The sequence below is a fragment of the Vigna angularis genome, chromosome 11 (genome assembly GCF_016808095.1).
Source record: "Vigna angularis cultivar LongXiaoDou No.4 chromosome 11, ASM1680809v1, whole genome shotgun sequence".
NCBI lineage: Eukaryota > Viridiplantae > Streptophyta > Magnoliopsida > Fabales > Fabaceae > Vigna > Vigna angularis.
Window position 1 is genome coordinate 14,969,276 of NC_068980.1, and position 113,186 is coordinate 15,082,461.

Below are 113,186 nucleotides of genomic sequence, written 5' to 3' on the forward strand. Positions count from 1 at the left end.
GGCTAATTTCCCTTGTTTGGCAGGAAATGAGATAAAATGAAAAGTATAGATGAAGTGCCAAGGAGATAGAGCTCAGAAAGGCTTGGAAAAGCACCAGAAGGGAGGAATGCTCGAGGCTTGGGCGCCCTTTTTGGAGGCTTGAGCGTAGAAGAGTGTCGCTCACCGCCTGGGCGCCCCTTTTAAAGCACTTGCGTGCCAAAGGCACGAAGCTTGGGCGTCATCTGTAAGGCTTAAGCGGGGAAGACAACCGCTCACCGCCCGGGTGCCCTTACTGAAGCACTTGAGCGCTAGTGACACGGGCCTGGGCTTTGTTTCTGTTCTGTCTTCGCTCTATTTAAAGGACTCAGGCGTCCTAGGTTTGATATCTCTGGTTGGAGCACCACAACAGCACACTCTTCCACTCTCTGAAGGCGGATTTGGATGTAGGAGCTTCCATCCTCTACTTTTAGGGTTTTTCTATCTCATGCTTTTCCATTATTCATCTAGTTTCACCATGTCTATGGTGAAATAAACTCTATTTGTTGTTGGGGGATGATGTAACCTTGTGAACTCTCATGTATTTGAATTGATTCTCAATAACATATGTTTTTTCATTAATTGTTAGAGTAATTCATCTGTGATTATTACATGCTTTGTTTAACTCATTCATAGCATGATGTATGAATTACATGAGTGTCGGGAGGTTCCTTACAATTCAGGTTCTTGTTGAATTCTCCCAAGAGTAATATTTCTCAGGGTTGAGGGTATGAGTCTTGGTCGTCTTAAAGCTCTTGATCTTCACATTTAACTACTAGGAATGCTAGGAATTGCATGAACTGGTGATTAAGGACAGGCTTATTTCGCCGAGGGATCGGGTTTAAGTGATTTAGTGAGTGACGTTAACATGAATGCATAAAGAAGAATTCTTACATACATGAGAGGGAACTTGGTGAAATCTAACCCCAACAACATACTCACCTCATATTAAACAACATATGTTTATCACTGTGCTATTCTGCTATTGATCAAACTGCATTCATATTTAATTTTTTGTCTTTGAATATGAAACCAATGATCTCATTTTCTTTAAGTCTTAACTAATCGAGTTATCACACGACTGTTTAGTGTCGAGAGTCCTCTGGGATACGATACTTGGTCTTACCATTTTATATTACTTGTGTGATTTGGTACACTTGCCAATCCATCAACAATGCATAAGAGTGATTAGGTGAAATCTAAACCCCAACAACATTATCATCTCGTATTATCAAATTCATCCATTCATTCTAGTGTTTAGCGTTAATTGATCAAATTGCATTCATGTTTATTTTTATTGTGTTTGCATTCAAAACCCCAAAAATTGTTCTTAAGTCTTAATTAGTTAAGCAATTACACAATTGTTTAGTTTCATGAGTCCTCTGGGATACGATACTTGGTCTTACCATTTTATATTACTTGATACGATTCGGTACACTTAACGGTCACCATTGGGTATCTAATCAAGTCACTCGGCCTCACGGTGGGCGCCAAAATGTATCGGGTGCGAGGTTGAGTCACTAACACCTACATTATTTGTCCTGGAATGTCGTCTGATAATTGCGCTTCTATTCTCCTTCTTCGCTCCATCATCCGAAGGTGTACCTGCCAAAGGTTCTCCGATGCTTAAGTCAGTTGATTGTCCGTACAGTATTTCAATGTAAGTAATAAATGTGCAGTAAATGCGAACACCTACCTCTTACCTTTGACCTGTATTTATAGTTTTTGGCATGAGCTTTAGATTAGTGAAATCTTAATCATGGCCCAATCTCAGCCCAATACCTCTAATTACTATTTTACCTTAAAATTTGCATAAAGACCTGATTATTGACTTTAGGCCAAATGTTCTACTCTTGACTGTTCGGTCTTGTTTGAGGATTTCTTTCACATTCAATCGCTGCTTGACTTCGTCCCACTCATCATGGTTGTCCGATTGGTCGAGTTAGAGGGTAATAGTACAACCGTCGAGGTCGTATGGTACATATGTCATAATTGGGTAGGTGTAAGTACAATGCACCAAAAAAAAGCTAAATATCATATTTCCTTGGTCTACAATGCCTTAATAAAAAGGGTGATATATGTCTTAGAATTGCATGTAGATCACAGTTATCTAGATTATATGAAACTATAGGAATAAGATTATTTTCAAACAAGGCAATGTAGATGTGGAGAAAATCTTTCCCTTTGAAGAATTAAATGCATGGATATGGATAATCATAAGAACAAAAAAGCCATTTTTTCTGGAATTGGTGTCTTAATCCCCTCAAGTATTTTAAAGCATATTTGAGGCTTATTAACAAGGAAAAGGCATAGAATGAGTTTGGTGTTTTGCATCTAGTCAAATTTTATGCATTCTTTGTGCTTTTTAACTAGTTTTTTTTCTTGAGGAGGGAAGACCTATATGCATATGGATTATTGGTGTTCATCCTAATATTTTGTGAGGCTACTTGTAGTATAAACCTTTCGTTTTGGTCAAAATCCATATGATCTAGAAACCACAATCATTATGCATAAAGAAAAACACATAATGAAGATTAAAGGACAAACATACCTACAGAGGATAAATATGCAAGTGTTCATCACAGTCAACTCCATTTTATGCAAAGCCTTCTAGGGATAAATATGATAGTTTAAGGATAGGTGGCACTCAATGGTTTATGCTCTCTAATTTAATTTTTATATTGCTTTATAATTTTTAGTTGCACTTTCTTCACTTTTAGTTTTGTTTATTTTGTTTATTTTGTTATTTGTTTATAGTTATTTTTTCTTGTAAAAGAGTTGAATACTCTTTTGTTATGCATTTTTTTTAATATTATGTATTGATGAGAAAAGAAAATACTAAGTGAATTTTTAGAAAAAGTGAAAAAGACTTAATTGAGAGATTGATTTCTTAAGGAAAAGTTAAAAATAGGAGTTCTAAGAGTAAAAAAGTATAGTTTGAAACTATCCTAGTAGAATGATTAGAGATTATAAAGGAACAATTTTTATACTTGAGGTAGATGATTTAAGAAGGATGATTCTAGGAGTTAACAAGAGTAAGTATTCACTTAGGTTCCACCAAGATGTACTAATATATTTTTTTTTTTTGGTCTATAATAAATAAAGAAGTAACAAAATATGTTTTATCCTAAGAGGGAAGTCTTAGGTAGAACATCATAAATCTTTTAAGAGTTGCACCATTAAATATTCTAGCATGAAGTCTGATGACATATCTACAATGTGACTAGTTTTCGTAGAAGTTCTTTTGGTTATGATTCAATATGAGTAATGAGAGATAAAGTGATTAAATATATACATTTCTTTTCCATAAACATAAAGTATTTTGTAGAAAATTCATCCTAGTTATATATCAATGTAAAGACTACTTCGTTGTATAACATTTAATAAGGATCCATGTTTTAGTTTTAGATTTTGATCGAGTTTACAACAAACCTTGAGTTCGTGTTTTAAGACGGAAAGGTAATTGGGATGAATTTTTACCAATGATTAAATTTACCTATAAAAGTAGTTTTTAACTTTACCTACTACTATACTATTAGTTTTGAGATTGGAAAAACCTCTATGATAAGACCTTATATGTTACAAGAAACACTAAACAAAGTTAAATTAATTTGAGAGAAAGATGAAAGAGTCATTATGATAGAAAAAAAAATAGGGTTAAATATGTTTTAGTCCCTAAACTAACAAGCGAATTTGTTTTTAGTCCCTCTTTCAAACTAAGCTACATTTTGGTCCTTCTCCTTAAAGAAACCATAACTTTTTGTCCTCCAATACCATACTTTTTTGGTCTTTCAAACTAAGCTACATTTTGGTCTTTCTCCTTAAAGAAACCATAATGGTGGAGTGTCACGTCATTTTTTTTTCTGACAATCTTTCCAGCTTTAATAGCACCGGAATCATCGCTCTCCACTTGGCTTCACAAATCTGAATGAACCTCTAACCAATCTCCTCTCTTATTTCCTTTGAACAATCTGTATATATCCCTATCTCCATCGACGTTTCGTGTTTCTACACTCTCATTCTCCTATTTTCGTTTTTCTTCCTTTTTTTTCATTTAAGTTATTGTTGAGACTTCGGCAAGTGTATCGAATCGTACAAGTAATATAAAATGGTAAGACCAAGTATCGTGTCCCAAGAGACTCTCGGAACTAGATAGTCGTGTGATAACTCGATTAATTAAGACTTAAAAGGAACGAAATCATTGGTTTAGAATGCAAATACAGAAAATTAAATATGAATGTCGTTTTGATCAATTGAAGAGTAGCACAGCGATGAACGAATGAGGTTTAGTTTATGAGATGATTATGTTGTTGGGGTTATAGTTCACCAAGTTTACTCTCATGTATATAAGAATTCTTCTTCTTTCATTAAAGTCAACGTCACTCACTAAATCACTTAAAACTCGATCACTCGGTGAAGAAAGCCTATCCTTAATTACTAGTTCATACAATTCCTAACATTCCTAATAAATAATTCTGAAGATCGGGAGTTTAAGACGACCAAGACTCATACCCCCATCCCTGAGAAATACTGCTCTTGGGAATAATTCTACAAGAACCTGAATTGTAAGGAACCTCCCGGCACTCATGCAATTCATACATCATGCTATGAATGAGTTAAACAAAGCGAGCATTGATCACAGAAGAATTACCCTAACAGTTAATGAAAGAAGCATAAATTATCAAGAATCAATTCAAATACATGAGAGTTCACAAGGTTACATCATCCCCCAAAGAAAAATAGAAGTTAGTTCCCCATTATCATGGTGGAACTAGATGTACAATGAAGAAGAATGAAATAGAAAAACCCTAAAAATTGAAGATGGAAGCTCCCGCATAAAAATCCGCCTTCAAAGAGTGGAAGAGTGTGTTGTTGTGGCTCCTCTACCAAAGATACAAAACCTAGGGCGTCTGGGTCCTTTAAATAGAGTGGAATCAAGATAGAAACGAAGCCCAGGCCCATCTCGCTGGCGCTCAACGCCCCACTTAGGGCGCCCGGGCATGCTGCGATACCAAAACTGACACTCAGCTTCACTTTGGAGGGCAAACAGGCGTGGTTCTTCATGAAATTGGCACTCAGTGCCCCAAAAAGGGTGCCTAGGCGGTGTGCGGTAGGCTTTGGCGCTTAGGGCTCCAAAAAGGGCGCTCAAGCTTCGGGCCTTCCTACTTTCTAGTGCTTTTTCACCTCTTTTTGAGCTCCATCTCCTTGGCACTTCAGCTCTGCTTCCCATATTATCTCATTTCCTGCCAAAACAAGGGAATTTAGTCATAAAACCCTTAAGTTCAGCCCTAACTCTCTTATTCACAAAACTTAACAGAAAAGTATGATTTCAAGCAAGTTTCTAAGTAGAAAAGGGTGCATTTAGTATCAAGATCACATCACAGATAATGGTATTTTCAACTGTTATCAGTTATTATCGTTCTTCTTCGTTTATCTGCTTCGCGCTTGCTCCAGATTTGTTCTCCCCTCAGATACCTGTCTGGATCACAAGTATTCATTTGTCCCTTTGTTCCTTCGTTCTTTCACATTTTTCACTCTGCTTTGTAATGTTATTTGAATTAGTCAATTTAAGATCTGAAATCTTCAATCCTCTCTCCCTGTGTCTCGCTCGCTCATTACGTATACAGATAATTTCTTTTGTTTTTTGTTTTCGTTTCAGGTTTATAGTGTTTTACTGGAATTATTTGTGTTAGGTTTGGTACTTCATAACGCAACGCTGTTGTGTTCTGTTTGTGGATCTTGTGGATTTATGCATAGTTTAGGTTGAAATTTGTGGTTTAATGTTGTGTTTGTGTCATGATTAGGTAGAGGATAAGATCTGGAGTGTGTTTTTTCTTTTTTCTTTTTTATACGAATTGTGAAAGGCGGGTGAAAAGAAACTAGAAATGTTGATTATTATACATGTGTGTAATTTTGGTAATTGAAGTGTTTTTTTTTTCCTTTGTGTTTTTGGTAATTGGCAATGAGACAAGGTTGTTGAGTTTGAACAGATGAAGTAATATTGATGGATGGTGGATGTATGGGGGAAAAGGGAAAGATGAGAGAGATTTCAATGGAGTCGATGCCAATGAGGGAGGGAGAAAAGCTAGGAAGATTGTTAGAAAAAAAATGATGTGACACTCTACCGTTAGTCAACTCAGCTTCTTTTTAACGCTGTTGGTTTTGGAGGACAAAAAATTATGGTTTCCTTAAGAAGAAGGACCAAAATGTAGCTTAGTTTGAAAGAGAGACTAAAAACAAATTCGCTTGTTAGTTTAGGAACTAAAAACATATTTAACCCAAAAAACTATATATCACTAACTCATGTAAACTAAAAACATATTTAACCCAAAAAAACTATATATCACTAACTCATGAAAGACTTTGTGATTGTGGAAAACATAAATTTATGTATGATAAAATACTAGATGTTAATTTATGTTTATTGCATATATAACAAATATAAATTTACGTTTTTTTTTCTCAACAAGAGACATAAATTTTTGGGCTACTTTTTTATATTGTTGCCAAAATTTACGGCAATTGAAACCATAAAAAATAATATACAGTACAAAAATATGTCAAACATTTTCATAATTTTCTAAGTACAATGAGTATCTCAAATAAATTTGTGAAATATGGAAAAATGAGTTAAAAATACCAAAAAAAAACAAACATACGATAAAGGATGAATTTTCACTTTAATACAACCTAATAGAACTAATCATAAAAAAATTTGAGTAAAAAATTATTTTCTATCTATTTTTAGTGAATTTTACAAAATGTTCTTCTTATGAGTTAAAGCTAAAACAATCACACACGGGAAAGATGTGAAAAATCAATCTTAAAGTGGAAAACACAATCTTTACGCACCCAAACAATGGTAAAAACACAACCTTAGGCAACACAATAATGATTATCGCACATATATATTTTTGTTTGCACATAGTTGAGAGTTGATGTTTACGACACAATGAAGAAAGTAAAGAAAAATAGAGCCTAATATGATTCTCTTCAAATAGATTTATGTCAGACCCGATACACATCAAACGTAAAAATTGATTGGTTTAATAGGTTCGGAGGTCCTTATATTTGTGGGTTCGTTTCAATTGGGTCCTCCAATTTTGAAAGTGATCAATTTGGTCCCTAATTTAACAAAATTGAGTCAATAATACCCTTTCCGTTAAATGCAATGGACGTCATTAACTTTTTAAACATGTGGTATGTTGAAGCATCCTTCAAATAAAACTGTGCCACCTGCAAATAAAAGGATGCCTCAACATGCCACATGTTTAAAAAGTTAACGCCGTCCATTATATTTAACGGAAAGGGTATTATTGACTCAATTTTGTTAAATTAGGGACCAAATTGATCACTTTCAAAATTGGAGGACCCAATTGAAACGAACCCACAAATATAAGGACCTCCGAACCTATTAAACCAAATTGATTTTTACATCTGACCCTTATACATCAAACCTAAATTTATGTTTAATCTGTGTACATCAAATATAAATTTATGTTATTTATAAGTCTAACATAAATTTTGATAACTTAATTACAAAAATGTTATCAAAAAATTTTACGCTGTGATTTGTACAAGTGACATAAAAAAGATATATTTTTATTAGTATATCTTGATAAATAACAAAACTCTTTTAGAAAGGAATTTATGTTTTTTTTAAAATTATTATAAGGGACTAAAATGTCGAAAACTTATAAAAAATGTATTGGTACTTATCTCGGTTTCTTGATTTAATAGCTTATCAAATTGCTGTATTTTCAAATTTGGTAAATCTTCATTATGTTTTGTATTTTATGTGTTCCAACTCTATAAATATATTTCTCTTGATAATATAAATACTAAAAAATGTGAAACAATTATCTGACAAGGATTTTTCCTTATTAAAATAATTTGAAATTGTTACAGAAGAATTGGAGTACAAGATAAAGGCCCCTTACCAAAATTATAAGTGAATTTTATAAAATTCTCACTTTTATTTAAGATAATTTGTGATTATTTTCTTAATTACGGAGGAATTAAACTAGTGACATTAGGTGGCTAATTATGAACCAAGTTTATACTCTTTAATGAAAAAATTATAAATATAAAAAATAAAATCATTATAAATAAGTAAAGATGATATTCTTTTCGGGGCATTCGTGTAGCTTTATCACTAGTTCTCGTACTCAAGGCAAATAGTGAGAATTTTGGAAGTAGTTTAATTAATATTTTTATAACTAAAATTTCTCTATAATAATGAGAAATTGTACCCAAGCAAAAGTATAACTTTTCAATCACTTATGTTCTTTGGATAAAACAATTTTGGTGATTCAATTAGCCAATTGAAGTACAATGTATCCAACTAGACTTTTTGAAGATAACTTGTTAGAGTTATTGAACAAATATTTTTAATGGACTTTTAAATTTTAGAAATGGATGTTAAAATAGACAATCTATACATCCACTCATTCTAGGAAATCCTTTCATAAAAATAGCAAGAACCAATATTAATTTACATGCTAGAATATTCACCATGAAACTTAGAGAAATTTAACCATGAACTTTGAGTAACGTTTAATTAAATTTAACATTCTTGATGCAAGCACTCATCTTGAAATTATTCCAAGTCAAAGAAGCTAAGATGTTTTAAGGGATGATTATAAAAAAGTAGATGCATCTTGCTGAAATAGGTAATAATATTAATTAATTCTTTTAAAGTCATTTTCAAACATACAATTCATATTTGTAACATTTTTGTATTTATTCAACTCATTTACTCATGCACCATCCTAACATAAAAACTACAAAAAAAATTGCATTCTCTCTTCATCGACGGTTTCTTTTGTCGTGATAATTCTTCCTCACCTTCTTATGTGGACATATAACAGTTTTTGGTGTATCTCTTTCTGCTGTACTTTATTTTGGTGAATACTTACCAAATATTTACTTTATCTTTCTTTCCTTTATTTAATTTTGGATAGACAAAATTTGTTTAGTATATAAGAAAGAGGAGGAACAATCATAAAAAAAAAGAAAATATTAAATTTGAGATCTATCCATCATCTGGTTTAAAATTTAAGTATGAGTTAAAAGTTTTAAATGGAATAATAGTGAACAAATTGAATAGTATATAAAAAAGAAAATATATAAATAATTGAGTTTTAAAGTTTTATATTGAAACTAATATCGTTAAAACAATAATGTTTAACGAGAAAATTGAATAGTATATAAAAAAGAAAAAAAAATATATCATTGAGTTTTAAAGTTTTATTACTACAAAAAAAGCATTAACGATGACCATGATCCCTCGGAAACAGCCAATGAACTCCAATGGAGCTCCCAACCCACCACGTCGCGATATGCAACCCAAAACCACACCGATAGTTGGGACAGGGATGACTGCAAAGCACTCCTTCAAGGTTTCGTGCTCAGGATTGATGCAAAGGACAAGGGTTTCGTGGGCAAAGGGTTTCGAGCAAAGGGGGAATGGGGTTTTTGTGGCCAGCTTCTTCAAGAGGGACGAAGATTACTACTTTGGTGCGAAATGAATTTGAGAGCGGGAATACCCTATTTTTTGCCCTAATTCATCGAACACATTATTGATGGCTCACAAGCCTTCGGTAATTTATGTCAACAACTCAATACTGACGGCTCAAAGGTCGTCCGTAATATATCGTCGGTAAATTGGACTTTTCCTGTAGTGTATATTGAAACTAATATAGTTAAAACAAGAATGTTTAAGAGCCCTTTAATTTGAAGTTTAAAAAAATTGTCTATCAAAATAATGTTTATTAAAAAGACCGTTTAAGATAACTCGTTAAACGTTATATAACTAAATAATATTCCAAACACTACAGAGGATGAACTATTCAAAACAATATAGAGAACATATTATCCTAAACTTTGTAGTAAACAAATTATTGTAAACATTATAGTAAACCGTCTAATGGTTTAAATCTGATGTACGAATAGTCTTTTTGTCTATTATGTAATCTTTCTTTATTTGTGCATATCCAATCAAGGAGAAAATACTTTTTAAAGTTCTATGATGATTCATAAAAGCGTTAAGAAATACAAAGACATTATATGAATGTTTCCTTGATGCTTTCTCTTTGACCAATCTATACAACAACACAATTTTCTCTACAAAACACAGTAGCCTTTGACAACATACAAAAGGCTACAACAACTCTATCAAAAGTTAATGCTCTAGTGTAACAGATCTTTTTCAAAGTTCTCTATAAATAAAAGGTTGCATGAAGAAGATAAGAACAACAATTTTGCACATATTCTTACTCTGCTAAATTATTTTCGTTTGTATTTGTTTTAAAAACACAGTTGTTTTTGGATAATCAAGAGTGATTTAAAACACTTGGTTTATTTAACTCATGAGGAGTTAAACAGTTTTAGCCAATTGGGCTAATGTAAACTAGGAGTGGTAAAACTCGTTGAAAACTTGTTAAAGTTAGTGGAACCTTATAAGATTGCTTAAAGGAGAACTGGACTTAGCTCAGATTGAGTGAACTAGTATAAAAACGAGCTTTTATCTCTGTCATCTTTTACTGTGGTCCTAAATAGGTTTAGAAAATCGTCAAGTGTTTAACATTATATGCATATTGTCTAACCCCTGCAAAAAACGTCTAGTACTACTTGCGAAAAGTTTTCAAACTGTATTCAACCCCTCCTCTCTTTCTAGAGTTTGCCTATTATTTCAATAACAGATCTTTTATATTAATAACTCAAATTCCAAAGGTGATAAATCTTTTCAGTATATTTTAATGAAATTACTCAACACATGGAAGTAAATTCCTTTTTTTTTCCTTTATTTAGATTAAAGAGTGAAATAAGAGACAAAAAAGAAAACAAAAAGTGAAATGTTAAATGGCTTTCACTCCTAAATGTATAACATCCTAATTTAGTATTGTTAAATATATTATTTTTATGGTTTAATCCTTTTCGACATCCCTATTTGTGTAGGAATGTCTCAGATAGGTCCTCGTTTTCTAAAGTGTATCAAAATGGTCCTCAATTTTGAAAATTGAGATCAATTGAGTCCTTCCCGTTAAGTTGGCTAGACGGCGTTAAAAAAATTGATGAGTGGGATGCTGAGATGACGAAATGTTACTGACGTGGCATTGACCTGGCTTAATGGTGAGTTTTTTAGATTTAAAAAAGTGAAATTTGTAAATCAAAACGCAACGTTTTGATTTTTAACATAAACAGCGTTTTATGAGAAGGAGGAATCCCTAAATTGAAGAAATCCCCAAATTGGTTCACCGATTTATGAGAACCGTAATTTCTTAAACCCACCCACCTGCGTCAACAACCTCCAACACGAACTTCTTATGCATAGAGGAATCTACGAGTCACGCGCTTACGCTGTTTTTCTACTGAAGTCCTGTCGGAAGTGACGGAGCCGGTGCATTTAAATAGCCTGAAACCGGAATTGTTTGTCGAACTGGTTCAAGTCCTGAAGGACCAGATTTCGCAGAAGGGTTCCAAGGCCACACTTCAGACCCTGATTCAGGTGTGTCCGTGGGGGAGGAACAGGGTGAAAGCGGTGTAGGCCGGGGCGGTGTCGGTTATCGTGGAGCTTCTTCTTGAATACAGGGAGAGGAAGCCCTGCGAGATGATGCTCGTTGTGTTGGAGACTCTGTGTCAGAGCGCGGACGGACGCGCGGAGTTACTGGCGCACGCGGCGGGGTTGGCTGTTTATGTTAAAAACGTTCGCTGTTTATGTTAAAAACGTTCGCAGCGGGATTTCTTCAATTTAGGGATTCCTCCTTCTCATAAAACGTTCGTGGTTTATGTTAAAAATCAAAACGTTGCGTTTTGATTTACAAATTTTACTTTTTTAAATCTAAAAAACTCACCATTAAGCCAGGTCAATGTCACGTCAGTAACATTTCGTCATCTCAGCATCCCAGTCATCAATTTTTTTAACGCCGTCCAGCCAACTTAACGGGAAGGACTCAATTGATCCCAATTTTCAAAATTGAGGATCATTTTGATACACTTTAGAAAACGAGAACCTATCTGAGACATTCCTACACAAATAGGGATGTCGAAAAGGATTAAACCTATTTTTATCTTATCTTTATATTTTATCTTTAGTTAGTTTGTTATAATTCGTTATTTGTATTTTGGGCTTAACACATATTTCTTCTATTATAAATATAGTTTCTTATATGTATATATTCAACACAAGGGAGATTAACCTCATACATAGTTTTCACTATATTGAACACAGTATCAGGGCCTAACACTCTTTTAAGAAAATAATTTTTTTTGCCTCTACCACTACACCTGCCGCTGCCGGTGGCGTTGCCATCTGTCACTATCACCATCGGAGTTCTTGTTTTGACCAGTACTAGCTAAAAGCAATAAACTATGGTAGACTAAGTTGCTATCAATAACGGATGATGGCCTCCAGGGATTAGATTTCCATTAGTAACGGATAAGGCATGTAGTGACGGACAACGATAAACTGCAGAGACTAGATTGGATCACACAAAAATAAAATCCCCCTCATGGCGAACAACGAAAATGACGGCGCACAAATGAGAGATAATAAAGGTTGAAGATTTGGATCTTCAAAAAAATGGTCTCCTTTAGTTATCAAAGCACCTAGAAATAGAGTCCCCCACGGGGAACGTTAGTGGACAAAGGCAATGAACAATGGACAATAGTGAAAACACACTGTAGAGAACTAAAATTAAGAGAGTAAGACTGAGGTACTCAGACACAGGTGTTGAAAGACAAAATTCTTAGTTGAAGTTTCACGGTTGTCCACCGTTGTCCAATATTATTCTCCATAGATTTTAGGATTTCTCTTTCCAATTTGTCTGTGGCTTCTTCCACTATTGTCTCTTCTGACCTCTCTTCTGTCACCAATGCATTTGCCTTATCCATATATATTTTATCTCTAGTGGAAAAGATGTCTTTTGTTATTTTATTTATAGTAATGGTGGCTCTTGAACAATGGTCTCTTTATCAACCAGATGTCAATAATACATTCCTTAACAATTTGCAATAAGCGATTTGTATGGAGAAATCTCCCAAATGTGTTGCTTAGGGAGAGTCTTTTGGGTTAATATTTTGTCTTCTATGTCATCTTCACAAATCATTAACAATTTGGTGTCACTCGAGTGTATAAACAAGCTTGATACATATGATTTGTATGCATTAGTTTGAGGGAGAGTGTTAGATATATTATCTTTTTTCTTTAGTTAGTTTGTTATTATTCCTTATTTTTATTTTGGGTTTAGCCCATATTTCTTCTATCATAAATACAGTTCCCTATGTGTATATTCAACACAAGGGAGATCAATCTCATACATAGTTTTCACTATATACAACAAGTATAATTCACCTTACTAATTTAAAACATTACATAATTGATTAATAAAAATGTAAACCAACATATAATCATATAAAATGTATTTACACATCTTGAATGAGAAAATCAAAATTAAACTTTTGAAAAGACAATTAATACTTTATCAACTAGGAGGATCTATACAATGCAAAACTTATATACCTAAGCAACAAATAATCTCTCTAAAAGGTGGACAAACCACAATACAATAGACAACATGGTAAACTAGTGTAATTATATGAGACCATACATGTTATAAGTTTTCTCATAACAATAGTAAATTTTCCATTATCATAACTAGCTAAACACATAAAATATCAAATATCTACATAAAACTTGCATTCTTTAGCATACACATGAAATCACAACCATTGACTCTCAAGACTTAAACATTTGACTCTCCTTTCGAAAAACACGTGTATTAAGTAGACTCAAAGATAATGGACATGTCATCCCCCAACCCTGCCTCACAAAGGCTATAACTATGTGTATCAAAGTAGGGCAACCTCCCTTCCACAGAGCATGACATGGTAAATTCTATATTTGTAAGTTTGGTCACCAAAAATCTAAATATGAACCTTTTTCAACTCTCACAACTGGACATATTGCTCTACATGAGTAGGATTCTAGCACAGTTAGGATGAACTCTTTATAGAATCAACATTCAATACACCCTAACATAAGATTAATGTAACATTTCCTCATTGGAGATCTCTACACTAACCTCATCCATACAATGAAACATAATTCTTTTCATATAATCTTAAATCATCTCACCATGCCTTACATATGTATTTTACCTTAATCCAAATTCATCACATATCATCAATAACATATTATTTATTTAAATTAAAATGTTAATAATTCATCATTTATTTTCTTCTTCATTAGCATAATATTCAATTACAATATTTCAATCAAGTATATCAAAATCCTCATATGTATTTCTCTAACCACAAATATCTATTTGACAATCCCAATGGTCAAAGTGAAGAACTATATTTCAAGAACTATTTGCCAAAATTTTAGCCTAACCCAATGGTTAAGAAGTAGGAATCGTAATTTTATCAAGACAGTTCAAAAGCAAAACTAAGGTGGTGCCTAGCGTCGGGGCCTTGGTACTCACTATCAAGTGAGTGCCTAACGTCATCAAGATACCACCTAGAGTCCTTGACCTCTAGAACTTACTATCAAGTGAGTGGCCAACGATATCAGAGTATCACCCAAGGCCTTAATGCAACGCCTAAATCAGGGTGTCACAAATTGTATTTAAAGTTAAGATGTTTCAAAATTATTATAGTGCGGAAAAAAGTATTAATTAAAAACTTCAACATTTAAAACCTGCAAAATTAAAACAAAGTCCTAACTTTACCAAAAATATTATCCAATTACATAATTCCGAAATTAATAAAATAAATAGAGAAATAAAATAAACCCAATTACGTTGTTTTTAAAATTTATCTCACTCTCGCGTCTTTATCATGTATCTAAACATCTGCAACACCTCTTGCTCCCATATAACCAAAGGTCATACAATCATCGCAAGACACACATAAACACAAAACAAGTATGGGTAAGCTACTGTTAACACAATCAATAACAATATAACATACATAGCAAATAAGCACAACTTAATAACAAACATTCATCCACATTGTAACACCCTAATCTGGGTGTCACTATTTATTCGTAAAACATGCATTTACTTTCCCAAACTTTGAAATTTCAATTTCTTCGATAAAAATATTTTTAATACATCATAAATATTAAAAATCAAGTAAACATCTTAAGATAACATTGATATAAAATTACAATCCTTAAGAAAATTCCCAAATATTTTTCCCAAGATATCTCTCACCTTTACGCATGTTTAGCTTCCTCTACAATATCATCTACTCTTGTATAACAACATGAGTTATAGGATCATCACACAAACACAAACACCAACAAGCAAGAGTGAGATAACCAGAACACATAATAGAATACAACAAAACACACTCACTCATACTGCTTAAAATCATTCATTTCAACATACATCATCAAATTTCATATACATGACCACACAGTTGCCATCAATTTAGTTTCGTTGATATGTCTTTCATTTCTTTATATCATATCGTTACTCTGGCCACTCCCAGCATCAACCTAGATCATCTAACTTTTCAATAATTCATAATTCGGTCAATACACATACTCATCATATAAATATATCCATCACATGCACATCATATCCAATCATGATTTCAACAATCAACATGATAACACATCATATAGAATCATTCCTCAATAACAATTGAAAAGACATATCATTCCCATTATCCTATTGATAATCACAACAACATTAACTCATCACATCCATACATATAGTTTCACACATGCATATCTCATCTCTAGCCATTTCCAGGTTATTCCAAGATAACCATTCAAATAATACACAAGTATTCTTAAAGAGTCCATTTTTATCAAAACATTAATCTTACCAAGATTATTAACATTGGCTATGTTAAACATTCAATAAAAAACACTCAAGGTTGACATCTTTTCCAACATCATAATAGATACATCACTTACTAAAAAATGAACAACTTTTCATTTCAAAATTAAGATTCAACAAATAGCTTACCAATAAGGAGAGATTACTCCCTCATTGATCTTCAATTCATTGATAAAGCAATAACAATCCAACATTTATAACATCACAAAAATGTTCATTTACGTTGTGTTCACTTGAGGTGAATGCACTGTTTACGCGTTTTTGCAAGCGATGATTTGAACTGAATTTTGTGTTCGTTTCAAAAGAAATGCGTAGAAGGATTCGAAGGAATTTGCGGGATGATCGCTTTTTACTTATCTCGCGTATTTGCTCATATTTAAGCTGATTTGAGTAAAATCGCGACTTTCCCCTCACATTTGTCGTGATGGATTTGGTTCCAAGGTTTTAAAACATACAAACGTGATGTTGTATTAGATTCCTTTATACCATGTATTTGACTCCTTTATACGTTGGATTTGGTTCTACCATTGTATTCGATTACAACATTTTGGAAAGGTGTGGATTCGATTCCTAATCACATTGTTTCAGAGGAGAGATATATATGTAGATTGTGAGAATAGTAACGAATAGAGTGCTTGAGACATTTTTCTTCTTTCTCACTTTTTTACTTTTCTATATCAATTTATTAATTCAATTTTTGTCTCTTACGTTTTTCCAATTTCAGATCTCAATAAAATCATAAACGAAATATAATGAAATATAATAAAATCATTTTTTTGTAAGTTGAACTTTATATTTATTTATATACTAATAATAATAATAATAATAATAATAATAATAATAATAACAACAATAATTAATGTTAATTTTTTATTTGTTATAAACATTTTTACAATTAAATATAACATTAATCATTATATATTACTTTAATAACTAGGAGTATTTTGGTAATCTTCAATTTCTACCAATTAAACAAATATTTTTTATCTATCACATCAATCAAATCCTACACTAATTCTCATAAACTTTACTTCCAAATTCACTCTCATTTACATCCAAATTCACTCAAACAAAGAATAATTAATTCACCATCAAATCCATCCACTCACTCTCCCCCAATTCCCCTCCCCCAAGTGAACACACCCTTAACATTACTGCTTTGGCAAAGAAAAATACTCATCACATGAGCACACCAAATCCACAACTCTTAATATCCAATTATTCAATCATTCAGTTGCTCATCAATCAAGCGCACTCATATTTCCAACATCAATTGAAGCTCATTTCTTCTCAAGTTTCTCATGAACAAATTATAATGACCTCATTCATTCATATTCATACTCATAGTTGTCCAAGCATAGATAAAAAACCATTCAGTTTAGCAAAGATGAAAGGTGATACACAATCTATAATTAAAATTTCTAAACGCTTAGGAATATGTTCTAATCCATTAACAACTCAATTCCTTACTTTTCAAGTCCCTCATAATATACAGGAATTGTGGACCAAAGACTTGACATACTAACTTAATAAATGGCAACAAGGTAACGTTACTAATATTCCATTTCATTTAGTTATCTATTTATCATTTCAAACTCATCTTATATGACCACTATATGGGCAAGCTTATACACATTACCATAATTTTTCATTTATCATAACATACTATTTCCCTAAAATCATTTTTATACTAAACCACCAAAAACTACTACATCAATACAGTAAATATTCATAGTCAAAACATACACCAAAAACAAAATATAGTCGTCTTTCATAAACAAAATAACAAGTCATAATACAACAAATATTTATACTCTAAAATATGTACCAAAAACAGCATGTAACAATTATTTTTCCTGAACAGAAACAACAAGCTAAATACAACAACGAACATCACATTTAATTATGCATTAAGGCAACATGCACTCTCTATTTTCTGAAAAGATATAAGTTGAAAGCTTGTTGAGTAGACTTCCAGGAAAGAGAGGTGTGTCTCAATGGACAACTTAAGTACCTTATCTTTTCTTAGCGAAAGTGTTCCCCAACAAGTTTCACAAATCTCACATCCATTTACATACATCATGTTTCTAACAAAATTTAATAACTTACACTTTAAAACACTCCATATATTATCACTATATTGGCCAACAATCAATAAAGTCTCATACTCAATAGAAAAAAAAATTGCTCAAGATGAACAACAACCAACATTCATGTTCAAACAACAAGCTCATATCATCATCTTTTCACAAAAATAAAGAGACATGGTTTAGCTCCCTCTACCTCTTGATGAACTACTTTGATTATTTCTTTACGAAATATGAGCAGCACCTCCCGTCTCTACCCTTCAAAACCTTCTACATTCACAAAGATGTTAACCCTCGACAAGTGTAACCGAATCGTATCAAGTAATAATAAAATGGTAAGACCAAGTATCGTTTCCCAAAGGACTCACGGCCTAAACAGTTATGTGATTTGTTGATTAAATTAGACCTGTGAATGAATTCTTGTAGGTTTAAATGCAAATACTGAAAATTAAATATGAATGCATGTGTTGATCAATTGGATCAAAAGAAGCAAAAGTGATTGATGTACATTATGGAATGATGATGTTGTTGGGGTTTCCAATTCATCCTATCCACTCTCATGTATTCAAGAATTCATCTTTCTTCATTAATGTTAATGTCACTTTCTAATTTACCTTAAACCCGATGTCTCGGTGAAGAAAGCCTACTCCTAATCACAAGTTTACAATGTCTTGTCTCCCTAGCAATTATTCATGCATTACATTCGCACAGAAGCTTAAAGGCAACCAATCCTCCTATCCCTATGTCTAGGCAATATTACTATTAGGAGAATTTCTTCATGTCTAGATTTATCTATATGTGTCCATACAAATAACATCAATGATCATGCAATTGAATGAGTTAAACAAAGCATGCATAGAGTATAGAAGAAAAACCCTAACAATTAATGAAAGAAAGCATATGGATTAAAGAACCAATTCAATACATGAGAGTTTCAAAGGATTACATTGATTCCCCAACAACAATGAAGGTTTAGTTCACCATAATCATGGTGAAACTAGATGAAAAATAATGAAAGAATGAAAGATAGAACCCTAGAATTTGAAGAGTGGAGCTTGAGCATCCAAAATCCTCCTCCAAGGGGTGAAGAAAGTGTGATTTTGCTTTGTTCTGGCCAAAGATACTAACCCTAATTCGGCTGAAACCTTATATAGCCTTCTAAAAATTACACAAAAGTGGCCAAGGCCCAATAAAATGGCGCTCAACGGTAAGTGCGATTCTTCTATTTGACGCTCAGCTGCAGTTTTGCCCCTTAGTAGTGACTGCGGGACTTCAGAGTGCCGCTTAGCGGTAAAAGTAGCGTTGAGCGGTACTTGCGGCTCTTCTTTTATGCACTTTTTCTTCCTTTTCTAAATCCAACTTCTGGCTACTTCACTTCTTCCATTCAATTCATCTTAAAACCTGCAAAAAAAAGGAAAACCAAGCATAAAACTCATCCAACTCTCTTATTTCCAAAACATAAACAAAAGCATAATTCCAAGCTAGTTTCTAAGTCATAAAGGTTGTTTTTTATGTCAAATTTAAGTATAAAAATAACAGTTTTTCAACTGTTATCAAAAGACAACTCCTCTCTACAAACAACTCTATCTACAACTCAATCTAAGCACTCTTTCATAACGTCTCACAACCTTCTCTATAACTCAGATTATAACTCTCAAATCTCCTTATCTACTAAAATTATTGTTCTCTCTTCACAACATTCACTCAAATGATGAATATTTATCAACTAAAATTTAACTATTTTCAAGGGTCTAACATACATCGCTATCCTTACTAATGTCATCATTTCTACACTATGCTCGTCTTCAGCATCCTCAGCCATATCATAACCATACCATAAATGTCATCCTTATTAACACGGTCTTCAAACACATCATCATCACGAATCCCCAACATCATCATGAAGGACCTTGGTCTATCTCATATACCCAACCTCACACATGTTATACTGAACAGGCTTGCTCGAGTCGTCCTGCCCTCACAGCTAAAGGACTTGTTTCCTTGCTCCGTAAGGACTTACAAGTAAAAACGTCAACACATCGTGCACCGGGTACTATACTTAGCAACGAACTGGAGACCAGACAAAACATCATTCCTTCCATACAAAGAAGGTGCAACACTCGAATGTCAATCTCTTTTTTCACACAAGACCAAAGAGAGCCTTTTTGTTGTATCGCACGGTCGAAAGCCAACAACTCAAGATTTACTAGGTACATGAGTAGACAAGTTCATCACCTTATAGACATCTCACTAGAAGGCCAAACCACGTATTCTGGACTTAACCCTCAAAGGTATAATAAATTATAACCTATTTCATTCATCTTTCCATATTGGTATTAATATCTCACAATCACATGAAGTCAACCAAACACATATTAATAAAAATCCCAAGATCTGATTCACACCTCATGATACACAAGAAAAACATACTCTTTCAATATCCAAAACCACCCTCACACACATGCAACATGATTCCCATCAAAATCCGCTCAACATAAAAGAATACAATAACATCCAACATATAATGGATATTTAAACAACCACCATTCATACACTCACGTACCTTTACCCATCAATGGAACAAAAAAATCATAAACCCAAACTAGGTAAGCTTCCCCATAAGGCCAATTCTAATCTTTTCTTCTACCGAAAGTTTCAGTAGGCCTAACCCTCTCTTAATACACGTTCTCGTTATCCCACCACAAATGCCCTCGAAGTTGCTAATCACTTTCTAAAACCAGTCACTCCCTCACGTTTTCTTCTCTTAATTCTCACGTAGGATTTTGCTCTCTTTTTCTCAAATGTGCCCCCTTCTATCTACTGCCCCTATTTTTATTTCCTTGTCAAAATAATATCTCCTATTCAAAATTGATTCTGCCTCATTTTATGTTTTTACATTAACGTGGAAAATCCCCCTTTGTCCCTAAAATCAGTTTTTAAATCTAAAACCTGACTTGATTCCCTTTTTAATTTTTTTAAAACCACCTCATATAATATCTTTTTCTATTTCAATCAGTTTTTAAAATACTAAAAACAGATCCTAATCTATTTTAAATATATCTAAAATATCTTTCAAATTAAAATATATAACAATATCCAAAATATATTTTAAAATAAAATAAACTCTATAAATATAAATAACAAACCATTTTATCTTCTAATTAAAATACTTTATCACATTTATATATATTTCTTCTAATTATTAAAATTTATAGAATCTCACATTCAAACTTATCATTATCAGTACAACTCATACATTTTTAATATTTTGAACTAAATTTAATGCCAATAACACTATCACCTATTTTCTTATATTTGGTTTTAATATAATATATTGCAACCAATTCTTCAATATTTAAATTTAATTTTTTATACAAAATATATATATATATATATATATATATATATATATATAAAATAATAATAATAATGTCTACCATAAATATATAAATTACAACGAGATTGTCATAATCTTATAATATCATATACTTTTTTTCCGTATATAACACTAAGTACCTATATAACTATATTTAATATAAAACATTATTAATGTTTATTTCCATACAATAATATTTAAGCACTACAACACCATCAAATATAATTGTTCATTCATTCCTTATACCCACATATACAAGTGTAAAATTATATTATACACCTTTTTCCAACTTTTTTTTGGTAACTCTTCCCTATTATAAAATTAACGATCACTAATATAACATTCCATGCATTCACCCAACACATTTAAATTATGATAAATTCATACAAAGATTATTTATAAATATTTCTAATTTTTCTCGAGTCTTATACTTAGACTTTTGCAGGTCACTAACTCGAGTTCTTCATTCGGCACCTAATAGTTTTGTTGTGTTGCCCGATGTTGTATCAGGAAAACAACACCTGATTTAACTAAGTTAAGTTATCAAACTTATCTATCTAGGCAATTCTAGCTCTTCCTTAGTTTAAAAAATCTTGTTTTAGTCCAAAACAACCCTTAGATAAAGTAAATTGGATAATCCTATCAAAATCAAATTAATTCCACAAACAATCTTTTCATTTCAACCAAAATAACAACTTAATCAATATCACATATCCTTAATCATATCAAAATATTAGAGTTCAATAACGCATATCAGATTCGGTTCATTGGCCTATCTGAGTTATTTCTATTCTTCTCAAGCACTTAATAGGTATACTTTAGTTCAAGCATTTTTAGATATTTTTAATCAACCAATTTGATAACATTATAACTCAATTAGCTCTATTATAATTTACTAACTTTTCTTATCTAGATAGATGCTCATAAACTCAAAATGATCCCTACACAAGCTCTATCTCATACAGACTGCTCTACCTGCACACAAAAAACTTTGATCAACGATCAAAATACACCCTTACATAAATATTAACCGAACAAAGATTCACCTTAAACCCTTTAACATCACATGCAAACTCATACACCCTCACATGCAACAAATGAAGGATGGAGTAAGAAATCTAGAAAGAAAATAGAGAATGAGTTTAGAAAATAGAGATAATAATTCTTATAAAACGAAACTTGATTAAAAAACTCTATTTATATTCTAATTTTCTAAATAATAAAATAATTCAAGTGTATTTTTTAAAATTCATTATTAATTATTTTCTAGGTCTACACAAAATCCAAACAAAATGATACAAGTGTATAGATTTTTAAATGAAATTGTGTATTTTTCTTTTCAAAGTATTTTCTATCATATGATTAAATTTAATTAATTTGAATCAAATAACGGTTTTAGTTTGGATTTTCAATGTTTTTAAAATTTAAATCAATTTAAATCAATGGGAATTCATTCATTTAGACTTTATTTTTTTCTAAATATAATTCAAAAATATTCTTAAAAGCTTATAATGAAAATATTTATTCAATCAAGAACTTCTTCCTAGATTCTTTCTTTAATTTATTTATCTTAAAGATGTTTTTAATTTCTAGTTGCTTTTAATTTTAGATGACAGTCAGTTTAATTTAGAATGGTAAGTTAACATCTTGTACTTTTAATACACGAATAGCTATTTAATGTCATAATATAACAAAGATTAAAAGTGTCACTTTCCAATTTTAGAATAAAAAATTAACATTTTATAAAAAAAATCAGAACCACTCACATGTATTAAAATTTATGTACAATATTTTAATTTACAACACCAACAAATATTTTTGAGTAAATTTGCAAATACTTTAAAAAAGCTAATACTTTAACAATTATTATATGAAACATACACCCGTAACTACCGTATTATAATAATATAAATATTTGAATCATCGAGAAAAAGGAATATTTATGTAATTATGCTTGGCACGATATATATATATATATATATATATATATATATATATATATATTGCTTTTCTTTATTTTTTATTCATTCGAACAATCAACTTAATTTTTTAAGAATTTACAAAAAAAAAGAATAAAATAAAAACACCAAAATCCTTTGCGAATCAAACTCAATAACAGAAACTAGCTAGAGGAGTTAATTAATTCAAAAGTAATTGTACCTAACAAGAATAAACTTAGAAATTTAACCAAATTGGTCAAGATTCTAGAGTGGTTAATCGATAGGTTAACAGCAAGTTGTACAAGAAAATAATTCAGAGTTTTTGGCATCTTCCTTAACTAAGCATCAAGCTAGATTTGATTAAATAATTGGTTTCATTCCTCTACCAAACTCAACTAAACTAATAGTTTAAATTGAATTAGTTTTTTAAAAGCTCATAATATTTAGACAGCTAAGAGCACTATACATATAGCCACACAGACACCTGGAGAAAAGAATGAAGGTCTTCAGAAACTGCATGCTAATTAAGAACTATTATGATTAATCAGTTTTAAGATTTTAATATGTTTGAAGATATTTATTAAATGTAAAAGAAAATAACGTAATAATGAAACCTTTTAACAGCATTACCAAATGATGTTGTAGTAGTCAAATAAAACCAAACACAATGATTAATTTAACTTGTTTTGTGATGTGAAGTGGCTGCATAAACAAAAACCAGAGCACATGGGGATGTGCTGGCATGATAAAGGCAATCCCAAAGAAATCGTCCCTATCTATTATTTTTTGTTGTGAAGCTTGAATGCTCCATGACCCCACTTCCTCTCTCTCTGCACTCATCCATCTCATAACTATTATTTCACTTCTTCAAATGCCAAAGGAAATCCATTTTTTCTATTAAAATAACACTTGATTTTTGGACAGTAAGCACTTTCTACCTAAACAACGAATAAGGACATCTTATAGCACATGGTGTCATATCTCACATGGCTTATCTACAAAGAAAGCTCAGCTTCAGAATTTTTATTGCTAAAATCTTTGGCCTGTGTGTGCAAAACATTCGGTTAATTTAATAAGAATTCAGTGACTACAGAAGCAGAAGTCTGCATATAAGTTCAGAACACATTAAGGGGTGACAGTTGGAAAAGTGCAAACTAAATGGATCCAATTGGCAACTCTTGTGAGTCTTCTTTCTGCAAAGATGAAAAAATGGAAGCTGCAGATCTTCTGGAGGAGTGCTGGTTCTTTGACAACTTGTTAAAGATAACACCAAAGATGACAAGGTGTCACTCTGATCCTTACCCTTCCACTGGCCTGATCAGCCCCCCGGATTTTACAGTGAAGGACTCTTGTGTGTGTTCTTACTCCCCAACAAGGAAACCACCAAACAATGGTGCTTTTCATCATACCAAGAAGATCCAGAGAGCACCATCCATGCCACCATTGAGATTGAGAGAAGAAGAAGAAGAAGAAGGTCAAAAAGGAAGCAGTTCTACTAGAAGCAAATTTGTGCACCAAACACAAGATCCTTGGGTGTCTCATTCAGCTAGTAAACCTCGTTGTGCACAGATGAAAGGACATGACAGTGATTGTAGTAGAAGGAAAAGCAAACTGCTAAGAACACCATCTTTGCCTCCATCCATAGGGAGAGAGGAAACGTTCCAAGTAAATGATAGCAGATCCAACAGGCAAACATCAACACCTACCCATATTGACATCCTGCCCCCCAGGCAAACCTCTAAGGTACTTCAATCATCTGCTTTTGTAAGATATTAAGTAATATACTCCTTTTCATTTAAAGTCCAAATGTATAAGATTCTGTCCCTTCTAAAGTTTATGATTGCTTTTAGTGTGGCCAGCACCAATTACAGCATGGCCAAAAAGGCCAAAAGTTTTTGGCATAAATAAACTCATATCATAAGAAAAGGACAGGAAGCACACACACATATGTGTGTGTGTGTGTAGCTTGCTGCTACAATGCTACTTTAAGAAAAGTCTATAGTTCTTTGCGAAGTAAAGTTCAAAACATATATATATACTTCCAAATTCAGATTGATTTGAAGGTGTTGAAGTTAACTCTTCAGTCCTCACATTATGTCATTTTTGCTTTGACAGACTTGTAGCATTCCAAGATGTAGACCAGCGAGAAAGACTGAGGTTGAAAGCTTCAACACAGAGGGTATTATGGAGATGAAGCGCAGGTACCTGAATCAGAAAACAATGAGGAGAAGCCTAAGTGATCTTGAATATGAAGAGGTTCAGGGGTTCAAGGATTTGGGATTCTCATTTGAGAAAGAAACCTTGAGTCCAAGTTTAGCTAACATACTACCTGGTTTGCAAGAGAAAAAAAGAGATGAGACAGAAGAAGATAAGGCTGCAAGGAGACCATACTTATCCGAGGCATGGTTGGTGCAAAGTTGTGCTCCTCCTATTCCAAACTGGGCTTCTAATAAGTCTGCAGGTGACATGAAACAGCAGATCAAGTTTTGGGCTAGAGCAGTGGCTTCAAACGTACACCAGGAATGCTGAGAAAAGCCATTGATTGCATTCAAATCCTGAACCTGAGGATCATAATCATACTTTACTGATCAATTCTTTGTAGCAATTGCCTAAGAAGAACAGAAAAAATAATAATGGTGATAATAGTAACTCTTGGTTTTTGTTCTGCTATACATAATCATGTATGCTCTTTCTATGAGCATATACGCTGATTATCCAAAACAATCTACAGATTTGTAATATATAAATCCTGAACATCGACTTATGACTTTCTCAAATGACAACTAGGTATATGCATTTAACAATATACAATGTTGTGCAGACGTTGCACAAGATTTTGAACAGCAGTTATAATTTCTCAAGAGAAAGTTGCTACGAACTTTGAAGTATTACAGGCCATGATGAGTCTTAGTGAGCTAATTGTTCGGTCCTACTAGACCAACTAGAAGTATTCACAGTAACAAAAGAAAGACACTAATACACTACAGAGTATTAATAGCAAAAAAATGAAAGAACCAAAAACAAAAGGGTGGTTCAGATCAAAATAGGCTCGGTCAAACTTTGATGATTACAAATTACTGCATAACATCTCTATAGGAAAAAGATTTCTGCACTTAAAACTGTACTTGGTTTTCCTGCTCAGAAAAGTATCCATAAGAACAGATCAGTTAATTTTAGTTAAGATTAAAATACATTAAAGTGAAAGTAAAATTGTACTATCCGGAGGCAATCCTGAATATAATCAATGTTTCTACTACAACTATAACCAACTCTGTTATATTTTCGTATCACATATTAGCATATTTTCATAATATTCATAGTTTACAAAACCACTAGACCGCAAAACAAGGTTTATTTGTTGAAATTAAAAGATTCACGTGCAAGAGTAAAAGGCAGAGAACACTTTAACAGTATCCTAGATTGATAAGGTGCAATGTTGTGATACGGATACCAACACAAGAGTCCTAATTATATACTAGGGTAGGGTGCAAGCCCAAGCAAAAGCATAAAAAAATGTATACTAATGAATTCTCCTAAACCAAAAACTAAAACAGAAGACAACTAAGAGAAAAGAGAAAATTACTTGAGCAAAGCTTCCCAATATTAGCCCACCAAAAGCATACCTTCTAAGAATAAGATTCAGTGGAATAAGATTTGACAGGTTTCAAACTTCCTATGAAGTATAGATAAATTGCTGCAGATTTGAAGTTTTTCCTCTGAACCTGAGGATCTTGATAAGTTGAAAGTCATTGTCTCTAACACTAACATTTTGCATGATACACCCTATAAAATCCAGCTCAGTTTCTAATCCTTGATATTCTCCAAGGCATAAAATTTTGAGATGTTAAAGGAATTCAGGAACAAGCAGTGAATGCCTCCATCTTGACTACTCGTGTCTCGTTGCATGGTTTCGTGATTTCTACAATGACAGATACCAAACGTTCTCGGATACAATATAAAATAAAATTCACTTTTCAACTCAGCAAACCTTGTTAATCATTAGAACTTCCAGCTTGTGGGAACGTTGAAGCAGCAAGTAAACTAAGAAATCCCAGAATAGCTTCCAATTGAAATTTCCAGATGGATTAACTTGTCAAAGACCAGAATATCAATGGCAGAAGCATGCTTCAGACACCGAATATAAAAGTTATGAGAAAATAATATATTCAAAAAAATCAAATAAGTAAAGTTTAAGAAAACTGGCATTAGAAAATTAAAATAAAAGGAGTTTTAAGAGAACAATCACTAATGTTGGTAGTGTTACCTGAATTCTCCATCACAACCACTCCAATTATTCCGACATTTAATCATGTTGGGCAGAAAATGAACTTTGGAATCTTCATTAAATTTCTTGAACTCACTTTACTTGTAACTTCAGAATCTTTAGCTATATATGCATACAGTCAAAATCATGTGAACTTCCACTTGCCATCTTGAGTTCAAACCAACCAAGGTTATAAAAACTATGGACAGCGACACTTATTATAGTTATAATATTACTGTTAATAATGGGTCAATGTACTTGTCAGAAACCAAGGTCCGTGTACTTGTTAGAAAACAGGGTCAATGTAATTGTTTGAAGCATAATTTCAGGTTGTAAAGTGATGATACCCCTTTTACCAATATTAAAAATATACTGCTATGCATCCATAAGTGTAAAATGAAGAAATGAGAAAAATACAAGCAGATCTTTCTTCATTACATTTATCATAACAAGAAAAAGAAAACTATAAATGTTCTATAAAGGGGATTTAAGGGTACAATAAGAAACGTTTCTATATTCCTGTTGCAGAAAAAGTTCTTGTTTATTAAGAATTTAATGATTTCGTATAATTGATTGTTTGATGCTTGATTTCACAGGTCAGAAAACCACTGTATCATGCAAATGGTTTTATTCAATGTTGGGGTTTTTGGAACAAGGAAATTTTGCAAGTATTGGCAGTTATGAAAGAGTCAGCAAACATAAATTCTGCAAATGAGTTGTGAAGTTGCTGCAATAAGTTATAGACTTAGGGAATCAAGAATACCATTGGTTCTTGGTAGCTTATGAGAGTGACGTCCTCGGTTTCAATCATAAGGTTCTTCTACTCTCTAAAATGGTTGAGTCACTTGGTCACGATTTTGAGCTGGTTGGACATACTGGAATCATATATATCGAGGGAAAAAATAAAAAATAAAAAATAAATCATAAAAGACACAGCAGGATTGTGTACCTAACTGGCTGGAATGAGAACATGAGATTTCTTCTGATGGGTTAGGATTAGGAAAAATAGAATTTGTAAGTCCCACATTGGAAATAACTCACTATTTACACAGGTTTATATATGATCATTTGAAAGCTCTGGATATCTTGGGATGTGGGGTAGGATACAACTCATTTCTTTGTTAAACCCTAAACATGTTAGTGGTTTACGGGGTGTTTAACCAGTGTTTTCCCCGGGTTTATAAACAAAGAAACATTGATGCCTTAAATGATTTGATATCCATGATAGAACCAGGAGTGGTTTGAGGTAGTGGTGCCATCATTAATTGGAAGAGTGATTCGCGCTTACTCTTTTCCTCACCTCTCCACCACATCCCTTTTTTCTTTCTTACCTATAATTTCATCAATGATTTCAAACTGTCACATAAATATTGTTATCTTACATTTCCCACATGATCAGCTTTAGCTGCTTAAAACCAATGATTGTACAGTAGCCCAGTTTTGCATGCATTATTCTGTCAAAGTAGCAATTGCAATTGTTCTGTGCATCTACAGTAAGCACTTTACCTTGTGTCATATTCATCCATACAAGAATGATACAATTCATACAAAAGCAGTTTATTGAATTATAGCATAACATATTTAAATTATTGATACTTTGAAATTGAATGTTTTTGGATTCACTTTCTTCTTTTCTTAAAACACCTGACCTCACTCAGTAATTTTTATGATTAGTATATTATCCCTATCAAATATATCATTACTACATGTTTTTTCATGCAATAACTCTTTTTCATAATATATGTCTATCTTAAGTAATCCTTTATTTTATATGGGTTATTAATAATATTATATATTTCTTTCAAAAGATTCAATAATAAATAGAGTTAAGGTTTAATTATTTTATTATTGTTGTTTCCATAAAATATTTTTTTCAAAATGAATGTTAAAAGTTATAAAAGATAAGAAAAAAAGTAGATTAAACTAGTATTAATTTAGTCATTTTATTTTTAAATTATGAAAAACATTTAAAGTGTAACTATAACTTATAAAACTAATTAGTTTGTTATTTTTGCGATGACATTTTGTATTTAAAAGAATTGTATTGTAAATTTTTTTTCTATATAAATATTATCAAACATTTTTATGCTCACTAAAAAAGTATTTCTCAATAGGTCATAGGTGGAAATTGGTGGGGGACATTGCATATTCTCTCTTTCTCCAAAAGTGGCGAATCAATAATATGCTAAAAAGTCTTAGATTAATTATTCAATCATATACAAGAGAATAAAATAATGTTTAGCAAAAATAAATTTTGACCATTCACACAAGGAAAAATTGAATAGACAATAAGATTAATATACCCTCTTGTACATGCTTTTACACATAGACAACATAAGATTTTCCTAAGTAAAATATACAACTTATGTGGTTTTAAAAAGAAGTAACTTTTAATGTAAGAATTTATTGTATGAAAAAAAGTACCTTTGACTAATAGTTTTATCTGATAGGGTTTGGGAAGGCCTATTTCATTATTGATTTTGTGGTATCCCATTCCCTACACCATTTTCAATCTGTTCAAAAAGTTTGCACACAAAAACACTTTATGTTAACAGCTTCCATTGTGTTTCTCTGTTCGTCCTTTTTCAACTCAAGATTCCCAATCACAACTACCTTTTTCTCATCATCAAACTTCTTCATCAAGAAGCAATCCACCCTCACGGTTTTAACATGCTTCTAAACACTTTTCATTCATGTTAATACATGAAAAAATTACTAGACTTAGCTAGATGATTTTCTTGTTTTGCTGCTGATTATGGAAAGGGGTCAATACCAAAATAAAACATGTTGAAGAGTACATTTTGAAACTAGCTATTGTGTAATCATCTTACATTAAGTGTTTAGGTTAAGTTTTAAGTTAACAATAAATTTGGATATTTTTAATTGAGTTCATATTAAATTGTATTAGTTTGTTAAATATTTTTTAAAAATTATATTTTTAATTGAGGTTTGTTTTGTTTAACTTTTATTTTATTGAATGATGAAATTGTTATTTTGTTTCATCATATTCTTTACTTATTTTTATTAAGAAATGTGAAATTTTATTGTTAATATAAAATTATATTGCATCAATGTAAAATAACATATGATTAGCATTATCAATGATAGATGATTGTTATGAGAACAATTCCTTGATCATGATAAGTGATAACATAAAACTAATTGATAAATATAACGATCTTGTTGTTTAATATGTTTTCAATAAAGTAATAAAATTCACTTCTTTTATATTAACAATAAAACCTTAAACCTTTTTAATACAAAAAGATAAGTAAGACAATGACAAAACAATATTTAAATCACCTAATTAACGAAATAAATTAAATAACAAGAATTGATATGAAAAATATAAAAATTTTAAATATTCAATAGACAAAAAAATTAATTAAAGCTCAACTGAAAATACTTGAAAGATAGTTAGACCAAATATTATTAAACAAATAATAGGCAGCTCAAAACTCAAATCTTTGTATGAAAAAAAAATCAGCTTTTGACAGAGATCTTAATATTTTGAAAAATTAGTTCAAATTTTTACTTAGAGAAAATCTCACTTCACCTTAGATGAAATAGTGTGTATTTCTTGAAAGAAAGCTATTTGAAGTAAATTGAATATAATCTCTCAAATTTTAATGATATTGAGTCCAAAGAAGGTGCCTCAAAGACTGTGAATCTAAGGAGTAAATTAAATGAATAAACATGATTTGCTTTGTTTCTAATGGTTGGGTTTGTCTTGCATGACATAATCATACTATAGTTTTGCTTCCTTGGGAACTGATTCTACTGCAGACTGTATTATTGACTGAGGAAACAGTTTTCAAATTCTGCAATTGCAAGACACTGAATCAGTTTTAGAGAAAGACAAAATGCCAACTTTACAGCTTATCCTTCGTTCAGTTCCTTTCAAAACCTCTGTGACTAAGCTATTAACTAATATTTATCTCAAAATCAATCGATATTATGTCTACACACAAATCAAAAACCATGCAACACACTTTTACCAACCAAATGCTTGTTTTGCTAAAAGATCATAAAGCCTCTTGCTACTATTTATAAAGTTCATTAATAATCTGTCTTTAGTAGATATTATTAAAAAAAATCATTGCATTCCACTAATGACTAGTCAAACTTGTGGTTTGACTGTTTTCCCTGTAATTCAATTCAGCACGTTGGAATCAATTCCCTGTTACACATGCAACTACCATGAGGACTTGTTAAAGACAACAACACATTAGAGAAGCTTAATCACAGAGCAGTAGTTCTTTAAAACGATGAACGACCATTGACCAAAGTCCACAGGAATTCCAACCTAATTATGGCAATAGACAACCAGACACAACAACCTTAGGAAAATGTCCCACTCACTTTGTCTTCATGCCCTCAAGAGCACGCATATACTTCAACCCTTCATCAACCACTTCCATTATCTCCTCATAATATGTTCCAACTAAGAAATATACAAACCATACAGAAGTACATACAGGATGCACCAGATTATACCAGAATACTATTTAACAATGCACAAGTAAATTAAAACTCTTATTATAAATTCACTGACGAGTAATAATGAACCCCAAAAACAAATAGCATCACTAAAACTATTTATACAAAGGATTACATTCTAAAAACAGCAAAAATAGGAGTATAATCAAAATCCTACTTTACCAAAGCAGCCCAAAGTTTAGCGGTAATCTACACATAATAATAACAACAGTTGATTATTCTGTCAATTAAAAAAAAAAGGGAAATTTGAGATTTTTCAGGAAGAGAGAATTAAAATGAAAATCAAAACCCAACACCAGCCGGCGCGCCGACCCCAAGCTGAGCGGCGGGTGGATGCGGCTCAAGCTTCCTGTTGTTCCAAAAGCAAGCCTCCGGAGCTAGCTTAGCCGATGACCTCATCGGCTCCGACTTGCAGCGCGTGAGCACAAATGGCTCGTACCCATTACCTGATTTGGACCCCACCAGCTTCTGCTCAATCATTGTCGCCATTGACACTCCGGCGGCGCCGCCGAACGCCGGGAACGAGCACGACGACCGTGGCGGCTGCGCCAGTGGTGGAGAAGGCTTCGGCTTCGGCTTGGTCTTCGTAAACGTCTCTCCAGTCAGCCTTTTGCCGGCTCCTGCAGCGGCAGGTCTCTCTGGTAGCCACCGTATGAAGTCGGTGCTGCACACCCACGTTTCCTTGGACACCTCCATTGACAGCTTCGGCTCGCACATCATCAGCAACAAGCACTCCGGCAACGTTTCCCTTTCTCTATCTTCGCATTTTGACCCATTTTCTCCCTCCTTTGACTGTGGATCCGAATTCGGGTCACGGGTCGGATCTTGACTTTCAGTCTCCGTAGTCACTTTCTCTTCTTCCTCCTCCGTTGACCCTTCTGAAGTTTCGGTCGTCACTGCTTCCGTTTCTGGCTCTCCGTCATCGTTTTCCGGTTCTGAAGCTGTGAACGTTTCTGGGGTGGAAGAAAGTTCTGAGCTTTCGTTGTTTTCTCTCACTTCTTCTTTACCCACTTCTTCTTTACCCTCTCGGAGATTAACCTCTTTTTCTTCGGTTTTAAGGTTGTCGAGATCTGAATGAGCTTCAGGATGTGTTAAAGTTTCACCTTTTTCGATGGTATTTTCATTTGCTTGGTCACCCTTTTCTTCGTCCTCTTTTACTTCATGAAGCTCTCTGCTTTCTATGTTTTCTACGCTTTCAACTTCATAGCTTTCATTCCAGACTTGTTCTTCTTCTTCTTCTTCACCGACCACCACCATAGTTTCTGTTTCTCTTTCGCAAATGGTATCTTCTTTAGTTTCTCTTTCAACTTCTTCTTGTACTTGTTGCTCATCCTCTTTCACTTTGATGGGTTGCTCATCCTCTTTCACTTTGATGGGTTGCTCTGTGTCATCATCTTCTACTTCTTGATCATCTTCATCCCCACTGTCTTCTTCATCATGTTCTTCCCCTTCTTTCTCTTCTTCTTGACATTTGTTTTTGTGAACAGGTGATTCCCAAAAACGGTTAGCCAGAGCTGCCATTTTGACTGGATCAGATCTGCATCTCATCAATAAAAGAGCATTTTTCGGAGGAATACATATGCTAACTCTTGCTTTCTCTTCTTCCTCTCCCACCACCTCATCATTCTTCTTCTCTTCTTCCTCTCCTACCACCAAATCAACATCAATGTCCTCAAACACATGCCTCCTCTGGCTGTGGCTCCTCTCACCTGTGTCTCTTCCATCCTCCATTTCTTCCTCCATCACTAACTCAATCCCCCTTCCCTTTCCATCCCCATCCTGCAAAGCCACCAGCCACCTTCCAAGTCCATTCCCACACGAACCCTCTCTCACAAGTCCTCCCCCTTCCACTCCACCACCCTTTTCCTTCTCCTTCTCACTTGACATGCAAGAAGACCTGCAAGGAAAGAAGCAGCTGAACTCTCTCAAGGCCTCACATATTGTCAAGGGGAGATGCACCCATCTCTGATTCCGATGCTTCAAGCAGTTCTGATGATGCTGAAACCCTTGGCTGTTTTGTCTAGTTAGATCTGCATTAGGATTTGCATTTCCATTGGCATTTGCACAACCTTGTTCACCCTTCCTAAAGCTAGCCTCCCCCCTCCTCTTAGACCTTGCCCTTATCTTCTTTCCTTGCTTCTTGGTCTTCACCCTCACCTGGCCAATGCAAGTGACTTTGGGAGAAGAAGGTTCAGGGTTCTCAAAGCCACACCCTCTTCTCTTGCCAGCAGTTGGGAACATGGGAGAGGCTTGGCCTCCTTTCATGCTGCCATTGCTCTTGAGCCTCCTGCTGAGGGAAGAAGAGAGGGAAATCTGAGGAGGGTCTCTGCTGCGGCTTGGGCTGAGAATGGACTTAGAAGAGAGCTTCATGGATGAAGAGGACAAACGAGAAGTGAAGCAAACAAACAACTCGCTTGTGCTACTGCTATTGCTACTTGTGCTGCGATGGGGTCTCTCTCTTTCTGTCTCCATTTTTTTCTTTTTCTTTTTATTTGGTTTCAGAATAACACTTGCCAAGTCATGGCATGGCCATTGTGTGACACAAGAGTTGATTTTTGGGATGGTAGCTCTATAAAAGCACAGTCAATAAATGAAAGATTGCTTAGCGTTGCTTGGTTGTGAGGTGGAGTGGTCTATTATCCTCAGTAACAGATTGCAAGGTGGCTACTATTTGTGAGTGAGAGTGTCTGATAGAACGAGAGAGAGAGAGAGAGAGAGAGACTGAGAGAGAGAGGAAAGTGTTTAATGGAAGATGACGAAATGCTGTTTGTCTTTATCAAAATGTAACCCACTGTGGCTAGAGTGTAGGGTAGGGTCTTGTTGCCAACTGGTGCTTTTTCTTTATTTTTTATTTCTTACACACATATTCTCAATTAAGTTCTATATCTTAGTAAAATAAAACTTACTTTCATTTTTCACATTTTTTTTACATAATCTGTCACCTTATCTCGCAACCATGCACTGCGGAGGAATAATAATCCATTCCCCCAGATTCATCGATTCACAAGTGGTTTTGTTCAAAGATGACTATAATATCTTTCTTTGGATGGGAAGACTCGAGGGAGCACTTGGTATTTGGGAATGGGATAGTGTGGTATATGAATCATATGTATGGTGAAATGAAGTGGGAGATGAATCTTGAATGATACTTGTTATTAGTGAAGTACTCAAGTCTCAAGGTTCGTCACCGTGTTCAGCAGAAAAGGGGAAAAATCATCTGCGTGCACGAGACTTTTGGCAGATCAACAACTTTGGTAAAGACAGAAAGCAGTGGGAAAATAATAGAAAAAGAAAGGTTGTGTGAGAGTGTGAGTGGAAAAGAAATATGACAGGAAAAGGAATAGATAAAGAGTTTATATTATTGTAAGACTAGCATAAAGGAGATTTTGGCCTTATGTTGTGAATAATATGTGTTTATTATTAGACGTTTCGGTAAAATCAATGCTACTATTTTAGATCATGATTGTTAAAATTTTCTAAAATAGTTTCTGGATATAATAGGATTTTTACTCCCTAAATATAGATAGCTTTTGCCTTAATAAAAACCTATGTGAAAACACTAGCACACTACCAAATAATGGTACGATAATCTTAACCAACAACTAGCAAACACAACAACCAATAAAACTTGCAAAACAAAACCTACCCAACGGCTATTTATGAGAGGGAAAAAAAATAGAAAAGCCCACCTAACGTTATTGTATTTGTCAATATCATAAGCATTATCAGCCGCAATGAATGTGAAGGAAATCTCTCAAATAATAATTTGATTAGCTTTGCTAGTTGTATTCTTAATACGTAATTAATGCCCACAAACTAGAAATATGATGAAGAATACAGTAGATGTATTTAATAAATACAATAAGCAATACAATAACGTGATAGAAAGAAAGAAAAATGTGTGAAGTGGACAAAGACCCATTTGGAGTGTCTATAAAAATATAATCATAATTTGAATGGTTTTCTTGAATAGGAAACTATTGCATAACATGCTCTTCAATTTTGTTAATTCAGCTGTCAAGATTTCCCATTTTTATAAGATTCATACAATGTGTATTATAATACAATAATGGAGTTTATTGTAGCTCGCAGGGGGCTGATGGGAAATGGTTGGAATAAAGGTCAAGAATGAATATGCAGATAATATGTGTATGTGATCTAGATTGAGATGTAAAAATATTATACAGATGTATTGATAGGTGGTAGGAGGCAGTAAAACAGTGTGGGGAGGAACGTGGGCAGATAGATGATAGATGATAGATGATAGAAGGAGAGGAAGGAAATGAAAATAGGGGAGAAAGTGTTGGTGTTGGGAATATAAAAGTTGATTACACTTTCACAGAATTCATGTGTCCATCCGTGTGGTGTGAGAACTGAGAGGTGCAGTGGTAATACTATTGTTTTGTAAGTGTAAATGTAAATACTAAATAACGAAAAACCTGTACTCTTCTGGTACAGTGTCTGTCTGTAGCAAATGCCTGCCTTTTTTGCTTTCTCACCTCTCTCTCTCTCTCTCTCTCTCTCTCTTTCTCTCTCTGTTTACACAATACAAACACACTATTATTGTTATTATGTCTTGTTTTTCAGACTTCTCATCATTTGTCAGGGCACATTAGATATATTTAATCAACATTAAGAAGATGGAAAAAATAATAATAGGTTATTTGGAAATGAAGAAATGATGGGGTGGGAGTGGCAGATACGAAATAAGAAGATAGAAGAAGGGTGTGTGTGAAAGACGTCACGTGGGAATAAGACATGGAGAGGTGAAAAGAAGAAGGAGGAAGGTGCACCGCACGTGACCACACGATATAAGCTTTCGCAATTTCATTGCCTCCAATCATCCTTTAAGTTGTTCCTCCCCTATCTCACTCACCACTGCTTTCCTTTTACTCCACGCGCCTTTTACTGCATTTCACCATATTGTTCTATGTTTTCACCAAATATTTCAACTTTTTTGTCTACTACTCAGAGTACCATCCTTTTAATAATGGAATACGTTTGCATTAAAGAAGTCCATTACAAGCGAACGAATGCATGAGTTAGTTTCAAGAAATGAACTCAGTTGTTTACAGCCGTTGAGTATAAGATGATTTTGTACTAATGAATAATTACATAATTTTATTTTATGTTTCAATAGATTAAACATTACTTCTCATTACTTACAAATGTTTAAATTGAATAAAGAATGTAAAGGAGAGAGCCGGGGAAGGAAAAAAAAGTGTGTACAGGCACGCGCATGAAAAGGAGTAGATGCAAGATTCTGAAACAAACATAGGGACCCATTTGCGAAGGACTGTGCGTTTACTATGCTTCCCATGGATATCATAGAAATCTGTGCACATGTGACGCGTGGCAGAGAAATCCATTCATTCATTTCATTGCGTTTGCCAAAATGTTATCAACTGATATTAATAAAATGCAGCTATTTGAATAGGTTAGTCACTTGCCTGCCAAATAATGAAAACAAACTAGCACATCTAGACCACCATTAATTTGAAAATGAAAAGTAATAGATAATATTTTTTTGTCAGATTTTAATAAATTAAACTTTCTAGTTATTGATGATATTTTATTTCTGCATTCATTAGTTGGATCCGTAATTAAATTTTAGTGTAAAATCAGAGATTGGTGAACACCCTTCAACCATCATCTCAAGACTCACTTCACATGCAACAAGGTAAAGCATTTAATAGGTTTAGGTTAGAGGTGTGGTCCAGCTACATGGAAAGCCACTCAGAGAAGCACGCACAACTCTTTGGTCATATGATCCTAACTCCAAAGCTGAATGATAGCCAACTTAAATAAGTGGGTCAAGGTTACTTAAAAAGAGGGGTTTGACCATAACATTTACACAACTTGACAAAACTTATACTAAGAACGCATTATGGAAAGACATCTATGAAAAGCAGATTGTGCAATAATATTTTTTATGGACTTACATTGCAAGGCACTTTAACTTTGTCTGATATTTTGGGCTTTTCTGCATGAGGCCCGGTTGAGGTAAAGCCGATGCCGTAAAGTGCCCAATGAGTCTTTTTAAGGTACCTTTACATTTTTATAAACTATGATAATTACGAAGTTGATTAGGGTAATATAATACAAGAGTAGCAAAAGAGGTGAAGACCTAATTTATAGTGTTACAAAAAGTTCAAAATAATTGTTTTCCACCCAGCAAGCTGGTTTGGTGACCAGTGTTAGGGGGTTGTCAAAGTGTGTATGCAGTCCATGTTAGATTGTGTCCCACCAGACCGTAAATAATTGAATAGTTGTATCCAAGTGAGGTTACAAATTTTAATTCATTAACATTTGAATCACGAATGCCACACGTGATCAAGAAAAGAGAATAGCCTGTTCCTAGCAGTTCAAATAAATTAAAAAGTAAGCAGACAAATGCTGCCCGATAATGTTCCTAAGATCTGGCCATTTCAACAGCAAATGATGCCTACCTCTCCGCTCCCTAGTAGCACAATACGTCAATACAATGAACAAGCTTTCTGCTAATAATTTACCAATGTTCTCTTTCGATGTCACAATTCAAGCGAACATGGATTGGCTACTGACAGTGAGTGCAACTGACACATGGGGGTTATGAAGGTATAACGTCATGTCAACACCTTCCACGACAACACAAGTGGACATGACTAAAACTTTAACAGTTGTAAAGGTAAAGAAAGGTCGTCATGTGTCACAAACTTATCAATTTACAGACTTTTATGACCGGATATATTCTGAATAAAAAATTTACAGAGTTCCCACTTTTTATCATATAGTGAAAACCCAGAAAAAAAAAACTATCAATTTGTCAATTAAATGTGGAACATTTCATTGAAAAGAGAACCCTAGAATGAAGGGGAAAAACCTAGTTTAAGCGGCTGTCATCAGCTTCGTGAGGTCAATCAAATTCCAGAACTATTTTACCTGGAATGAGCTTCTTGTCTTTTGCCTCATGGGCCTCTTTTACTTGTGTTATGGGAAACGTTGTATGCACAGGTATCTTCATCTTCCCAGCTTCACATAGCTTTCGAATCTCATTTAAACCGTCTGAGTCAGCCCTCATGTATGTCCATGAGTATTCTGTAATCACAATGAACGAAGGCGATTTGGCTTCACATGTTTTTTTTAAAATAAAAAACTTGGACAGGAATTTGTCAGTACAGGTTAAAACAAGGAAATAAACACCACCCTTGGTTTCTAACTTACACCAACGACAATTTAAATTAAAATCAGAAGGGAATACCAAGCACAAAAAAATTAGACTGTTAAATCAAAATGTGTTTTCGCTTTTTCTACAAGGTGGAGATGCGAGACAGGACTTGACTACATGATATGTTTAATTCTGCTTCATTTACATAACAAGCATCAAGAAAGCTTGATGTCAATCTCGCAAGCCAAAATTGTCGTTCATCTAATAGATCCCTATTTCATTCCAAAAAGAATGCAAAGATATCATTTATGAATATCTGATATCTAGAAAAACCTGAAGCTGAAAGGTTTTAGAGAGGCTTAATCTGGCTATCCTCTTATATATGTCATCATAATTAAGATGCCTTTTTAAGTTGCATGACACATTTAGCAACCAAAAAGTACGTGCAAAGTTTTAGCATGCTAGTAAATATCTTCTATTTTTGTTGTTTCATTCAGGCGAATAATAGAAGATCGTATCATAGAGATACCAATGTCTACTGACATGACAAAAATACTTCGTTGATTTTTTCATTCAAGTCTCAATGGCTATTTCCTTCTAAATCAAGTCACCTGACTACAAGGCCTTTAGTTGGGTTATGCCTATCTTGATTTCTTTGCTGGAAGTTTAAAAGTTTAATTCTAAGACAAAGAATAATTGTATAATAATAAAGATTGTAGCAGCTTGCATACCATTGGTTTCTGCGTAGATGATATACCAGACGCATAGAGTACAAGGAAATTACAGCAGAACCCATTTTCAAAATTTATATTCCTTTCATTAAGTTTTGTTCAGCTCCAAATTTTATCAATGCTTGAGTTCTACTTAGGTGATGTAGATAATCTGCAGAGTACGGATATAGAGGTGGAAAATAAAACATGTGTCATATAAGGACAAAAGGATGAAACTGCTAATCATTTGTTTTTCAGTTGTAGGATGGCTGCACAATATGGAAAATGTGACTCCTGGTTGGGAATCTTCTCTGTACATCATAACACAGCAGAAATACATTTCTGCCAATTTGAGCAACCAGGAATGAACAACAAATACAATACATTATGGAGATGTATGTGGAAATATGGAACATGTGTGATTCCTAGTTGGGAATCTTATCTATACAGCAGAAATACATTTCTGCCAATTTGAGCAACCAGTAATGAACAACAAATGCAATACATTATAGTGATGTATGTGGGTAGTGGTACTGTGGAGTATTTGAATCACAGGAACAATGTCATACATAGGTTGTCAAAAGTAGATGTTCAGGAAGTATTTACTCTAGCACAACTCAAAGCTTGGGTCAGAATCACACATAAATATCCAAGGGCAACTTTCTCGTATTCCAACTGGTCTGAGTCCAACGATTTGCTTAAAATCTTTAAGTAAAAAGAGAAAATAGGAATCTTGTGTTAAGTACAACAATGGGGAGAAATTGTATGGATATGTTATAACAGTCTATGAATAGATAATACTTTTTCGCTACGTAGTTTTTGGCTTTGTTTTTTGCAAGACTACTGGAGGGTACAGGGACATCAAAATCAAAGTATGCAGAGATCCAGAACTAGAAGTGTTCTTGGAAAAGAATAGAACGTGAACAAGTCAGAGGCAGAAAAGGTGCGAGTGGCAACAGTTGTACTCACTTGAACTAGAGGAGATAATATCATCATGATGCATCTATTTTACTTAAATCAGGACTCTTTACTATTCTATTAATGTATTTTGTATCTTGGAATCGGTTCCTGTACCATAGGTTTTGTTTTCTGAATTGGTGGACTTGTGTTGTTCTGGGGTTGAAGATAGTCAGAATTAAAAAGGTTTGTCTCAGTAGGTTTTTGCAGGGAAAGATGCCATAAGGTGGCATTTATCTTTTCTTTTATTATTTTGTATATGCCGCTCTTTAAATATAGGTTGGGACAACCCAATTGCCTTGTTTAAATATATTTGTCTTGCAGACAAAAAAAAACATAATATATAATCTTTTAACTCCACCTCAGCCATTCACTCCTTTAGCCTATAGTGGACTATAGACGATGAGAGAGGATTGGCATAAAATGTACATTAGGCTTGGCAAAAAGACAAAGTTTGTTTGCACAAACTTCCTCACAAACACTTTTAGGAGAAAAAAAATAAGAAAACAATGAAATATGTTTTCTCCATAAACTAAAATTAGCTTATGTTTTCTCCACAAACTTCCTCACAAACACTTTAAAAGATTAACTTACATGAGCTAATTTTAGTTTATGAAAACAATTTTGTTTCTTTTTTTCTCTTCTAGATGTGCTTAGATAGAAGTCTATCAAAAAAGGCCAAATGTGTGATACATATCCGTTATTTATGTCAATTATGTTAGTAATAAGACAGATAAGACTTTGTTGCTGTTGTTGTACGTTAGTACCAATTAAGTTAGGTTAGTTAACAAAATAAAGGGTTTCTGTTAGAAAAAATGGAAATGGGCTTGCAACTATGTAGGCCCATTAAGGTGGGTCAGTTATGACCAGTAGTTTCCTACAAATACGAATAACTAAAAGCAGTTCAGAGAACTTTTGTCCTTGAGAAAGCAGTGTAAGGAGTAGATCCAGACCTCTTGAAATATCTAGAATCTTGTTCTTCTTAGGGGCTTTCTTCCCTAATTTCATTCAATAAAAACTGTCCTTTCTCATGTTATGATACAAGTTCTATCAATGGGTACATGAGCAATTGAGCCCAGAGTTGTGGATGCATTAAGGACAGATTGGTTAGAGCGTTCTTGATTGGAAATCTGCGAAGGGAACATCATGGTGTCAAATCAGCTTGAAGCAAGAATAAAAGACATGCGGCACCAAAATGAAAAGATGACACCTCAAACATGCTACAATTGGAATCATTGGGGGCAGGGAATAGAATCTTCGAAGGAGATGAAGAAATAACTCTGGCAAAAAGTACAGGTGATCCTCTACGTATGAAAAGATCATGTTAGCTAAGGGAAGTAGGAGTTTCAATAGGTGGATGGAAAAGTCACAAATTGTGTTTCCAATATTTATGGAACAGGTATCAGCAATAAAGAGCAAAGTGTGAGCAATATTTCATGTTGGATGAAGAAAATAGAAGTGAAGATGAAAATCAAGAGCAAAGAAAAGACACGGTGGAAAGAATAGTTAGTGGATGGACCTAGAAAAAAAAAAAAAAGAATAGCAACAAAAGGACAATCAAAGGGAGAAAAAGCGGCTGGAGAAATGAGGAAATTGCAGTTAAGAGCCACTAGAATCATATTCCATCATTGAAGGTGAAGAACTGGAATCCTGGAGAAAGAAATGGTGTTTTTTCTTTTTCAGAATTAACAAATTCAACCCTATACAAAAAAATGGGAAAAAGAAAAGAAAACAGGAAGTCACAGTAACTGAGTATTCCCGACATCCTAGTCAACCAGACCCAACAGAATAAGATAGATGACCTTCATAACCTTCAGCTGTAAGGCTGCAACTACAACACTCAGTTTCAATCGTAAAAAAAATGCTTCAGAAAACAGTCTTAGACATGAATGGCTACAATCACATTTGTATTTAACCTAGGAGGATTAGAAGTTAACTTTGGTCTTGCTGACTTGGTCACTGCCATGATTCTGTCATCAACAAGAACACCAGTGGAACTTTATTTCAGCATTCAGAAGCAGTTCACCTTGAGGAAACGGTGAAATTTTAGGTGAGAGTATGATAGATACCCATTAATTAGTTTTTTAGTGATTAGCTAAGTTAGTCAAAGAGATACACAAGCTTATGTTAGAAAGAATAGATTTGCAATGTAACTAATTAAGCCAGTCAAGCATCGTTTTCATTTATCAACTGTAGACCAGTAGCTACCTAGGGGATTCTGTGATCGGAAAGCAGTACAAGGAGTGGATCTATACCTCTTGAAATATTTGGAATTACATATAAATTCATAGGTTTCACCGACGTTTCTTTCAATAAAAAACCCATTTCTTTTTGCTGTTATAATACCAGTCCAATCAATGTCAAACAGAAGATAGAAATTTCAAAGGAAAAGAAGTAACATACTTCAAGGTTATCAAAGCAAAATAATGTGATAGTCTGGACATTTCTACCTATTCCACGAGTGCACCGGTATAGAAGCTGTTTATTCAATAAAAGAGCTGTAGCTGCTGGAAGCCCAATAGCAAGTCCATACCTATCAGCCAATGATGCTGCCTCCCCCTTCAATGAAATAGCAAACATAGGAGATTGAAGCAAAGACATTGCTTTTTAAGAAAAACATGTAAAAGGTCACTCTGCCAATGAACTGAATACAACTGCAAGTGTGATAAGGATGAAAAAGGTAATAAACTTTCATATCCTACCTGAAGGGTCATGTAATGTCCACCTCGTTTCAGAAAATTAATGCCTATACGTTCTGTCTCTGACACACCAATAGTATCCAAAACAGCATCAAACTTCCCTTTTACAGCCAATTCAACATCCTGTCGATCCAGCATTAAGTTAAAAGAAAACAACTGATTTTCATATACATGTCTTGGATTTCATTTGGGCTTCGGTTTTATGTTAATTATTAGTATTAATGATAGGTTTCTTGGAAGAGAAACCCACTCTCAACACACTCACACACAAAAAATCAACAGTAAGTGTATCGAAAAGAATATTATGTATTGTATTGTCTCAACATTCATGTACAAACAGAGCTCTAGGGAGCCTAATCCCCCTCCCAGGACAATGGGTCCTGCTACTATCAACAAAGAATATACTCAACACCCTTTTCCTAACCCCCATTCTGCCTTATATAGAGATTATACATCCTGCCCTGCCTAACTGCTAAACAGTTAGGAAACCGTTAGGCAATTAATGTTTCTTCCTCCTAGTATATACTTTCCACTCTCTAACAATACCCGCCGTTGGATGTACAACCTTGTTCCCAAGGTTGAATTCTGGACACTGATCTTGGATCATGGATACATCTTCCCAAGTTGTCCCATCTCTTCCACCTTCTTGCCACTCCACCAAAACTTGTGGCACCAGATCCTCTCCTTGCTATTTCTGCCTCTTATCCAAGACTCGAAGAGGCCAAAAAGTTGGCCCATCTGCTTGCAAATAGGGGGCAGCTCCACATACTGAGTACCCACCGCCTTCTTTAATTGTGAAATATGAAATACCGGATGAATCCGGGCCGTTTATGGTAATTGTAGCTTAAATGCAACCTCCCCCACCTATTGTAGCACTTTAAAGGGCCCAAAAGATCTTTCTGCCAACTTGGGGTGCAGTCGAGCAGCCATGGACGTTTGTCAGTGAGGTCTTATGTTACGGTATAAGGTAGGGGGTAATAATAAGGTTTGGAAAGTATATGAGAAGGAGAAGGAAGGTAGGAGGGAAGTGAGGCCGAATGGTATTGACCATAAAGGCCGAACGGTCGCCGAACGGTGGAAGGCGTGAAGAGGTCTAGCCGAACGGTGGAATGTGGTAAAGAGTTGAAGCTAAACGGTAGGAGGCATGGGGAAGCAAGCCGAACGGAGGAAGGCGAGGAGCGAGCAGGCCGAACGGAGGAAGGCGAGGAGCGACCAGGCCGAACGTGGAAGGCAGGGAGTGAGTAGGCCGAACAGTGGAAGGCAGATAACGAGCAGACCGAACGGTGGAAGGCAGGGAGCGAGCAAGTCGAACGGTGGACAAGGGGAGAGCGACCAGGCCGAACGATGGGAAGCAGCGAAGGACTTGAGCCGAACGGTTAAAGAGCTACATCCTAACTGTCACAGCTGTTAGGATGGGTGGGAACTAATTACAGTAAAGGGAGCTATATTTGAGGAGAATATTCAGTATAAGATAATTAGAGTAAATAAATATATATTCCAGGGAAATATACAATATAATATATTTATAATTAATGATATATGCTAGGGAAATATACGGGATATAGGGATATTTATATTAAATATAAATATATTCTAGGGAGATATTTAGTATGAGATGAGCAGGAAACAATTAGTATAAATAAAGCTAGAATCTAGGGTTAAGGGTATGCTTTTGATTATTGAGTTTGGTTGACAGGCGACTATGCATCCTGTGAGGGAGGTTATGCTCCCAAGTAATTGAAGGAGGTTATGCTCCCAATTATTGTTTATTCAGATATTATCATCAATAAAATAGATTCATTCGTTCATTATCATTCATTCTTTAGCTTTATTGCCTATCGTGTTCGTGGATCGTTACGTATCGACTTCAAGTACGTAACATCTTATCTTCAAATACACCCAATCGTCTACCTTAATATCTCCCGGCCTCCTCCTTCTGTTAGCATACTTTGTCATCATATCCTGGGCTCGATTCAAATGAAACCTCTATTGCGTCAAAGCTTCGTCACGTGTCATCAAATCTTGGGCTACCGCCTCCACTGATGTTTCACCGGGTATGAACCTGTTCATAGAGGGGGGAGCTCTCCCATATACCGTCTCAAAAAGGGAGTACATTTCGCTGCACTGTGGTAACTAGTGTTGTACCAATACTCTGCCCAAGGTAACATTATACTCCAGTTTTTAGGCTGCTCCGAGCAGAAACATCGCAAATACCCTTTTAGTATTATGTTCAGCACTTCCATCTAGCCGTCTGTTTCCGGATGATAGGCAGTACTCATCTTCAACTGCGTGCCTTGCATTCTGAAAATTTCCCTACAAAACACACTCAAGAAGATGGGGTCACGATCACTGACAATGGATAATGGCACCCCGTGCAACCTTATCACCTCCTTAACGAAGACTTCGGCCACCGTGCATGCAGAGTAAGGGTGTTTCAATGGCAAGAAGTGCCCATACTTGTTGAGGCGATCCACCACCACCAGCACCGCATCATACCCCTGAGACTTTGGCAATTTCACAATGAAGTCCATACTCACCTCTTCCCAAATCGCATGGGGTACGGGTAACGACTGCAACAACCCCTGAGGCGATGACGCCAAATATTTGTGTTTCTGGCATGTCAAGCATCGTGTCACAAAATCAATCACCATTTGCTTCATTCCTATCCAGAAAAGTGATTGTGCGATTCTTCGGTAAGTACGGTATACACTCGAGTGCCCCCATGTGCTAGTGGAATGGAACTCCGCCAAGATCTTTGGTATCCAGGCTGACTTGGCTGACAACACTAGCCTTCCTTTATGGTGCAACCTACCCTGTTCCATAGTATATGCTGGATGAGCATCTGGATTTTTTTCAATCTCGTCTCGAATCTTCCCCAAAACTTCATCCTCCTCTACTTCCCTTAATACCTCTTCAAAATCTTGCCAATATGGCCTCCCTACTATCTTCAATTCCTTGTTCCCTTCCCCCTTGTCCTCCTTATCCTCCCCTTTTCTAGACAAAGCGTCAGCAACCCGATTTGTTGCCCCTGGTTTATACTGGATCTCGAAATCATATCCTAACAACTTAGCAAGCCAGTTTTGTTGATTCTGAGTTGTTATTCTTTGCTCGAGGAAATATTTGAGACGTCTTTGGTCTGTATGAACGACGAACTTCTGTCCCAACAAATACGGCCTCCAATTTTGTATTGCCATCACCAATGCCATGAGTTCCTTCCTTGCATCAACACCGCCCCCACTCCCCCTCCAGATGCGTCACACTCTATATGGAAGGGTTGCTCAAAATCTAGCAGCACCAGTACTGGAGAAGTGGTTATCAAACACTTTAATCTGTCCATGGCCTCCTTCGCCTTACTTGACCACTGAAATTGCCCTTTTCTCAACAACTCCGTCAATGGTTTGGCCACTTTTCCATAGTCCTTCACAAAGCGCCTGTAATACCCAGTGAGGCCCAAAAAACCTCTCAGTGCCTTCAGCATTTTCGGTTCCTCCCATTCAAGCACTGCTCGAATCTTTTCTGGATCCATTTCCACCCCTCTAGCAGATATTAAGTGACCCAGATATCCAATCTCCTCCTTGCCAAACTCGCATTTCTTCTTGTTGGCCACCCACCTATTCTGCCTAAGCACCCCCAAAACCTGTCCCACTTGTTGCACATGTTCTCCCCAACTCTGGCTGTAAATGAGGATGTCATCAAAGAACACCAGCACAAATCTCCTCAAAAATGGTTGCAGCAAACTGTTCATGGCGCTCTGAAATGTCGCTGGGGCATTAGTGAGCCCGAAAGGCATCACTAGAAACTCATAGTGGCCCTAATGAGTGCGGCAAGCTGTCTTGGGAATATCATCCTCCTCCATCCTGATTTGATGGTACCCTGCTTTTAAATCCACTTTCGAAAAATACCTTGCCCCTCCTAATTCATCCAAGAGTTCCTCAATGACTGGAATGGGGAACTTGTCTGGGATCGTCGCTCTATTCAAAGCCCGGTAATCCACGCAGAACCTCCAACTCCCATCTTTTTTCTTTACTAATATAATGGGGCTCGAGTAAGGACTAGTACTCGGCCTAATGATTCCTGCTCTCAACATCTCCTCCACCTGTCTATCAATTTCCCCTTTCATCAAATAGGGATATCTATAGGGTCGAACATTCACCGGGTCTGCTCCCTCTCTCAAAGTAATTTGATGCTTTTTGTCTCTGTCAGGTGGCAACCCCTTTGGCTCACAGAACACCTCTACATGCTCCTCTAAAACCTGCTCCAACTCCTCCTTCTGCTTCCGGGACAAGCCAGATTCTCCCCTATCATTTCGCCCTAGTCCTCTGCTCTCTAAACTCCAAATCAGAGCCCAGGTTTCCACCTCGTTCATCTTTAATAAGGTCTCCGGTTCAACCAGCCTCCTTTCCAAAGTGGGGTTCCCCTTAATGACCACTTTTTTGCCCCCGTGTTTGAAGGACATAGTCAACTCACCCCAATTTAGTGAGATCTTCCCGAGTTTAGCCAACCATTCCACTCCCAGAATCATAACTACTCCCCCTAATTCAAACAAGTAGAATTTCTTAGCTATCTCCGTCCCTCCCACTTGGACTATCACCTTGGGACAACACCCTCTGGTTTTCTTCTTCTGTCCATCCTCCAAACTGACTTGATATGTCCATCCTCCTGGTCTAGCTTCAGCTCTTCTACCAAACTCCTGCTGATAAAATTGTGGCTTGTGCCACTATCTATGAGAATCAGCACCGCCTTCTTCCCCACTCTCCCTTGCAACTTCATCGTCTTTGGCTGGGTAAGCCCACTGGCAGAAAAAAACAATAACTCCATTGGTTTCTACTCCACTTCTCCCGTCTCTGCTTTTGCGTCCTCCTCTACATCCTCAGACAATAACACTACACGTAAGCTCCTCTCAGGGCAATGGTGCCCTGGGTTGAAAGGTCCCCCACAACGAAAGCACCTCCCTTCCTTTCGTCGTTTCATAAATTCTGGATAGGGAAGGTTTCTTGAGTTTCTTCCCCTATTGTCACCTCCGACGAGATTTCCGCCTCTCATCGCACTACTTCCCGCCGCTCCGTCCTTCCTCACCGAACCTACGCTCTCCGCTGCGCTCGTTCTCCCTGGGTTACTCCTGATCGGTTCAATCCTCGTTACAATAGCTCCTCCTCCAGTCGTTCGACCCTAAGATTGTGAATTCTTGGTGGTTGTCCACCCACTCATGCTCATCCCGCGTTGGGCTTCTTCGTCATCCCGCGAAATCTTCATCGCCGTCATCAAATTTTGAGGGTCATGGGGTCTAATTAGACACCGCAACTCTTCTCGTAGGCTCGCCAGAAAGTACCCTAATAATTGGTTATCGGAAAACGCTTTCGTCTGTCCAACCAACACCTCGAAGTCACGCACATACTCCTCCATCGTGCCCGTTTGCTTTACCGCCGCCATCCTTTCAAAGATTCCGCCTCGATTGCGACTCTAAAATCTGATCACCATAGCCTCCTTGAGCCCCTCCCAAGATCGGTCTCGCACCTTCTCCTTCCAGAACTTGAACCACTAACCGGCACTTCCTTCCATGCTGATGTACGCTAGTTCAACCTTCTCCTCCTCCATCACCTTTTGAATCTCAAAGAACTTATCTGCCCGGTTAATCCAGTTCAGCGGGTATGGACCTTCAAACGTGGGTAATTCCACCCTTCTCCGCCAATTTGGTTGCCCCCCTGATCGTTCCCCGTCTCTCTCTCCATCCCGATTATCACTACGATCTCTCTTATTGTCATTCACTGACCCCTGACTCCCATCGGAGTTCCCCTCGATCTATTTGTTTTGCGCGCCCATGATTCTCATCAATTCTTGAATGACTCTGCGCATCGCTATGGAATCTTGACGATTTGCCGCTAACTTCGCCTTCAACCCATCCACGACCATCTCAATGTGTTCCAATCGCCCCTCTACTACGTTCACTTGCCCCTCCATTTCTGCTCTTCATGTCCAATTGCGATCCGGCAGGTCGGACGAATTGATAGGTTTCTTGGAAGAGAAATCCACTCTCAACACACTCACACAAAGAAAATCAACAGTAAGTGTATCGAAAAAAATATTATGTATTGTATTGTCTCAACATTCATGTACAAACAGAGCTCTAGGGAGCCTAATCCCCCTCCCATGACAATGGGTCCTACTACTATCAACAAAGAATATACTCAACACCCCTTTCCTAACCCCATTCTGCCTTGTATACAGATTATACATCCTGCTCTGCCTAACTGCTAAACAATTAGGAAACCGTTAGGCAATTAATGTTTCTTCCTCCTAGTATATACTTTCCACTCTCTAACAATTAAGGTAATGGATTTAAGTCTAATTCAACCCTACAAAATTGGCTCTATAAGGTGAGTCTTGCCCCCAACTTATATATTATAGTTTGATCTTATATCTAGTCAATGTAGATCTCCAAGACACCCCCTCACGCTGAGAACATCAAGCATGAGAATCGAGGGGACCCAATAACGAGTGGCATGATAATTCCAAATCTCAAATACGATAGACTCTTATGGCTCATATACCATATTAAGGTAGTGGATTTAAGCCAAAAAGCCATAAGGTGAGGTTTATCTCCACTTATATGTTATAATTTAGTTTTATCTCTAATCGATGTGAGATCCCACAATAATTAGGTCTTATTGGCTCATATACTAATACTCAAATTTCACTTATGATAGTATTAGGGAATAGAGTCTCAATCCTTATGGGATTAAGATTTATTTGTATTTCTTAGAGAAAAAGTTAAATTAAGATAAGACCTTAGCTGCCATTGCTCTTTGATATAATTCTTTATTGAACAATTAATTTAAATAGATATCTCATTTATATTAGTAGTCACTAATTGCCCCCTAAGTTCTCACTTATCAACATTTATAATTATTTTCACTAACTTCAAACTTAATACTAAAAATTGTTTTGAAAAGAAAAAAGAAATCATCTTACTAATGACCACATGGCAACAGCCATTTTCCACATTCATCAAATGGCAACTATTTTCTGTTTTAAAATCTGATAGGTTCCTGCATATGAAACGTAACTATGAACACTAACAGTAGGTAGAAACAGTAAAGAAAGAATGAGTTCTATTATTCACAGCAATAGAATTCTCTTTACAAAGAATGGTTGGGAGCATAACTTCCCTAGTTGGGAGCATAACCTCCCTCACAGGACCCAAAAGTGCTTGTCTTTACAATCCAATTCCAAAAACTCCCCTCTAACAACATAACAGAGTACTATTTATACAATTCCTCTTTCTTCTATCCTAAACCCATTACCCATTATATCCTCTCACCCTATATCCTATCAAAATCTCTATTTTACTTCATTTTCTACCATCTTATTATTCGATCTTTGATAAACCAGTATGCCAAGTATTCTTATTTTCCGTTTCATATTTTTTTTCAAACAAAAAGCTTCAATAGCAATATTTGTCACAATTGAAATATCTGAACTAATAACTGAAAAAATTATACAAAAGAAGTTTCAACACCACCTCAGCAACATAGTCAACAGCTTGCTCTGCACCGGCAGCTAACAATCTCTCTACGCTTTGACTTCCACAAGTAGTTACAACAGAGCATCCAGCAGCTACTGCAAGTTGAATGGCAGCCAACCCTACTGCTCCTCCACCTCCCACTACTAATATCCTTTGTCTGTTTGAGATAAGCTATAGGATATAAGTTAGTGGAACGAGAGCTTTTGGTAAGTTGAATTTATAGTGTGATAAAATACAAAAGAATAAATGAACAGAAAATAATAAGTAAAAATTAGTTCCCATCGATGCACATCATAATCTCATCAATATAAACATACCCCTCACTTATTCTTGCTGTACATTTTAGTCCACGCCAAGCGGTCAATGCAGCAAAAGGAATGGCACTAGCTTCCTACAAGATTAAAAGGGGAAAAAAAGAAGAAAAAAGCATGGCTTCAATGATCAAAGTAAACAAGGGGAAATCATAACCAATTGCTAAATGTAGAAACCACTAATTTTGTAAAGAGTGAAAGTAAAACCAATGTATAAGGCATACAAAGACAAATATTATTGTCATAGCTATCACTTTAGAGAGCTAAACTGGTGTACAAGATGAAAATAATGAAAGCTAATTACTGTTATAGATTGATGATACGATATTCCTTATGGATGGTTAGACACAAACTATATCTATAATAGATCTCCTTACATAGGAGTCAGAAATGAAAGATTTTCTCTCTCCCTTTTGATTTCCTTTCCTGTTTGTTCTATTGTTTCTTACTGCTACTTATAGTCAAACACACCAACAAAGATTGCTTCGCAATTCCATCCATTGACGAGTTATTAGATGAGCTCCATGGCACACATTAATTTAGCAAGCTTGATTACGTTCAGGTTACCATCAGAACAGAATGTATGAGGTAGGTGTTCATGAAACAGCTTTGAGAAGTCACAAGGGCCATTACAAGTTTCTTGTAATGTCGTTTGAGCTTTGCAATGCCCTGGCAACCTTTCAAGCCACAGCAACAGTTTGTTATAGTTTTCTTTGATGACATCTTAATTATAGCAAGACACTTGATTATCACTTACTGCACTTGAGAATAGTTTTTGATTGTTTACTGACCAATAAGTTTTTCTTGAAGAGAACCAAGTGCACTTTTGTCCAGGCTACTATAGAATACCTTGGCCATATTCTTTCCCGAAATGGAGTTGAGGCTGATCCTAAAAACGTAAAAGTCATGACTAGTTGCCTCTATAGCGTTTCCTTTGACAGAGTTACTAAAGAAAGATAGTTTTGTGTGGACATCAAAAGCTCAAGAGGCCTTTGAGCAGCAACAGGCCCTGGTGTCTACCCCAATTCTTCGTTTACTATACTTTCAAAAGGACTTATTCTGGAAATTGATGCATCAGGATTGGGCATAGGTGTTGTGCTGCAGCAAGAAATGCACCTTATTGCTTACTACAACCATTGCCCATTCCTTCAGGCGTTCGGGAAGATATACCCATTGACTTCATAGTAGGTCTCCCTTCATTCCAAAATCACACTGTTATTTTGGTAGTCGTTGATCATTTCTCCAAGGCTGCACAATTTGGGACCCTGCATATTAATTTCACAGCTTCTCCCTTCTGAGTTCCTTTCCTCTCTGTTCTATTGTTTCTTTCCTTAGCCCCTCTATTTCCCTAGTGCTGCAGGTAAGTAATTATAGCCAAACACACCAATCGATCACAGTAAATTTAATCCCTCACACATATGGATTGCAAACGGCTTCTATAGTCCCACATAGACTCAAATAAACCTAACTATTTAATAATCATGACACTACAACATACCACATGAGTAAGTGAATCTGGCTTCGGAGTAACCTCATCCTCTGAGAGAATCGCATAGTCCGTGTAAGTGCCCCTTACAGCAGTGGGATGCAGAGCCCCAAAAACCTGTTCTCCCACACTCACCGACGTCACCGAAGCCCCAACGGCCGCAACCTCACCACTGATGTCGCGCCCCAAAATGAGAGGCAACAATCTCTCGAAAATGGAACGCCCGTAACCGGCACGCATCTGAGACAAACAATAAGAAATTAAAAAAAAAAAAAAAAGCTCAGAAAATTCTCAACACAGTTAAAAAAAAATCGCAAAACATCAACAAATCTTCACAACAGTTCAAGAACCTCCAAGAACAGCTCAAAAACTCTTCAAAACAGGCCAGTTCAAGAGCATTTCAAGGAAAGCAATGCAACTACAACAGAACTCACACGAGTATCCAAGGGGTTGACGGAAACCGCGCGCGTGTGTACGAGGACTTCGTGCGGCTTCAGTTGTGGGACTTGCACGTTCGACCGAAGCTCAAGCAGGTGGGGCCCACCGAAGGAGGGAAGAAGCACAGCTCTGCAGTCTGAAACGTAGGATTTGAAACGGTGATAACTGAAAGCAGAGGGCGTTATTCTCGTGAAGTCGCGATTGCTCGGAATCCGCATCTTCTCAGTATTTGAGGCTGAATTTCAGAGCATTGAGATTGGGTTGGATCTCAATGATTTAGGGTTTAGGGTTTTTAAGTGAAGGTGAGTGTGTGTGCATGTGCACCATGTGAATGGGCAGAGAGAGAGAGAGAAGGGGAACGTGTCTGTATTTTGGTCCGCAGAGAGAGAAGCGGTGGTTGTTGCGTTTCGTTTAAACTTTTGGTCATAGTCGCGCCGTGGGTCGTTGCTAATGGTTATATGTAAGAAAAAACCATTCTTTAATAAAGATTTTGTCAACTAAATACTTGTCATAAGTTTTACATTAAAGAAAAATTAAATTTAGTATTTCTAAAATAGTGTTACATTTCCCTACTGTATTAATCATTGGGCTATGAGATTATATTATTGTTATCATTATTAAAAAAAATAGTATTATAGTTTGTTCGAATATAAACATCACAAAGTTCTTAATATTTTATTTATCAAGGAAAACTTTATACTTTTAAGAACTTTAAACTGTGTACAGAGATAGATTTGGAGCAAAGGAACTTTTACTCATAACATATTTCTTCTTAACACAGTCTTACAGGGAAAAAAAACAACAGAAAATAACACTTGATTGTAATTTTTTTTTCTGTTATACCATATGTACACCCCAATCTTTTGTTCTCTAGAGTGAAGATTAACATTATTAATGGTATTAAACTTCTAGAATAATTCATTCTCACGAAAAAATATACAGGCCAGAGTGTATTTGAATAAATAGTTACACTGTTAATTTTTGTTTTTGAATACAATAAAATCTAAAGTTGTTTGTATTTCAATTAATTGTAAGTTTAGAATCCTTACACAACATGAGAACTAACTTTTAGATTTTATCACAAGCTAAATTAGCTGATATTTCAGCATAACTTTAGATAATTCATCGTAAATCCAAACACGAGCTTAATCGATAATGATATTTGTATCTCAATGAAAAAAAAATTATCAGTCTAAATAAAAGCTCCTCTAAAGGAAGTTGTTGATTTAAGTTAAACTAAAGCATAACTTTTCCTGTTATACATTGTTTGTATGATTGATTATACAAGGTTTAATCCCTAGTTTTGTGTTTTTTTTTTCAAAGTCGTCTTATCTTTTAAAAAAGTTTAGTAAAGTCTCATATTTCGTTAAAAATGATTTAAACTTTTGGCTTGCAGTGTTAAAAACATAACGGTGCAATTGTCTTCGTGAAAAATGAATGATGTGTACAATTTTTTATTGTGTGGCAAGGTGAGGTGAATTGAGTTCACAAGGTACGTGAAAATGTTAAAAAGTTGAAGTTATTAGGTAAAAGAAAATGGTTAGGGTTTGTGCAAAAAAATCATGTGTAAAATCAGAAGTCTCAATTGCAATTTTCAAAATCAGAACCTCAATTCACAATTCACAATTCACAAATGTGCAAAATCAGAAACCCTAATTGTCAATTTGCAATTCACAAAAAATCAGAAATCTCGTCTCTCTCCCAACATTTCAGCAATCATCACCCCATCGTTTCTTCTTCTTCACCTCAAACACCCACAACCAGAAAAAACTCATTCAAAGAGGAGGAAGAACGTTGAACAATAATTGAGAAAAAAGGCTGATGGTAATGTTGGTGGAGTTCCTAAAAAGATGCAGCAACGCCGATGATCACGTTTGTAGGTGGGTCAATGTTTACATTAAGGTCTAAGTCAATGTTTATGTTCATGTACTGTGAAGGTGAAGCTCAATGTTTACGTTCAGGTATAGGTGTTCATGTCATGTGAAGGTGAAGCTCAATGTATACGTTCAGGTGTTTATATGTAATGTTAAATTTAGTTTCCCCTTTGGTCAAGAAATGTGCAATGTGGTCCCCTTTTCAATTTAAAATCGTGTACTTTGGTCCCAACTGGATATCAACGAAAAACACATGAAAGATATCTGGCTTAGTTTCCACCTCCAGTCCACCATTCACTTCCTCTCCACCTTCACTCCACCCTTTATTTCCACCTCAAACTCTAACTCCCAAATCTAACAACAAGAACATCAAGTAAGTAGGCTAGGGTTAGCAACACTTACCTCACGTACATACACTCTTCGAATTTCACATTCAAGGAATCACCATGCTACACTGATTACAAGACCAGTTTCACCATATTGTTAAACCCAGAAATCACATAGGATTCTTAAAAAAGAATAATTTGATTTAACCCATTTCGTTAAACCTAGCTAATGTCATTATATTTTTTAAAAAATTTACACATTCAAATATATATGTGCCATGTAATGCAAAAACTTTACACGTCATTCAATTTTGGCCACACAAACAACTGCATCGTTATGCTTTTAATGTCGTAAGCCAAAGGAACCATTTTGAACATTTTTTAACAGAATATGGGATCTAACTGAACTTTTTTAAAACATAAGACGACTTTGAAAAAAAACCCAAAAACTAAAAACCAAATGATTTATTAAACCATTATACAATATGTATTTGATACCACTGTACAATTAATTTAAAAATAATAGAATATGATACATTATATACATATATTAAAATATATATAAAATTTCTTAAAATTATAATAAATATATGATTATTATTGTATGAATCAAAATTAAAATAATGTCAAAATAAAAAATTATTATTATATTAAATATTGTCAAAATAAAAAACTATAAATTATCAATCATAAAAGTACTCGTATTTTATAGCTTCTACTCAATAAAACTGAGAACAGCTTTTCCCTACCAATTATACTCAGATGCAAAACAGAACAAGAGTATGTGACCCACCGCAAAAAATTGATCTTATAACTAGGAAAAAACTATTTCTTTTAACTGTATTTGGAATCCAAATCTAAGCAATACAACAAACATTGAAGGGATGTCCCCTGACCAGATGTTTTCAACAGGGCACAAAAATCTATGATTCAATTTCAACATGGTTTGCATTTGAAGCTTCTTCAATCTTGTGCTTCTTTTTCTGCTTCGATTTCCTCTGCTTCTGTTTCAACCGAAATTGATCTTTTATGCTCTTTTCCCACTCCTTCTTATGTCTTTGGTAAAGCAGCATAGCAGCACGAGCATCTTCTATCTGAAACAATATGGTTTTGTTAGATTTTTTATTTCATGTTTTAGAGATACAGCAAGCTGACACATCAACAATATGCAGGTTTGCATAAATGAAAAACAAAAATTTGAACTTATGAGATTGGCACAAACATAAAGCTAGTCCAACTTTTAGCCTAGAAAGACAATTACCATTTACTCAACACAGTAATAGTTTTTTATTGGTCACTGATAAATAAATGACAGGAGGGATAGTGAAAAAGAAAGGTAGATAGACTAACTGGGCAGTGCTCTCCTGTTTGGATCTGCACACCGAGATGTTCGTCAGCAAGATGTCGCAGTGCTCTTCTGCTACTTGATCTGTTAAACCCAAATGCAAATTTATTAGAATGAATTACAGGAATACTTAGAATGTAAACCTAAAAATGATAGGTAGATGAAGCAATTAGGTGACAGCACCTTAGAAATGGTTGATACTCGGAGGTGTCTCTTATATCCTTTTTGGGATGACTTAATAACAATGCCTGCAGAAGTACAGTACAATTCTCAGTTTTAAACACCAAAGGCTGAAAATAGAAATATACACACAAATTAAGAACGTGGAAGAAATAATCACTCAAATGTAGACCTTAAAGTCATTGGACAAGGCATGACCAACAAGGATCCTTCCATTGATCAACTCTGACACTTTCTTCTGAGCAGTCCAAAAATCCTTTGCTACAAATTTAATGATCATGTTGAAACTTGTATCAGTTTATTGGCATAAGAATCTTAGAAGTGGTTAGGAAAAGCCTGGTCCTCATACTTAGGGTTGGGCATGATTAACTAAATTATACTAAACTATGGATTATCTATACTATTTTGTACTATAAAAACTAAACTACTTTTTATAAAAACTGAATTATACTTATTTGTAGTTCAGTTCAAAAAATCTGAACTTCTTTTATTAACAATTTAGTTAACTACTTCCAACTATGTACTTTATTTTACTTTTACTTGTTTAATTGTTTTGCTCTTCTTCTATTTCCAACAACACAAACATAAGAAATAAAGGCACGGGTATATATATATATATATATAATTTAGATTTTATTAATTTTGTTTTCTGTGACGACATGAGATAATTTTTTTTACGTCACTTATTTATATATATATATATATATGATAAATAAATAAATGTTCTTTTTCAAGTCTCTTAAAAAGTTAACTATTATTATAATAATTATTAAAATAAAATGATATTATTAAATTTATAATAAAATAATTATCTATTTTAAAAAAAACTAAATTTTATTATATTGTAATTATATTTCAAAAACTGGTAATTATTTTTATAACTTAATGAAATTAACTATAATTGTAAAAATAAAAAGATAAAAGTACTTATGTAAATAATTATAAAATATTATATTATATATATATATATATATATATATGAGAATTCAGAAAAAGGTGAGAAGAGAAGAAAGATGAGAGTTTTTATATTAAACTAGATAATTGTCAAAATAAAAATATTTTGAATAACGTAAAACAGAGATAAACAGAAATATTTTTTAGAGATTAAGTTTTTAATCTATATAAAATAATATATAAACAAATTTATATTATTAAATTAAACTATATTTAATGAGAATCAAATTTTAGACATTTTATATTTTTAAATTAATAATAAATAGTAATGATAAATAATTATAGTTATTAATTTAATTTTAATAATATGATAAAATAGTACCAATAATATTTCATTAATTTTTTTAATTTCTTTATTATAATTATTTACTAATTCTAATTATATAGATTTATAATTTAATTTTTTTAAATGATGTGATGTTATTGAATATTAATTTATTTGTTTGTAATTATTAAAAAAAAAATCAAATTGAACTAATTATTTTAACTCTATCAATGATTAGCCATTGACAGTTGTACTAGTGCAAAACTACATTTATTTATTAGAAAAAGGTGCATTGTAGTTAACTGAATTGTTTTGTAGTTAACTGAACTAAAAAGTAGTTTAGTTCAGTTTTTTTGAACTATTTTCTAGTGCAGTTCAGTTTTTTTAAACTATTTTATAGTTAATTGTAATAGATTTATAGTGCAGTGCAAATAGTGCAGTTTGCCCACCCCTACTCGTACTTATGATAAAACTATTAGGCTGCTTCTAAAAATTGAGACATGCAAATGGCTGAGCACCTGAACCATAACATCTAATATTAGTGTAGACATGGCTCATTTTTATTTTTTTTCAATTTCAGTTGTTGAGAGAAGAAAATCATAAACTAAGCTAGATGTTGATCAACTAAGAGTTAGTAAAGGTTTTATTTGAAAAATAAGTTGTTTTCAGGAATCTAGGCATTTTGTAACTTACGATTATCTTTCCTTTCAGCTTCATATCCACTCTTTTTCTTATGTAAAAGCTGATTTTTTAATATCCGAACAAAAAAAATATCTTGGAAAGATTTTCAGCCAATATATGCAAAATAAATCTGATTTTGATTATAAAGCATTATAACCATAATTTATAGTCGAAATAACCAGTTGTCCCTAACACACCATCCCCCCAGATAAGCCATAACACTACTAGTCCAGGAGTAATACAGTACAGTACAGTACAGCTTTAGAAACTTTTCTTCTAACAACACGATTAGGACCAACTAAGGCACAGAACACATGCTTTGCTTTGGTTAAGTCACTGAAAACTCCAATCAAAGATAAAGAAAAAAGAAGAATCAAGTGGCTCTTGAAAAATGTCCAAACTTTATAAGTAAAAAAGAGATCATACAAAAAATTTTGAAACTCAGCTACAATTTGTCCAAAGAAGCGAATGTTATATTTCATAGCCAAACCATTTTCCTCTATTCCTAACTAAAATAAGAGGAAAAAGATTCCACCATAATCCTTGATGCATGTAAGAGTAAATAATTTGTAACTCCTAGAAACTTTCAAAGAATATAATGAAATGAAATTGATGTTTCTACAAGGAAATTGAAATGTGGTATAATTTATATCATTGGAATTTTTAAGTTCCAAAACTTTCAATTGTTTTTAAAATTAGAGACTGTTGAGAGGAGATAAACCAAGGCATATGACGAATTCCATGAACCCAGAAAAGATATTTTTATAGGGGAGAGAACATAATTACATCATATTCAGTTACCCTATTTAAGGCTAATAACATAAATATAGAATAAATATAATTGATCCTAATATCATCAGCTAGTTTATCTATAGATTCTAACATTCTCTCTCAAATCGGAGCATATAGGTCATATACACCAAGCTTGTTACATGTCATTAGTCCAAGGACCCTCTAATGACTTAGTGAACATATCTACTAGTTGATCATGGAAATTGACCATAGTAGATATTTTTTTCGAACATGACTTTCTCTCTATCAAAATGATAATCAACTTCAAAATGTTTCGCCCTTTTGTGGAATACTAGATTTGAGGCAACATGCACAACAAACTAGTCATCACATATAAGTGATAACCATGTAACCTCTCCAAAATTCGGTTTTCAAGCAACTGAGCCATATAAGCTTTTGATTGGCTATAGCCGTAGTATGATACTCTACCTCCATACTAGACCTAACTAAAACATTTTGCATACAAAAACCAAAGGACAACCTTCTTTCAGTGGGGGAATTTGAATCAAAATACCCCACAACTGGAGTGTGCCCTTTGTCTCTATACAAAAGTGCCATTTTGGAGCTCCTTTGATATATCAAATAACGTGAGTCATTGTGTTCCAAATGTATCGTGCATGAAGAGTTAAGGAACTTCCTACAGTAACTATGAACAAGATATTTGTACAAGTAACAGAACAGTAGCTCAACTTCCCTACCAACCATTTGACCTTTCAGGATTTGGAAGTGGCTCCCTTTAATTTGGAATGAGTTTGACATTGGGATCCATTGGAGATTTCGACTATCTTGGAATTTAACATTTCTATTTCTTTCAGAATATACATTGCATACTCCTTTGGAGGATGATGATCTCATTTTTTGACTGCTTACCTCATCCGAAAGAAATATTTTTGTTTGTCAAGATCTTTCATTTGAGAATGCTTAAATTGATGATGATTTGATCACGACTTGTGATGACAAGGTCATCCACATAAATAACCAAATAGAAGCAATCAACAAGTGAGTTTCAATAGAAGACAGCATGGTCAGCCACGTTTTGAATAAATTGTGGAATCACAGTACTAGATCTATTGAACCATGCTCTAAGTTATTGCTTGAAGCTATATAAAGATGTTCACAACAAATATATAAGACCAGAGGACTCCCCTTGAACAGCAAAACAAGGAAGTTGCTTGATGTAAACTTCCTCATGCACATCACCATGTAAAAAGGCATTCATTATGTCCAACTAATTGAGAGGCAAATGACAATAATGGACAAGAATAGTTGCAAAGAAGGCCTTTTGGCAACTAGAGAAAAAGTATCACCATAGTCCAACTCGAAAATTTCAGTATAGCCTTTTATCTGACAACCGAGAGAATATGTTAATGACAAAACCAAGACCATGAGTAAAACACGTAGAACCAAAGACCAAAGACAATAAAGGATGAATAGAGTAGTGAGCATATAGAACTTCATGAGGGATTTTATCTTTCAGGATTGAGGAAGGTATGTGTTTGATATGATAACATGCAGTAAGTACAACATCACCCCAAAACTAATGAGGAACATGAGAGGGGAAAAGATGAGTTTGTGTGGTTTCAAGAAGATGTTTGATTTTTGTTCAATGGCCTTATTTTGTTGGAAGGCACAAGGATTAAATGTTTTACACAACACAAGAGATGTCATAAAGCTCTAGATATTGACTTTTGATTTCATGCAAAAAGGATAGACAGAGAAAAAATATGACTTAGGCCCCAAACATCTAAGTTGACTAAAACAAAAGGAGACAACCTAACTAAGTGCAACAAGGAAAAAAAAAATCTATGAATAGGATTACCTAATTGACTTGACTCACAAAACAAAGATTCTAACATGGAAAGACTAGTGTTAATTGTTTCAACTTATCATTATTTGGATGTTCTACCTAAGCCTGAATCAAGCATGAGGATGTTGCCACTGATCCAATAATAGAAAGTATTTTTAGCTAATAAAGGCTACGAGACTTGCATCCAGAGCCAATTGTCAACCCTGCCCTTTAATCCTACAAGCAAATAGAATCTTCAGTAAAACATAAGACAAGATCAAGAGACCTTGTAAGTTTACTAATGAACAATAAATTAAAAGGAGACCCCAAAAACATAAAGAATATTATGAATATATAAAGAAAGGGAAGAGGATGGTCAATACAAACACCTCAGGACTATTTTTGAGAACCATTTGTGACAAAGAGATGGAAAAAGGATTTATTATCAATTACAAGATTGGTGGACCCAATATCAAGGACGCAGGGGCCTAAAGAGTGAGAGATGCCAACAGATGAATTACCAGTATGACCAACAAAAGCAATGGAACTAAAGGCCTAATTGTACCCATGATATCAAAGGAAATCATTAAAGATTGTAACTTGTACTTTGTAAGCAAAAGAATATTTTGCAGGAGCAAACTATGCGAGAGAATCTATAGTAGAATTTACCACATAAGTTGTTCTAGGGGTCAACCATGTTGAGAATAATAGTGATCATTGATGCGACCAATTTTGTGGTAACAGTCACTTGAATCGTGACCTACGAATGTCATTGTTTTTGCGAGTGTGACCATGATCACATACCTATGAGATCATGGCTGAAAAACTAAAACAGATAGATGGTACAAAGGTCAGACTCACTATAACTGTTGCTTTAGTAGGAATTCAAGCAAAGACAAGGCAACAGGAGGAGATCCTAAAATCTAGTCCCAAACCTAAGGGTACTTTGCATGTAAGCCATATAAAGTAGTAAATTGAGAAGGACAAAACGATTCTCCAATTGCCAGGGGTCACATCAAGAGGCAGAAGTTCATTAAAATCATGTAAAGCACTTATACGACCCAGATAGTTCAACATGGTTCCATCAAGTGTCTTTGTCAGAATCACATCCATGGGGTGTTGGCATACCCTATAGAATTTTTTTTTGTCATTAGTGTAAATTGACTTGGTCTGGGTCCAAACTAATTCAAATGTATTGTGGAAGCAGAAAATCCGTTTAACGGATAAATGAAAATAGTTGACTTGATGACCCAACAAAGTTGAGCACACATATCCCTGCAATTAGGGCTGTCAGGTTCCACCAGTGTCTTCTTTAATGGTAAGATGTGGTCAAGATAGATAACCTTGACTCATGAGCCAAATTTTGATGACTAAGGCCCAAAAATCATAGTTATTGTCATCCAACATGTCAGTAGAATAGCAGGGAAGTGACAAAGTTGGTGAAAAGATGCATTGGATTTCAGAGTCGTCATGGATAGACCTCGGGGAGAGAGAAAAACAGTCCAGCAGTGTGGAAAACAGTCCAACATAGAATAACCAGCCAAAAACAGAGAATAGCTAGTTAAATAAAGAATAGCCAACTATCGACCAAATGGTGCTAGAATGGAAGAAAGACCACAAATCCAAAACTAAAATTGCGAGCAGAGTCTGATCACAAAAGTATTTGTTCAAAAGCTCATCGGAGGTGTCGTCATGTGCAATGGAGGTGGTGGCAAAGATGTGAACAGTCAAGAGTGGGGTTTAGGCATGTGAACCACCCAATGGAAGAACAATTGTTAAGGTTGGTTATCATAAGGCAAGGTGGTCAACAGCCAGAAACAGCTCATTGAACCAACAGGGAATGTTAATGACGATGGTGAACTATGAAATACAGCATAGAAAAAAACATAAACCGAAAAACATAGTTTCTAAAAATTTACCCCTATGAGCAATAAGCCCGTAGGGAAAGCATATATTAGAGTTCCCTTCTTGTTAGGCTCTTGACACCAAGTTGAGAAGAGAGGAACTGAGAAAACATATGACAAATTTCATGTGTTTAGACCATAGTGAAGATATTCAATTTATAAAGGAGACACATAACAGAATATTCAATTAATAACACAGATATAGAATCAATCTACTTTATCTTAATATCATTAATTGACTTTAATATCATCAATTGCTATACTATAGGATTATAACATATCTACAAGATTCTAACATAAACAAAAGAATATCAAACCTTTTCTAAGATCTCGAGGCCTTATGCCACTGATTTTAGTACGGAAGTCAACAACCCGTTCCATTGGCCGAACAAACTCGTCATAAATAACATTTCCCCACTTATTGACCTGCCATCAACTGAACCAATATTAGAAATAAAAGACTTAACAAGGCAAGGGGAGATGAGCAAATTAATAACAATTGTAAAAATTACTTATGCCAAAGAAAATTGGAAGTCAATGTTCATTTGTTTACTGTCTGGTTCGGAATTATCAAGGAACATGGGAGAGTACAATGGAAGGCCAAAATTCTGCCATAAAGCTTGTCATTGTGGCTTATGGCATCACCATAGTAGGCCAACCTTCCCAAATTGCGAATCAGTCGGCAAAATATCTGCCATGCCAGTCCACCAGGTGGCCATGGCACCACCCTTTAACAACATTGGTTTGGTTTTTCAGTTAAAAGTGAAATTATAGTTCCACTATGTAGGAGCAGTTCAGTCTTAAAGTTATGAATTATTACATATTAAAGTTAGGATTGATTAGGTTTCAAATATATACCGGATGTAATGTTCTGGTGCAATCTTTTATGTATGAAAAATAGCTCCCTAAAAAAATTCACAAAATAATTTTAAAATGTTATCAAGTATGGGTTCTGCATTGCATGGATATTAATAGTGAGATTTCATTCAACTAATTCCTAACTAACCCTCGCACAGTTGCACTTAAACGTGTTCGTATAAGGTGATAAAATACAAGAAACACGTTCCTGCAGCCCAATACAGTAGACAAGAGACTCAAAGAAAGTCTGGGAGAAGACAGTCAATGATGACATATGTCCAAATAACATCTAATCTATTTTTTATTGGGTCTCTCACAAGGTTTGGCTCTGCCGACACCCTTTGGGAGTTAGACTAATTTCCACTTAAAGAGTCTGATGGTGTAGCCCAAGACATTTGGGACTTCCAGTGGGATTCAAAACCTTCCACTGCAGGTGAAGTCCACTCATGTGGAGCTCACATCAATTGAGCAACACCTCATGATTAAAATTACAGACAACCTAAGTATATATAACTATGATATTGCTTCAGGCAAAAGCATGTTAGTCTACAAAATCGTGAACATTATGTTGGGAATGAAAAAGTAAAATGCAACACTAATCCATAGTTCATAAACCATAGATCGGCTTCCGATGAAAAGGAAAAAATTAAGTTACTAGTTCATATTCGCCAATCAAGCATTCCTTGTACTTTGTAGTGACATGAATAAATCAACGTAGTAACATGGGGAGGAAAAATCTAAAGATAATAATAATCAGAAGATGAAGTGGAACAACTTAATACCAGAGTTACTCTTCCAAGAGCACTTTTGTTTCCTTGACCAACGCCAACCATTTCACAATCCATGGCCACTGCATCTGTCAGACTGCCAAATGGTTAATAAGTTAAAGGATATTAAACTCTAAAATGAGCAGAAAGCTCCATAATAACATAGCACGCCTGGATAGGATTAACAAATTCAATACAAGAAAAAGTAAGTTCTAACTCAAAATAATCAAGTATTAAACTCTCGTTCAGTTAATCATATAGATACAACTCAAATTCCCTCACGCATACACGAAACAATATAAGACTACAAAAAGTAACCCATAAAAATTCACGGCAGTCACCTTGAATCATCATTTACAGGAGTAAGAGGATTAATCTGACTATCATTGGATTCCTCGTCTGGTCTCTCTTTACGTTTCCCTGTAAGAGAAAAAAATAAACAAAGTCACACACGGCTACATTATTTTCAAGGGTTCACACCTCTTATACCAAAACAATTCAATCCCAGAAGCAAAAATCATTTTTTTTTTACCCAATATTGATTCCGGGGTAACTTTGTCTGAATTTTTGAAGGTCCTTGAAGCCTTGGAGTCATTCAGCTTCTGCACATTTAAAAACAACAATAAATTGAGGTAGAGACATGAGTGTGTCGAATAGAAGGTAGAAAGAAGAAGATAGAAGAGGCACTTGTTGTAGTTGAAGCCAATTGGGATTCAACTGAGTTTGCTTCGGTTTCTTCATGTGTTCGCCGCAACTGTGCGTCTTCCGCGCGTTTACAATCAGGGTTTCAGCGTTCTAAAGTCTAAACTTCAAACAAAAGAAAGAAAATAAGTGGCACCTACAAATTATATTACCTCAACCATCTTAAATTAGAATTTTATATAATAAATTTTAATGTGATTTTAATACTCAAAATTATATTCAAATTCATTTTTGTTATTTTTTTTCGTAACTACATCTTTTTAATTTAAAATTATTAGTTTTTCTAAATGTGTTTTATACCAGATAAATATTTGAGTAAATGAAATTAGGTTTAACTAAGCTTCAAGTTTTTGATAAATTTGTAAATTTTAATTAAGTCTTTATTAAATTTGTATGATACATTGAATATTAAAAACTTATATTCTTTTAATTGAGTTTTTGGCATTTAACTTCTATGTTAATAGTGTGATTTGTTTTTTTTGTTATCTTTTATAATTTTATAATTTTGTATTTATTTATCAAACAAATATTGATCATCACGTTGCTTTCTTATGTTACATTGTTCAAATTCTATGATAATATTTCTTTAGTGACTTTCTAATGCACTTCTTGTTCAAATCTCAATTTTAACTCATCAATCTCTCTTTCAACGTATTTAGCAAAAAAATATGAAAATGTTATCGTATCTTTCATTGGACTCTAATATTATTCATGTAATCTTACCTTCATTATTCAAAATGAATATTTTTCTTTTGTATACGTCACCACAAAGACTACTTCCTCCCACCATGAAAATCATGTCAAAATTTAAAATGTTTTTGTTTACAAAACAAGTTTTATAGTTTGGTCATCACCATTGAGTTTTGCAATGCATGTCTAAGAAGCATGGAGCTCGAGAATGGATAAAAATAATATATTGTTCATGTATGAATTCCCTCGTGGTTGACCTGCATAATGTAATATCCCCAAATATAATATTTTAACTATAAATGAAACTATCACACATTTAATAAAATAGATCAGTTACAAGACAGGATTATAAAGTTAATTTATAGTCATCCAAAATAACTAGAAAACAAACTTTATATACAAGATACCAAGGTCACAACTATAGACAAGAATGGTCACCTAAACCAAGGAATCAGTACTACTACAGGTATAACTACTAAACTATCTAAGCATCAAGAACATCTCCACCCAAAGCTTGCTCCATTGTCACCTCATCACCCTCTACTCTCACCCACCGGATGATCATAGCCAAAACATCAAGCACAAGAAGAATACCAACAAAATACAAAGAAAATGGTAACCTAGTAAAACAAGACAGTCCATAATATAATTAAGCATTTCATACATGAATGACACTTCACATAAAACTATGCACACATCTTAAACATGCCAAGACCTAGACTAGACATCCAAATTTAGTATAAATGTCGAACTATGGTGGGTTGTGCACTTATGGTGGCCTCTACTACTTTGCAAAGCTATTGCTAATGAGTTTCACTCTATCACACTCACAAGGTTAGTATGTACCGCGTCTTAGGCCATACTGGATGCACCTGGACTTAGACCTCCTGCTACTTTCATCATATGTGTTAATCCTCTCTACTTGAGAATGAATGAACATTAGAGTGTCAGCATAACCCCTAAGATTGAGCTACCTGCATTCATACTAATAACACTTTGATATAACACTTAAGAATCTTCCTTAGGACCCTTATACATTAACATAAGTTATAAACATTTCCACATATCATACAACAAACCAGTGTATCTTTTAAAACCATATACATAAGTAAAAGGATTCAAAAACACTTAAGAATACAGACTCAATTGCCCAGATAACAAACTCTACTCCAACTAGAGGTAAAACAGCAACCCTTCCAAGCTGAGCGAGCTCGCTCAGCCTCTACTACTTTCTGCTAAAAACCCCAAATACTCGTTCAACTAGCCAATTTTGCTGTCCATCGAGAGCCAAAACAAAAAGCTCCCCAAGCTGAGCGAGTTGGCTCGCCCAGCCTCTGGAACTCACTACCAAAACTTCCCTACACTCACCTAACTAGCCAATTTTACAGCACTAAAACTACAAAAATTAGTACTTATAAACCACCCACCACCAATTCTAATCACTTTTCCTAACTTCTAACACTCCTAAAGTGGATCATAAACTATTTTAGACTCAAACAAAAGGAGATTGCTTTGTCGTAATTTCCTAGGCAATTCCTAATCGTCAAACAAAGGATTGATGAGTAGATTTCTTAGAGAAAAGGTAAAGATACTCAAAGAACGAGTTTTAAAGAGATGATTTGTGTTTTAAGTAATGAGACGAGTTTAAAAAATTATATTTATATTATTGATTTATTTTAAATAAAATATTCAGTACTCTAATATTCTATTTTATAACTTTTTACACATAATGACGTTAGTAAAAATCCCTTACCTTTCTTAAAAGTTTTTTTTAAAGATTCTCTATTAAAGAAAAGATAATTATAATTTTCTTTAGTTAAAAAAATGTCAAGATTTATTAATATGGAACTGTAAACAAATAGAAAAATTATAATCAATAAAATCAGTGAAAAAAATCGTCACATAGTTAAATTAAAAAATTATAAAAATATAAAATTAGTAATGAAAATTTTCACATAAATAATAGTTAAATTATAAAATTGTAAAATTATAAAATTATAAAGTTATAAATTATAAATTAAAAAATTATAATTTATAAATTTATAAAGTTATGGTAAAGTAATTATTAAACAACGTGAGGGATAAGATAACAAATCACATTTTCCAAATTAAGAGAAAAATTAAAAGGGTATACCTCATTTTCAAAATTAATTAAAAAATTATATACTGTTTAACTTGGTCACCCATATCCCCCAAAGAATACAGAGTTTGTTATAACACAAATATATGAACAAGGATGATAAAAAGGAATCACTATAAATAAGTGAAATAGCTTGGTTTATTTCTTTTTAATTCTCGTTTTTTATCAAGGAAAATGTTTCTTCATTTGTTATTTTTAAAAATTTAATATAATATTTTTCTAATAGTTCTATAAATTTAATTAATATGGAGAGAGAAATTCGAAAAAAAGAATAACGTATTAAGTACTTCACTTAAAATTACATAAAAAAAATAAAAAGTTAAATTATGAGTTCATGGAAAAAAAATATTAAACCGTTATTTGAAAAGATGAGATGAATTAATCGGTTCAATATTTTTTGAAAAGTATATATTAAATTTTAGATTTTAGTTATTTATAACCAAGATTTTTTAAATCCGTATAAAAATTTCATTTTTTTTCTTAGTTATATTTTAACATTTTTACTCTTAAAATTATCATCATAACATGTGTAGATAATAAAAGAACATGAATCGAAATAAACTATTACTTCACCAAAAATAAATGTATATAACTTTATATTTATAATATAAATTACATTGCTTTATATTATTTTTTATACAATATATACTTCTTCAATATTACTTTTCCTCAAATTACACACGGTCACTAATTAACATATCCATGAGATGTAACGAGTTATTAAAAATTGGTAAAATTTAAAATTATTCATAGCACGAAAATGTACTTAAAGAAAATTTTATCCAATTATATTATTTCGAGTAATAAAATGAAGGAAATACTTCAATTATATTGTCTTAACTTGTAAAACAAAATAGCTTTAAATAAATCTCAAGGTTATTCCCATTTCTTTCGAGTCAATCGATAACATTATCCGCTTATTATAATACATTATACGATCATCACCAATAATTTCATTCATAAACACACAAACACAAACTTGTATGGAGTAAGCTACCGATAAAACAATCATAACAACAAGATACATACATACTGACTATATCAACTATAATCAAACACACAAGATACATATCTTCTGATTATACCAATCATAATCAAATATACAACAAAAGACATACCTTCTGATTATATCAACCATAATCAAACGCCCCATACATAGTAATAGTAATAATAGGATTCCTAATCCTCTAACATAAACAACTCGATCATACTGAATTACTCGATCCTCGATCCTCGATCCTTGAACTTCGATCATCGATCATTGATCTCTAACCCTTGATGTCATCACTAACACCCCACACATACACCCTTGTCCTATCCACTCATTAGCACCTATGCTAACTACTCACTATAACCATTATAATAACACCACTACCAACATAACACAACCTAGAGCATCTCAAGTACCATGATCATCATCATAGATACACCTCCATTATGATTATCCTAGTCATAACAATATCATGAACATCACCATACCATAATACCATAGTGGAAATAGTCCATCTCACTCTTGTATCCTACCTCACCAACTGTAGTCGCTCCTACAACCCACCTATAGCCTCCCCTATAAGACATTTGTAGCCTCTCCTACAGATCATTTCCTTTCAATGCACACAAGGTAAAAGGAAGCACTTATCCGCAGATGAAACCAAGATTTATGAGGTACAACAAGTAGACTTATCCTCCACTCTCAAGCTCATCAATCACATACTCAGGTACATCCCAACACTCACTCATGCTCCACTCTCAATCACAAGTCAAACTACCCTTAAACATAACTACTAACCTCAATCTCTGATTATCATCATGTTCCACAACTCCTCAAGCTTGTTTCACGTCCATTCTTCATCAAATTCGTCATTTTCACCAAAATGCACTACGATAATCGATTAACACTTAAGATAATCGATTATCTTAGTCAAATTTACCCAAAAACATGAAGTAGGAATGGATAATAAATTATCATCCCAAATAATCGATTATTCCTGATACCACAGTCAAAACCAAGGCGTAAATAATCGATTATAACTAATGATAATCAATTATTGCCGAATTGAAACATATCCTGGACATGATTATTCCCGATACCACACTCAAAACCAAGGCGTAAATAATCGATTATAACTAATGATAATCAATTATTACCGAATTGAAACATATCCTGGACATGATTCAAACATTCAAACATACATACATCAACCCTAGATCACATAGGAACATAGTTAACACATCATACATGCATTCAAGCATCACATACCCATGTAAACATACTCAAACACATATAATACATCACTTGAATCATCCAGATCTAATCATTGACATGTTATACCCTAAATAATAGGGTGCAAAAGAGTATCTGATAAAAACATCAAATAGGGTTTTCAATCAGGCAAACTAACTAAGCATAATGCTTACAAATGAGAACCAAGAAGATGAAAATTATACAAAATAAAGTTGCTAATGCGAGACTATTTTCTCCCAAAATAGACTATGATTGACGATCTGAATGGTCATAATGAAGAACTATACGTTTGAAATCAACTGTAAAAAAATCAGTCTGATCCAACGGTGAACGACTTCAAAACGATGAAAACACCAGTGCAGTGTTTATGAAATTCTCCAAAATAGAGCTGCTGATGCAAGACTGTTTTCTCCAAAACTAGACATCTGATTGACGATCTGAACAATCAGAATGAAGAGCCATACATATGGAACCCACTGTCCCAACATCAGCCTGATCCAACGGTGAACAAATTCACAACGGCGAAAACACCAGTATAAGTTTATGTTATGCGGGAATGACTTCTTGTCTTCCTTTCTCTCTCACTTGGCTTTTCCCTCTCTTCAAACGACTCTAATGTGTCTTAGTAATCTGACTCATCTCCACTAAAACAAAGTGAGACATAATGCTCCACATTATTTTGCCTATTCTCCACATAGGAAAAGAGCCCAATAACCCAACACTTACAACATATGTTTGCATGGAAACTGCTAAGCATCATAACTTTGTTCTCCCTTAACATCAAACCCTTTGTTGGGATAACCCAACAAAACATACATAATACATTCATAGGGAAAACTCATCACAAATATAACATAAACCCTATGTCCATTCATACACAAACTCTTACCCAACAATAACAACAGATAATCATAATCATATACACATGTATCAAAAAAGGGATTGCCAATCAAGATAATCAAGAACACATATAACATACAACCATAAACAAACAAAGGTAAGCTTCCTCATGCCTTGGCCAATCATAAGGTTTTATCTACAATCTTAAAAGACCATTAATATTCGTTTACACTAAGAGTTTCCCGTTGCTCTCTCTCTTCTTTTCCCAAAACACCAATCTCCTCTCTTCCTCTGTTTTCTAGGGTTTCTAAACACCAAACTACTCCTTAATTAATTTTTACACCAATTAAAAAAAGGTAAAAGACTCTTTTGTCCCAAGGCAAAAATATAAAAATAAATAAATAACATAATAATTATGTTTTAACAAAATATACACTCAAGAACAATAATTTTCAAACTAAAATTTAAAATGTCAAAACTACTTTATTTTTAAAATCCTTATTTTTTTGGGATCTTATAAACTCTCACACGCACACAAAATGAAATTTAATAAAAGTTTTAAGCTTTAACTTATTAAGAATAAGGTGACATATATAATTTATGATTTTTATGTAATAACATTTTTGTCATTCCTAAAATGAATTATGATTAAAATATTTTAGTTATTTGGGATTTCGAAATTATTGTGGCATGACTTGTAATATATACCTTTTTCATATGTTAAAAGGTATATTAACTGTAATAAATAAAAAATATATACTATTTTCATTTAATTTTAAAAAAATATATTTGTATAAATTAAAATGATAAATGTTAGTAGTTAAAAATCGTTACAAGTAAATTTTTTTAAATTCCAAAAAAATATTTATTAATTTTGTAAACAATATTTTAATTATTTATTTTATTTAAAATTATTTTAGAAGATGATAATATCAATGTTACTAATTTTACCATATTAAAAAATTATGTGTATGTACTATTTTTAGTGAAACCTGTAACGCCCCGGCAACTCACAGGGACCATCGACTGCCCCCACAGATCACCACCAGGCTTTCCAGTGTGCTTTGTCCTCACTCGCACACTTTCCGGGAAAACTTCCCAGAAGGTCACCCATCCCAGAATTACTCCAAGCTAAGCACGCTTAACTATGGAGTTCTTATGAGTCAGGCTACCGAAAAGGAAATGCATTTTGGTGATATGAGTAGTCAAATCAATTCCTTTAAGCTATCCTTCAACTGTATAGTCCCATACCTACACAGTCTCCAGATCCCTCTCATTCCGGTGTATGTTCGATTCGTCCATGTACCCCTTCCACCCGAAGCTGCCAGGAGCCGCTCCTTGTCTGTGCCCCTGCACCATGCTTCTTGCACCGGCGTCACTCCCCGCCCTCGTCTCCGTGCCCGGGTGTCACAAAACCACTATATGTTAGGTAGAAATTGTTAGATAGAAACTATTAGATATCACTATCATAGTAGAGATATTGTCACATAACGTTGGACATTATATGGGGCGTTGGGCACCACCTTGTTTCTATTTTTTAGTTGTCTCGATAAAATCATAATTATCGTTAATTGTTGGATAGGGTTGAAATTTTAACAAATAATTTTTGAAATATGATTTTTCATTTTGACCATTGAGATTGTCAGTTATAGGTATGTGGTTAAAAAAGTTGTTTGTTGTTTTGAGTAATAAAAGCAAAATTTTCTTGTTATGGATTATGGGTGGAATATAATTCAAAGTTTGATTATGGATTGTTAAAAGGAGAAATTAAGAATTGGGATTTTTTTATGGTTGAATGATCTTGTGCTTGAAATATGATGTTTTGGATAATATAGACCATGCACGTTATGTTTATTTTCAAGTTATGGTTAAGTATAAATTGTCGTTGGTTGATAGTTAATGTGATATATGAAAAATGTTTTGCAAGTCAAAATAAAATATGAGTTAAGTATTTAATAATTTGAGTTAACGTTACTTAAAATGAGGAGATGGAAATAAATGATGAATTGATTAACATTTAAGATAAAGAAATATATAATTGGTGTTATGTGATTAGTGTAGATTTAGGAAAATAGATATGTTTGATGTGGTTTGATGATATTATATGAGATTTTAAAAATGAATAGTTTAAGATTTTGAAATAAAAAGGGTGCGTGACTGATTAGACCTAGGGTGTTAGTTATAATGTACTCTTTTTGTGTGGGTAACTAGCCGAGTAGAGTTGCGGTAAGAGTCGTAATCTACTATGATATATGATTTATTTTGTGTGGATAATGTGAACATGGTGACTCCTACAAAAGGAGTACTACATTGAGGTAATGTTAGATGGTATATTAAGAGGGAATCTAAAGAGACTACCTTAACTCTGCTAGTATTTACGAGAGTCAAATGGATTATTATCTAGATCTTTGATATGGAAAGGAATGGACCTCACAAATAAGGAACTTGCCCATGTCATACTCGAGAGGGATTTGTCTCCTAATGTTAAGTCTATAATTATAGCTCATGTGAGGAAGAAGTGAGTTATGATAGGTGTAGAGGCTCTAGGTTGCTCAACACATTGGTCTTCTGAAAATAGAGTCAAATGTTTATGTTATGTCTAAGCCATGAGGGTTAAGTCATGATAGCTTAGCCATGAGGGTTATATTGTGATATCTAAGCCATGAGGGTTATATTGTGTGATAAACACTTAATTCTTGATGTCAATAGGAAAGATGAGCAATAGTTGAGCCAGTTGAGTGTATGTATAGTGAGTAGTTGTAGCTTTGATATATTAATTTTGTATTGTATAGATTCTCATAGTTTATGAAATTATTATGAAAATTTTAAATTATGACATATTATATATTATAAGTTTGATTATGCTTAATACTTGATTTGTGATACCTTAATTAATAAGATGATCTTACTTAATTAGGATGTTACACACATTATTTATTTATAGAATATCTCCAACAAAATAATATCAAATTAGTTTACTTGGTATAGAAATATCAAAATGTATATGTCAAACCAATCTACTAGATCAAAAAATATTACATGATGTATGTTAAATTAATCCAGCTAAGTCTTGAAATATCCCAACATATATGTCAAACTTCATGGAAATTATTATCAAGTGATGATCCTTCTCGTGATGTTGGTACCTTTTGTCCACTTTCTTCATCATGTAAAATTAGAATCATATCATGTTAGCCTAATTTAAAATAATACACAAGATATTAAATTATACACATAAAATATAAAATGCTTACAAGTACATTACTCACATTAACAAATTTGACACCCAAGTCAGGTGGAATATGTCCTTCTTCATTTTGGATGCAAGCATGACACCTTTTAATGTCTTTACATTTCTTTTAGAAGTTGTTAATTTTTCTCTCAAACTAATAACTTCCTTCATCCAATTGAGAACTTCCATTTAACTTAGAATTTAAGAAATTACGCTTAACACTACTAAATCTTATTATGGACTGAAATGCAACATTGTGAAGACCTTTCAGTCTTGAGTAACGTACACGTATAGGATGATTCTTTCCCAACACTTTACTAACACAATCATCAACTGAGATTTCATTAAAATTAACACTTTTAATAATTTCTTGTGTCATTTTCTCCTATAAATTTAAACTCAAAAATGAATATTGAAATTGAGTCCATGTAAATATGTACACATGGTAGTGAAACTAAAAGTTATGATAAAGAGTCCAAACTAAGATGTGATATTTGTATTTTTCAGTCTCCCAAGTATCCCTTCCTTAATATTCAAAGTTTCAAAGTACATGGTAAAGGAAGACATATAATGTGTGTTTGAGTACATGTACTTTCAAAGTTAACAAATATTGAGAGTTAAAAAATTAAAGCACCAAATATTTTCTCAATGAAAACATTCAATATTGATAACATGTAATGATTAGTTAGGAGTGATGAATTTAATGAAGACGGTCTATTCTCACTTTGAAGTTTGCGAAAAGTTGTAAGAAAAAGGGAGTAAAGCATTTCTATGCAATACCTTAGCGCTGCTTAAAGATATACATATTTCAAGAAACACAAACAATTTTCGTGAAAATTTACTCAATTTTAGAACTTTAAAAACCACCGCAATAAAATTGAAGAAGTTTGAGACAAATAAACACACAATTTTGTTTGGATAGAATAATTTTATTTAAAAAGAAGAGAGTAAATAAGAGAGATTGTGAAATTATAGTTTGAGACAAATAAACATAAATTAAAAATTATTTTTGAAAAAAAAACCATGAACAACGAAAATTATAAATAACAAAATAAAAAGAAAGAAAAGAAACATAAATAATTAAAAATAAAAATAATTAAAAAATATTATTAATTTTATTATTTGCATCCCAAATTAATTATTTTAAAATCCTATAATTTAATTTTTTATCTTTACCCCTCATTTCAATGGGTCAACCAGTCATTGTTTTTACTTCCTCGTCATCCCATGTTTTTCTTCTCACACCTCACCCTCCACGTCTCTTCCAACATCACATACTTTCCCATCTAATTTTTCCAATGTTTTTTCTTTTATTTTCTCCCTCCAATTTTTTCATCTAATTTATCCACCCAGTGTTTATATTATTTTTTTTTTACTCATGTTCTCTGTTAACTTTTTCTATTTCTTTCACTCACTTTTTTTAAATTGTATTTTACTCACCTACTTTCTCCACCTCACTTTCTTTTATTATTTTCTCCATTCACTTTTTTGATATTATTTTTTCTACACTTTTTATATTAATTTTTTCACTTATTTTTCACACAAACTTTTTCTATTTCTTACACTCACCTCTTTTTTAAATAATTTATTCACTTAATTTCTCCAGCTCTTTTTTTTTTATTTCCTTCATGCACTTTTTTCATTTAATTTCTCCACCCATATTTTACATTATTTTTCTCCACCTAATTTCTCTATTAACTTTTTTATTATTTCTCCATACACTTTCTTCATCTAATTTTTCACCCATTTTTATATTATTTTTTTTATTCACATTCTATACTCATAACTCTATAAATACCTACATATTTTCTCCTAAAGAGAAAAACATCTTCAGTCCATTCTAAAACACACAATTTCCTCCCTCACACCATCACTCGTCACCAAGAACACACATATTTTCTTTCCCAAAACTCCACTCCATTTTTCTCCTACACACCATCATTTCATACCCCATCTCTACATATTAAACTTCATACTTCATCTCTTCCTTTTCACTCAAAACTAATCACCGTATCCTTCATTACTATCCCAACATCATCCTTTTCATTTTCCACATATCTTCATAAACAAATTGGTTTTAGCAAGGTCTTCCTCTATCATCATTCTCTTTACTTTTTCACTAAGGTACACACATGTTTTCTTATTCCATGTTCTAGTATACACTTTTATATTTGTGTATTACACCTTTTCAAACTCATTTTTATTCTTCTAAAAAACAAATATAAAAATGATAAAAATTATAAAATTACAAAAAAAAATGATATTTCGGTGTTTCTAAGTATAAGTACTCGTGTGATCGTTTGCATCATCTTAACAGTTAATACTTTTTTTAAATAATTGAATAATGTTTTTAAAGGTATAAGTACTTATGTGACGTCTGCATCGTCCTAATGCTTAATATTTTTTTTATTAAATAATTGAATGATGTTTTAAAGGTATGGGTACTCGTGTAATCGCCTGCAGCGTCCTAGTGCTTAATACTTTTTTTTTTCTTAATCATGTAAAAAATGTAAAAAAAAAATAATATAAAATCTTAAAAAAAAAGTTTTATCTATCACTTGTTTTAATGTTTGTGAGACCATTGATATTATATGATATCTTTTTTCTAAAAATAATAATTCCAAAATATACAAAAATATAAAATCCACAAAATAAAATATCAACATTTTTAAACAAATAATATTTAAGCCAGAACTATGTGATCCCTGATTTTTCATCATGAACGAAGATACACAGGAGCAAGGCCGGTCCTTGTCGGGTTCACTCTTCAAAATTTTAAAATAATCCATAATAATTTTCAAACAATTATCCAAACAATAATTTTCCTAATAAAGAACCACGTATCCCTGATTTCTCATTTTAATGAGAATACGTAGGAGCAAGGTTAATCCTTGTCGAACCTAAACAACTAATTTTTTTTTTTACTTTAAGATTGTTATTTTCAAGGAAAATTAAACATTTTGAAAACCACATCAACTTTATACATTTAGTTATAGGTATTGTCTTTGGGCATGCGCAATAGGGTTCTAATACATTCCCTTCGTGTAACCGACTCCTAAACTCAAAATCTGGTTTCCCAGACCATGTCTTATTTTTTTTGGTTTTTCCATAGTTTTTCATAATAAACTATAGTGGTAACTTCAAAATCTCTGATTTTCAAATTTGTTCATTTTTTTAATGGTTCGTCGTCCCGTTGCGATCCTGGTTGTAACATATGGTTACTCCGCTAGGGACGCTAGAGAGTTAAGTCATTTAATTAAGTGTGCAAATTCATGTGATTTTTGGTTATGTTTTTTTCATTCCTTTATTTTGGGTATGTATATTCTTGTCTCTTTTTATATTTGGAATAATTGCATGTGTATATTTCTTTTTTGTTTTGATACTTGAAATAATTTCATGTGTGTATTTTTTTATTTTGATATTTGAAATAATTGTGTGACTGGATATTAAAACTTAAGGTTAGTGCTGTCAAAATGGGTTAGAACCCACGAGCCAACTTGGCCCATCACGGGTTCAGGCGAGGTTGGGTTTAAAAAAATGTCATTTTTTGGTACATGCCAATTTTCAACCTGACTCACTTAGAACCCGGTTTATCCGGGTTGAACCCGTGGAGAGTCGGGTTGGCTCACCAACCTACCTAATTTAATTTAATTATTTATTAATTTATGTTTCAATATTATTAGTTAACACTTTTTTTATTGTGTTGTAGATGGGGATAAAAAAAATATGTTTCCAATAGAGAAAATATTATGAATTTATCTATTAAAGACTTTAATATTATAAATGGATAAGTGACACAAAAATGATCAGTTTTAGAAACTTATTTGTTCATTTTTTGTTCTTGCTTTTGGATTACATTTGGATTGTTTGGTACTTTTTTTTTATTTTGAGTTGTCTTTGGAGTTTAACATCATTTTAGAGTGAAATTTATTTAAATTTGAATTACAAAAAAAAATTAGATTTGACAAATAAATTTAATTAAGTGAGCCAGTGAGCCAACTCGTTTAACCCACCAACTCGTGGTGGGCCGGGCTGGGATGGGTTGGCTCACCAAGTGCCCAACCCGTGGTGGATCAGGCCGTGTTACCTGTTTTGACAACACTACCTAAGGTAGATGACATGCTATATATTAACTTGAGACTTTTCTAGTTATTGTAATCTCCCTTCACACACACTTTATGCATATCATGAGTCAGACCCTATACTTGGGTCTAAGCGTAACTTAGAATTAGATGTGTTGTGTAGAGGTGTAACTCTGAAACATACTTCTTATTTGGCTATCGTGAGAATCCCAACCTTAGTATGTTCTCTTCACTTGTATTTTCACATCTAGTTGCACCTCAACTATTGTGAAATTAATGTCAAGAGGGTCATAACTTTAATGAAAAATACACTTTTTATAGCGATTTTTTATACTAGTTAAAATCCACCAGGTATAAAAAGTGACGTGATGACAATATTATAAATATAGCAAACTTTTCTATACCTATTCCATTGAGAACATGTATAAAAAGTGGTGTGATGACAAAACCATAATAAATTACAAATATTTTATACCAGTTTAATTCACAACAGGTATAAAAACTCATTTTTCTATACTAGTTAGAGTTAGAACCTGTATAAAAGTAGTACGGTGACAAAAATGTAATATTGGAGAACTTTTCTATACTGCATATTCATTATAGCCAGTATAGAATATTTGATATTCTGCCCCAACCCTCCTTTCATGCTTTGCTTTCTCTGTGCACGCTTCTTATTTCTTCTCGTCCTCTGTGTGGGCTTCTTCACTTTTGCTTTTATCATTGCTCCATCTCCTGGCTACGCTACCTCCTCGATGAGCTCCTTTGTGTCAATGGTAGAATTCAAAACCCTCGACGTCTGCAACGTCGTGTCCCCTTCCAAATCGCCAAGCCACCACTCGTGAAAACCCTCGTCACGCTCATGTGTTGTGACCCTTTCCAAATCGCTAAGTCATTGCTCTTCAAAATTGTCATTGTGCCAATGGGTCGTGATCCCTCCAAAAATGTTATATCATCTCTTTTGTTGTGTTTGGGAACTATATAAAGTTAGCAGTGCCCATGGATGGGGTTTTGCCACAACACACAAACGAAGATTGGAGATACTCTAGCACAAGATCACTTAGGTTTTTTTTTCTCGTAGCACCACCCTCGTTCACACCATTGTCGCTCGCCTCAGGTGTTACGTCGCTACACCATGATGTCAATAAGGGTGTCAACTCTCTTCTCCCTCTATTCTTTAAAGAATAATGAATGTGCAACTAGGGTGCAACAACCACCGTGAACCACTTGTCACCATCAACGTCGAAAGTCATACCACTGTTTGTAATCGAAGGTGCCATCGACTTCCTATTCTTTGTAGGATTGATGGAGAACCTTTTTGTTCTTACTCTCTACACCGAAATGGAAAAGAAGGATAGATGGAGTTGTGTTTCAAATGATGAATAGAGGAAAATAAATGGAATTGAGTGTATTCATGGAAGAAATTGTGGCCCTGAATGTGCTAATGGTGGAGGAGGGAATTAATGAAGGTGAATAAGGGAATGAAGAGTTTGTTTTTTTGTGTGTTGTGCGTGCCTTTGTGAAATAAGGAACAAGGGATGGTGGTGGTTAGAGAAGAAGGCATGTGATGCCAAGGATGATCAAGATGATACTCTGTTAGAGATTGTGAGTACTTTGTTGTCTTTTAAATGTTCCATTAAATTCTTGTACTTGTCTTTTATGTATCATGAGGAGTGAGCTTTTGCAAAAGAAAAAATTATTTTGAGTGAGGAAATCTTTAAATTGTAGGCTCGAAAAAGAAGATAATGCAAGCAGATGAGGGTATTGCATGCAAATGGGAATTTAGTGAAGGGATGGGTAAATATAGAGGTTTGTGGGTGTCTCTAGTTCCATTTGGATTTTTCTTGTTCTTTAGCTTAACTTTCATTGTAGTGCCTAATGCTCGTGGCTGGAGCAAAGATGGTAATGTCATGACATGCCTAATTGCAATCCGTTAAACAACAATACACCTCACTTGGCCACCATAACATAATAGTACCAATTCACCATCAGAAACATTTGATTTTCATATATAAGCACTTTTAGAGTCTGAGGCATCATAAACAGTGAACTGTTTGCTACCTGACTATGTGAAAGGTGAATTATCATCCCTTTGCGTATGATCTGACCAAATTAGACATTGCTACAAATATAGGTGGACAAGTCCTCTTCACTTCAATAACACATCAAATAATGCTTGTTCGTTTCAATATTCAAGTAAAGTTAAACACTACTTATATGTGTGTGTGTGTATATATATATATATATATATATATATATATATATATATATATATATATATATATATATATATATATGTGTGTGTGTGTGTGTGTGTGTGTGTGTGTGTGTGTGTGTGTGTGTGTGTGTGTGTGTGTGTGCGCGCGCACATGCACTAATTCTTCTTATCATATGTTCTCATTAAACCTTTGAATTATGTTATAATTTATTGTTGTTTGTTATCATAGGAGACTACATGATTCCCATGATGTGAAAGATACATGCACTAGTAAAAAATAAGGATTTTAACTCGTCCATTTGACATTGGTTTTGTTGCAATTGAAGTATAAAATGACGTAGTGACATTTTTGAAAATTATCGAAACGTATATGCCTCAGTTCAAAAAGAACTAAGGCCTAATGGGGTCTACAACCTTAGTTGTTTAGAAAATCGAGGCATAAAATAACTAAAGTTGTTTTATAGACTTTAGGCAACAATTCTTTATAGAACCGAGGCGATAGAGGCTTATTGCCTTGGTTAAAGTATAATCAAGGTAATGGACATGCATTTATGTTTAAATTTCGCAAACAAAGACATTTTTAGACAAAAGGCATCTTTTGCGCCGCTGCTCTCTCTCTCGTCTTCGATTTCGTGACCACCATCTTCAACATTTCTTCCAATTTTTCTTTCATTTTTTGTTGATTAAGTGCTTATGAATGATTTTATTTCATTTTGATCGATAGATTTTGTGCACAAGTGCTCTTTGAATAAACGCTTTAGGATGTTCATTTCGTTTCGTTTCAACCCCAAACTCACCTTTAAGGTTAGATCTGTTTTAGGGTTTTCATGTTTTCGTTTGGTTGTTTATTGGACAATGTTTCACGTTTTCTAGTTTCCCGATAAATAGAAAACAACATTTTTTGGATAGTGTTTTGTGTGCAGGTTTGTTTATGTGATTGTTTTTGTGTTTCTGGGATTATGTAATATAGTTTATGAGATCTGAAATGGTTACAAAAATGATCATTTTTTTTTAAAAAAAAATACTTTAGATAGGAGTTCTGGTAAAAATTGAGGCAGAAAAGGGCCTATTGCCTCGGTTCTAGATCCAACCAAGGCAATAGACCCATTTTTTTTTGCTTTACAGCTTCGGGTTTTTTAACCGAGGCAAAAAGTCTGAACTTTTTACCTCGCCTGCATATACCTCGGTTCTGAAACCAATGTCATAAAGCCAAAACAACCGAGGCAATATCCTTTCATTGCACTAGTGACGTGTTGCTGGTGCTATCAAAAATTTCATTTCCTAACTCGTGCATTACAAAGATGGGACATTTGATTTGTGTAAGGATTCAAGTTTGAAAAAACAAAATCCATTAATTTGTACTTTTTTTCTTAATGTTTGTAGTTCTCCTTGATGGTTTCGTTCAACACCTTTAGTTTTTTTTATCTTACAGATAATATGACTAAGGTGTTGTTGTTCTTGTCACACTTAATGGGAGATATTCATTAGGTATGTGACAAGGTTTTAAAAGTCTTGTGAAGTTTTTTACGTACCATTTTAACAAAGCTTTTGGGCACTTGTCTTTTAAGCCAATGCATGTTGGATTCACCACTAACAAAGGAGGAAACACGTTAGAACTACGTTGGTTCAGTCATAAATCTTTTCCTCCATCACCTTCAACTTCCACTTTCTCTTTTCCTCTAGTTGTTAATGCTCATATTCCTTAATCCTTTAGAATCGTATAGTTTGGCCAAAGATAAACATATTCACATAAAGTTGTTTAAACTTTGTTAATGGTAACATCGTCTATAACTTAGTTTGTTTAAAATTGTTAGTAATAGCCCATTGCATTGCTGACTATGACTTGCCTCTATTTTAATAACTAAAGAATGTGTTCGGGATTGTAAATGTAAGGACCCAACAAGAGTATTTATGATGTTGTTGTAGAAAAGACACAAGAATTGGAATCATTATGATGTTGGTATTCTTATCTCCTTGTTTGTATTTTGTATTGAACTTTATATAATAACATACTTATTTACTCAGTTCGTGTTTCTTTTTTTTTTCTTAATATATAATAACATCTTATATTTATATCATCTCTTTACTTATATTTTTTAATTTGCACTGGAGAAATTTTTAATGTTGAAGATGTGGAGGGTGATTTGATATGCTCAACTAGGGTGCTTGTAGAGGCAATATAATATTGAAAACAAAATGTCACTTTTTATGCCGCTTATTGTCAAAACAAGTATAAAAAGACTTTTTGTACCTGTTATAGAGATAACCGGTATAAAAGTGATTGAAACACTTATTTGATTTACATGACATGAAATTGCTTAAATACATTCATTCTTCATTAGTTTCCATCATCCATTTTATCTATAAAGAATCACCCTACAAAGGGAACAACCTAAAATGACCGCAAACAATCCTTTGAGCACATAAAAAAAACAAGGCTTAATAGGTTATTTCGTCCCTAAGTTAAGAGCTGAATTTCCGTTTAGTACCCGGTTTTAAAAATGCTTCTATTTCATCCCAAAGTAGTATAAATTGTATCAATTAGGTCCCTTCCGTTAAATTCACATAAACAGAGTTAACTCCAGGTGACGAATCTGCACTTTTTCTTCTCTCTCCTCTGGATTTCCTGCAATATTCCAGCTTTTTGTCTCTCTCTCTTCTTCCTCACTTTTTCTGTACTCCTCTGCACTCACAAACCCATCTCCAACCCTCTAATTCATGCCAACAACCACCTTCATCTCTCCCACCATCACCGTGTTCCGGTTCCGGCGAACTTCCACGTAATTCTTGGGGTTCATGGAACACTTCATGTAATCTTTGAACGTTGGCAAGCTCCCGATGCGTTTAAGCTTGCTTGGATTCTTGGAGGAAACCTTCCACACTCTGATCTTACCGTCTTGGTGGTCGGTGAAGATTTTTTCGGCGATTATTATGGTTTTAACCAATCCACTGCTTGATTTGAAGTTGGTGTAGTCCTTGAGATGCTTCCAGACTCTTATATTCTTGTTGTCGGAGCTGGTGTATAACAAGTCTTTGGAAACGACCAAGGAATATATGTGACCCTCTTCACGAATGAGGGATCCGGTGAGGCTGTTGCTAGGGAGGTGGTCTTGATGGTGGTGGAAGGGGTTTATAGCGGGTGAGGCGGGTAAAACCCATGGAGACTTGTTGAGAGGAGATGAAGTATGATTTTGGTAGTTCAATGGGGACATGGAGTAGGGGAGACATCATTGCTGCTATCAGTGTAGTTCATGTGGCTGGCGTTGTTGCGGTGGTTATATTTGAAGTTATCAGCATCGATGTTGTTGGGTTCAGAGTGCAACAAGGCTCCAAATTTGGGTCTGTGTAAGGCCTTGTGTGTGTTTGGCTCCACCAACATGGAGCTGCCTTGTGCGTTAGTCATTGGATAAGGAGAAATCTTAATATGCTGAGGTTGTGTTTGTGTGAAGGAATTGAAAGTTGAAGCAAAGGTTTGTTAGGGCGATATATATAGCGAGAGGTGGAGGGAGATTGGGGTGAGGGGTGGTCGACACGTGTGACGGAAAGCCAAAATCGGAAGGATTTATGTGTGGAAGAAAATTAGTACGAGTTTTGGGGGATATTATTATTATTATTAATTATATAATTATAATTATTAAATATACATATCTTAAATTATAATTAATTATTACAATAATTAAATATACATATCTAGTTATTATAATATTTATTGCTATAATTGTCAGAACCATTAAAAACGCACCCAAAACCCCTTTGAACGGACGCTAGGTGTCAAGCAACGAGTATCTGGAAATCAGATAGTGGAAGGCAGGTGTCGGCAGATGAGCGGACGCTCGTTTTGACGTGGGAAGCAAAACTGATTTTTTAGAAATTCCCGTCACACTCTCTGCATGCACCCTTTTTCCCCAAACTCTGAAATTCTCATTTTCCCCTGCTTCTCACTAAAAGCTCTCCCTTCTCTCTACAAATTCTCACCTTTTCTCTTCTTCGATCATCATTCAGGCACCGTAGAAGTACTTCCGACGTCAAGAGCTTCAGTTTGAACCGATCGGTTTCGGGTTTTGAACTGGTAAGTTCTCCTTGTATTTAGACGTTCGTTTTTGGCACATGCAAACCAAATTCTGGTTGCATGATTTCCTATTGTCTGAGCCATTGTTTGGTCTCCTGTTGTCTGGTTAGTTTTTGAAGAGTTGTTGAACGTTGAGGGTAGAAGGAATTGTAGTCAGGCGAAACCTTACTTCTGTCTCTAGGACGTTCGTTCACACTTAGAGGTAAGGGAAGCTTATTAATTTAATTTACATGATTATGTGCTGTATGAACGTTCGTTGACTTGATGATTGGATATGAAAAATGATTGAGTTATATTATGATGCATGAAATATATGAAATCTCTATGTTTGGATGGTATGAAATATGAAAGTGATTATGACATGAATGTATAAAGTATGAAACTATATGTTAAGAAATGAGTTGGAATATAAATGATTCTGGTAGGAAATTTCCCCTATGAAAGGGTACGTTCATCACGGAACGGTTATTGACCGCTCGGTATTTCTAGTAAACTTGGTTAGAAGTGGATTCTTTCATTTGGGAAGAATCCTAATTGAGGACGAGTGTCTGCATTTCGAAATACCATGCTTGAGCGTTTGACCAAGTATAGTTGTGTCTTGGTATTCCGTTATAAATTTAAGTATCTATATATATATATATATATATATATATATATATATATATGTATGTAATTGTATATTGTAGTTATTCTTAAACACTATTCCAATAGTATCTAGGTATAGTTATCAAGCCTCTTCTCTATAAGTTTAGTAGCATTTTGTATCATACCAAGTGTTCGTCCTAAATAAGTGTTTGGTCTTACACCAGGCACTCGTTCTATCTCCTTAAGCTAATCTTCCTAATACGAGCATTCGTTCAAGCCCTCTAGGGTTCGCTCACTATAGTGTTCAGTCTTTGACTGGCATTTGGATTTCTTGATACTAAACTCAAATAAACTACGCATTCATAAGCGTTCGGTTTCTTCATGTGAATCATTCTAAGTATTAGTTTTGAATGTCTTGAAGTATCCGTATTCATTGGTTCCATCCTGGAGTCTTCGTACTTGGCATAGTCTTTTTGGTGTTCAGTTGGAGCTCTCAATAGTCAGTTCATCTAATTGGCTCATTGTTGTAATTAACGTTCGTTCCATTCATTTCTTGTGATATATGATTTTATTTGTTATCTTTCTCAACCCGATATCAACCCCTTGGCCTTAATCTATTCTGAAATTTGAGATCTCTCGGTCTCGCTCTACGTGTTCGGTCTCGTTCTGAGTTCGAGTTGAACGTTCGTTATTTGGAATCCTTATGAATCTTTGTACGAGGTGGTTAAATGAGATACTTATTAATGAAAGATGAAGAAAATGTGATATGGATAGAATTGGTTGGATTATGGACGAGCGTTCCGGGGAGGAACGACTCATGGTTGATTGTTGAATTGGTAAAGTATGACTGTGGGCATGCTAAGCTGGCGGTTCATCCTGATGTTCTGTGAGTACTCGTCCTTTAGTAGAGGAGGGTAGGTCATGTGTGGGAACTACAGGAGGTCCTAGTCCTTAGGGGTACTTTGGACAGATAGGACTAACCTCGGGTGGCAGCTGTTGAGAGCATCCCAGTTACTACATCACCCAGGTGCACGAACGCCTGTAGCTACACAGATTTCATACAGTCCGGACAGTCAGTCTAGTAATAGGTTTTGTATGATACGTATGTTGAAATTTATCTTGTGTTTTGGATTGTTTAAAATGTATGTTTATGCATGAATTAAATTACATAAGCTTACCTTGTATTTCCTGTCTTGTTATGTTATGTACGTTCGTCTTTGTCATTGCAATGATCATCCATGTGGATGTGAGCAGAAGGAGACGTACTGCTGGAAGAGACGCTGGAGGAAGAGAACCTAGTCGAGGTTGAGGTTAAGACCGAACAGTAGGACGTTCGGTCAGTAGTTAGTTTTATAGTGAGGTGGTCGTTCGATCACCTTTCTCTTTTGATTTTTGTATGACCGTTCGGTAATCTTCTTTTGTAAAACCGTTCGGTCAGAAGTGTACCTTTGTACAATTTTACTTTCTCATTCTGCTTTGTAAGGTCGTTCGGCCATGACCATACGTTCGTGTATAGTGTAAGACTGATCTTTATATTATTAAATGTGATTATTCTATTATATAGTTTTAGACTGTATTTTTGGGATGTTACAATAATTATTAAATATATAATTATAATAATTAAATATATATTAAATATATTTATAAAAAAACCATATTATTTAAAAGAATAAGTTAAAAATAAAGTTTTATTATCTTTTAAAAACAAAATTTCGTCTTACCAATGGTAGAGTGCTTCTCTGGACATGAGAATGAATGAGCCAGGGGTGAGGTGAACGGGGACGGAGAGGGAGGCGTTGGTGAAGTGCATGACGCAGTCTGACTCGAGGGAGAGGATGACGATGCTGTCGTCGAAGCGGAGGAGGTCGACGTGGGCACAGATTCCTTGGTTGGGCTGGTAGATGTTGGCGATCATCTGGTCAAAGAGGGGTGCTCTATGAAGGATGTGGGGCAGGAAGGGAGGTGGGTTATGGGCCTAGAGGCGGATGGAGCGGCAAATGGAGTGGGCCAGAGGAGGGCCCCAAGAAGGGAGGTGTTGGAGGCCGAAGCGCATTGCCTGGTTGATGGAGGGAGAGGGGAACCAGTTTTGGGAATGAAGGGATGCGAGTATGCAAAATTGGTGGTGTGGAGAGAGGAAATTGGGACACAACCATAGACCCGAAGATTTCTTCCAACATTGCCTTCTCCTCCTCCTCTTCCCTCATCTTTCTTGCTTCCATTTCTCTTCTCTTTTCTTCTCTTCTCTTCTCAGTTTCTTGCTTGCTGCTTTATATCAAATGATGAAATCAGCTATAGATTTGATCCCCCATTCTCCCTCATCAAATATGATTTCAACTTATTTGATATATGAATGTTGGAAGGGGTGGTGGCGGGGGTGTCGATGGTTGCATGGCCACTATATGTAGAGCAGTACGTGAACAGGGAGGTGATGGTGGGAGAGATGAAGGTGGTTGTTGGCATGAATCAGAGGGTTGGAGATGGGTTTGTGAGTGCAGAGGAGTGAAAAAAAAGTGAGGAAGAAGAGAGAGAGAGAAAAAGATGGAATATTGCAGGAAATCCAGAGGAGAGAGAAGAAAAAGTGCAGATTCGTCACCCTTAGTTAACTCCGTTTATGTGAATTTAACGGAAGGGACCTAATTGATATAATTTATACTACTTTTGGATGAAATAGAAGCATTTTTAAAACCGGGTACTAAACGAAAATTCAGCTCTTAACTTGGGGACGAAATAACCTATTAAGCCAAAAAACAAAAATGAATAAAAATGAAAGATAGAAAAAGAGGGAACTTGTTGTTATTGAACTTTATTTTTCCTATGATTTAAAAGTTTGGAAAATAAAATGATGATGACTTGAGATGACATATGTACATGTTTCTTCATAAAAAAAATATCATCCTTTGTTACTGTTGAGACTTTGGCAAGTGTACCAAATCGTTTCAAGTAATAAAACTGGTAAGACCAGATATCGTTTCCCAAGAGACTCGTGTCCTCAAACAATCATATAATTTCCCACTACCTTAGACTAAAAAATGCTTCATAATTTGAGTTTTAGTGCAATTAAAGTAAACATGAAACATAAATGATAAAAGTGATCTTAGATACTCAAGTACTTGGAAATGGAAAGATTAGAAATGATATGGAATGGTATTGTTGTGGGTATGATTTCACCTACTTCACTCTTATGTATAGAAACTCACTTCCTCTTCATTAATATGCCAATGTCAATCTACTAAATTACTCAAACCCAATCCCTTGGTAGAGAGAGCCTAGACTTCTTTATTACGCTCCAATCCCTTGGAAGACCTAACAATTATTTCCACATTAAGAATTGAGATTTAAGACAACCAAAGGTCCTAGTTCTATCCCTAGATAATATTTCCTTTACGTGTTTAATCCCAGTCCAAATTTACCCAACATTTCCCAATATCAAGCAAACCCTAAAATCATGTCATGGGTAGCAACTTCACAACAAGCATTCAGAAAAGGAATTAAACACTCAAAATCAATGAAAGAGGCATATATTCATTCAAAACACACTAGTTTACATAAGATTTCAATGGCTACATCAATCCCCCAACAACAATGAAACTAGCTCTCCATGAATGGAGAGCTTGAGCTTACAACAATGGTGGAAATGGAAGAAGGAAGAAGACCCAAGGAAGAAGATGTAGTGTTCCCACAACTCCTAGCTCGCCTCCAGTAGCTCCAAATGAGAGAAAACGCGGCTAGGTGTCAAAAGATGTCAAGCTCTTCGCGCCTCTGAGTTAAATAGGACAAATCTACCATATCAGCAAAGTTAGTGCTCAAGTGCCCAGAAAGAGGGTAGCTCAGGCACACGTCAGTCATGGTGCACTGGTGCTCAAGTGCCCTTAAGCCAGGGGCGCCCGGGCTAGCTTCAGCAGAATTCAAGTTCTTCATTTTTGTTGTTTTTCTTGCTTTCCTTGCTTTCAAGTGTCTTCATTTGATGCATAGACTTCTTCCAACTACTTTAAGCACGTGAAAGCTGGGATTAGTGATCAAAATATATCATTAAAGCTTAAGGTGCAACCACTTAACAAACTAAAAGAAAACTAGGATTTACAAGGTAAAAAGTTAAGGAATGGTTGACATTTTCTCTTAATTCATTACTGGAATCATGGTAAAATATGTCATTATCAGTTACCCATTTTGAATCTTAAAAATAAAACAAAACAAAAAATTCTTTCAAATTATCTTCAACAAAGTTCACCTTTATCCTAAATGTTGATGTTTGTAGTCGATTTAATAGATACTTCACCAGTAAAAAATTTTTGGGGATGAAAAAAAATGTTTTGAGATAGAATGAAAAGAAAAAAAGAAAATAAAAAAAAGAAGGGAATAAGAAAAATCAAACATATATTATTAGATGCAACATTTATCATGCTTTTACTATCCATTTTTTATAAATTTAATAAAGTTCAAATAGATAAAAGATTGGTTGATATCTTTCAAAAATTTTAATACAAAAGGAAATATTTAACATGCTTATAAGTTTGCCCTAAAAATGATTAAAAAAAAGAGGTTTAAAAAATATAATTGAAAAATGTGTTTAAAGATTTGCTTGCAGCAATTTTCTTAATGATCAACCGGTATCAAGAGTCCCTTGAAAAATTATCATTCATTTGTCATATTTGGGAAATTTCTTGTTATTCTTTGAATTTCATTTGTCACCTATCCTATCCTTGATGCTCTCGTTTAGGGTTTGTGAAGAACCCTTCCTTCATTCTTTCAATTAATTTTTTTTTTATGTTTATGTTGAACCATTCACTTTGAGTCCAAACCTTGTTCAACTTTTTCTACCATGTTTCATATCTTAATTTGTTTACCACTTATACATTTCAATCATCATTTAACTTTACCATGATCATTAGGTGTAAATTTATAAATTCCTATCATTTTTTTATCCTGTTCATTGATTGACTCAAGTCACACACATTTTTTCTCATTTTAAGGTCTATTTAGGCTCTAACATTATGGGAATTTTTTCAAGTTTTTATCTAATTTTAACATGAGCATACCCAAACTAATGTTATGTCCTAAGGTCCATACTTGGTTTTAAACTGGGGCAAATCCATTACCTAATCAACCACCCACTCTTGAAATTTAAACCCTTTCAAAAACATTGAGCCATTTCATATGTGTCATTCAAATATAATTTTTAACAAATGACAAACTTAGCATTTCTAAACTAATTGATAAGAATAAGAAAATAAAAAAGAAAATGATTCCATGAACTAAGATAACAACAAAATGTAAATTAATTCATATCAATTTTCAAACATGTACATAACAAAAAAAAATACATTTACTGTTATAGTACTGCTTTGAGTTATTACAAAAATAATAGAGCCCCAAGAGGTTGAGAAAGACAAAACAAAAGAAGTACAAAAGTACAAAAATACAAAAGTGTAGGATGTAGACGTTCAAGATTCTTGTCCCCACCTGAACGAGTGGGATGATAATCAAGACAACGTCAATAATTGATAGATTTCGAGAATTACTATCTAGATCACAAATTTAATAAACACAAAAAGTATGATGTTATAATAATTTGTGCATAACAAAAAAAATGAAAAAATATATTAAAAATTACAAAAAAAAATCTAAATGTACATATTATACAACATTTACCCAAATTCGGTCACACTGTAGCTAACAAAATCAAGCAATTAAAAAATAAAAAATACAAAAACACAAAAAAATAATAATACATCGTAGTTTTCCACAGGAGACTATTGATCAAGAGAGATAGTCTTTGGGATAACTCTATTAAGAGAGCTTTGACCATAAGTGGCATAAGAAGAATGACTTCTTATTTGAATGGTACAAGAGGAATCAGAAAAAGGTCTAAGGTCACGATTGTTGGAATGGGTGAAGCTACCTCAACAGGATCTCCAATTACATAAATAAACAAAAACTAGACTTAGAAAATGCAAAAAAAAAAATGAAGAGAAAACAAAACAAAAGAAAGAACAATAAAAAAGAGTAAAAATAATTAAGACTCTAAGGAGTTTACTATTCATAAAAAGTAGTAGAAGGGAATGGATGGAGTTGGATGTAATGATGCATTGCTTTAGGTGTCATTGTTTTTCCCAATATGCATAATTTTGAAATAAACAATAGACGATATAGACTTCAATTTCTCCATGGCACCTAAATCTTTCTGCAATTTTATATACTTGCTCTCGATTAGGACATGTTATCTCGTGATTGTAGCAAGCATCCAATATAGTTAGTTGCTCCAACGTTGACTTGCATCGTTGTTTTTGTTTCCTGTCTTTAACATCCATAAGTTTTATATTTTTGTTCATCTTTTTCTATTATAAAAAAGAAAAAAAAAAGAGAAAGTAGGAAATACAATATTTATTTGATGTCATTATTTGTAATATTATTAGTTTTTAAGTTAGTTTACTCCATAATGGTTTTGATGTCCAATTTTGATTTCCAAATATATAACTATTCCATGGTTCTGTCCAGGGATCCTACTAGCTCTAAGTCCAAAAAGGTTAATGTCCATAGTTTGTTCATATCAAAATAAAAGTTTCTTCTTTTTTCTTATTAATTGGGATATGTAGTGTTGGTCTCACCTGAATTCCTCTTATACATTCAAGCGAAGGGAGGTAAACAATGAGTTTTTAGTCAATATATCTCATCATAGTGGCAATATTAACATTAAAAGACATACAAACAAAATAGGATAATTGACAAAAAGAACAAAAAGAGAAAAGAATAACAAATAGAAAAGGGCGAAGAAAGAAAGAAGATAAAACAAAAAATAATTGAGAGAAGAGAGACTCACAAAATTAGAAGCAGAGATGAATCATACTTAGAGATGCTCACTCACAAACCTAGAATCTCTCAAAGCTCCAACAAAGGCTCACAACGCTCAAATCTCACAATCTATGAAGAATGCAAATTGTCACCCAATGTGGTGCAACGCTCCTTTTATAACAAAAAAAAAAAATTCACTATGTCAACCATTTCGGTCACTACTACTACTTAATATCTCAATAGTATCAGTTAAAAAGTTAAAAAATGAAAAAAAATCTTCCAAATTTGTAAAAAAAGAAAATATAAAAAGGAAACAATGAAAATCAAACCCATAATTTACCCATTTTTTTTCTTTTTCCTCATTATAGTAAAAATGTTTTAAATTATATAACACATTGTAAATACATTATATATTCATAACATGTAGATAAATTTATTTTCTTGATATTTTTAGACTGATTCATAATAAAATTGATAAAAAAGAATGAAAATCAATTAAAAAAAACACCTAACACTCGACTCATATTTTTATGATAATAGAAAGAATATTTCTCGAACCCATTAGGCCGGGTTGCCATATGTGGTTTTCCTCGAGCCCAAATCTTCTAAAAATTAAAATAAAAATGATAATAAAAATTTCAAAAAAGAAAAAAAGATTTCTTTAAACATGTTTCATAATTTCACATCATATCTCATTTTCATAAAATCTTTGTAATTCAATTCAAAGAAGAAGAAAAACATTTGTTTCAATAACATCTTTTTAAGTCGAACTTGCACAACTCAATGCATCTCACCCATTAGGTCCAACTCTTTTGATATTCAAGCCCAATTTTCTTCAAAGCCTAGTTTTCACACTAGGCATCTGTTAGGACCTTGACAAGTGTACCGAATCGTATCAAGTAATAATAAATGGTAAGCCCAAATATCGTATCTTAGAAGACTCATGGCACTAAACAATCGTGTAATTACTTAACTAATTAAGACTGAAAAGCTATTTTGTTGGTGTTTAAATGCAAATGCAACAAAAGTAAATATGAATGCAAATAGATCAATTGAGGCTTGACACAAGACTAAATGGTGTTGATAATATGAGATGATTATGTTGTTGGGGTTTAGATTTCACCTTCCTTACTTTCATGTATATAAGGATTCATCTTCTTCATTAATTTGTTAACGTCACATTCTAAATTACTTAGAACCCGATCCCTTAGCATAAAAAGCCTATCCTTAATTATTAGACCACAATCCCTTGCATCCCTAATAATCAATTGTGCATTACGAACAGAAGCTTAAGACAACCAAACATCCTATCCCTATCCCTAGGCAATATTTCTTTTGGGTGAAATTCTCCAGATCAAGGTTTCTAGGTATTTCCCAATAACATAGAAATCCAAACATCATGCTATGAGTGATCAAAACATAACAAGCATTGAGCAAAGGAGGAAATCACTAACAATTAATGAAAGAAGCATAAAATAATTCAAATCATATTCAAATACATGAAAGTTTAGAGGTTACATCTTCTCCAACAACAAATGAGTTTAGTTCTCCATCATCATGGAGAACCTTGGTGTACAATGGAATGAAAGTGAGATAAAAACCCTAGAAAACGAAGAGGAGAGCTCCCGCATCCAAATTTTCCTCCAAAGGGTCGAAAATTGTGTTTTTTGCACTTCAGCCTTCCAAAGATGTGAGCCCTAGGGTGTACAAATCCATAAATAGATCAAAAATAAGTCCAAAGGCCCAACACGCTGGTGCTCAGCACCCCTACTTAGGGCAACCGGGGCGAGCTTGCGAGAGAAGTGGCGCTGAGGGCCCTGAAAGAGGCAACCAGGCATCTTGTGGTACCTGAAGTCTGGCGCTCAGCGCCCCTCAGGGGGAAAGTAGGCGCTGGTGCGTGACTGTTGGCGTTGAGGGCCTCAGAAAAGAGCAACCAGGCGTGGTTGCATGAGAACCTACGCCCAGGGCCCTAAAAAAGGGAAACCAGGCGTCCTGCGACCTTCTATAGCCTTCTCTTCTAGTGCTTTTTCTTTCCTTTCTGGGTTCCAACTCCTTGATACTTTAAGTCCTCTTTCAAATCATTCCAATAACCTACAAAATCAAGGGAATTAGTGATAAAAATCATCAAGTATAACCTCAACTCTCTTATTCACACAATTAAACTCAAAACGAGAGATTAAGCAAGTTTCTAAGTCAAAAAGGGTTAATTTAGTATCAAAATTGAATCACAGATAACGGTAAAATCAATCATTATCAGCATCAAAGTCCAATTTTCACACTGACCATCAAAGCCCAATTTTCACATTGGCCCTAAAGCATAGTTTTCACACTGGTCATCAAAGCCAAATTTTCACACTGGCCATCAAAGCTTAGTTTTTGCACTAGTCTTATAGACGATTTGGTTTTAACATCACATTTTTCTATGTGAATCGTCAAATTAATAAAATTATATATAATGGATGTCATATTTTTCTATGGTCAAATATCCGGATGACATCTTCTGTTGAAATATATGTTTGTGCATTACTTGAAAACATTCATCCTCCAGCCTTTACTGAACAAAAGGATTGGCCTTAAGCATGCTAATTGAGCCCAAATGATGAACATAAGTTTTACACTAGAGCAAATTTGCCTTGCAAAGGTTATCCTGACCTATGCTAGTTGGATGATCCCTAAATCTGTCAAGATAAAAAAAATAATATAAAAAGTTTCAAAAAAGAAAAGAGAAGGAAAAAAGAAAGAAAAACAACTTGTATTGAGGTCATCTAATATTGTCGTAGAGTTAATATTTTGAAAATAAACCAATGTGAATTTGAAATGATGTGTGGTCGTCTTTCTTTATCTAAGAAGTAAAAAATACTCATTGTTACCTTCATTAAGCCAAAAGTAAATTCTTTTTCAAAATATTTCCCAAACAAAGGTTATCATCATACTATAAGTCAGCTCAAGATACTATAAGTCAATCATGTTACAAGTCTAATAATAAAAGTCCACACAAATTGAATAATGCTTGCTTAAATTTTCATAAAACTTAATTTTGTAGTAAGGCAAAATGACTAACAATGCAATTGTTAAAAATTCAATGAATGAAACAAAAAAAATGTCTTAGGAAGAGGGGAACTCTCTACTAACATGCCAGAAGCATGCAAAAGAAAATCAAACTAATTAGATCCATTATTTTAAAAATTATTTCCATATCCATTACCTCTCTTGAAATAAAACCCACATTTCAAACTATTTTTCCAATCCCAAAATAGGGGTAATTTTATAGGTCTCACATGATTTTTCGTTCATTCCCAAAACTTGGGACAACTTTGTGGGTCTCACATGTACTTTTTTTGCCTTGACCTTCATAGATCCATATCACCATACTCATCTTCCCAAACACCAAACTGGGGTAGCTTTTTGGGTTTCTCATATTTCACATTCACATTCACATATTACATCTCATTTGAAGAATGTATGAAGAATGGCGTGACCAAGTAGCTATCTTAGTCTCTACCAAACCCTTCTAAACATTTCTTCCTTTTCACTTTCTTGCAAATTCAAGTAGGCATACACAAGTATTTCAAAAGAAAATGTCTAACATGTAAGCATTATTTTAAACATCTGACTTCAAAATTTGTGACATCCATTGTTTTCCAAAATATAAAATTAAAGAAAAGAATAAAGTTTAAAACTTACACGAATTTGATGATTTCAAAGAAAACAAATTGACTTTGCAAAAATGAAAAATGTAATAAAAAATAAAAAGGTGAAATGAAAAGCAAGACATTTCATAAGTTCAAAAAGTAAAAAAAAACATGTTTGCATAATTTTGCTTCATGCACAAAAATCTTAACAAATTATGTGTATAAGCAAGCATCATGCACATATCTTCGTCAATGTTCAGACAAAAAAAAACATAGTTTATTTATAATCCTTTTCATTAATGGTTGTCAAATCTTTCTCGTTCAAAAGTACAAAAAGATCACTACATTCAAGTTTCTTTTTTCAAGTTAGTCAGGTTTTCTCTCACATATTGGGGTTCTGACACCCTCATCCCTACACCAAGTTTCGAACACCTTGTTTCTCTCTCATATTGGGGTTTCGATGCTTTGATCCTTGTACAAAGTTTCAACACCCTAACAAGGTTTCAACACCTTGTCTCTCCTTTCCTTATATCAGGATCCTCTCTAATGGATGAAATGGTCACTCATTTCTTTTTCAGAAAATCAAAAGTTTTTGATAAAAATTACAAAAAAAAAAGAAATCAAAAAATCAAAAAATTCAAAAAATTCAAATATTTAAAATCTCAAAGACCAACCTTGTTTTACATTTTATATCAGTCCTCTACTAGGAAATGGTCGAATTCAAATTTTGGGATATCGACCCTTTGCTAAGCAATGGTCAAATTTAGTTTCTTGTTGGGATATCGACCCTCTACTAGGTAATGGTTGAACCCATGTTCTTCTGAATATCAGCCCTCTACTAGGCAATGGTCCAATTAAGCTTCTTTTGGGATATCGACGCTCTGGTAGGCAATGATCAAACCCATGTTCTTCTAAATATAGTCCCTTTGCTAGGTAATGATCGAATTCAATTTTCTTTTGTATATTGGACATCTTCTAGGCAATGGTTGAATCCTGATTCTCCTTTTGATCAATTGCTTCATCCATATGGTTGGTAAACTATTCACGAGGTTTGCATACCTCAATTCCTTAAGGGTTGGTATACCCACGAGGTTTGCACACCTCACTTCCATCATCCATAGGGTTAGCACACCCACCACGATGTTTGCACACCTCATTTCCTTCATCTATAGGGTTGATATACCCTCCACGAGGTTTACACATCTCATTTCCTTCATCCATAGGATTGGCACACCCTTCATACAATTAAATTAAAAAAAAAAATATCAAGACTCGTTACTTGGGAATGGTTTTCATGTTAGATGAGATCCCTTCATTAGGGTTGATCAAGTTCATTTTTTGTTGGATAATGACCCTCTTCATAGAATTTGTTATCATATCTATTTTGTTTGAGATTTCTTATTATTTCTCTTTTCTTCTTTGTTCATTTTGAAACCCAAACAAAATTAATGTTTCTATTTTTACTTATCTTTTACTACGATAATATGAAGATGTCAAATTCTCATATTATATAATAAAATCTAAGTAAGGAGGAACAATTCTCAACACCCTATTTTGTTGAGGTAGAATAATTTTATTTAAAAAATAAATAAAAAAAAAGTAAAAAAGAAAGATTGCAAAATTAATGTTTTAGACAAATAAACATAAATTAGAAATTAATTTCTCAAAAAAACATGAACAACGAAATTAATGTTTTTCTCCTCATTTCTTTAAATAATATTTTATTCACCTACTTTCTCCAACTTCCTTTTTCTTATTCTTTTCTTCGTTCACTTTTTTCATCTAATTTTTCTATCCACTTTATATTAATTTTTCATTTATTTTTCACACTAACTTTTTCTATTTCTTTCACCCACTTTTTTAAATCATATTTTATTCAACTACTTTTTCTCCACCTCTGTTTTGTTTTATTTCCTCCCCACACTTTTTTCATCTAATTTCTCTGTCTACTTTTTATATTATTTTACTCTACCAATTTTTCTCTACCTAATTTCTCCATTAACTTTTTCATTATTTCTTTCATCCACTTTCTTCATCTAATTTTTGTATCCATTTTTTATATTATTTTTCTCCACCAATTTTTCTTCACCTAAATTCTCCATTAACTTTTTTTATTATTTCTTTCATCCACTTTCTTCTTCTAATTTTTCCATCCACCTTTTATATTATTTTTCTTCTTCCACATTCTCTACTCATAACTCTATAAATACCCAAATATTAATAAGAACAGTTGACAAGGACAGGAAAATAAAGTAAGGTTTACAGTCATCCAAAATAACTATAAAAGCCAACTTTATATACAAACTAGCTATACCAAAACTATAAACAAAATGATCATCTAAGGCTGCTACACATCAACTGCTCCTCTATCTAGTGCCTCCTCTAGGAAACCCTCATCTCCCTCTGCTCACACCTACAAGATTATCATAGCAAAGAAAAGAACACAACAACATACAAACACAAGTACAAATAAAAGGGTAAACTAGTTTACAATTAAGGAATGATATATATATATATATATATATATATATATATATATATATATATATATATATATATATATATATATATAAACTCATTTAAACATTTTACATACAACAAACATATCACTACACCATCATCAAACACTTTATGAATGACACTAATATGAATGAACTCTCCGGACTTAGAATGAATGTTGAGCTATGGCGGGTTGTGCACTTGTGGTGGCTTCTACTACTTTGCAAAGTCATTGCTAATGGGTTTCACCCTACTACACTTACAAGGTTAGTTTGTTCCATGCCTTGGATCCTACTGGAAGCACTCAAGACTAAGGCTTCCTGCTACTCTCACCACATGTATCAATCCTCTCTATATGAGAATTAATGACCATTAGAGCGTCAGGATAACCCCCAAGACTAAACTCCCTGCATTTAGATTAACTACACTTGAAACTACACAAAGAATTCCACCTTGGAATTCAATTCACAACTTTGAAAACCTCTGAACAATGTACATACATCTTTTTACTTTTACCATGCATACTAACATTGATAACCAGTAATGCAAAAACAGTGTATAACGTCACGCGTTCAACGTCTAACCACTCAATAGCCAATGTTAAAAATGACTGGTGGCAATTTTGTAAATAAATGCAATTATTAAACGTCGTTTAGAATTATAATTCGACGTAAAAGGATATAAAACGTCGAATGCCTCAGCGTTAGACGTCAAAAGGTTAGTGAATTCAATAAAATTTTAGCGGGAGATTAAAAATTCATTCACTTTATCTTAGTGTGCGAGACCCTCTTCTTTGCTCAAACTTTTCTCGAACGAAGTTTGACGACCATGACATGTAAGTTTTCTTTCATTTGATACAAATGCAGGTTAATTAACTACTTTAGGTATGATTTTCGTTTGTTTTCACCGGTTATTTTCGTGTTCTTGTCCTTCATATGCGCATTCTGCTTTCTTTCTCACTGGTGGCAACACTTTATTCCGATGAACCCACCTTTTGAAGGTTAATTTTTGTTTTTGTTTTGAAGAACTTATTTGTTGAACTTATTTGTTGAACTTGTTTGTTGTTGTTGTTGTTTGGTTGAACTTGTTTGTTGTTGTTGTTTAATTGAAATTGTTTGTTATTGTTGTTTAATTGAACTTGTTTGTTGTTTGATTGAACTTGTTTGTTGTTTGTTATTGTTATTTGTTGTTGATCCTATATTACCGTTCATAGTTCTGCTTTTCAGGTTTCGTAGAGTTGTAAAAAAGGATTACAATTATTTAAAAAAAATTGATTAATGTCGTATATTGACAAAATTCGACATTAAATTAACGTCAAATTTTTAAATTCGTCGTTAATTTAACGTCTCCCAATATGACATCGTTCTCGAATTCGACGTGAAAGGCCGAAAATATTCGACGTTGTACGCTGTTTTTGTACTAGTGAACCTTTAATCATACTTACAATGCATTAAAAAACCAAACAAATTATTGGAAAAATAGTTAAAACATACCCAACAGTGCATCACAGATCACTTAAAACATAAACATAAAAGTACCCAGGGTGGCGCTCCCATAAGCTGTTGCTTAACGCCCTAGCCTCTGTTTGCTTAAAGATCAACGCCCACGGGATAGTGAGTTGGCGCCCAAGCGCTGAAGGGCTAGCGCTCTGCTCCATGACAGCAGCACAAACATGAAAAACCAGATTTTGGACATTTCACCCCAACTTCTAAAGACCCCTAGGACCCTCAAAACCTTAAGAAAGCTCAAAAAACACTATTGTAACTCAAATTGGCCCTTTAGAACCCAAATTCATTACTACAAGCTACCCACTTTCAATTCTACACTTTTAAACCTTCATACCAGTTTACAACCTTCATAAACAAGTCTAAAAACATTTATTAGCACACTCCAAATACCTCAGTTCCATCTCAACTATCTTACTTTCAATTCCCAACACCTAAAACCTCTAAAATGGACTAGAAACTCAACTTATGAAGCCAATATCACTTACATGAAAAATTTAACTGATTTTAGTACCTAGACAAGTCTTAATTAATAATAGACCTCTAACCTTCCAAAATAGTTTATACTCACTACTTGAAAATCTCACTACTTAAAACCCCTTTTTTATACCAAAAACACTTGAGAACTTCAACTATAAACCCTCCCTTTGCTACATAATATTTTTCAACCATCTAGCCCTCCTAACAAGTCCCAAATTACCTCACGACAACAATTAGAGCATAGCTTCCTCACCTTAGCCCCAAACTCTCAAACTCACACATACAAACCCACCATTTTAGGCCTAAAACCAAAGAATTTCACCATTTCTCATCATAATTATTTTGAATTCAATTTAAAAAAAACACAAATTCATCCCATAAAACATCTATTTCATATTATTACAATCACAAACACTTCATAGTACCAAATATTGTTATTTACACTTAACAATTAATATATTATTATCACAATTTCATCCAATACATCATACTATTCTTATAGATTCTATTTTAATATAAACAAACACAATCTAAGACAAATCTAACTTCCCTTACCTTACAATAAATTGCCCGACTCAAAGAACGTTTCGTCGATTGCTTGAAATACAAGGAATCTCTAGACGAACCTACGAAACACCGAATAATGGTCGGACAGAGTCCTTAGGATCTCAATTTAACCAAAAATAAAAGGGAAAACAAAAAACCACATGTAAAGGGGGAATTCTTAGACAAAACCACAGATTGAAATCTATCAGAAATAGGGGTAGAAACTTACTTGCTCTATGGAAAAAATTGATCATTTAAAAATGTAGACCTTGTCATCGTGATCTCTTTAACACCTTTTGATCGTCAAAGAGATGACTCAGGAGTTAGAACTCTTAAAGAGAAGGTAGAGAACTTTAGAAAAGTGGTTTCTAAAGAGATAATACGTTTGAAAATAATGAAACTCGTTTATAACAAAACTATTTATAAATAAACCATTTAATATTAAAATAACTAAGTCTCACTATTTTTAAACTACCACTACTTCTAAAATACCATTTTCTGGGGTTTTACATATGCAATGTAGCGTGTTCAATACATTTTATCATTTGTCACTTCATTAATAAATGTATTGTTTTGTAAGATGCATATATTCATTAGATAATATAAACATAAGATGTTTTCTCAATACTAAAGCGTTTGGTGGTTACTTATCAGATAATATTTTCTATAGAAGGCTTTGCTTGATATAACATTATTTTGAATGAAACATCTCTTTTATCCTTAGTGTTATATATAAGTGATAAACTTTGTTTTCATAAAAAGCTTGTTTATTTTTCTCATATAGTCTATTGGGAGATATTAATGAGAGGCACTTTTTCTTAGATGTTATTTATGATTTTCTAATTCATTTAAATAGTTTGATCTTGAAAGCACTACTTCAACTCTTGTCTAAAGACGTCCTAAAGTGATTCTTCACTGGACGCTACTATTTTACACAGTTTTTCCTACCCAAAATATTTCGTTTAATGTTGTTTATTAAACATCAAAATCTGGGTTGCTTAGACAATTTACTCTCTAGACGATTTTTGTCGTAACATAGTTTACCTGATCATCAACATAATACAACATTTGTGCTTGTGAAGCTTTAATGTATAGGTCATGTTATTCATGTTCACCTATATGAATAGATTGAGAAAGTTTATAAAAGTGAATTGCCAAGCATCCTTTCCAAATCCTCTAGAATGTGTAGTATCAACGCCCTTACATCTAAAAAGGATAAGTCTAAGAAAACTGTAATAGTTAAACGTGATTATGTCTTCTAACTTCCCATGGTATGGAAAATGTGTCAACCTCAAATTTTCATCATTATTGCTTGCAACACATGATGTATTTGAAGTTTGTAAACTGCTAGTGGAAAATGACAAGTGCATCAGTGGTACGAATATCATTCTCTTCCAAAGGATTTATTTAACACTCGACAACTCTTGCACTCAATAACTTAATTAGACTATAAAGTTCACAAAAATATAATGGAAATTATTTTTTGTATTTTTATCAAATAGTTGGTATGCAACAAGAAATTTAACAGATTATTTATAATTGTCAAGATTAGATTTCATCCATTTCATTCTCATGTATTCACAAACATCCCAATTCCATATTCAAGTTAAAATCAACTCACTAACATACTCAAATCTTATTCCTAGAGCCTTTGCGATTGATCACTCATCAAGTTTTAATCCCTTAAATCCTCAACAAGTGAAATCATGCAGTAATTTTAAGAGTTTAAAATTACTAATGAACCAAATTTTATTCCTAGATACAAGCATCATTAGGAAAATTTCAAGTCTAGATTCTAAAGATACTTCCTAACACCTCGAGAATCACAAATCAAGCATGGGAACAATCCACAAGCATTAATCATGAAAATCAAATACTAACTTGAATTGGAAAAACATATATATTAACAACACAATTTTACACAAGAATTCAGTGTTTTACATCTAACCTCGACAAATAGAAATAACTTTCCATGGTGGAGAACCCAGGGTTTACAAATTGAAGAGATAAAGAAGAAATTGAAACCATAAAGATGATGAAAACCCTTTCCCAAGGCTTACAGCTACTCCAAGCTTCAACCGTGTCTCTCCTTCGCATTTCCACCTCTAATATGCAATCCATAATCTTCCTCAACCTCAAAAGGGGGAAAAGCACCATGTATAAAGAAGGAAACCCAAGGAGGATATGTACAGTTTACCAACACTCCAAACAGCCTTTAGGAGTCTGTCCCAAGCACCCAGGTAGTTTTATTTGTGTAAAACAGAAGGGTGCCCAAAACCTTCGCGAAACATGATTAAATACCCACTTTCACGTATTAGAGCTAACATACTCGCCCAACGACTTCATTCTTGTCCAACGAGGCCTAAAAATCGATGCTCTTTGACTTTTAACACTTTAGGCGAGCCATGTTTTCACCCAATGACTCGAATACTATAAGTTTAGGCTGTCATTTTCATCTAGCGAGAAGCTAGCCCGTCTAGTGACTTAGCTTAGCACCCAATGGTAGTTTTTTGGTTGTCTAGGCAATCCATTGCAGTATCATTCAATAGGTGAGTCCTTTCTACGCTAGGTGTGATTTTAACGCCCTTGGAGTGAGTATTTGTCTAAAAATCAATCTTACTTATCTAATCACGCTTCCTTGAGTTCTAACTTGTTTTCCTCCACCAAAATAGTTTCCTGTTAACTTATTCCACACACTCAAAACAAAAATTAGAGGTAAAAGAAGCATAAAATAACTAAAATACAAAACAATGCAAAAACAAGATAAACTTGAGGATTGAATAAGTTAAAAACTATGAAAAAGTTGATTTTATTCACAAAACTTGACACGACTAAAAAGTAGAAAATAATGTTATCATAACATCTAATATAATTAAAAGCTACAAAACTTAACACATTTTTATAAAACTTCAAATTTATATAAACCCTTTTAATATTAAAATAATTAAGTCTTACTATTTTTAAACCATTGTCAATTATAAATTTCCATTTTCTTGGTCTTCACAGTTATAATATAATCTTTACTCATAAAATGTTAAGGAAAACATCTTAAATAATTTTTATAAACTAAAATGATAAAATAGAGGAGTAAAAAATGTAAATTAATTTATAGTTTTCCTATGTTCCTAATTCTTTCTAGAAAACTACTCTAGGATCTTAAGATTCGTGATTCTCACACATTCATACACATAAATTATAATAAGATACTAACCTTGATCCATGAGAGATTCAATGAGAATGTGTTCTCAATCCTTGTTATTCAACCTCCTTTTCTCAATCTATCTCTTTGCCTTTCTTTCTCCCCTCACACTTTCTTGATGACTTACTATGAAAGAACCTTATGGTCAAAGACAGAACCCTAATCTCTTTTATAAACCAACATCCATCAAGTTGCTTTTTATTTTATTTTATTATAACTTTCTATAATAACAAATAGGTCCTTATATCTTATTAAATCACATTGGGACTCATCATAATATTTCAAATGAGTCACAAATAGAATTAATTCATCAATTAATTTTAACATTCTCTCACTTGACTTATAATATGATAACATTATGTGATTTAATACATAAATCATAGCATACATTAAAAAACCTTACATAAATTAGTTATTTCATTATTCATAATCAAAGATACAAAAATAATGAGAGTCGTAATGATTGCAATTCATTTAGTCAACATGTTCCCTTCTATATATTATTATATATATCGTCCCTTTCTCCTTAATATTTAGAAAGAAAAATCTATAATAGGTTCAAACATAATATCATTTGAATGACAATAATAATAATAACCTAATTTATTTTCTTTGTCATAATTTACATGCATATAAACATAAAATGAAAACACAAATATCATAAAAAGCTCATAGTGTCACATAAAACATTAATAATATTCAATATATATAATCATATATAATCATGCTCATTAATTATAAAAATAATTAATCAATTTTGGACGATCCAGAAATGCTTTATAACAATAAACTTCAATTAACTCGTAGATCAATTATTCATAATTTAACATCAATATTATCGACAATTAAAATAAAATCATTAATAATTTGAAATCAAATAACTTTAAAATTTTAACCACTTTAATAATTAATAAAATTTGTCATTGATTTCAAATAAATAAATACTTTTAAATACTATTAATCATATATAAGATTCTCACTACTTTTAATTTAACAATAACAAATTATACACATTATTGCAAATTAAAAAACACATCATTCATATAATAAAATATCAACATTATTCTGGTGACTTAAACCATGATGACATCACTGCAAATAATTCGTGATCATATGGGTTTTCAGTTGCATTTAATCCACGCAGCAATAGTAAAAACGATTTCCATTCAATTCCAATTCAAAGCAATTGTTTGCTATTCAACAGGGATTGACACATGCATTTTTCAAATTTTAATCTTCTTTGAATTCACGTAACAGGGTTATTCAAATTTTCAAACCTTGACAATCATTCAATTATTTATCACAGACAGCGGAAAAAAAACATACACATTTATTTATGATTTCAACTTGAAATCAATTTAACAAACGTAAAAACCTAAATTTCATAATTTAGGATTTATCATAATTGGAAAAGCACAAGAATTCCTAAATCTAATAATAATTAGGGTTTATAGAGAAATTCCTAATAATTAGAATTTATCGAGTAAATATAATTTGGGAACAAACATTATAAAGTGAAGAATCATAAATCTAATAACTTAACTTTGATAACACATGTGATTAATTTGTAGTTTTTTATTTTTCTAATTTATTCCACGAGACAAATACTTTAAGATTTTAATATTCATTATTCTCGTATATATATATATAAAATTCTATCTAAGAAAGAGGGCGATCGCTTTTGAATCCTCAAGATTTACAACAAAATTAAATCAAGAAAGAATGTAGAATAAAATAGAGATATGGACGATTTGACAAACACAAGTTCTTTGAGTTTTAAATTTGTGTCTTGCTTTTATGTCATCCTGTCTTTCTTGTATAGTTGATGTTATGATTCTTTGATAAACAAATTTTTCCTAGGCAATCAAACAAAAAAAGGTTATTAGTATTTTCTTTTAATGACAAATCAGAATGTTATTTTCTTTCTCTCTCTTTGTCCATTCCCAAAAGAAAAGAGAGAAAAAAATGAGAGCATCATAATTTGTCATTAGAAGAAAATACTAATTAAATTCTTTTTGTTTTGTTATATAGGGAAGATTTGTTTATCACATAGTCATGGCATCAACAATTGAAGGAAGATAGAATGACCGAAAAGGAAGACGCAAGCTTAGAACTCAATGAAACTGTGTTTGATAATATGTTAGCTTGTTTGTCAATTCATTTAGATATTCAAAATATTATTTTAGTATGGAAACAATGGCTTAGAAATATATACATATGAGTTAGCTTGTATGACCATCTCTAAGCAACTTACGGATAATTAAAGTCATACTTATAATTTGATTGTTTACTTGAGAAATATTCTTTTTATTTTTCTTTTAACATTGAATCTTTAATTTAAAATTGTTTGATAATTTTTGTAGGTGAGTATTTGACCTTGGAGGTAGACCTCCAAACCTTTGATAATAAGATATTGATCTCTTTCATAATCTAAATATCACTTTAGTAGAATTTCTATTTTTGATTATTTTAGATTTGTTTTTCTGATTTATGTTTGTGCTTGTGCATAGGATGTTCTAGAATTCGGTTCGAACTTTTTCCAAACAAGGGAAAATGATAAGGAATTTTCAAGTGGTACGAATTTGAGGACAAATCCTTTTTAAGAAGAAGGGTATGATAAAGGACTATCTAATGAGCATGTATGAGAAGAACTAAGGAAAAAACATTAGCAATTCAAAGAATATATGACAAGGTCAAAGATCAAAACATGTCTCTTTGAATCTCATAATATTCCATGAAGGAAGGAACTTAAAGAACATGAAGATCATGAAAATAATTTAAGAAATTAAATAAATTGTAATTTTATTTTAATTTTGCATAATGTTAAGTTTGCTAGGCAAGCGGGCCTCGCTAGGAGAAAGTTTGCATTTGTAATTTTCTTTTATGTTGTTTTATGTGCTCTAAGATTTATTTTAGGGTTTATAGGTTTTCTTAAACTTATGTGCCTATATCTAGAGGTACAAAAAGATTATGTAAACATTTTTGGGTTTAAGGTTTATTTAAGAGAAGATTCTATTCGTTTTTAGATTAAAACTCTGATTCTTATCAAATTATAGAAAATCTTCACTTAATTTATCAATATGCTAGATTGTGGTATCAACATTCCTCTCTTATTCCATATTCTTTTTTTATTTATTTTGATTGTGACTCTTGAGAATTCAAATTCGGTTGTACTATTTTCTAGACATGATCCTATAAATCATAATAGGATATTAACTTTGATCTATAAGAGATTCAATGAGAATGTATTTTCATTCTTCAACCTACTCTTTTCAATCTATCTCTTTACCTTGTTTCAATCTATCTCTTTACCTTTCTTTCTCCTCTTATACTTTCTTGATGACTTTCTGTTAAAGAACCTTATGACTAGAGATAAAACTTTAATTCCTTTTATAAATCAATATCCATTAAGTTGAGTTTCATTTTATCTTTATTTTATTATAATTTCTTATAATAACATATAGGTCTTTATATCTTATTAAATCACATTTGAGTCCATTATAATATTGCAAATGAGTCCTAATAAAATTAATTTGTCAATTAATTCTAAAAAAAATAGTTAATCTTACTTACATAAGTTTATTCACCACAAGTTGATTAAAAATGGGTCACTTTGATATTATTTAAAATAATTTTTAATCTAATTCAACTCACCATTGATAGGTTAGTAGATTAACTAACGTTATTTTGTTCTTCTAATTTATTTGATATTTTTATTGTAATATAATAAAAATAAGTTGAATTAACTTCACTTATTTCTTTTCATTGTAAAGTCAAATTGTTCACTTATTTTACTTAAACATTATTATAAAAAAAAATAAAATGTTAGTCTAAGTATCTTAGAAAAAAATAAATTAAATATTTAAATTATTTAAACATTATTAAACAATATTTTAACATTTAAAAAGATTAAAATATCAACTTAAATGATTAAAAATAATAAATAATTATAATAAAAAATTTATAAAAAAAGTTGATAAAAACAAAATAAAATATTCATATCATATTACTTTCAACCCGGTCAAACTCATTTAATCAAAGAGTTAAAGTTAGATTCAGTTTTCTCTACAAGTTGTTTCTCTTTCTATGTGTATAATTTAATATAAAAACAAAATACAATATCTAAAAATAATCTACCAACAGAAGAACATAGTTAATTTTCTTTTTCCATGTTCCAGTCAGCCTTCATCTAAGTATCAATCAAGTTATTGTGTATTTTATGTAAGAAAACTCAATTTCTCAATTTGTGGTATTCACCTTAATTTCATCTTGGTTAAGCCATACAGGAAATTTGTAAAGTTGCTTTTACTTTAATCAAGACTGTACTGGTATGTGATTGCTGAGGATCCACTAACACTGTTTCAGCAACAGAAGACACAGACTGCACAAAAGGGGAAGAACTGAACAGTGGTAAAAAAAAGTTATTTTCCCATATCAGCTTCAACTTCCTGCTGTATATTCAGATAAGTACACAAAATGATGAAACATTTTGATGCATGCTTTTTTTCACTGTGACAAAACATCAACTTTAAAAATACCAATAAGCTATATATATTTTTACCAATTAAAAAATGATATATAGATGTGATACGAATAGAACTAATTAAGTCTATTGTAGTTAGAAGATAGTCTCTTTACACTTGATGTTGAATTTGTGAATGAAAAACTTTCACAATATATAAATTTTTTTAAGATAATTTTTAGGTGGATAAGAGATTAAATTTGTTAGTTTCATGAAGCAGAAGTAAGAGTTTGAATTCTTGAACATTGAATATTTTCATTTTACCTATGAATAGTTGAAAGAAAAAAAAACAAATGTATAAGATGATGAGTATAATGAATATTATATTATTTAAATAATTTATTTCCAATCAAATCAATCAATTTATATAATTTTTAAAAACATATTTTTTTCAACATTTCTCACTAATTTATATTTTAATAAACACTTAAATATTTAATTTTTTTTTTATCAATTTCATTTTTCTATTTCTCTATTCAACATCAAATATGGTGAGAAAGAAATAGCTATTAATGTATTAGAAAATGTGATAAGTGTGTATTCAGCTCATTAAAACATAAGTTAATGTTGAAAATAGAAAAAAAGATCTCCATTGAACACTGGGATAGATTTTCTGCAGTCAAATCTATCAGGAGAAAGCAATGTGGATTCATCTTATAACCTTCTATAATTAAAAAATAAATAAAATATTAAAAAAATAAATGAAATATTTTAGTGGCTAAGATGAAACTTCATATATATATATATATATATATCCAGAATTACCATGTATTGTATTGGTTGATGAATCACTGTTCTCTATCTGGAACATTAGATCCTCTCCCTTTCAATTAGAAGAACAAATGTTTAAAAAAGTGTTATTGTTTGTTAAAAACTCTTATCTAAGAGATCAGAAATTATATCAGTTGTTGTTTTGTTGTGATACAAAGGAAATGTTAGGCCTCAGTTAAGTAAGTTGCGTGAATGTGAGGTGTTCATCAGCTTTACTTCAGAAGAAAACTTTAACGCAAAAAAGCATTCCCACATAAATATGGTTTTTCATTGATGGAGCAACAATAAATAAAACAAAATAAATTTCTGAATTTGAATCCTATTATCCATATATACAAATTTCATCCTAGAATTTAAAAAAAAATTATAATATTTGTTGCAATTGGAATTGAAGATTAGTATTTCTTTGAGGTTGTCCTAGGAATATACCTCCATGTCCCTTGTACATCTTAATTTTGCATAACTGCTCTTTATAACAATAAACATATGGAAGACATGAATTGAAAGAACAAAGTTAAGGATTGCATGTTACCTCAAAATGCATGTCAAAGCATTCCCAGGCGTTTCATTTTAGAACATTTACTTATGGGAGTTGCAAACTAAACATAAGAAAGTGAGGCACTAAAAGACAAGATAACCTTATTTAATATTGTGGTTAAAGAAACTTATTTGAAACGTACCCATAACCTTTGCATGTGAACATGAAAAACAAATTTAATCAATTAAATTAATAAGGTATATTAATGATTCTATGTCAATAACTTTATTGTTTGTTTTTTTATCATCAAATCAAAATCAAAATTTGTCAAATTTGGATTCTTAAGGTCTTTATAAAGATTGACTATCAATTCATTTATTCAATCCAGATGAAACTAAAGCTCTTTTCTTAAAAGAAATAAATAAGAAATATTATATGTTATGTTAAGTTACATAATTAACCATAACATATTAGAAAAAAAAGGCTATAAGATTAAAAATAAATAAAATACTTAAATTACAGAACTCTATCTAAAATTAAATCATCTTTTTTTTTCTTTTTTTTCTTAGTTTTTTTTTTGTCCCAAGTTGTTTTAAATTATTCTTATTCACTTGGTTATCTAAGTTTACATGTTTAATAAACTTAATAAACATCCTTACACATCATTACTTTACTTTAATCTTATCACTTTTCTACTAGGTTCTCCTTTCTAATTATATATATAATTGTAATAATCACTTTATTTCAAATTTATATTTTATAATAAATTTAAATAAAGAGACTTCTATGCAGTGTATGTGCAATTTTGCACAAATTTTAGTAAATAGATGGTAAAAAGATAAAAGAAAAATATATAATTTAATCTTAACTATTTGTTATTTTTATGGTAATATAGAAATTTAAAGTATTTTTTTACATTTAAGATTTTCAAAGTTATTTTCATTTAAAGTTATATTATATATATACATATTATTCTTTTTCTTATTATTCTCTATTTATATTTTCTAATATGTGTATGTTTTTAGTTTATTTTAATTTTAATTGTTAACATCCATTTTCTACTATACTATCAGTATCTATCCTAATAAAAAAAGTATTTATCTCAATAAAAAAAATCATTTCTAACGTGTTTCATCGTTTCATAGTCTACCACGTGCTTCTATGCATGTATTCCATTTGTTATCTTAACATTTTATATACTTTTTTTGTGTTAATATTAATCACACAAAATTACAATGGAAGCTATGATCATGCATGAAATGACATAGACCTTTCTGATCGGTGAATTATGTCGTATTTGTAAGAAATTCAGACTGAAATTTCACCATTTCAAAATATTCTATTCTATCTTACTTTTTCTTACATTAAACACGTGTCAATTAATATCTATGATAAATTAACACTAACGACAAACTAATAATAAAGAGTTGGTGGTATTGAGAATAGTATAGTCCATTTGCGCACATAGTATTCTATGAGTGAAGTTAAGGTGAAGAATCAAATTACTGCATTTGTAAGAAAAAATTCAGAATTGAAAGAAAAAAACAAGGGAAAAAATAGTGAATATTTTAAACAAATATTACAAATATTTCATAAAAAAGGAATAAAACAAGAATTCTTCTTCCACGTCTTCAACAGCCATGCACCACAGCAATGAACACCATTCACAATAAAGATGAATGCAAAGATATGAATAAATTTCTAAGAAGAAAAAGAAACATGCATGTTAATAATTTGTTTGTAGTTGGAGAAGAGGGTTCACACTTCGAGATGTCTCGTTCTTCTTTATACGTGTGGTTTAAAATAAATAAATTAAAATTAGATAAAAGAAAGAATATACTTTGGCATTTTTATTATACTTTTCAGTCTTGTAAATATTATGTATTTTAATCTAACAATAAAAACACTTGTGATCGGTGTTTTGTTTATATTATCCCAAGTTAACTTAGTTTTACCATTTTAATAGTAATTTATTTATTTTTATAGGAGACACAAGTTGTTAAATATTAGTTAATGTGGCAAAATTTAGAATACAAATTTATAGAAAATGACATTATTTGTGGAAAAAGAGAAATAACCAGAAGAAAGGTTTGTTATAATAATCAACGAAGTGTGTGTTAATGGCAATACATGATTAGATTGAGAACCTAAAATACCTAATCCAAGGCCATTTTTTCTTACATAGAATATCTAAAAATGAATTTTTAAAATATATAAGCAAACAAATAGGAGTATCAATTCAAGTAATAAAAAAATTAAATTATGTCATTTTTCAACCACACACACTACATTAGACATCAACTAGAATATTATTTTTATGGTTTACACGGTGAAGTTGGTTGAAAGGTGAGAACTTTTGATAGTTTACCAAAAACAAACCTATTACAATTCTAGGAAATCAAATATTAGTTGATGAATTGTTACATTCCTTATCATCTACACATTATTTGGATGTGATAAATAATATGGTTTCTTTTAATTAAACCAACAAATTGGTAAATTTCCTTAATCTTTTACTTTCATAAGCACATTAAAAAGGAAAACTCAGTTAGGGTAATCATATTCCTTTGTATTGTGGGTATAATCTCATAAATCCAATTACTTTTATTTCCATAAAAATGTCTCGTATTCATATAAAAAATAGTTTTGACACAGACAAATAAATCTTTTATTTTTAGAAGAAAAATAAACTTGATTAAATAATGTTTTTATTAATTACTTGTCATCATCCCTCTTACTTGCCTTGCATGTCAAATCATTTTTTGTCTATTGATTGACGAAACCCATTCAAAGGGAAAAAACTGAGACTGATGCACTCCTTAAATTATTACTTCAATGGAGTGCTGTAAAAAATATACTTAAATTATAATAATAAGTTATGTAAAATATTTTTTATATTATCATACGTATCACTCGTTATTATATAA

The 113,186-nt window shown here is 33.2% G+C and overlaps 4 protein-coding genes and 1 long non-coding RNA gene across 5 annotated transcripts; 1 reads left to right on the forward strand and 4 right to left on the reverse strand.

Moving 5' to 3' along the window:
* Nucleotides 1-24,224: 24,224 nt before the first annotated feature.
* LOC108332523 (uncharacterized) lies at nucleotides 24,225-26,046 on the forward strand. The gene is made up of 2 exons (XM_017567823.2): nucleotides 24,225-25,015; nucleotides 25,388-26,046. The coding sequence occupies exons 1-2, from the start codon at nucleotides 24,431-24,433 to the stop codon at nucleotides 25,799-25,801; spliced, it is 999 nt and encodes a 332-aa protein (XP_017423312.1). The 5' UTR covers nucleotides 24,225-24,430; the 3' UTR covers nucleotides 25,802-26,046.
* On the reverse strand, nucleotides 25,094-28,847 carry LOC108332524 (uncharacterized). The gene is made up of 7 exons (XR_008246112.1): nucleotides 28,486-28,847; nucleotides 28,300-28,363; nucleotides 27,537-27,659; nucleotides 27,261-27,397; nucleotides 26,896-27,191; nucleotides 25,664-25,833; nucleotides 25,094-25,477 (listed from the first exon to the last, which is right to left on the reverse strand). It is a non-coding gene; the product is annotated as an uncharacterized LOC108332524 (long non-coding RNA).
* Nucleotides 28,848-32,059: 3,212 nt separating this feature from the next.
* On the reverse strand, nucleotides 32,060-34,935 carry LOC108334241 (stress response protein nst1). The gene has a single exon (XM_017569975.2). The coding sequence runs from the start codon at nucleotides 34,506-34,508 to the stop codon at nucleotides 32,319-32,321; it is 2,190 nt and encodes a 729-aa protein (XP_017425464.1). The 5' UTR covers nucleotides 34,509-34,935; the 3' UTR covers nucleotides 32,060-32,318.
* A 3,742-nt stretch (nucleotides 34,936-38,677) lies between these two features.
* Nucleotides 38,678-53,750, reverse strand: LOC108333912 (uncharacterized). Its single transcript, XM_017569414.2, has 7 exons — nucleotides 53,303-53,750; nucleotides 52,881-53,108; nucleotides 51,389-51,462; nucleotides 51,069-51,228; nucleotides 43,553-43,672; nucleotides 43,301-43,409; nucleotides 38,678-39,113 (listed from the first exon to the last, which is right to left on the reverse strand). The coding sequence occupies exons 1-7, from the start codon at nucleotides 53,522-53,524 to the stop codon at nucleotides 38,932-38,934; spliced, it is 1,095 nt and encodes a 364-aa protein (XP_017424903.1). The 5' UTR covers nucleotides 53,525-53,750; the 3' UTR covers nucleotides 38,678-38,931.
* A 2,436-nt stretch (nucleotides 53,751-56,186) lies between these two features.
* LOC108334251 (uncharacterized) lies at nucleotides 56,187-65,868 on the reverse strand. Its single transcript, XM_017569993.2, has 9 exons — nucleotides 65,726-65,868; nucleotides 65,571-65,640; nucleotides 65,380-65,458; nucleotides 65,054-65,135; nucleotides 63,731-63,839; nucleotides 57,204-57,292; nucleotides 57,035-57,099; nucleotides 56,857-56,935; nucleotides 56,187-56,600 (listed from the first exon to the last, which is right to left on the reverse strand). Exons 1-9 carry the CDS (start codon nucleotides 65,777-65,779, stop codon nucleotides 56,430-56,432), a joined length of 798 nt encoding a protein of 265 aa, XP_017425482.1. The 5' UTR covers nucleotides 65,780-65,868; the 3' UTR covers nucleotides 56,187-56,429.
* Between the last annotated feature and the right edge of the window lie 47,318 nt (nucleotides 65,869-113,186).

Bases quoted from the DNA above. Each gene is read 5' to 3' on its own strand.
- LOC108333912 (XM_017569414.2), bottom strand. From the start codon at position 53,524: ATGCGGATTCCGAGCAATCGCGACTTCACGAGAATAACGCCCTCTGCT. The intron at 53,109-53,302 runs GTGAGTTCTGTT...TGTTTGTCTCAG, and splicing joins TCAACCCCTTGGATACTCGT to ATGCGTGCCGGTTACGGGCG. The intron at 51,229-51,388 runs GTATGTTTATAT...TATCTCAAACAG, and splicing joins ACAGCAAGAATAAGTGAGGG to ACAAAGGATATTAGTAGTGG.
- LOC108334241 (XM_017569975.2), bottom strand. From the start codon at position 34,508: ATGGAGACAGAAAGAGAGAGACCCCATCGCAGCACAAGTAGCAATAGC.
- LOC108334251 (XM_017569993.2), bottom strand. From the start codon at position 65,779: ATGAAGAAACCGAAGCAAACTCAGTTGAATCCCAATTGGCTTCAACTA. The intron at 57,100-57,203 runs GTCTACATTTGA...GTACTTCTGCAG, and splicing joins CCTTGTCCAATGACTTTAAG to GCATTGTTATTAAGTCATCC. The intron at 56,601-56,856 runs GTTAGTCTATCT...ATATTGTTTCAG, and splicing joins AAACAGGAGAGCACTGCCCA to ATAGAAGATGCTCGTGCTGC.
- LOC108332523 (XM_017567823.2), top strand. From the start codon at position 24,431: ATGGATCCAATTGGCAACTCTTGTGAGTCTTCTTTCTGCAAAGATGAA. The intron at 25,016-25,387 runs GTACTTCAATCA...TTGCTTTGACAG, and splicing joins CCCCCAGGCAAACCTCTAAG to ACTTGTAGCATTCCAAGATG.